A 144,179-nucleotide genomic window follows, 5' to 3' on the forward strand; every position below is an offset into this window, starting at 1 on the left:
CTCTCAATCTCAATGGATTCTCTAATTAGTCTTTGCCAGTAGTAACTAGTTTTACACAACACTTCAAGGTGTATATCGGATTAATTGTGTATGTGGCAGATGCTATATTGGACAGACAGGGCGTAACGTTAGTGTAAGACTAAAAGAACACCAGAGAAATATTAAACTATCGCAAACACAACTGTCGGCAGTGGCAAAACATGCTTGTCAACAGGGACACTCAATTGATTTTGACAACGTTGAAGTGTTGTGTAAAACTAGTTACTACTGGCAAAGACTAATTAGAGAATCCATTGAGATTGAGAGAAACAGAAATAACTTTAATCGCTCAGACAGCTACAGGCTTAGTGCGGCCTGGAAGCGTATTATTAAATAAGATGCATTACAATTCCTTATAAGGGAAACAAGCACTAACTGATTATTAATGTAGCATAATCACAATAGAACACATTCCAAATGATTACTAATCTACAACTCGCATCGTAACAATAGCCTTATTACTAATCAAGTATATAATTACAATAACCCCCCCCCTCAAATCTTTGCACCTGATGAGTTAATGAGTTAATGATGACGTCACCCTGCTGCTGCTCTATATAAGAACGGGAGACACAGCAGAGCCTCACCATTCTGGCGAATTGCCCGATGATGCTGGATGCAATTACCAGCGAAACGTCGTACTCAAATTGTAAATGTTGTGGTTTCACGCTTCAACACACCGGTGGGCTAAAGCAGTGAACTATTTGTCTTTTGTCAACGTGACACTTTTTTTACTGATTGGCCGTGTCGGGTGGTGGAGGGTTACAACACATTTATAAATAACGCGATCTAAACCCAAAAATCGTTGATCTGAATTTGCACAAACTTTGTGTGAATTTAAGTCGTTCTAATTATAGTTATCGCCATCACCGACGCTTCCATCAAACTCCCAGCAGAGGTCGCTGCTCTTCCATGGCTGCTCGTGCAGTCCTCGCCAGCCAAGGTGATGATGGCTCCCTGTAGAGGACGATTCATCCAGAGGGGTGGTCCTTCTCCTCTTGAGTTTTGCTTTTGAAACAGCAGCGCTGACGTCCCCACAGCCTCTGCCAGCTCCACATGACACGACCACCGCAGCTGGCAGGCGAGCAGCTCATGCCCTCCCCCCACCCCGCACCAAAACCTCCCCAGCCCACTGGCTCACCTGCACGCACCCTTCACACTCCCGTCCCCTACCGCGGGTCGGGAGGGGTGCGAGGTTCAGGAGGGCGGCGCATTCTCCGCCTGCCGCTCGGCACGGCGCAGCGGAGGGGCCGGGAGGTGAGCGCCCTCGCACTCAGCCTCGCCTGCATCGGAGAAGTACGGCTGCTGGAGAGCGCTCAACGCAGAGATGCGCTTGCTCGGGTTGAAGGTGAGCAATTTCTACAGGAAGCATGGCGCACAAAGGGGAGAGAGAGAGAGAGATAGATGAGATGCGGTCATTGCGGTCAGCGATGGTGTTGCGATACCAAGTGAAACGTTTGTGAGAGTGCTAAATAAAAATAGGAGGCATGTAACAATTCTGACGTTTAGCATACACGGATGGAATCGTTGATGTGAGAATTTATTATTTACAATGATTGCAAAATACATGCGATTTACATGCTGTTAGTTTTAGGCTAATGGGACAATTAAAACTGTCCAAATGAGACCAAAAAAACGAGGAACAAATGTGACAATAAACATTTGCCCAAAGAATTGTTAATTTAATTGTGACCCTGTTTCAATTAATCAGAACTCTGGAGGGTTGAATCACTAAAGGCTACAAAATAAAGGAACAAGTGTTTAAAAATGTTCTATTTCCTGGCAAGTATGGCTTGATAATCTTTGGGCCAACTCAACTTTCAGAAGTATTTCAGGTATTCCACAATATGGGAGATATGGACATGTTTCATGAAGCCATATAAAAACTACGGATGAGGAGACCACAGATCTACAAAGACATCGAAGATTAAAAGTGCACCACTAGCACAGGAAGACTTGCAAGTGTGAGGGTCCAAATTTGACAAGTTCTATAATTTCCTACAAATTAGTGACAGTCTCGTGCACCAAGTCACTCTCACAAATTATACTTCTCTTGGTCTCTTAAGATCTCACCTGGTTTAAGAAATTAAACTTAAAACTTGAAACACTGGGTAACACTAAGCAAACCGTCATTGTACAAAAATACAACAAGAACAAGGACGTGTATACACGTAGGCGCTGGTTTTCTGCACAGATCATGAAAGATGGCATAAAATAAAACGTAAAATTACGCTAGTTCTACTGTTGTTATCTTAGTGCTGGATGTGCTAAACGGAAGTGCTGGCGCTGTGACGGGAAGTGGGAATATGTTGCGCCGCCGGGGTAGAACAAGCCCCTCTCACCAGCAGCAGCTCCTCCCCCAATGGGCCCATCTCTGGCACAACGTTTTTGAGTGCCTGTGGGGGGCGGTAGGCAAAGGAAGTGTACGGCAGCGACACGTCCTGCGGCCAGTCGTCCCGGTTTGGCAGGCCCAGTAGACTGCACACCATGGAAGCGGCAGCAGCATTAATGTCGGAACACATTTTCAACATTGCCATCAGCATCGGCGTCAGCACCATCACCAATCAGCGTCATCATTCCAATCAGCATCATAATCAACGTCAATTATTTGTGTCACAATCTGCCTAAGCGTAACATTTCAACATGACCACCTGCAGCAACAGCCTTTCCATAAGCATCATCAGCATACATTTTCAACGTGACTATCAGCATCATCGGCATTAGCATCAGTGTCTGCATGTGCGTCAGCAGCACCAGCCTCTTATGTTGCTTGAATAAGTAGTCAGAGACAAAGGGGCATCTAAGCTTATTTTATATTTATAGAGTAACTTTAACATAATTATAAAAAAACGGTATAAATAAATAAATTATTTCGGTGGATAGGGGCGTTCAAGGGATGAGGAATGGGTGATCATGGTAGAGGATAACTAGAGGGTGAGGAAAGAGTAGGGGAGGGAAGAGAATAGGCGATGGAGGTAAATATGCAGCATACTCTAGCTGGGAAGATACAATTGGTATGATGTCACATATCCTGTCACAGAGTGACAGTGATTCATCTCAAAGAGCACAGGGACACGCACGGCGTCCTGTTCTTCTCTGCCAATGCCATGACCGTTGCTTTTCTTCCAATTAACATATTCCCGCGGAGAGAGCTGGTAGGAACTTTGGGTTGCTCGGTCAATGGCCAGGGTCAACGGCGGCGTGGTGTATTCCGCAAATATGGCCGACTGTGAGGGCAGGCACAAGCCGGCGTGAGTAGGTTAAACGTTGAGTTGTATAAGGGCACCACGGGGTGACCTGCCCCTCCCCTCCCAGCCCCACCCCTCCCTCCCACCCCCCACCCAGCCCCTCCCCAACCTCCCCACCCAGCCCCTCCCCAACCTCCCCACCCAGCCCCTCCCCACCCTCCCCACCCAGCCCCTCGCTCCCCACCCTCCCCTCCCCACCCAGCCCCTCCCTCCCCATCCAGCCCCTCCCCACCCAGCCCCTCCCTCCCCATCCAGCCCCTCCCTGCACGACGGACACAATAATCCCCTGTGGGCTGGTGTAACCAGGAAGTTCCTACTAGTAACAGCCACTTCTATGGGTCCTTTTAAATTCCATTGACTTGGCTCGCGATGTGGAGAAGTAGTCATTTACATTCCAATGATACCCCTTTGAAATGGTGTCAAAGTGGACACATTTGCTGGCTGTTCATTCACCTGCTTACGTTTCAGATACTGTACTTGAGTTGATGTATTTTGAAATGATGCACAAATACGACACGACAGTTCACCTTCATAAATTGCAATCCCTTACCAAGCTGCACAGAACACAATTCACATTCTGCTGCTGTGTTTTCATTTCCAGTTAAAATGCACGTTGCAAGAAGATGAATGCGCATTGACGCTTTTTGGGGAGAGCTGCTCGACTTTATACATGCATTCGCATTCAAGTGGAACACGCATGGTGCCTGTGCTACTCAGGCACCACATTGCTTCCTGTGCTCCGGTGTGGAGAAGTGAAGCAGTGGGTGAAGTGCATGGTTGAAACCAACACAATAACTCAAGGCATTTCCGTTGTCAAAACAATTCCAGAAACATTATCATTTTTGGCAACTGGGCTTGTCACGATCGAATCCTACTTGTCAAATGGGATGGATGCTGCAAATGCCCCCAGGGTGGTTTAGGCCACATGAGTCAGGTCGTGGTTTCTATTTTAAGTTTATAATGGAAGTTGCTTGTCCAACAGTTTTGCACTCATCAGCTGGGGCAGGAAAGGGCCAGTTAAACAACCCAGGAAAGGAGCAAAGGTCACAACCTCTAACCTCATACCCCCACTCGCCCCGCGTGTGCATTTCCCAGAACTCTCGCAGGCAAGCGGTCAACTCTGCAATTGGTTCATGGGCTTCCACACGTTGACCAATCAGGGCCGGTCCCATTAGTGGGGCACACCTCGCTCACAGGTCACAAGCGGGAGGAAGCTGCGGAAATGAAGCTCAATCTGCTGGACCCCACCTCCACTCGTGGACACCCGTAAAGCAGTAATGGAGCCGTTAATCTCTCCCGAGGAAGGCGCGTCCCGTTTAGAGGGAATTATCGGGCAGCAAGAATGTGAAGCAAGAGTTTACTCCCAAGTCACAACAGTGATCCAGAAACTGATTGGTTGAATGCACACACAGGCAGATGATGTTAAGTGACATTAAACTCACGTGTATCTCCACAAGTATATCTCGCTTCCATTATCGTCACTTTTATATGACAGAATATAACATATCCCGTGCTTAACATTACATTATTAATTGAGCAGCTGGTGAGGATATATATTTAAAAACTAAGTTTGTACCTAAGACATTTAGATTCAAATAATGGCAGGCGGAGCAGTGGTATAGTGGTGAGTGTACCGTGGTATGAACCCCACAACCCCAGTTTAAATCCTAGCCAAGGCTAACATAATCTATGAGTGATATTAAAACCGATACTGGGTACTGGCATCTCTTCCCCACCCCCTTCACCAAACCACACTGACCAGCGTGGTGAAGTATGATAACAAAAAACCAACATGGGCGACACGGTGTGAGGATGCCTTCATCTTTTGGTGGATTGAAAAAAGGGCTGGAATTTAATAAGATGCCAGCAATTGGCTTTTTTCCTCCTGAATGCTTCTGAAGTTTTATAGTGCTCTATTCATGAATGGAACAGACCACGCTGAACTTGATGTGAGAGCTGCTCATGTCTGACGTGGGGGAACGGAGGATTGCGTATGCACACAGGTACCAACGTGTTGACATGAGAGAGGAAGTCCAAGGTGAAAGAAACATAAAAACTAGAACAAAACCTGTGAGTCTCCCCCCTCCACGCTTGCAAAGGCAGGAAGTCGCGAGGGCTCGTAGATAAGCGTAGTTAACCCGCAACGGACACTTTTCCACCACCACCCAGGCCACACCTCCCCAGTGCTGCGCTCTCGCTGCCCCTGCCTCATCCCTGCCTTCCCTCCCGCACATGCATGGCCGCAGTGGCGGCAGCGCCATCACATGTGCTTGTGCTGTGACTCGGTTGTGCGGAATGCACTCAATCCTTCGGTTGTGAACAATGATATGGATGTTGATTGCTTCAAGTATTGTCCAGGCAACAATGGAAAAATAACAAAATGCTGTGGAAATAATGTGTTTTTTTCTTTAAAGAAACAATACTTACTCAAAAATCTTTGTCAGCTGATCAAAATCGGAGCTTCCGCAGAAGAGAGGCCTGTGAAGAAAAATGAGACACTTACTATAAACAGTGTCTCGGCTCCGAAAAACCAGGCTGCAGTCCAAGCCGTTAAAAAAGTGGAACTTTTTCAAGTAATAATTTAATGGGGAGAGGTGGCATAGTGATTAGTGCACTATGGACCCAACAACCTAAGTTTGACTGCCAGCTACAGCTAACATCTGTGGTGTGCAATGTTTAGACTGGTTCAGGGCCTTCCTCCATGTGAATAACCAGCCCTGCTGGGCCTGTGCTTATGGTATGTGCGGCGAGGTGGGTGGCCCGTGGCAAAGATACCTGCGTCTGAACATCTCGGCAAAGATGCAGCCAACGCTCCACAGGTCAACGGTGGTGGCATAGCTCGACTGCAGCAGGACCTCCGGGGCGCGGTACCACAGCGTGACCACCTGCAGCCCATGCCGCATATGCACACACAAGCACACAAGCGCACACACACGCATGCACCGTTATAAGAGTCCTTGGACATTACAGCAGCCACTGCCGGGACGGGAAGCACCTCCCACGCTTTCCACATTCGCCAGTCCACTCCGTCCACCTGTAGACATTGTCTAACGCCTTAGAAACACCCAACGGTCACGATCAGTAGACCCAAAAGAGGAGGCCACATCTGGGCACATGGTGTGGCAATGAAAAGGGGTCATGCTGCATTGTCAATACCACTAACATCCCCGTTACCATGTAGCCATGTATGTATGTGGTGTGGGTGAAGGACAGGCTGTCACAACCATCACCACCACCATCCTGTCCATCTTGTGCGTTGCACCCACCACAGTGAAACGTGGTAAATCGTGATAGTTGTATTCAAGATCAAGACGTCACCAGAGCCAAAACTGTTGATGCCACCTATGCGTCGGCAATGCTTTAGACCTTCCGTCAGATTCCGCAGTTGCTGCACAGTAGACACGTAACCTCCCAGATCTGTTCTCCACAGTATCCCACCATCGGGTCTTAGGTCTTCCCCTTGACTTAAAACTAAATCAAGCAATCAGAGGAGTCTCAGATTTGTGGTACGTATGTCAAGTCAGCAGAGGGCCACAAGCTACGTGGTATAAATAGGCCTGTTGCTGAGCAAAATCCTCCCATGAGTCACAGCGAGAAACGCAGCTTTGGCACTGGTGCCGATAAGGGGTTAAGCGTGTCATTGTGCGGTGGTCAAGGCGGCCTGCGGCCGGCCTTGCTGTTGACTCGGCAAAATTGACCTCAATCGGAAAAGCTTGCCTTCTCATGGCGGGCCTAGGCAGCAATCGCTGCCATTCACATTCCCATTGCCACACCTCTGCCCTTCGATGACTGATTTGATGATTCAGAAATGCATTCAAAATATATTTCTTACTTAATGTGTAACAAATTAAAGAACCAATGGATGGATGCATAGCTCTTCTCTTGGCTAAGCAACTTGCAGAGCTTCTGTGATGCTGCTAACAGGTTTTGGCGGTTTTCTTAGTAAATTTTCTGAACGGTAAACATTAACACCACTCAATGTAATGTGAACATTTTACACCAGTGTGCAAGTGAGTATGGACATTGGAATAGTTTCTCTTTACTAGAGTTCACGAGTTTACCGCATAAACATTCTCTGAACATTAAATGAGCAAAAGAAAAACACCCATGGCAGCTCACAAAAACACAATGTGAAAGTTACACACGAGTCAAAATCCAGTGTTAAATAAATTGCTGACGGGAATTTCCTGCCGGAGCAACAAAGGACACAGTTTGCTCAAATGCGCTCACACACCTAGTGCTCTCACTGGTATACTGCTGCCAATTTAACTGTTCAGACCAAAGGAGAAATTAATCTCTTTTTTGGATGCGATGTTCAGAAACGGCGCACAGGACTTCCTGTTGGAAGTGTGAGTGACACGCATCTTGGCCAACTCAGCCGCATTTGCAATCCTAGGTTTCACAAAACCATTAAGCCAACAGCCGTGACAGTATCTTGACATTATCTGGCACAGTGACACTCACACTGTCATGCCTCATCATTGCCAGGGGGACTTTTTTCTCTCCTGACTTTTGAAGACTGTCATTTAGATAATTTGTGCAATTCAACAATACACTAAAGTAAAAAAAACTCATCTGTGAAGCATTAAGACTTTGTGAACACTATCAAGTAAATAAAGTTGTTAGACCCTTTACACTTTGAAACAGAGGCAGCTCATAGTTGTAAGCCAGAACGTTGAAATGTATCTGCTGAAATTAATGCTGTTAATAAAGCAAATTGCTCAACAACGGGGCGTTTGGCGGTGGCTACACGATTCGCCCTCTTTATGCCGAAGGCTTCTCCGCTCCGCGCCCCAGGCCGCCTGCACTGTGGTCACTGCTGCTGCGCTCGCTTTCAAAGAAAACCGGTAGTGGCCCCCGGCCGGGCGAGGCACAGTCGACCGCGGCGGAAGCTGCAGCCCTAGGCCACCACTCGCAGGGAACATCCTGACAATAATCGGTCGCAACACGCGCGGCATCGCACGCTCACACGCACGCACGCTCGCTCGTGGCGCCGATATCACGACGCCAGAACCCACAACGTTGCAAACCCCAGCCAATCCGTTCCTCTGCAGCCACCAGTGCTTCAAGCGAAGAGGCTTTCTCAGAAATCCCACAAACGTGGCAACGAGCCACCCCAGCACTCTCCCACCCGGCATGGTCTTAACGAGAAAACGGGACTCCCTAGAGACCGCAGTTATAATGCATGGGATCTAAACGCTACCTTTTTGCACGACCATATATACAATACCGCAGGAGCCAATCATGCACCAGCTTTGGCCTCATGTAACCTTCACAAATATAGATATGTCAATCAAGCAGCAGTGAACAGAATAAACACTAAAAGCAGTCTCCGATTCATACACAATCTGTACTGTATGATGATGATTGTCATCATTTTTTCATTGTTCAGTAGATAGTTAATGCTTTCCAGATAAAGGCCTCGACATGCTATTGCCTGCAGCAATGCATTCCCTCCGCATCGGCATGAACTTTACCATCTAGAATTCCCACTCAGCCCTGTGCAATCTGGAGCATTGGCCTCATGTCTCTGCTGGAGCAACTCTGCTTTGCCAGATAGCCTGCACACACATGCCTCCCTGCACAAGAGGAAGATCACCACTACAGGAGTACCATCAATGGCTTTTACGGTCAATCCAGCAATATTGCCCGATGAATCATCGCTTATCGTGTCATGCCACCGAGTGGCCGCCCCCTGATGCAGTTATCCTGGGTTAGTCACGAGTATAGGTTTTGTACGACCCATAACTACGCCCCCATCACTGCCAAGCCACTACTGTAAGAACCAAGCACAGGCTCCTTTAGAGTAGAGAGGCGAATGGCCTCTGTGCTCAAAATAACAGTTTCTGCATTTCATTTCTCAGTATTTTCTTTCGATTCCATATAATTCAGTTCCGGGCCAAGAGAACCGCAGCGTATTTTTGCAATGAGTGGTGCATCGGGTGGCAGAGCCGGGTTGGGGCTGAGTACGATCACCGCCTGTTCTCTTCCCCCACCCTCCCCACTTACTGTGCAAACACCATCGCATCCGGCGTGCACCAGCTGGCTGCGTGGATGGAGGCCCCACGCGAGCTCCAGCTCAAAGGGCGGAAACGGAGCAGCGGCTCTCGAGCGCATGACTCATAGCCAGGACCACGCGGCTCCGGCTGCCAGAATGGGACCCATGATCCTCACCCCGCAGCACCGCGGCATCGCACACACCGCACAGCGCTTGGCGGAACAGCACGCGTGCCGTCACGAGCGATATTGGCAACAACGAATACTGGATTTTTATTCGTGCTAACAACGTATTGTCCACTATCGCTGAGAACGTTGGCTTTGCTCATAACCAATTACTGGGGAATGAAGAGAAAATGTTGGATTAAGCAATACATTCGCTTAAATTCATCACACTAAATCGGGTATGTATCTGTTGCAACTTATTCTTTGTACAAATTGTTCCATCTTAATTATCATGCAGGCACATAATTATCATTCAACATTGCTAAACGTAGCGGGCTGTGCCCCCATAATAAACAATTAAATAACTACAGATGATTTTCATTGTTATGATTACGCTTTGCTATTTCAAGAGGATGCAAACTTTTTCCACAAAATTGAATGAGCTGCAGCTCAATGTAACCATAATTCAGAAGTGATCACCTACCATACTTAAAAGTGAGTTCGCACGAGCAGTGATGCAGTAGAACAGAAGGTTCCCTCTAAAGTGCAGAGAGGCGCTCAGCGACACCGGCTAAGGAGCTGCGCTGCTCACATGGGCAGCATGCCCGGGCAGGCTCCGCACTCGGCACCCACCGCCTCCATCACCGCCAACGCATTGAAGCCTTCACGTTGAAACGTCTGCTACGGCAGAGCTCTGCCTGCGCCTGTTGCTGCCGCCACCGCCTCCGCCACTATTGCCGCCGCTGCCGCCGCCACCCCTCACTGGTTGCGTACCGATCGCGATTGCCGTGAGTACCGCACGGCATGGCTGCCCGGCGCGCAAACGCTCCCCACTCCGCCCCATCGCAACTCGTGCTCAGGATGCGCCGTTCCGGGGATCACCTTCCATTAGTTTCCGCTAAAATCTTCGACGTGACTGCCGCAGCCTCCATCGCCCACCTGCGACGTTCCTACGAGCGACGTGCACGGTAACATCCTCGCGGTGACATCCTCATGGTAACATCCACACGGTAACATCCACACGATAACTGGGTAGCGGTAACATCCATGCCGCGGCGGGCTTCTGGTAGTATCCACGAGGACCTAAGCCGCAGTCGGCGTTCACGGCGCACAATGAGAATTGGCGTCGCGATCCGGGACTACTTGTACGCCGAAGTGCGTAAATGCATGGTCCCGTCCTATTGGTCGACCCGTAAATACGAAGGCGCCTTGCATTATTATTCGTCGAAAAAGATTCCCACGCGAGTCGTTTCTACACCAATCCTAACGGAGCCAAGCCGCCCGCCTGAATGTCCTATTAGGGCAAGGGATGCGACCGGGACCTGTTAGCGATGCACTTACCTAGGGTGATGCATTGATAGATAATCTACCATTTTATAATCAACTTCTTACTTTTTTCTTAACAGGTGAGTGAATATTCTTGGTTCTTTCGGTAAAGTCACGTAGAAGGGAAGCAATAAAATAATAAAAATATAAAACAATACAATTCTCACGACGTTTCGACTGCAACACAAGCAATCATCATCAGGTGTGAAAAACACAGCAAGAGCATTTGAAAAAAGTGGCACTTTTTTCAAATTTTGGCACTTTTTTCAAATTTTCTTGCTGTGTTTTTCACACCTGATAATGATTGCTTGTGTTGCAGTCGAAACGTCGTGAGAATTTTATTGTTTTATACTTTTATTATTTAATTTTTTCCCTTCTACGTGACTTTACCGAAAGAACCAAGAATATGAATCCCTGCAGTCACGAAAGCTTTAAATCAGGTGAGTCAATATTGCAAATTTGATGGCTCCATATCTTACAGAAAAACAGATAGAAGGTGGTAGCAATGATGGAGATTCATACATCTGTGCCTCACCCTACACACGCACTGTGTCTATTCCAGGAAAAAATGTGGGGCATACACCGACGCAAAAGAAAACTATACAAATTCCGTGACACCGGTTCAATTAAAAACGTGACACTAAAAACAGTAAAAACCCTAATAACTGAGAATGTGATGCTTGCAGGAGGCCATGCTTAGCAACCCTCAATCACTATCTATAACTGTCTCATTTTCCCATATTATTTAAGTGGAGTATCTATAAATGGATCACCCTGTATTAATGTCAACTGGTTCTTCACCTGCTGCTCAGTGCGGATTGGTGGAGGAGGAGCCCAAGGCTGATTCTTACATTATTTGCCAACTCGATATCGTACATTTAAGAAACGTTATTTTATGAAAACATTTAAATAGTTTAAACGATAAATGTCAAATGATAAAAAGAACATCAAACACCGGGAGGTTTTTCAGATTTTTTTTCTGTTGAATTCAATCCAAGTCACATGATACTTTGTGCTACATACACTGGCTGTGCTAGTCGGCAGATGTTTTACTTTGGGGTTTTTTAGATGTTTAAAAATTACATCAATGCAGGGCCCACAAAATGCTAATAATATTATAACGCCCTTACTAGGTTTTACGTTGATAAGAACTTGCCCAGATTGTGCTGGTAGCTTAAATTTTTCCTGCATCCAACAGGAATACTTGAAAATGAAAAGACATTGTTTTTCTTTAATATGTTACATCAATCCCTCAAGCTGATCATCCCCTACTCAGCTCAATATCAAAACATTGACAGTCCATCCACCTTCACCACGATCACACAACTCCTCTCTACACTGGCACGTGACACAGGTTTAACTGAGAAGGCCAAGATGACAGAAGATGTCCTCGGCACAGCTTGGCTACAACACAATTCACAACAGCGTCTGGCTGGACAAGTTCCTGGGCTCCAAATCGTCACGACAGTGGACCAGCGTGTGCTGCGCTGGCTGTGAAACTTGCTGACGTGCACATGCTGGATACTTCAAGACAAATTAATCACTTACCGTCCACGTCTAGCACCTGTTCTCCAATAATAAAAGTGCATAACTGGAACTGAATGACAACAAGCACAAGCGCGATTCTCTCGCAATGTTTAGCAGGTGGAAAACGGACTGCCAACACAGTGTCAGCAGAGAATTGGCCGCAGGTGAAAAAGGCAATAGATAATAATTGAAGAGCGGCAGGCATTTAGAGGTGAGGGGGTGGCGAAGAGAAGCAGCAACAAACATGCAAGGAGTAACTCAAAAGATTAAGGGCAACACAAAGGTGAGGAGTGGCAGGTAAAGGGAGTCAGGTGAGCGATGAGCAGCAAGTGAAGGGCGATGGACGGGCGAGAAGCGCGGAGTGAACAGGCTGGGGGGGGGGGGCAGGTCTACGCACACACACACACACGTGCGCACCGTCCTTCCCTGCGTCACACACAGGAAGAGCCTTCAGGCAAGGTTAGGTCTCAGCTGGGTTAGACCAAACAGTTTTCATGCCCCTCAAGGATAATTACCAGACTTTGACTTTTATTGCAAATAAGCCAAGCATTTGTACTGTCTGTGGTGCTTCAATGTAAAGGTTCCCTAAGCGCCTATCTCCTGGTTTGCTTCCATGTTCTCGTTGCCTGAACGTTTGTGTTGTTTAACCAAAGGCACTGGGCAATCCACCCCTAAATAAGTACTGGGACTTGGCGAGGCTCTTTTGATAAAACGAGCAAGGGACAATTCTAGATTTGAAGCTTTCGTGACTGCAAGGATTCATACTCTTAGTTCTTTCGGTAAAGTCACGTAGGTAAAAAATGAAATTAAAATTAATATAATTATTATTTTATTTTTATCAATTTTAATTTCATTTTTTACCTACGTGACTTTACCGAAAGAACAAAGAGTAAGGAACATTATTGTCATTCAAAGGGAAACAGTGGCGCAGTGGTAAGTGCCCCGCGCTAGGATCCCGACGACTTAAGTTAAATTCCCCACCACGGTTAACATCGGCAGCAACTAACAATCGAACCACTCCTGCCTTCCTCAACCCCCTTTTCACCAACAACCTGTACTGACCAGCATGGTGAAGCATGGTAAAAAATAAATATATTAACAACATAGCCTGGGGATGTCTTCATCCAGCAGTGGATTGAGGTTTGGTTTAAAAATGTTTACTATATATGAAAGAAACCAAACATAGCTGAGCACATTCTAGATTTGAAGTTTTCGTGACTACAAGGATCCATACTCTATGGTTCTTTCGGTAAAGTCACGTAGGTGAAAAAATAAGAATAAAATTAGAAATCAGGTTTTTATTACTATGGTTGTCCCACATGATGACAGAAGCTTGCGTTGCTTCCGAAACGTCGTGATTTAATTTGATTATTTTTATTTTTTATTTTTTCACCTACATGACTTTACCAAAAGAACCAAAGAGTAAGGCTGAGCACGTAATGCAGTGCACAAGCGCTGCATTGTCAGCACCGGCCGGGCACCTACCCCCTTTGCGCCGTCATGTGCCTCGGCAAGGGCTCTGCATCTTCACCCCACTCTGTCTGGTGCTCATTCACAGATGCAAAGTGCCCTCGAGCGGTGCGTTGGAAATGCAGATGTTCCATCGTTACACTATATTTTAGTTGCTATAAAAATAAATTTCCTCAACGAGCCGTCTGTTTTGAGTTACTGTTGAATGTGATGCACATTAACCCACTTTACTGTACCACTTCCTGGAGCTCATTGTTATTAAGTCACTGATTTGTGTCTTGATTTAAGTGCCAAGTTAACCCCTCTGCCATCACTGCATGTTTAATTTAATGTTGCACATTGAGGTGAGGAAACACTCACAACGACAGCATTGAATTGACACCATTGCTCGTGATCATCACATAGTTATCTGAATTCCTGCAGCGCAGCCATGCTAGAAATCTCTCGTGGAGCTCATCATGGGACCTGCGGCACCGAGTAGTGGATCGAGATCACTGGCTTCCCTGAAGGTTTGCAGGTTTTAAGTTACTGTGCTCCCCCGAACAGTGCCCGGGGGCCAGCAGTTGGTTTAAAATGGTAAAGCTTGAGAAGTAGAGATGAGCCGTAACTTTTTAAAGAATACAAAAATCTGTTGGCATCTTTCACATTTAAAAATGAAAAGTGGTGGATTATTTTTAACGGCAAGTTGGACAAAGATAGATTTTATAGCAACTCTCAGACCGAAATGCACTGATGAACAGGAGATACATCTGTGCGAGCGTTGCGTAAAGCCACACTTTGACCACACAGCAAACAGTTTGAGACTTGGCACGGGAGACGGGGAAAGCGTCTGGGCCCAAAACTAAAAGCTCAAGTAATTTGTGTTGTTTGCAAAAGGCAAGATTTACATTTTCGCACGGACCAAAAAATAATGCACCATTGCCATAAAAAGAAAACGATCTGGGCGCTTTTATGGTGTCAACGAACAAGGCACAATTTGCCGGCTCGAGGCCATTAGCTCCACTTGCATCTGTAGGTGTCGCGGTGCCAGCGGGCGGTGAATAAGCCTCCATTCACTCATCGCCAAGGGCTCCGGGCCATTTCTTGGTTCATCACCCTAACATAATCTCAACAGCTGTACCGAAATCATGTAAACAAGGGCGCTTAACAAAAGAGATGCTCCAGGACAAAAATTGTACAACTGTTATACATGTCCTGTAATTATATAATTACAGCCCTTTGTAAATTCACTGTTAGATTGCTGGATTAAGTCATCTCCATGCCATATCAGTCATGGGTGTTCATTGACCATACTTCACCACGTTGGGCAGTGTGGGTTGGTGAATAGGGGGTGCTCAGTAAACACTCACCACTGATGTTACCAGTGGCCAAAAATAGGACTCAGGCGGCTAGGTTTATAGCTCAGTGTGTGAATCGCTGCACTCTATTTGGAATAACACTGCTTAGGACTCACAAAGCTGAACGTGATCAGTCGGCCTCAAGTTATAAATATCACCAAAATGAAAGATCTCCATATTTTGGCCAACTAGCCTTTGAGCGTCTTTTAACTGATGCCTCAACTATTAAAACCATCATCTTTAAATACACATTGTTTTAGCTACATTAATTTTGTTTTTAATGTAAATTTCAAACTCGTAGCAGAAACATATTTCCATCAACTGATGGAGATGAGCCGTAATCACCCATTCATTTTATCTAGGAGACGCTTTCACTTTAAAGCATTGCAATATCTAAAGAGTGAACGTGCAAACATATCTGCCTTACCACCGAGGTAAGAGCCATCTGGAAGCTGTAGATGCGCGCGAGGCCAAAGTCGGCGAGCTTGACCTGCCCGTCGCTCGTCACGAGGATGTTCTGGGGCTTGAGGTCGCGGTGCACCACGCGGTGAGTGTGCAGGAAGTCCAGCCCGTTCAGCAGCTGGTGCATCATATCCTGGCCACCACAGGGCACACACAACGCGTCGGCATGGCGGTGAGACAGGAGGCGTTAGCTGTTGACGAGCGCCAGTTTAAACGCGTTCGCGTATCAAATGGAGAAGCGCCAAGATTCTAGGCAGAAGGCACCGCACTATGTGTATCACATGCATGGTGGAAAATACAGAATTTCCGTTTCAAGTGTACATGCACAGCTGTTTATAGATGTAATGAAATCACTGCTGGTAGCGTGCCCATTTGACAATGCTTTCCAGTAATCCTCGCACAATTTGCTCTTTCTCTGCCAAACGTGGTCTTGATTATACGTGAGCTCCAAAGGGGCCACACGAGTGGTTTGTGTTATACTCCTTTCCTAGACAAAACCGACATTATTTTCAACAACAATGTTGCCATGGCTTTTGTGATGAATGCACTTTTCTAAGGCAATTCTGACATGTGGTACAAGGCTCATCTTGAAAAAAAATTGTAATACTAACGGGAACACGATGATGAGAAATTCTGCATCGCACATGGCCACAAAATATGATGATTTTGTGATTGATGTGCCTGAGCCAGTAACCACAGACACCAATTTCACATCACCTGTTCCATAAACTCAGCCTCAAGAGAGTCGACAGAGCAGGCGAGAGGCAAGGTGTTTCAGGTAAAGTAATATAATCGAAACATCACCGTAAAACAGCAGCGCTGGTACTTGAACATAACCTTGCCTGATCAAATAAAATCATATCAAGTAAAAATGTATTACTCAAATATTTAGCTATGTGCCTGTCTGTCCGTTACCACTATTATTACGTAGTATAACAATCACGTGGATGATAGGCTTCGTGCACAACACTCTACAAGGGTCATCATTGAATGAAAACCTATTCTATAAGTACGTGAGCGACTCCAGGCTAAACAAACCAGATGATCATCCAACACTGGACTTTCATTCGATTTCGTGACATTCAATTTGTAAATCAGTAGGTGGACATGGCAGGGACACGGGCCGCAAGGCCAGCCTGCCCGCGCTATCACGAGAGCCCCTGTCTGGCCTCGGAGACTCCGTCAGGTTGAATGGTTTGGGCCCCCCGAGGCCAGGCGTCGGCTGCGCTATGCTCGCGTCGTCGCATATAGTGGCGGCGTGAGCGGAACCGGTGCTCCCCAACTGTGGGGCCCCTGCCCCAACACCCACACGCCTTGCGCACCACCACGGTCGAACACATCTCTCCAACATTCCTCCTTTATGAGAATCCTGCCTAATGTGAATCAGATGGATGGAAGAACAAAATTACAACAATTACCGCATGTCTTTCTATTCAACGGCCTCGCAGTATTTTTATTGGCGAGCAGACCTCGATTGGGCCCTCTGAGCCCTAGGCATTTCCACCGACTTTTTAGGAATCTTCAGAAACTGTGTTATAAAGCACATTTACAAGGAAATATTTAGAGCAGCAGTTGGCTCACTACCAACACTGCCAGAATGAAGAAAAAGGGATTTATTGTATCACTGGGCTCTCAAGAGGTTAAATAAAGGCAACAAAATACTACAATGAAACTCCTTTTGCACACAAGGCTTCTCAAAAGTGCTTAAAGGTAGGCAATCGGAACAACTTATGTGCGCTTGATGCAAAGGCTCGTGTACCACTGAGCATCCCTGTCCCACCGCAGTCGCACGAGGCGATGGCTCTGTGTTCCATGAATTGATGGTGGGGGAGGAGGAGCTGTTCAGACTCCTGCCACGGATGGGGCAGCAGCAAGGAGGAGGGGAGAATTTTAGTGCGCTGAGGAAAGCAGACCCACCACGTCGGAGCTTCCGCTGCCAGAGCAGGCCGCGCCCGGCAGCCCCAACCACGTGGCCCTCTCTGGCCCGGCCGCCCAGCCTCGCACAGCCGCCGCTTTGTGCCCGCGTCAGCTCACATTTTATTAATTATGCCAAGAAGCGGCAGCGGCGCGCACAGCCACGGGGACCGGCAGCACCAAACTCCGCTCCGGCAGAAAACCACAGCAAATGAACAGCTGGCCCGAAATGTTAATTATTTATTTAACGGACAGAGCATCCGGGCCATCTGCCGTACTACAATTGTTTCCCGTCCATCTCACAATTCATTTGCGGGTTTTTTTCTTGATCTCTCTCTCCTCCCCCCACAATTTGGCAGCCTTCTTTTCTGCTGGTGGCAACGCAGTGTCCCGTGCAGCTGTCATCCTCCTCCGACAGTTACCTCCTGACCCAGCAACCGCATTTGTAGATGAGTGCTCAACAGCAGGTCCATTGAGCACAGAGTGCTCCAACAGCTGTTCATTCAATTGTCCAGCTTAGGAGTTGACCACAAAGACAAGTTTTAATACCAATTCGAAAGGCTGTAAAAATGAACCCAACAACTGAACAGAAAAGCAGCTTCTCCGACACAAGCAATTGAATGCATTAATAAGTAATCAACCCCTATCTATATTTTATATCTCAAGCCAACTTTAATTGTAGTCTTGCTGCCAATTAATTGTCAAATTCATGAGCACGTGCCATTTAAGTTCACAGCTGTCAACTGGTACAACAATGCAGCGATGGTGCACTGAAGTGAAACTCCCCACGTTTGGATGCGCACTCTTAGGGGGCATCACATCTATTATAAAAGCCCGGCGTTCCGTTTGTCCGACAACTAAATTATAATAACATTTCAGAAGGCCTGAAAGAACCGCCCCCCCTTCCCCCCCCCCCCAGAAGAGGGGGTCAAAAGTTGATTCAACAGGTTTACAACAATTGTCGACGACCACCCCCCCCCCCCCCCCAAAAAAATAAGTTCACCCCCCTCCCCCCACAAAATGATTTTCACTCCCCCACCCCCCCTCCTCCCAAAAATAAATGTATTTTGTAGGCAAATATGACAACACACCCTACATAAAATAGTCAGTAGTATCTGCACACATTGGGGAGGGGGGGGGAGAAGAGGACATCAGTGGGGGCGATAGGCAAGGCGCCAAGCGCCAAGAAGCCCTCTGCAGGAGCTTGAATAAGGCCGTAGGCCGCTGAAATTCTAGTCAATAGAAAGTGACGAATACGGGACTTCGTGTTCAACCAGCCTGGAGCAGCAGCCGAGGAAAGCTTTTACACTGGACCAATGGCCGAGGAGACACCGAGAACGCAGGCAGATGCACACCCCCTTCGTTGCTGCTATCAGAGTGTGGGAACCAATGAGTCCTGCATATTCATGTGGTGCTAAGCTTCAAGAGAGCTGGTGGGAGAAGGAGGAGCGACGAGCCATGGCTGCAGCAAGCGACTTCTCGATCACAAAACCGCTTATCGGCAGCGTGTGAGCCAGGTGCGAGCTGTAAACTTTTATGTCACAAGACCACCGGTGGTTTTGTCACACCTGAAAGTGGGAAAATGGGGTGTGGGGCCTGGGAGCAGGAGACGCGTTTCCCTTCCACCAGTCCCAATATGACTCTTTTACCGTACTCTCGTTAATAAATACGACTTCAAAAGAGGGGTGCACTGACACCTTACATTTTCGCAAAGAAGCCCCTCTTTAATACCCATGATCCCAGAGGAACTGTAAGATAACAGAATATTTTCGTCAGCGCTTCTTTATGGAGGACACGTTATATTCACAATTTTCCTTCCTAATTATTCAATGAATTTTTACCACTCTGGGTTGTGATTTGATTCAACTCTCATTTTTAATAACGTGGTGCATGCAGTGGCCACTTGTGGCTAGAAAGGTAACGTCAATCCACTGTATGCCATATATGTAAGGTTATAGATATTATGCGATGCACGTCTTAAGAATCGACGTAAACATTTTTATTGATGCAGCCCTAATACTGAAATGTAATATTTAAAACAGGCATCCAAATTGGTAGAATGACATCTCTCTTTTCTTTGGTAAACTTTGAAGGGCGTTATTGCTTTTAACATAATTTGACAAGAGACAACGCCGCTTGGTATAGTATAGTGTCCTCGGTGGTTTAAACCTCTACTCCAATGCAATTGCAGCATCTCAACAGGTCGTGACCTGTTCTCAATTCCTTCATGCAAGGCCCATTTACCTTCAGAACAATGCCACTGCAAACACAGGTACCACCCCACTGCAAGCATGTGCGACCAAAGTCGGTGTGAAAGGAAACACATACAATAGACTGCTTGTCCTGCGGAGTGATTTTATGGCGTTCAAGATAACACCAAAAAAAGTTAAAATCGGAAAATAAACACACACTTTACACCCACTGATAAAATTCATTGGCCCATTGTACTGATGTATTCCAGTGGGGGAAGGTGGGAGGGTCATAAACAGATGTACATGAAAAAAGAGCATGTTCAGTTGCTAAAGTACGCACACAAAGCCACTGCACAGTCTTACATGTGGGGCAACCAGTGCATAACTTACAGCATTTTTCTTATCAAAAGTCAAAGTGATTTCCTGCTCAAAATATCATTGAGCCAGTGTTTATCACTTTCTTACATCCCTGAGCCATTTGTGGAGATTCCATAGTCATATGGGCGCGACAGAGTCTCTCACTGTTGACCTCCATCATTTTATTGATCCCGAAGGGATGATGGGCTGAGTCAACACTTAACCAGGATTTTAACTTAAAACCTTCTGATTGGGGGCTTCTCACTCTACCACTGAGACACCTGGCACAATTTCATATCAAGTCCCTTATTGAACATCTTCACCAAGGGATAAATTAGGAAGAGATAAAAATTGCATTTTTTAAAATGACCTTCAAGCAACATGTTACTTACTGGCAATGATGATGATAACACGTTTATATTTAAGTTTTATTTTGCCAACCAAATGATGCATTTTTGCAAAAGTCAACAAGTGCCACAGCCATTTCACACCGGCACGACTCCCATTATCACTCTCAACATTTAACGCACGCTGCAAAAAACATATTTACAATTATTCGCAACTCTACAATTACTGTAGCCGAGGAAGCTCGAATCTGCATCAGTGTCCAATCACAGAGCAGATATGGGCAGAGAACTGTAACAGAGCTCAAGCGAGGCGTGCGTGCCACACGCAGCAAAGAAGAACTACCCACGGCGATCGGCGATGGCGAACCGTCAAGGGGGAACCCGAGTGTTGTCGTGTGCACGGCTTTCTGGCCGTCATAGGTGCAGGAAAAGGCAAGGCATCGCTCGGTATTTGAATCTCTTCATAAGCAACGCGACCCTTCGTGTTGGAGAACAGTCCACGGGGCTCTCGGAGGTTTTTACCTTTATCTTGTCGGCGGGGAGGCCGGGCGCGGGCGCCTTCTCCAGGTAGGTGGACAGGTCCTGGTCCACGTGCTCGAAGACGAGCGTGAGCCTCGTCTCGCGGTCGGTGCGGGACGTGGCGCAGACGTCAAACAGCCTGGACACAAGGGCACAGGTCAAGCTACAAGTCGTATGTTTAACTGGGTGAGCATTCAAGATACCATGATAGTCTCGTTTGGGTCACTTCAATGACAAAAGCATAACAAATAAAATTAAATACAGCAATGAAGCCAACATAAATCAAGAGAAAAAAAACTGCGCCATATGAGTAATAAAAAAACCCAATAAATCTATGATGAATAAGAACTTAATTTTAACATAAGTCGGCTCCAGCAGATAATGTTTTTTTTTATCTATGGGACCCTTTTTGCCGGTATCAAGATAATGAAAAAATAGGCTTTACCCTTTCCGGTAGATAATAAAGGTGTTAAGATATTAAAACATCAAATAGACACCTATTGCAAGGCATAAAGTCTGAATTAACCACACGTGTGTCTTAAAACATGCAAAAAAAATGCTATGATAATGTATGCATTGTCCTTGAAATTGATTGACCCACACTAAAGACTTTTCTTTTCCTTTATGGCCTTGTCTCACCAGGGTTAGGCCAGAGAACACGAAAGGAGCAAAAAGCAATGAAAATACATTATCGAAGGATGTTTTATGAAATGACAGGACAGTAAGTGGGTTTTTAAAACCGTCTGTGTTTTAAAAATAGTCCTGAGACTCGGTAGAGATTTCTTAGACAAATATAAATATATAAGTTTCTTGAGACCTATTGAGGGTTTTTTTCTGGATAAACAATGGACATTGTCTTATTAAGTAATATCTGTGTATATATACAGATGCACTGGAAACATGTGCCACAAGCACATTCCTCTTGTGTAATTGTAACCAACATTCACGACCACTACATATTACAATGAAGCTATAATTATTTAATTTTTTAAGTGTAATTTCCCTCAAATTTTGTCCAGACTGTGCTATCGGTTTCACTTCAAAAGGTGAAGAGGCCATTCGAATCTCTCACAGAGCAGTGCAACCCTTGATGTTTAAGAACGACCCACGGAAGCGGATGTCACCGAGCTACCTCTGAGATCCCTTCAAGTGGTCTCCGGTCCAATCACTGATTATTTAATGCTTCACAAGCCACTGACTGGTACGGGTTAAACAGCACAACTATTTGTGAAGCTTCGATTTAAAGCTTTCGTGACTGCAGGGATTCATCTTCTTGGTTCTTTCAGTAAAGTCACGTAGAAGGGAAATAATAAAATAATAAAAATAAAACATTATAAATAATTCTCACGACGTTTCGGCCACAACGCAAGCAGCCGTCCTTAGGTGAAGAACAGGTGTGTCGGAAAGACAGCGTCTGAATGACAGACAGACCTGTTCTTCACCTGAGGACGGCTGCTTGCGTTGTGGCCGAAACGTCGTGAGAATTATTTTATTATGTTTTATTTTTATTATTTTATTATTTCCCTTCTACGTGACTTTACCGAAAGAACCAAGAAGATATTTGTGAAGCGTTTATGGACACAGGCACAACAGAGCTGGCTGCTAACTCCTCGTCCTACCAGGCTGGCGTAAGCCACTGTTCGGGGCCTAACTGCAGCAGGTCTTCCAGTGGAAAAAATCTCTGCGAGGAGGCGCAACAAAGACGCTGCGGAGAGAACCTGCTCGCATGGACGCACACACACACGCATGCACTCTTGGCTTTTGTATATTTCTCCACCATCCTGGCGACCAGGCTGAGCTGAGCGTGCCGGTCATGGATTATCAACAGCTCCGCTTTGATCTGACTCTCCAGCCCACCCGGACATGGAGTGCAGGAGTAGGGCTCGAGGGGGTAGAAGACACCTACAGAAGGGGCTCTTTATCTGCCCGGTTACTCCTGGCAGGCCTGGTGTGGTCGCCCACAGAGATCGCATGTAAGAGATTGAGATATCAGCAAACACATGCCACTTGTTTTTTTTCTAGGAGGGGGGGAGGCAGACCCTAATCATTCATTCAACCGCAAAAACAATAGCAGGGTCTGGCCCCTGCTCGCTGCTTCACACCGACTCCTATGGGGCCTCTGTTAGGAACCCTTGCCAGGAGCAAGGGTGCTGCACCATTTGCAACGTAGCAACAGAGATGACCCACGGTCAACAGCCATCAGCTGCAAGCAATTCAGAGGTCACCCCAGTGGCTTTGCATTTCAGTTGCTAAAATTAGCCCTGTATATACAACCTCTGAAGCAGGCATGTTTGGTATTGTCTCAGTATACAATGGTGCTACACTGTGCCAACAAAACATAGATACTGAAGTCTCAATTTATGAGTCAATGGCTGGCACTCGTGTGGTTTCCTATGAATGTTATTTAAAATTGTTTATTTAATAATGTAATAGACAATTCTTATCGTATAGATGAAATGGATACACCTACACTTGTACTTTTTGTGGAAAATTAAAACAACCACAGTTTTTTGGGGGGGAAATCCCTTCATTGCAAATGATATATATCGTGCAGTCACTCATGCACGTAGGAACATTGGTATCTTTGCTACAATACACACATTGGTACATTCCACGATATTAGATTAATCTAACTAGAATATCAGTGTAGAATGAATAAATCGTAGTGTCAAAGATGGAAAAAGTGAGGGCAGGGAGAGCAACATGAGATAAGCGTCATTGCCTGGGAGGCAGGGTTCACCCAAAAAGACACGCGCCGGTGAAGAGCTGAGCACACGCGGGGAAGGAATGGCATTTCAGGATGGAGGGAAGATGGTCGTCTCTTCAAAGGTTAACAGCTCGGGTTGTTGAGGTCATTGGAGGTGGATAAAGGGTCACGTACAAAGCGTTGGGGGGTGGGGGGGGTAGCGGATGACACGGCATCCTGCTTAGGGACTGGGGAGGCACCCCACACACAGCTCAGCCTCCTGCCCGGTGGCAAAAGTTGTGCAGGTCACACGAGTATTCGGCTGCTATAAATTTCCACGCAATAAGCCACTTCATTAGGCTATCACTTGTGGCCAGGTCGCTACTGAAAAAAAGAGCTACAATAGATCGCTCAGCGGCCCTCATCTGGTAAAATAATAACAGTTTTAGTTTAGCTTAGAGTGGGCAAAAGAGATGACAGGGCAGCTTCTGGGGTGAGACCAGTAGGACGGGAAGAGGCTGGAGTCCAGCAAGAAAGGGCAGGTGGCCGAATACGGCCACACGTTGGCGCTGGGATCAACTTGGCACCGCCCTGTGCACAGTCGCCTGCGTTAAGACTTGTGGAAACCCGGCAGGAACTGAAGACTGTTGATGTAGATAGCAGTGGTAGTGTGCAGAGCAAATGTAAAAATGTTTTTTTTTCTGCTCAACGATAATTGTAAACGTCTACAACCAGGTGACAGCCCTTGGTTGAAGACCATTGAGAAGGAGACCAGGCCAGATGGGAATGTGGCAACGAAAGCGGAGGTCCCGTGGCTGGTACAGTGTGGCAGACACAGGAAATCAGACGGTAAAAGCTGAGCTTATGACCAGACACATGCACTCATGCATACGTGTGGGAGCATACACACACTGGTGCATGCAAAAACAGACACGCTCGGACAAAGCTCCAGACATTTGCAGTGAACCAGCTGACAAGGCACGGCGAGTGAAGGGACAAACCAGTGAGATGCACGGCAAGTTCAAATTAAACGGGAGGTGGTGGGCGCTTTTGTGGACTGGACCACTTGGAGTGGTGAGCATTGGAGATGGCACAGGGGCCCCAAGGAAGCGGGGTGGGGGGGTCGTTCGGCACACACGGGAAATGGGCCGTATTCAGCGGTGTTGGTGGCAGCGGTGAGCTACGGGGAAGCTGTTATAAGAGGTGCGCACTTGCACTGGGGCCGCACAGGGACTATGCCAGAGAGGGGCCACGGCAGGGCCGAGCAGTCGGGAGGGCGAGCTGGAGCGAGTAAGCGAACGGAGCGACAGCGGCAGATGCTTGGCAGAGGCAGCGGCCGCCAACCCCTTGGATGGCCCCCACAGGAGGGGCCAAAGCGGGTTAACTGCCGCAATAGCCTGCAGAGTGCTGGGTGTGAAAAGAAGACCAAATTCAACATTTTATAATGCGTGAAAAAAAACGGCCTGCAAAAACAATCGGCCGGCTTAAATGAATGGGAGCAAAGGCTTTATTAATCCTGCACTACTTGAAACCTCAAAGCTATAGTTTAGGAAGCACTGCATTGCACACACTGGTCAATGTTCTCACATTTTCTGACTAAATGCACTCGTGTATGGAAGAAAAATAAGCCCTATATATATTTGACGATGCCAGAAATTCCCCTCACAAGCGAGCGGGTGAGCAAACCCTCAAGTGTAAAACACTGCAACCTGCACTCGTTGGATTGCTCCAGATGACACACGCGGGGCGCACACAAACCCCTTCCTGAGCAGACACATTCCCGAGAACAATCGCTTATCACTGGCGCTCAGCAGTCTCGCCGCCGCCACTATGCACCCTCGTGCTGCTGCTGCTGCTGTCAAGCACTCCACGCCAGAAGCAGTGGCTGCAAGCTCAAGCAAAAGTGTCAATCCTCTCCACGACCAGTAATGTATATTCCGCATTTCCATGCCAAGGACCAGTCTTCTCCATACGACAAGAGTCACGCTAGAAAAGTATTATAGAACTGTACATCCATTACAGTTCAACAGTAATTTGAAGCCCGACCAATCGATCAACTTATCTTGTATAATTAAAGGCCGTGTTATCATGCGATTAAATATGGAGGCAAATAGACGTATCTCTACTGGGGAAGTACTTTGTCCCTGAAGATACATCCTGGATGCAAAACAAAACTACATTTAGTTTTCACTTCGTTTTCTCTATTACCAACTGGAATTTGTACTGCGTGGTGCAGAACCCTAGGCCCAGAAGACCTGGCAAGTGTTGCCGTGCAGAGGCGACGCAAATGTCCGTGGAGACATTATGAGGGTGGCAGTGCATGTGTCAGTGTGCAGCAGCAGCTAGAAGCAGTAGCAATAAGCAGCGTGCCCCTTGGTCCCCATGCTGTTGCGAGCATCACATCCATGGGAGAGAGGGAGCAGTGGCACCGTCACCGTGCTCCACTAATCACAGTGCGGCTTCCCACGCAGCGAGCGAGCAAGCCGACAATAACGACGGGAGGATCCACAATGCCACTTGCGCACAGCTCAAGGAGGAGATGAACTTGTAAAGAGAGAAAGACAGGGCATCGTATGCCGTTGTTCTCTTTTGCACACCGCTATCTCAGAGCTATTTTAAAATGTGTAACTTTTTCTCAGAGGGGGGAAAAAACCGACAGGAAGCCGCATGAGCAGTTCTAATGCCAAAGACGATGATTACTCAAACGTCACAGCCTCGTGCCTCACCACCAGCGCCATGAAATATAAAGTCACAGTCTGAGCATTGTGAACATTTAATCCTGAGTTCAATACCAGCTTAAAGACCGGTCACAAAAACAAACCACCCTTGTAACTGATTTTGAGGACATCAACTTTAGAAAATATGGTTCAGATGCAGGAAACATCTTTCCACAAAAAATAATATTCCGCTAAGGATATTGAGCACGTTGAAAATGGGGAGGAGAAACTGCTGGTGAGAGACGGATGAGAGAGATTTTATGCAGGAATGGGATGCGGTTGATAAGAAGCTACTGATTGGGATAATGTGGAAGATTGAGTAAACTGAATCCCTGCAGGTTTATCTGACATATCACTACTATGTGAAGTTATCTCTTGCATTTCAACATGATGTTTAACGGCCACTTGACTAAACACAAATCCAATTTCTGCCAGCATGAAAAGACAGTGTTCTGTTAACAAATAAACCTCGGCACATTTCTTCTGGACAGAGCCTAATTGCACAGCAAAAAATATCCCCCTTTCCACTGGCGCATTCAAGCCGAGCCAGTGCAGGGCTCTCACGGTACAGGTGGTTCTTCACTAGCTATTAGTGATAGCTAGAGCCACAATCAAATCGTGGTTATTGCCATTAAAGACATCTGAAACTGGCTCGGGGCGGGGGGACCAAGGAGGACCATGCTAATGACACGTTCATTGCGCGAAACATCAGTCAGCACAACGTGAGGAGACGCCGTCATCGCGCCATCTATATGCGTCTCGACTCGTTCGTCGTGTGTGACGTCAGCAGCACAGCCCGGCTTTTGGAGTGGAAAAACAACTTGGCCCCTCCCGAGTTGGCTCAGCACGGCCCTGGCACGGCTCGGCTTGGTTGCACGGTGGAAGAGGAACGACGACCTGGAAAGTCTTGGTGAAATGAAAGTGCGCATGTCGTACAAAGTGCGACTCGGCCTGACGAAGAGCGACCAAGGTCGAGTTGTGCGAAGACTCGCACAGGGATTACAAATGTCTGCACTCAGCATCTCCATGTAGAAACGCCACAACTACTGTTGCCAACTTGGCAAACATTCTGGCCACATCTGGATATTTTCGATGGTCGTGAAAATATTTTGGTTTCCTAAAAAGCTGAGGTGGTAGCTCTTGAAAACTGTTTCAATTCAGTGCCGCAGTGATGAAAATGTAATTAGTAACATGCAGATTTAGTTAAAATGCATTAAGGAGCAGGTTTGGGGCGCCATGGTGGCGAGACGTTAACTACCTCGCCTGGTATGCAGGAAGTCATGGGTTCAATCCTGACTCTGACGCCTTTAAATTTGGAATTTTCATGTTTGCCCTGTGGTCGCGTAGACTTTTCTCCTGGTCCTCTGGTTTTTCTCTCCACATTTAGAAACATGCATTTAGAGTATTTGGCTGTTATAAATGTCCACATGATAAGCCACTTCGTTGAGATATCATTTGTGGCCAGATCTCTTCTGAAAAATAGCGATATAGCTCAGTGGGCCTTACCTGGTAAAATAAAAATAGTTTAGTTATCATAAAAATAGTTTAGTTTTAGCTTTATTAAAATAGGCAGCGTTATAAATGTCCTGTCTGAATATGTACCAAGAAGAAACATTCACTTGCCAGTTGTAAACATGTCTTTTTCAATGGGGACTGGGAAATCTATAATTGTTTGCTTCATGTAATTTTCAAGTAATCACTGATCGACTATACACAAATAAAAAAAAAGTGAAATGAAAGTGCGCATGTCGTACAAAGTGTGACTCGGCCTGATGAATATAGCCCACTAAGCCTCTTCTGAACTCTTCAAATGTGCCACAACCTTGCTTGGAGAACACAATAAAGGGTGAGTGGGCTACATTGTCACATTACACCTACACAAGATGACTATGTAGTATCCTGACCGTCAAACAAACCTGTTTAATATCGTTACAATGAACGCATTCTGTGACTATATCTGATTGGCCATTGGGAAAATTATTCTTGCAGAGACAACAAAAATGCACTTCACGTATGATGTAAACATGCATGCCCTGCCACTGCTGTACTGTATGTGCTTCAAATATAATGGTCAGGAGATCTGGAGAAAACAACACAAAGGAATAAGCAGGGCTAAAATCCAGCACTAATGGTCAGAAAGTAGGTTTAAACATGTTCTGCTTTAACCTTATGACATCAAGCAGAACAAAATGGTGCAATCATGCATAAGAACCACTGCACTGTGCAACTCAACATATATATATCTGACATAAAGGCAGAAATCCACTGCATAGCCTTTAACAGACTTTTGGGGCAAGTGCTGCTAGCGAGCACCTATTAAAGCCAGCACGGCACAAGAGAGGGTGAGTGGCCGCAACCCGGCTTCCTTTGTCTCCCTAGTGGCGATGTTTGCACACCACATCGGCTAATAATTTGAGGCTGAGTAGACCTAGGGGAGGCCCAGGACCAGTTCAGATCATCGTCACTGGTGTTGGCCATGAGCGGGAACTGAATTTTGGTCGCGGAGCTCGTAACACAGCGCACTATCCACTACACTACCGCTCCCCATCAAAGATCAAAGATCCCCCGTATAGCCTTAACAGACTGTAGGGGCAAGTGCTGTTAGCGAGCACCTATGAAGGCCAGAACGGTACACGAGGGGGTGGGTGGCCAGCACCACGCCCGACCGCCTTTGTCTCCCTAATGGCAATGTTTACACACCGCACGAGGTACTCATTTGAGGCTGAGTCGACCTAGGGGAGGCCCGGGACCGGTTCAGATAATCGTCACTGGTGTTGGCCGTGAGCGGGAATCGAACTCGTGTCGCCAGGTTCATAGCGCAGCGCGCAAACCGCTGCACTATCGCTCCCCATATGCACGCACACACATACATACATAAAGACGTGCCTTCTTTGTGTGTTAATGGATGAAAGGGGATATTCGGCGAAATGCGCCAGCCTTTCCTCTCCGAACCTCAGCAGCCGCATGGTAAACTGCAAGCTGTGTCTGGAGGCTTCATTTGGCATAAGGAATAGGGTTAGGCCAGGAATTGTCTCACGCCACAAAAATTCCAAAAATGTCAGCCAAGCAATGTAAAACCCACCAACTGTAGCAGTGCTGAGCTATGTGCTGGTAAAACATTTGTGACATAGACCTTTAACCTTGCTTGTCATGGCCACGATGCTCACAGCATTCCCAGTGTGTGCTTCTCACATCCAAACAATTAATTAATACGTACAACATGCACACATTATCTTACGTTGACATTAATTATTACGACTGAATTAATGTTGATTGTTCATATCAATAATTAATGTGGATTGGTTTTGACGGGCAATTCCGACACAAATTAAACAGTTATACAATATTTGTTGTTGATGACGACATCAAATAAGTCAGTATAACGTGCGTTTCAAATTGTGCTTTGGGACAGTTTGCATGGTAAATGCAGAGCACACAGAATGCAGTCTCACATTTGTATGACGAATGGCCACAAAATGCATAGATGCATGGAAAAGATGAATGCATCGATTTGGCAGCCCGTGTGCCTAGCAGGTGCAATGTCAGAGAACTGCACATTGGACTCTGACATGTCGATGTTTTTCACCAAGTTTTCAACAGCAACTATGGCAAAAAGTGACTGGAAGAGGCATCAGTGGGAAGGAGACGGGCGACTAGGCAGGGTTCACTGTGACCACAATAAGTTACGCATTACGCATGTTCCTGAAGCCCCCACAGCCACAGGAAAAGACAAAGCCCTACAGAATACTGGCTTTTGCGGGTTTACATGAAAGAATAATCTCGCGTGGTCGGTAAAGTATTTAAAGTCGTGCATTACGCAAACGGCAGAGGGTGGTGAGTCACGGTGAAAGGGGAGTGTGGTGGCGGCAGTGTCTAGCATGTTGCGCTGTGTACACACAGCGAGCCCCTGCTCACATCAGTAGCAAGTGATATCTGAATCGGTCTTAGCATTGGCTAGTGTGAAGTATGGTGAAACAACCCATCTTGGTGTGGGGAGGCTATTATCCAGTGGTGGATTGACAAATAGCTGTCAAATATTAATTATTACACTAATGAAGCAACAGGAATATTTATTGATTTTTTTTAATTGCCTGATGTAAAATATGAAATGATCAGCCCAATGAATCTAACTTGTCATAAACTTCCTCAAAAAGTATGTGGGAAATATTTATATTTTGTTTATCTATTTAAATTCATTTAATGAAAAAAGTTCTCTTTCCTTTACCCAGGAAAGCCTTTTGGAGCCTGAAGACTGTTTTTCAGGGGGCTTTGCTTGGCATTTTTAGGCAATCACATTGAAAATATTTACTTATGGAGGAAACAGGAGGGCAAATCTGTATGGAGAGGTCAGCGATATCCTTGCTGTGCTATCTACTGATCACTTTGCAGGCCTACAGGTAAAGATTGTCACATCACAAGATGCTCTGTATATTATCTCATTGGATCTTAGAAGCTAAGCAGGGTTGAGCCTAGCTTGTACTTGGATGTGAGGACTGCTCAGGAGGGAATAATAGGTGCTATCGGCTTGGGCTACGAGATGGCCAGGAGATGAAAACATAGAAATGGATTAAATATTTTTTGTGCGGAGCTTTGCATGTTATTATCTTGTCCACTTTGGTATTCTCTGGGTACTCCAGTTATCTTCCACATGCCTGACGCTCGTTAAAGCAATTGACCAAACATCTCAATTCAGGACTCCTCGAAAAAAGCACCTTTAAACACAGTGTGGCTTTCATGTGTAAATAGCGTAGTATTATCACTAACTCGACATGATCCACCAGCCCCACCTCCAGAGCACTGTATAGATGTCGCGCATCACGGCCACCACGCCTGCTACAATTCCGAAACGTTCACAGTCAGGGGTGGTGGCACTGTGTGAGATGCGCACATCCTGCAAGGGGGGTTTACGCGGCGTGCGGGCGGGCTAGAGGGCGGGTGGGGGACAAGCAGCCTGGCGATCGTTAGCTGAGGAATGCACGCCCTGCAGACTTCCCATTGTTGTGGCGATCCTGCTCGTGTATGGGAACACTGCACGCGTGGAGCCGCACCCCCGCAATGCTACACCAATAAGAAAGGGGAAACTTGAAAGGGCACTTGTGAAGTCTCTTGTGTGGCCCAGCGGACAATGCAGTGGTGGGTGACCACAGAAAAAAAGAGTTCATGCATTGTAGATTAGAGGGGGGCAGGGGGGGGGGGTTTTCTTCCTTTTCTTGCTCTGCACGTCAAAGCAATTTGGTCTACTCGGGACACAAGCATAACGGAGAGAAATCACGAACTCCAAGTGGTTCACAGACAAGATAAAAAAACACTTTTGCTGCCATACATGTTGAGCCTGATGCAAGTGTCAGGGAAAACGGCTTTTTTGGGTGGGGAAGACACCAAAATGGCAGCATTGGCAGACACTGCCATGCTGCCAACTCAGGAAAGAGAGCTTCGACATTGGTTACTGAAACAAAACCATTCCCACAGCACTCGCAATTGAGCATCTGAACCCGAATATCGTTTTATTGCACTGCAGGGGCATGTCACAACCTCAAAACTGTGGTGTCACAAAAACGAGGTGTATACTACAATGGCACAGGAAGCCTGTCGGCAAGCCAGTCATTATCCTCCTGTAGATTCTGGGGCTCTCCGCACCCGTCACTGCTCAAAACGCCATGCAGCATTGCTGCAGAATAATGGTGGATAACAACATCGGCACCATCAAAGAGATACATCAGTCATTATCAAGGTAATACATTTTAAAGGTAGCCAGAATGATGGGGGAAAATTACAGAAGAAAACAAAATACGCAGATGCTTGATGAGCAGAGCAGACTGGTAGATGAATGCATGTCAGAAAGTATGTTCCCCATAGTGAAGGAAAGAAATGTTTAAAACATAAGCGGAGTAACAATAAAATATAATTATCCCCTCTTCTATAGCAAAATAGAGGAGGGAAGCACTCACGCTGCCTGCACGGCTGTTGAAGAGAAGAAACTTAAGGATCATATTAGGTCACGTGATCAAGTGAGATCTACTAGAGCAGTGGTTCTCAATCTTTGTGGACCCGCGGAATCAAGGTCAACCCTCAAAGGATTTTCATGGATCACCAATCAGAAAAAGAGAGGACTGTGAAAAAAAATTGTATACACAATCGTTCCAAAACCAATGTTCATAGCCTTGCCGACCACCAGTGGTCGATGGACCACAGGTAGGAAACCACTGTACTAAAGGGATGTCTGGCTTTGGGATGGCTTTCCTAAACACAGTGGCAGTATGTGCGATACGGAATTTTCTACTCGAACTACAAACAAAGACAATGGACGAAAAAACACACAGGGCTGGCACGTCCACGGACTGCATTTATAAACAGGCGACAAAAAGGTTTGTGATCACAACAATACACACAGCGGGACAGAATAAAACGGTGTCGGAGTTTGCCCACGCATGCGGTCACAGTGGAGGATGCAGCGCATAAGCGAGAGCAGGAGGGCCGCACGTGTCGCACAGCGGCCAGGATGAGGGGCAAACACCAACCTGACGACGTTGGGGTGCTCGAAGGTCTCCAGCTGCCGCAGCAGGGCCACCTCACGGATGGTGGAGAGCGGCATGCCCTCCTCACCCGTCTGTACGCGCACCTTCTTGAGGGCCACAAAGCGGCCTTCATTCTGCAGGTCGCGCGCCTTGTACACCGTGCCGTAAGCCCCCACGCCGATCTCCGCAATGGGCTCGTACTGAAGCCGGATGTCGCCGCCGCACTGCTCCATGCCGCCCTGTGTGCCTCCTCGCTTGCCTGAAAGACAGCACCAACCCGCTGCTCGAACGCCAATCCGCTATCGAATGACCTCTCTGCTGGAACGCTGATCCGCTGCCGGATCTCCTCTCTGCTGGAACGCCGATCCGCTGTGGGAGTCACCTTCAGCAGCGATTACAGAGTACGGCGTTTACTGCCATCAGTCTGTCAAGAGACGCTTGTTTTGACAACGCTGCAAAGTTGACCAATTTGTGATCCATCCAAGCATGGTTCCTCCAACATCGGATAGAACATGAAAGGCTGCCTACAAAAGCCAATATTCAAACACTGCTTGAACTTCAAAGTGTTTCAATAGCTCTGGCTCTTTGTATTTATTTAAATCTCAAATATGTACACTGTATACACAATCCATATTTGAATTCACTGCAAATCAGGTTGGTACAACATGATCCTGATAACAAAACCGTTGTGCCTCCCAACTCTCATTTTGCTCCCAAGCTTAAGAACAACATGTCACTCACTGGACTATCTTCACTGAGCCACCGGCTGCACAGCAAATAACAAGGCGGCACATGCCACAGCAAGATGCCATGCATGCCTGCTGCCCGACATGAACACTGTCACTTTCAAGTACTGCAGGACGGGGGTTTGAATAATCCCAGTGTATTCTTCAATGGAATGTTACAGTCCCCAGCCTGAACAGTCGAATCACAGACAACATCAAATGCTAAATAACACAACAATTATCTGGGCGATTCTAACAACCAACACGGCAAATAACAGATTAGATTATACTGTCCGTTGATTTATTACTTGAGATTTATTACTCTTGCAAGCGGTTTACAGTTTTACCCGTTTGTTATCATATATACACATTCACTTTATAAGCTGGGAGGTCAGCAAGGGAGAGAGTATGTCAGACAGGCAGTGGTATGAAGAGGAAACTATCTGATTGTGCCCTGCTGTTCTCAGCATGAGTGAACGCTGTTATACGTCAGATCGCAGCCGAGACCGTGATGAAGTCAGCGCAGATGGTTGCCACTGCCGTGAAAATGACGTGTTATGTCTGTGTGTTTTATCACCACACTGCACCCGTGGACATATCAATCTGACAGCGGCTTGAACGCTGCTGCGATTGTACAGGAGATCTTACTTTTCCTCCACTCGTAAACATGGGTTAGTTTCCCAAATATTTATGGGGTATTGGTTGTCAATGAAAACGAATGCATGATCAAACGTTACAGCCCAGTACTGTACAGGGCAATAAAGGGAAATACATACACAGTAAATTCTTACCCATGGAAGCAGTTTTGGAAATTAGAATTCTACATGTGATTTTCACCTTTTGTGAGACCATGTACAATGCTGTACCTGCATCGGTCGAACACATGGCTACTGTCAGGTGTTTATATAACATTCGTGTCATAGCCCCAATAGAGTTTGCTCCTCCGTAATTAAAATGAAAAAAACGTTGGGCCTATCAATGTTGGGAGTTTCCTTGGGTTTATTGTTGCAACTCGTGCTTTCTAAATCCCACTAGTCAACTCCAGAAAGGCCTCGGATACAAAAAGGGGGCAAGTTTGTTTACAACACAGCCCTCCAGTGTTACCAGAGAAACACAAAAAATGTCAAATATTTTCCCAGCTCCACAGGGCACCGGTCAGACTCCACCCCCGAGGGAGGTGTGATCGCGGCTGGCGAGGAGAAGCAGGATTCCAGGCAAATCCCCGAGCCCAAGACTCGGGCTGCGCCTTTCTGCTGCTGCCGCAGGCACCAAGTGCTCACTCACGTGACAATCCACCACCACCACTAAAACCACAACTACCACAGACACCAAAACCAACCGCAGGAACCACCTGGACCGGCACCACTGCCACCATCACCACCACTCACCCCTCATTCCGCTTGCCTGGTCGATTCGCATTGAGGCCATTTACTTTACACCGTGTGTAGCGAAGAGCCACGGGCGAAGCACGTGCTACTAAAAGAACAAGGAGGGGAAAATACCTGAGACTCATTTTTAAAGACTAATCTATGGGGTACTTTTCAAGTAGCCCTGAATTTCCATTCACCTTACGTGCGCTACAGAATGATTCACACGTGAAGTCAGAGGGATTCATGAAAACATGCCAAGCTCGTGTTAACGTGGAGGCTGAAGTGATGATTAAGTGGAAAATCATTGCCGGTAAATAATGGTCCATTTACAATCGCTTTTCTGGTTTCCTTTATTTGAATAGACAAATTGGCCTTGAATAGTTTCTACCATTTGCAGGAGCGATGTGAGAGGCAACAATATACATTTTTTTTCCAGTTCGCTTTTTTGTGCCACTAGAACTTGGGTGCACGAGGGAAAAAACGGTGCATGGACGGAGAAGAAAACCAACGGGCACAGAGACGACACCGCCTGGAGGAGGTGGTGGCGTTATTTCAGGACATCCATTTTTAGGGCTCAAGATTAATGTCGCGATTAAAAATAGTAAAATTGCTTTTTAATAGCCCGGTATCATACCACACTCATATTAAGGATTTGTGGGGCATGAACCCTGTTTAGATGCAGGGTTATAAGCAGTGTTCATTTATGGCTGTACCAATCAAGCACAGCACAACTATCAGCCTGGGAATAATTTACCTTAATTGTTAAAAAGCAGCAATCCCCTGCTGTTTTTTTCTTCACAAACCCACCCACAGCTCTATTAAATTTGGTAAGAAAAATACACACAGACTAACTCAAGCTTGTTGGACCTTCCCAAGTCATTAAATCAAGAGCATCTCGTAAATTAATGAGAGAATTCTGCTAAATGTGGCCTGAGCTAATAGCTCACGTTACAGATCGCCCTCCCTGTGGTCCACCCCCTGGTGAACCGGCTCTGACTCACTGCAGAAAACTCCTTGGGGGGGGGCAAGGTGTTTGTTCAGGGTGTATAGCAACACGAGACACATGCACCTCAACCACATAGCCTGCACTTGCGTTACGAAGGCAGATGCTGTCCAGATTAACAGTACACTACTCAAAAATCGTACATTTGACATTTACATTTTGGCCAAAACTGATCTTTAAATATACGGGCACATTTAACTGTGCCGTGTATTAATAGTGATTTCGTTTTAAATAGCATTTATTTCACTGTATTTCCTGCATTCTAAACCACCTGTTCACTAATCGTAACTTGCAAAGCCATCGGTTTAAACAATACTGGCATTGCAATGAAACAATAAACGGTGGTCCTGCATCAACACTCCCTTAAAGCAGTTTACAGCAAAGTAAATAACTCGATATTTACATGTTTAGTATTCTGCAAAGCAAAGACCACGTAGAAAATACGACTCATAACGCCATGAAAGCCCTTAAGTAGTGTTTGATTGTAAGATTAACCGAACTTAAACTTTCATGTAAAGTTCTAGGTACTACTCAGTATGCTTATTTTCACAAGTTATACTTCATCCCCGACGAATACCATTTTAAGCTCATTATAATAATTCAGTGACGAACATGAAAATTTTCACGGGTCGTATATATAACAATAGGGCTGGGGAATTTACCACGTCCACATGCAGTATACCTAACCACGCAAAATACCATTCTGAGATCATCAATTCCAATAAATGTGCACATATTTGTAGAATAAGCAAAATGCCACGCATGGAATTTTCCCACAAAACTTTATATTCCACTAAAAAGCATGGGTAATGAATTAGCCTGGGATTTATTTAGGGGGAACACATTTCGATGAAATTGCACTGCACACTACGTTAACCCGTATGTGTATATACCAAAGTGATCTGCGACACACAGTTGTCCCTCCTTCAATGTGCATATGAATGAAGTTACATAATCACTAAAAAACCCATTAAGGAATTGGCCAAACAGCCAAATGCAGGACCCCTTCTGACTTATGCCCCACATGCTCATGAACCACACAGCTCAAGGCAACCACCGGCACTCCATTTCCACAACTGGAGTTGCCAATTGGAGCAGGAGCCTGCATTCTCCTGAACCATTTCTTTTATAGGGCTGGCCTGAATTCCACATCAATATTCAGACACAGCAGATCTAGGCACGTATGGTAAACACGAGCGCAACTCAAGCCATAACTCAAGTAAAATCATGGGAATTAAACTTTTTTGTTGCTAACTTCAGTTGTCTATCAATTGGGAGTCCTGGGCAAAATCGGGCTCGCTCAGGTGAACTCAAGTTGTCTGTCCATGCCCACGAGCCATTCATTTGGATGACGATATTATGATGAATATCGTCCCACTATGAAAAGCTAACAGACGCTCATGGACATGTTTGTAGCTGATCGCTATGCGTTACGGCACTGATCAAATCTGTGAATGACGAGATCAAAAAAACATCACAAGATAAAAAATGTACTTGTTTTAATACAGTAACGATTAAACAAGCACAAGGCGAGCACTCACAGCCTGCCGGTGTCCACACTGCAGCAGCCTGAGGCCACGCATTTCCCGTATAGTAACAGTATAAATTGCACGCCTGTCACATTCCTCAGTAACCTAAATAACTACTGTACACATTGTATGAAACACGAAGACAAAGATTCCCCGCGTAGCCTTTAATAGGCTGTTTGGGGCAAGTGCTGTTAGCGAGTAGCACCCATGAAGGCCGGCACGGCACACGAGGGGCTGTGGGTGGCCAACACCACCACGCCCGGCCGCCTTTGTCTCCTGCACAAGGTACTCATTTGAGGCTGAGTCGACCTAGGGGAGGCCCAGGACCGATTCAGATAATCATCACCGGGTGTTGGCTATGAGCGGAAACAGAATCCGCTACACAACCGCTCCCCATATGAAACACACACACACATCCTCACTCTCACTTCAAAACGATGTCTCTCTCGGTCCGTAATTATCCAAACTGTGTGCAGAATATCTCTGCTGCTTTTCACTTTTCTCGGCCATGTGCGTGAAGTGTACACCACGCATGCACAAAGACACCCCCCCCAACCCCCGTGTAGCCTTAACAGACTGTGTGAGCAAATGCTGTTCGCGAGCACCTATTAAGGCCGGAACGGCACACGAGGGGGTGTGGGTGGCCAACATCACAAGCGGCCGCCTTTGTCACACCAGGTACTAATTTGAGGCCGAGTCTACCTACGGGTGGCTTAGGACCGGTTCAGATGATGGTCACTGGTGTTGGCCATGAGCAGGAATCGAACTCGGCTGGCCGGGTCCGTAGCGCAGGACGCTAACTGCTACACCACCACATCCCCATACACCTGCAAAGACAAATATCCCCCGTATAGCCTTAATAGACTGTTGAGCCAAGTGCTGCTAGCGAGCACCTATGAAAGTACACACACAAACACAGGTGCACAATTACATGTGCCCGTACACACACACGCGTATACAGATGCATGCAGACGAGGCGCACGTGGGTGCAGACACACAGACAAGGGGCCGTCCATAAATGACGTCACGCACCTGGGGGGAGGGGGGGTCAGACATTTGTAACGATGTGTGACGATGGGGGGGGGGGTTGCGAAATGTGACGTCACACCAAAATGCGCAACTTTAAATAAATATAGACAACACGTTCCACTTAATTAAATATACTTTTTAATAAATGTTTTCTCCTACAACATCAGAGTGCAGCGCCACATTAAATACGCACTACAATGACAATAGTTTAAAGCGATTTGAAGCATGCTTTATATATTTGAGGGGGGGTAGAGCTTTGTGGCGTCATACTTGAGGGGGGGGGTCTGACTTTTTGTGACGCCGTGTGACGAAGGGGGGGAGGTCAAAATTCGTCCAAAATCGCGTGACGTCATTTATGGACGGCCCCCATGTACGCACGCAGAAAAGGTCTTTTAACATTTTCTCACGTCCGCGTGTACACAAACACACACGTACAACAAGCTCACCCACTCACTCCTCCAGTATACATACAGCGTGCACACGTGCCAACCACATACTCACGTATGCACACACCGTGCATACAAACGTGGGCGCGCACACACACCCACACGCGCGCTGTGTACACAAAGACACGTGCGTACACATGTATGCACACACACTCATAGCAGACAGAAGCTATTGCTTTCACTTACCAAGCTCAGTGAGGCTTTCATTCATAAAAACACAGCAGCCTCTCACACGCACATTCACACACGCGCCCTCCTCCTCCTCCTCCCCACCCCTTGGGCATGTCCACCCAGGGAGATGTGGAGGCACAAACGCTCATTAAAACTTAACACACATACATTACATATACACATACTCTACATGCATTCATATCGTGCGATTAGTTTACACACACCACTGATATCTAACGATTCACGCGTACTTTTATTTTCAACAGGTTGGTTTGTTGCACATCTCACGGAGATACATGTGTGAGAAAACTAAGGCTGAACGATTAATCGATTTGAAATCGAAATCGCAATTTGAAACAATGCGATTAGCAAATTGCGAAGGCTGCGATTTTTTGCGATTTGAAAAGTCCGATTACTTTCTTATTGGAATTGTTTTATTTTTAGTATTATAACTTTATTTATTTAACTTAACAATTGTTCTGTTTGATTGTTCTATTTCAATTAAAACACTTTATTAAATACATGTTCGAAGCAATTCATATATTTTAAGTTCTCATCCTTGCATTAGAATATATAGAGCAGTTCATATTTTGATGGTATCATGTGGTAATGCTCCATCACATACTCACTCTTTGATTCTTTCGGTAAAGTCACGTAGGTAGAAATAAAATAAATTACGACGTTTCGATCGCGACCCTCCAACGCTCCATCACATGTTTTAAATCGATTACACAGTGACCATTGCACTGAAGCAAATCAAATCGCAATATCTGTCAGAAAAATCGCAATTAGATATTTTACCCAAATCGTTCAGCCCTAGAAAAAATCCCATCACCAACAGAAACAACTTCGGCCAACACGCGGAGAGTTATTTTGAGCTGCTGGGGCCGCATACGACCGAGTGAGACAGACGTTGTATATGCAACACAAAGTCGTTGTGTGTGCTTAAATCTCCACGTACCAATGCGTAGACTGTACCGGGATGGCTGGAAGACGTGACAGAGAATGTAATTTTTTTCTCAATTAATTGGCTTTCATTTCAGTGGGGAATCTGTAAATGTCTCGCCATTTGAAATGCACACACGCTCGCACACATAAAATACACAAATACACGATGCTATGTGCACAACAAACGAGTGCACATACAAATGAAGGACAATTCATGTACGTGCAATGCAATTAAGTGAACATGCAAATAGTTTGGAATGAATCACTGTAGGTGGTGAACTTTATTCAACCAGGTGAGAACAACCTCTTTGAGGCTGAAAGGCTCTTTCAACAAAGGGTGGCCTGAATTATGCATACCGTACACATGTATACAGCACATATATACAGCACACATCAGATTGTAAATGTTGTGGCTTGACCGGTGTGCTGTACCAGTGTGCTGTACTAGTGACGAATTGGCCACGTTCTGTTTACGTGACAACCCTTACTAGTTGGCTGTCGGGTGGTCGCGGGTTTTAACGACACATATTTATGCGATCTAACCCCAAAAAAACCTCTATTATACACAGATATACGTGAGATTGATGGTCACAAGCAATATATTGAGAACTTTACTTGCAAACAGACAAGACTAAATTATAATGATTATGTTTCGAGTTTTTTGTGATATTGTGCTCTGTGCACTGCCAACGAAGAGTCACCAAAAATCGTGTTAAGGTCTGAATTAAAGTTACTCACCAAAAGGTCAGACTGAATTAAGTTTCAATGACTTTGACACGGCACATGCTGTACATACATGCACACCAACATTTGACAACTCCATTTAATGCACTGGGTGTACGCACCCATTATTTTATAGCTGAGCCGACCTAGGGGAGGCCCATGTCGGGTTTAGATAATCGTCACTGGTGTTGGCCGTGAGCGGGAATCAAAGTTCGTAGTGCAGAGCGCTAACTACTACACTACCACTCCGCACACACAAATACATAACATATATGCACAGGCACTGACACACGCGCCCACACTGACGCCGCAATGCCCGGGACCACACAGGTAGTCGCAATCCGGCTGCCAAGTCGTGCGGAATGTCACTGTGTGTGTCATTGTCATTATTCTCTGCGCGACTCAATAAAACTAGTTGCCCGTGAACGGGACGCTTTAATGCAATTAATGCGGGCGAGTGGGGAGACGTGGTTGGGGAAGGGGGGGGCAGGGGGGCAGGAGGAACAGGAGGAGGAGATGGAAGACGGGAGGGGAATGAAGAGGAGGGAGAGGGGTTCAACAGCGGGGGAAATACAAATGAAGAGGCACACAAGGAACAGAAGGAAGAGTGGGAAGAAGTTTCATAATCATTGGGAGGATGAGCAGAAGCAGCAGGGGAGAACAAGGGGGATCAGGAGAGATGGGGGGGGGGACAGCAAGAGTGAAAGGCTGAGCAAGGGAAATAGGCGAGGGGAGCAGGTGGTGCATGAGAAGAAGGAACAAGCATACGAGTAGGAGGATAAAGAGATGAGAGCACGAGCAAGGGGGGCATGAGTAGAATGGGGAAAAGCAAAGCTCAGGAGGAAGGGGGCATAAGCAACAGAGAAAGAAGAACAGGAGGGTAAGAGAAGGAACAGGAGGAAGATAATAATGAGGAAGAGGGGGAAGATGGAAGCAGCAGTAGCACATGGGGCCTCGCCAGGGAAGCAACTCTCCTCTCCCAACAAAGTTCGCGACAATCCCCGGATCACGGACATTTCCGCATTCCCCGTGAACAAAACCGGAGCACACGACCTCCCCCCCCACCCGTTCCCAAGGCTCCTCAATAATCCTGCCGGCCCCAGACCCGGCGGACCCCCATAGACTGACCCAGAGACCCGCAATGACCCCACCCACCTCAATGACCCCTAATGCCCCAAAGACCTCAACGCCAGAAAAAGAGTCCACAGCAAACACTGTGACCCAAATCTTCAATAAGGGCACAGTGACCCTAAGACCCCAAGGAGCACATTGCCAGAAAGTACTCTGAGAACTGGCAAACCCAAACCACCAACAATTTAAAAAGACACCCCCCCCCTCAAATTAACATCCCAGAATCAAGCAACTCAAACTCAAGACCCCACACGAGGCAAGGTCCGCCCACCCACCCGGCACCCCCTCCCAGCCACTCCCAGCATCGTGGTGTCCCTTCAATCGCACACCCGGCACATAATAGGCAACAACAAAACACAACTCTACAAACACATAAACTCACACAGGATCCTCACGGTACACACCAACTCACACAAACTTACACACAAACTCACAACACAAACTCACAGAATACACCAACTGGCACCGCATAACAATACACTATTTCACAGAACTCAAAACACACCAATACACCAGCTCATAACGTTTTAACTCTAAACACACCCACAACACACATCTCACCACCGGAAAAAAACACTCATAACACAGCACACTCAAAACACACCCCATAGATACAGAGGTTGATAACACACAAACTCCTCACTTCTAACATCGAGGCACCACGCTTTCCTTCACTGCTGCACTACATTTCATCTTCACAAGAACTCACCTCGTGTCTCATACCCCTGCTATTGCTATAAAGCCAGCACACCGCTGCATTATAGACTACACAACTCAAGTATAGACCACCCCACTGCAGTACAGAACACTCCATTGAAGTATAGTGAACATACAATACAGTGCACACCATTGCAAGGCACTACATAGTGCACACCACTACAACACCCTGCGCACCGCTACAATAATACTTTACACTATGGACACCACTGTAAAACACTACAGTGCACACCAATGCAATGCACTGCACACCACTGCAATAATACACTACATAGTGAACACCACTGCAACTCTACACTCACTATACGACGCACAAACACTGCGACACACTGCACGTTGCAAAGCACTGACACTCGTGTTGCATATCGTGCACTGCACGCACGGTGCATCAATTCAGAATCAAAATATGTATTGAGACTGGGGGAATCCGATGAGCCACGAAGCTCTTTTTCACAGCTCGGGATGTCAAATGACATCCGCTAAACCGGTAACAGTTTGCAGTATGGGTCACCGGTTTCAACAAGTCAACAGGAACCGGTAACCGTTATCATTAGAATTTTAGTCATTAAATCGCAAGAGTACACAAACGACACGGCCCTCGTTTCTCGGTGAACAGGTAACGATGCAATGGCTCACGCCACGGCACGCGGAAAAGCCTCCACTGGAGTGAACTAGAGGGGGTATTTTGGCCTACTCTTCCACACTGACGCCAGACGTATTGGCAGAGGTGGGAGTACACAGACTTTACCCCACCACACACGACGATTGACTGATTGTTGAACCAAATTATACTGCTGGGCGGGGGGGGGCAGAGGTTGATGGTTGATTCATGAAACTTTCCCAATTGCTTCACCTGCCGCGCCGGGAAATTGGAATTGAACCAGCGAACGTCGTCTGAATTTCAAGGGCAAGCGCGCTAAACCATCCCACCACTGTGGCAGCTGCCTTCGTTTATCAGTTTAAAAACAAGGTAAACTTCTTGCGCGTATCGCTCGACATGTCGACATTTGCGGCAAACCGGTAACCGTTTCCCACGTGGTGTTTTTACAAACCGTTTTTTTTTTACCGGTTACCGGTAATGCAACAACAAAAAAATCCACGATTTCAAACCCACGTTTATCTTCATGTACAGTAACAAAATCAAGTGACCGTAACGAAATAACCAGGAATTAAGTTTAACACGGTGGTGGCGGGCTTTTGCACCCAACCCAAGCCACCCACCAACCCCTAAAGAACGGCGCAATGCCGACGGTAGGACCCACGTGGTGGGCCCGATGCCACCACGGTGGCCCCAACGCTGACCACCGTGAGGGGCACAACCCGGCCCACCGTGGGGGGCCCAACGCTGACCACCGTGGGGGGCCCATTGCAAACGTGAAGTCGGTCTTTTGCCGTGTGCTCTCTCTCCGTACTATAAACCACCACCACTTGCGCTGTTAGATTTGTCCGCGTTAACCCGCCCGTTATCAAACAGCTGCTGGGTGAGCAGTGGGTGATCGATCGATTCTCCGTCCTTCTCGCCCACGTTGATCAAACTCAGGTGGCGGGGAGTGCGCATCGCGCCGTGCGCTCATGCCGCTGATCGCGAACTTTGGTGGAGACCGCTTCAAGTAGTGTTCACGGGCAGACGATGGACTGCTGATGATGATGATGGTGACGATGCTACTGGTAATATGACCATTGCGATGATGGTTCTGGTGTGTTGTGCTGATGATGATGACGACGACGGTGCTGGTGTTGGCTGGTTGTGTTGCTGCTGCTGCTGATGATGACCGCTGGTGCTCGGAGGTGGTGGATGATGTGGTGGATGATGATGAGGTGGTGGATGATGATGTGGATGATGAGGTGATGATGAGGTGGTGATGTGGTGGATGATGTGGTGGATGATGATGATGTGGTGGATGATGATGATGTGGTGGATGATGATGATGTGGTGGATGATGATGATGTGGTGGATGATGATGTGGTGGATGATGATGATGTGGTGGATGATGATGATGTGGTGGATGATTATGATGTGGTGGATGATGATGATGATGTGGTGGATGATGATGTGGTGGATGATGATGATGTGGTGGATGATGATGATGATGATGTGGATGATGATGATGTGGTGGATGATGATGATGAGGTGCGTGTCGCACTCACCGGCTCTAGGCGCACGCTCGCACCGCCACGTGCACTCGCATGGTCAGCGTCTCCCTGCCCCCGGTGCTGGGGGGTCCCCCAGCGAGGTCTCTCCTTGCCCCTCCTCCTCCCCCCTCGTCGCCCTCCTCTCTCTCTCTCTGACCCTCTCACCTCGTCTTTCCCTCTCGCCTCCCTCGTCTCTCTCTGTCTCCCTCTGTCTCGCTCCGCTCTTCGCGGCCACGCGCTGCGAGGAGCCGCACTGCCTCCTGGGTGCCGCAGCGAGCGCGAGTCACTCGGCCGGCCCCGCCTGCAGACAGCCGCCTCCAATGTGCACCCCCCACTCCATACACCCCCCCCACCCCATACACCCCCCACTCCATACACCCCCCCCCACTCTATACCCCCCCACCCCATACACCCCCCACTCCATACACCCCCCCCCCCACTCTAAACCCCCCACCCCATACACCCCCCACCCCATACACCCCCCCACTCTACAACCCCCACTCCATACACCCCTCCCCACCCTATACACCCCCCCCCCACTCTATACACCCCCCCCACCCTATACACCCCCACCCCATACACCCCCCCTTCTCTATACCCCCCCCCCCACTCTACACCCCCCACTCTACACCCCCTCCCACTCTATACCCCCCCACCCCATACACCCCCCACTCCATACACCCCCCCCCCCACTCTATACCCCCCCACCCCATACACCCCCCACTCCATACACCCCCCCCCACCCTATACCCCCCCACCCCATACACCCCCCACCCTATACCCCCCCACCCCATACACCCCCCACCCCATACACCCCCCCCCACCCTATACACCCCCCACCCCATACACCCCCCACCCTATACCCCCCCACCCCATACACCCCCCCCCACTCTAAACCCCCCACCCCATACACCCCCCACCCCATACACCCCCCCACTCTACAACCCCCACTCCATACACCCCTCCCCACCCTATACACCCCCCCCCCACTCTATACACCCCCCCCCACCCTATACACCCCCACCCCATACACCCCCCCTTCTCTATACCCCCCCCCCCACTCTACACCCCCTCCCACTCTATACACCCCCACCCCATACACCCCCCCCCCCCCACTCTATACACCCCCCCCCACCCTATACACCCCCCCCCCCACTCTATACACCCCCCACCCCATACACCCCACCCCATACACCCCCCCACTCTACACCCCCCACTCCATACACCCCTCCCCACCCTATACCCCCCCCCCACTCTATACCCCCCCCCCACTCTATACCCCCCCCCCACTCTATACCCCCCACTCTACACACCCCACACACCCCCCACCCTATACACCCCCCACTCTACACCCCACACTCCATACATCCCCCCCACTCTATACCCCCCCACTCTATACACCCCCAACCCCATACACCCCCCCCCCCCCACTCTACACACCCCCCACTCTACATACCCCCCCCCCCACTCTACACCCCCCCCCACTCTACACCCCCCCACTCTATACACCCCCCAAATCTACGCCCCCCCCCCCAACTCTACGCCCCCCCCCACTCTATACACCCCCCAACTCTACGCCCCCCCCCCCCACTCTATACACCCCCCCCAGCTCTACGCCCCCCCCCCAACTCTACGCCCCCCCCCCCCACTCTATACACTCCCCCCAGCTCTACGCCCCCCCCACTCTATACACCCCCCCCAGCTCTACGCCCCCCCCACTCTATACACCCCCCCCAACTCTACGCCCCCCAACTCTAAGCCTCTACTTTATATTCCCACTATACCCCCTACTCAACCCAATCCCCCCTCACCGCCATATACGTTTTCCCCCCTCTCTATACCCTACAACCCCACGCTATATCCCCCCACTCTATGCTACCCCTACTCTACACCCCTCTACTCCATACCACCCTCCTCGTTACTCCCCACTCTATATACTCCAGCCCCTGCAGCCCGATAACCCTCCACTCTACTCGATACCCACACTAATGTCTCTACCCCCCCCCCCCCCCACTTTATACCCCTCTAATCCATAGCAATGTCTCCAAACTATAGCAACGTCTCTTTTCTAGCCCCCTACATTCTATACCGTGCCTTTATCCCCTCTACTATCTGAAGCCATTCTCACTACCTCCACTCTAGCCCCTCTTCTGTCTTTCCCATATAGAGGGACTACACTAGCAAGAGGCTTGTTTACCACCTCCTATTGGGCCCCTGAGTTCCCCAAACCAGCCTTGATCCCGTCTACCACCCTCTCAATCGCCATATACCCCATAATCTAATGGCCTAGTGCCCCCCTTTTCCCTACCCCTGTCCTATGTCGTATTTAGTGCCACAGGGACCCCTAATAACAATACCTACCTACTCCAGGTCCAAAAAAGAACTGTTTACATTAATTAACAACCATCCCAATGCTGAAAAAATCTATTTAAATTACTGAGTTGTGTTTACACAAAGCAACATCTCCCACCATTGCGAAAACTTGGCAGGACCCTCCTGAAGAAGTCTTGAAACCCGGTGAAGCTTTTGTGGATAAACAAACGAGATTAAAGTAAATCACTCAAGGGAATAAAGTGGAGATTGCGTTTGTGGGTCAAATGTTATTCAACATTTTATAGATGTCGAAAATGTGCTCTGCTAGTCCCTACCACAGCACACTACTAGTAAAAATAGTATAATACTATAGTTCAAATACTATTAATGCACTAGACAAGCTTTAAAATAAGTCTACAATGACCTATATTCCAACATCTATTGATCACGAATAAAATGTTGCTGACATTGCATAGGACGACAGTGGCAACTTTCAGTTGAGTTGGCAGTTGGCCGGGTGGTTTTGTTATTTTATTTATAATTTACCACAGCTATCATCAGCGGCAAGTTATATTTGTGTAGGACTTGAAATGACACGCGTTTGGTTGCGCTAATTAAGGGGTCAGGTCATTAAGAGACGCCACAGGTGTTAAGGACAACTGAGGACATAGAGTTGTTGCGCCAATTTTATGAACGCGGAAAGAGCCCACTTTTTTCTTTACCAATATAAATCAGCAGACAAATATGTCTCCATATATCCGCCTCCCCACATTAAGTATTAAGTATTTTTTTTACTCAACCCATCGGTCCCATGGCTTTCTGGGAGGGCATAATTTCAGCAGCATTGATGAAAAACCCTGAACAGTGTTTTAAGAGCAAAGTCAAGCCTGCTTGAACCAAATATCTCAGAGAGGTGCCCTTTCCTATAACGTCTGGCAATTCACCAGCATTAATTGAAAAGCAGGCCTGACTGCGAATGAGACACTGTATGTCAAAACCGGCTCAAAGTTGGTTGTCTTGAACCAATGCTGTTGAAATTGTGTTAGGGTACTTTCAGAAGGCGTTGTCGTTGACATGCAGTGTAAAAATTAGTATTTTTATGTGGAGGGACAGATATTTGAAAGAAATGTATCATTGTCTGCTGATTGATTTTGTTGCATACACTTGGGCACTTATCTGGCAGAGGGGCCCAGGAATGCATTGCCACAATGGCCAATGTTCCAGTAAACATGTTATGATTTAATTCTCATCAGGCCCCATGGTGTTCTTTGAAATCTCCAAACCATCATGAACTCTATCCCTCTCTGGTCTCTATATTTACATGCTATGAAGAAGATCAATTGCCCGAAACGTCGCCTATTATATATTCGTTCTCTTTTAAAGGTCAACACACAGAGTGTTGTTATTGACGTGTTGCTAGTTTTTTTTGCTAATTTCTCTAACCCCTCTCTCTCCGCCCCCGCCCCCCTCTCTCAAGCTTTTACACCTTGCCTCTCACCGTTGCCACTCATGGACATGCTAATTTCTCTAACCCCTCCCTCTCTCCCCGCCCCCGCCCCCCCCTCTCTCTATTTAAGGCCTCGACACTGAGGCGTAGTTTCTCTGTGTGCCTATGTTTGCTCTCTCTCTCTATGTATCTCTGTGATATCTGTCTGCTTATATGTCTGTCTATATGTTTCCGGTTCTGTGTTGTATCTCTCTCTCAAATTTAGCATTCTCAGGAAGAACGTAATCAACCAGATAGGGTGTTGACTGTTATGTTATCCGACTCTCTGTTGTATTACATTACATTTCTAAGTATACTAGATTTGTGTTTCTATTTAATTTATACCTGATGATGATTGCTTGTGTTGCAATCGAAACGTCGTATGCTAGTATTTAATTTATTATTTTATCTTTATACGTGACTTTACCGAAAGAACCAAAAAAATAATTCCTGCAGTCACGAAAGCTCCAAATTAAGTTTGTTGAGAGTTTATTTTACACCAACATGGGAGGGGGGCGTGGCCTATCGGTGGGGGGCGTGGTCTATCGGTGGGGGGGCGTGGTCTATCGGGGGGGGCGGTGCCGCTGTCGCCACGGCAACGAGCAAACAGGAAGACGCCGTGGTGATCAGTAAGGAAGATCGCTCTCTCGTTTATCGCATTTACGCTGCTTGAACATTTGGCCATACGTCAACGCACTCTCTTGTAAAATGTCAGATATTTTACATGTATATACTTTTGTGTTTCGCACACGCGAGATCGGCGTTAGCTCGGTGGACACGCGGCTGGCCGGACGCTTCGGTCTGTGGGTGGTCTTCCTTATCCGGCGGGGAACGTTTAACTTGGAGAGAGGGAAAAACATCGCTTTGTTTAAATGCGCTGCCTGCAGCATATGTCAATGCGAACGTAAATTACTCTTGTCGGATTATACATCGCAATCACCCCCCCACCACCCCTCCCCTACTGACAGACTAATGCCCGTTCGCAGGATCGGTGTGGAGCCACATTGTGCCGCACGGGGACAGCTGCCATTGGGGGGGGGCTTTAAAAATCTGTGAAATAGAGCTTCATAGCTCATCGGATTCCTCCAGTATGAATAAACATTATCATTTAAATGTGTTGAGATGAGATGCGACGCGCGCTGAGACCGCCCGGTGTATAGGGCGCTATATTAAAAGCAAATAATTAGTATTGTAACATTCATAATAGGTATTTTACCCTTTTTTTCTGGCAGAAAAAAGGGTAAAAAAAACTATTATTATATTTTGCTACTGGCAAAGGAGGCCTCATGATGTAAATATTGAAATATTCTTACCCGCCCCTACTGGACATGTGTGAAAAAGAGCTTAATATCTCATCGGATTCCTCAAATTTAAGTAAACGTGACCCCCATGACCTCCACGACCTCCACATGTGTTTCCTTCGAGCAGTCGTTACGAGCTTGGAACAGAAGGGTTTGTTTTTACAGACAATTTTATTTCATACGGACAGAGTTGAATGTCATCAACGGGAAGTGTGAACGGTCAATTAAATAAAGTGAGAGACCAAAACCCATACTACAATATGAAGACCAAGCCAAATGGAACAGTATTGTGCCACCCATGAAAAAAATCCTTCAACATACTATACAACACCCGAGCATTATGACCATACATTTACTGACATTACTACCAAACGCAGTGCAGCAAACTGAGGGCTTTTAAAAGTTTACTTTCATTGCCAAGGGAGAGGCTACATGGCAGAGAAAGAAAGGAGAGACACTTAATAGAAAGGGAGAGGCTACAGGGCAGAGACGGAAAGGAGAGACACTTCATAGAAAGATAGCCATAGACCGATGTGAAGGGGAAGGTCTTGAGTCTGGAGTTAAAAAGGGGAAGTGTGGATGACCAGGGGAAGGGAGTTCCAAACTACGAGCACAGCAGAGGAGGAGTAACTGCCCATTGAACAGAGGGTACTTAGTGTTCCACAACTTCTAGATAGAAGCCACTGTGAGGGGCGTTCTGCCTGTTGATGGTGTGGATTTCACACTTTACCATGCATTTTGCGTCCGAGTTACAGGCCCAAGTACAAATTGCATATTCATCATACAGTTCAGTCATCACTGTTGCATGACGGGTTCCCCAAGCTGACGTTATTTATGATCCTGCAAAGCAATGGCGGAGCCAGGATTTTCAGGTAGGGGGGCAACCCCTCCAGCAATGAAAAATGATAGAGTAAGGACTTGTCCCTTGCGGCGATGGCGCAGCCATCGATGGAGGGTCGAATTCGAACCGCGTTGTGTGATCGGCATCGCGCCCGCTGAAGGTGTTTGCCTTCAGGGAAGTCGTGTCCTGTATACGCAACTGCGCACAATTCTGAGTCACTTATAACTGCTTTGCCGTTACTTATTGCCAATTATGGACTTATCCTATCATCTCATAGAGTCCCTGGCACGTAATAATATGCTACAGTAGCAATGGGGGTCGCAAAATGCCGATTTATTACGAATACACCTCAATGATCCGATCAAAATGAGGGATTTCGATCGGATCATTGGGGGGAGGGGGGGGGGCACGTGCCACCCCACCCCCACTGGCTCCGCCAGTGCTGCAAAGTGTTGTAATAATTATCTAAGTACCTGCACATGAGATGATTTCATCACTCTGTATCCTTGATAGACGTCAACTAGGACACATTCCAATCCTTGTCTGTCACTCCATCACTATTCTCGACCATCGGTCATCATCCCTCCTCGCGGCGTGTCCTGCCCAAGCCCACTTGAACTACTTTACCATATGTTTTTAACTGATATTTCTCTTTCTTCCCTCAGTGTAAATCTAAGCATGCCTCTCTCCATGCTTTTTTGCACACTGTTCAGATTTTGTTCTTCGTTCATGACCATGACTATGTTTCTAGTCATACCGACGATGTATTTGTATACTTCAGGGATAACAGCTGATGCTGGGGCCCCTTGAGCTGCTTGCAAGCAGAGTGAAGGTGAGGAGAAGGGATGTCTCGCAGTGTGCGGTGGCGGCGTGAGGCGAGCGACCTCGTGAGTTGGAGCCAAGACCAGGCCCTGAACACCACCATGTACATCCTGCGCCAGTTTGGACCCACCGGCTTCATGTTGCAGGAGGAGGGGCAGCGTAGCACTGTCAAGGTAACACGTGGCATGTGTCATTATGCTTCATTAATACACTTCTCATTTTCTTTAGCCCCCCTCCCTGTCGCTAGTCTTAGAAGTAATTAATGGAAGGAAGATATCACTCAAAAAACTGGTGCTTACCTTGTAGATAGTGTCATGTATTCTAGGCTGTCCGCCTTGAATTTGAAGCTCCGTTAATGATTTAAAAAATCATGTTATGATTCTACACATCATTTTGGGACTATGCTGATGTAACCGTGTTGTTCTTTGCATAATGTGTATTAGGTCACCACAGGGACGTCACCATAGTGCTATGATGGAGTGCCTGACCTTGATTTTAAATTATCACTGTTTTAATTGTTCGTGCAGTTGCAAACTCAAGTTAAAGAGCCTGCATGTTTAAACGAGCAATAGAGTGGCTCATTTCTGTTGGCGCTCCTTTGCCAGTGATGGAAATTCTACATTTCCATAGGTGAAGCTAGTCTCTCCCTAGGACAATGATGTTGACTTCCTACAAAGTGGTACTTATTTATAGAACATGTAGGGATGAGGGGTTGAGTCAATTCCAAGCCAGGACATTTAAAACAGTCTGCATCAGCAGCAGGCCATGCTTTCCCACCTGATGACGGACGCTTGTGTTGCGCCCGAAACGTCGTGATTTATTTTATTTTATTTTTATACCTACGTGACTTTACCGAAAGAACAAAAGAGTAAGGATTTGGAGATTAGTGCTCTGCCACAGTGCTATCTGGCTATGTGTTCTAGACACGGGTGATTTAAAACAGAGAACAAAATAATGCTGCTTTAAGTTTTCATATTTCTAATATATTCTTCATGCAGTTTGAGATAAACATATGACTCGTCATCACCACATTAGCAGTAATATAATCAGAAATAACATCAGCAATAGCAGCTACAGTAGCATAATTTAAATAAACCAAGTTTTCTACGGAAAATGACTTTGTCTTAAAACACATTTGCTCGAACACGTAACATCCTCTTCATTATGAAAACAGAGGTTTTTGATTAACACCGTTTACAGGAAGAATGTTCCATATCTAGAAGTAACGGTATATAACATAATCTTAACTTCTTAAAGAGTACAAAATGCGAATTGTTTTGATGTGTGATATCCTTACTTTGTTAACTGTTTAACCTTAAATATCTAGGTTCTGCTAGGGGACCCACACCACTGCAGCTGCCAAACATTTGTTAAAGAGAAGGACTTGTGCAAGCACATTTGCTGGTTGGTTGACTTCCAGTACTTTATAACTAATGGTTTCACATTGTCATCGCATTAAACACAATATGTTATTGACGAAGCATAAGGTAACATCAATAACTTGATTTGGGAGATTATTTTTGACATGCACAGCGTTCATTTTTCCTCACATGTCACACCTTCAAACACGTAAAATTGTATCACTTTTGTCTTTTAATGACACTTCACCCTGTTTTGCATCTTAAACATGAGTCCACAGCATCTTTAGATGCTTACGTATTGGACGCTATAAAATATATTCATTATTTGTGGTATTATTATTTACCAAAGTCACTCTTGCAATTGAGACTGGCTGGGTTTCTTGAATTCTTACCTGGTTCAACAAAATTAACTTGAAACTCGATTTACAACAACTATGATGTGTAAAATTACTGTCGCCACAGCGAGGCTAGATTGGGTAATGCTGTGAGGCTGCCACAGACAGATATCCACATACTATTTACTCATTTGCATGTGCTGAGTTTAGAATGTTGTCACTTGTCACTACATACCCTTTAACCTTAGAGTTAATGTCAGATTACTGTAGTCACCTTTAGTAAAACAAAGACAGTTCTTATTGTACAGTACAGTATACATTGCATAAACGCGTGTGTTGTTGTCAAAGGCTTCTCCTGAAGAAGTTTCGTCTGCCAAGGGAACATGAGTGTAAGAAACCATTTACGTATTTATTTTTTACACATAAGATTTATTGCAACAACATTGCTTCTCAGGATGTAGTACTAGAGTCCCAACATTCTAGACGTCTTTCAACAGATAGACTCACACATCCATGGTTGGTTGCCTCGCTGCTGCATGTGCAGATGCTTTTCAGGTTGGCTTGGTTGCACGGGAGATTGTGGAGCTGCTAAGTGGATTGCGCCACACGCAAGCTGCCCGGCCTGCCAACACCCAGCCCACGCACCTCTCCAACGTTGCCCATGCTGGCAGTCACGCCTCTATGGCCCAGAAGGACATCGGCATCAATGACATCTGTCCCATCTGTCAGGAGGAGTTTTTTAAAAGGAGGCTGCCTGTCACATACTGCAGGTCAGAATTACATGCAAGTGTTTATTCTCTTGGCTGCCACTATTTATGTGCAAGTCCTGGACCTATGTAAAATTACACGTGGAAACAGCCATGGTCATGTTGAGTGGATGATCTACCCCTTATGGTGTTACCTGTGACAGAAAAATGAGGTAGTTTGCACCTTTATTTTGGCCGTCTTGTTGATATGCTGTGAAAGCGTTACGCATAAGGATGCCCTATGATACCATGTTTGGCTTACAGCTTTTGTCTTATAAACATAGACCACTGTTGCATTCATATTTCCATAATGCCCCAAAAAGAGGGCACTGTTTACATTGGTGCCCATTAACTACATTATTAAGTTACAGTATCTGTTTGGAAAGGACCTCATCAGTACCACATATAATAAACAGTATTTTAAATAGACCCTCTAATAGTCATGAATGTACTGTTAAATGATATGCTTTCCAGTTAGGAATGTAAATGGCCAAGGCCATAGTTTGTATGAGAACTGCCTGAGGAAGTGGTTACTGGGACAGAGGGATGCATTTTCTTTATGAATACAACTCTCAACGTTCATTGCAGTTCATGGTGTGCTGGTTATTCATTGGGATGAATACTTATTTAACAGGAAATATACTGCACTGCTAAATATTTATTAGGATCCAATGCAGAAATTGCTGTAAAAACGTGTAACTTCTGAAACCTAATAAGCTCACTGTAGTCGTTAAACCAGTGGCTGGTAACAACACAAACTGTCACAAATACAAAATGCAGGACGCTATGCAGGCATGTTGCTCATGTGCTCCAGGCATGGCTGCGGCAACAGCGTGCACATCAGTTGCATGAAGATGTGGGCTGACCACCAGACGAGGGAGGGCGATGATGGCTCGATGACGCTCAGCTGTCCACTGTGCCGGGAGTGCTTTGGCACTTATGCCCTGCTGCAGGAGGAGGCAAATAATGCTGAACAGCTAATCACAGCTGCCGAGAGGGTCCGTCTACACATTCATTCTGGCATTGCGTGCCACCACTGTCAAATGCGCCCCATCCAAGGAACCTGCTACAGGTAGGATGTGGCTCTAGCATGGTCATCTGCATTGCATTCTCCTGCAGCATACGTTGTGAGTCAGCTTTAGGGAACCTTATATTTGTACAATGTGTTTTCTAGTTTGGTAAAAAACTTGGAAATCATAACAATAAAATATCCAGTTTGCTACAGGTTACAGCTGAGGTGTGTTTAAATGTGTTGGGGAAACTGTGCTGGTTCAGCTGCATGATTTACCAAATTGGAGATTAAAACAGGAAAAAGCAATGAGTGTTTTCATCAAAGCTATCATGCAGGAATTAAAAAAAGAGAAACATTGTCAAGTTAAGATGTACCGCTACTGGATTAGCTTTGCATTGGAATGCTTCAGTGTAGGACATATCCAGTTCATAGTTGTCTGACAAATGAAATGGGTTGTATTGACTTGCCCTGAGACAAAATGTGGGATTATATTTAAAATTCCAGAAACAAGTATGTCTGCATTTTTAAGTAAAATTTATATGGCTTCACTATCGTGAAATAAAACCTTTTTGTTCAAAGGGCAGTTTCAAGAACGATCAATTTGTAGTTCAAATGATTTAGTTCAACACCAACTCTAGTGTTAGGCTTAACACCGAAGTCCACAATTTTTATTTATACTGGAGGAATCCGACGAGTAATAAAGCTCTTTTTCACAGATGTCCAGTTACAGAATGTAATGACGTTTCAATTTGTGTTTAGCAGAGCGGTGTTTTGTCACGTAATAATTTAGAGTGAAAACTAATTTCACCAATTACAATACACCACATTCAGCAGTTGTTCATTGGGAGTCGAAGCTGACTTAACTTAATTTTACATTATAATCTTGTAGCACTGGATAGTGTCATGCATAATTTGACTAACTTGAGAACTCCAGATAACGTTTTAGGTCTTGAGTCATTATTTTTATATTTACCTACGTAAGTAAATTCTGAAAATCTATTTTCAAAGGTTAAAACAACGTGACCGTGAAGTCTTGAGTAATATAGATGAATCATGTCCAGTTTTTAATGATAACATTTGGAGTATGCGTTAACTAGAGCCTTATATATTTAACTGCATTGCTACTACGATATAAAAAACATGGCGTTACGAACCCAGCATTTTTCAGTGAAAATCCTTCAAGAACTTTGTTCTCTTTTAAAACCATTCCTTTTATTTTCCAAAGAAGAGAAAACTACACAATGCCACTAATTGGTACACATTACTCATCACTTAATCACGGGCCCCAATAACTTTTTAAAACAGATTCTTCTCCACTCGTGCGTCAGTTTTTTCTGTCATGTGAACTCAAGCTGTCCAGGAACATTTCTATCCATATGGTTAAGAATTATATTCACAGTATGTCATACATCAGTCATTTTCATGCACAAAATGTCTAGTGTGCCACCCGTCTTTCATGCTAGCATTGAACTATATTACATATTGCGACCACATTGAACGCTTCAAAGCACATGTACTGAAGTTTTGTTATACAGTAATGTACCGTCATAATTAGACATGTCCTATCAATTCCTGGATGAAGGCCTCCCGATGCCTTCACCGTCGCACATATTTCCATGAAGGAACAAGCAGACGTGAAACTTGCAGGCTTAGTTTACAAAATAATATAAAAAGTATAGTACTATACTGTCAGAATAATAATAATACAAGTTTTTGGGTTAGATCGCATAAATATAAATGTGTCATTAACCCACCACCACCAGACAGCCAATTAATAAGGTTTGTCACGTGAATAAAACATGCCAATTAGTTATTACTTTAGCACATTGGTGTGATGGCGAGTAAACCCACAAAATGTACACTTGAGTATGACGTTTCTCTGGTGATATTAACCAACTTCGTCAGGTGATTTGCCAGAATTGTGAAGAAGTCGTCCTGCTTCCGGTCTTAAATAGAGCAAGATGATGTCATGATTGTGAGCCTACAATATTGGTCATGAAAGCCTACATGTTACATTTACTGTACTGCCATTGTCAGCAAGCGCCAAGGTGTACAAAACAACATACTACATTTGATTTAGCAGCTGCCTTTACAGGTTTATAGGAGGGCACTACTTTGCCGGGTTCTGCCAGATAACCAAATGTATGAGAGCTATAATGGGTGGGTCACAGTGCTATCTTTGATTCGCTTATAGCACAGTGCCCTGCTAGTTAAAACATTTGCAATGTGAAACCATGTATTCAGGAGACAAATTGTTATTCATTAAGATTACTATGTTTTTCATACTATTGTGCATTTTACTCATTGGCTTGCAAGTTTAATATATATGATGGACATGACAGATGTGTTTTTAAGGATAATTGTACTACATTTTTAATGGCAACAAGCCCTCTTTTTACATGCAGTTATAACAGGGTTAAGCCTAAGTGTTGAACTAACAGGGTTAAAATTTGTGAATTAAATTAAAGGACAATGAAACATCAGTTTCTCAGCTAAACACAAATATGAAAGTCTTCTTTCACGTTGAATATGTTGCAGGTGTTTTACTATTCGCAACATATATATTTTTTTGCTTTACAATTACGTACATTTATGGTATCCATGGATGTGAAGAGCTTGAATTGTTGTAAATCTGTCTCTTTTAATGATTAAATCACACTATTAATGTTTGACGCTGCTATACATTGGCCAAGTGGTAAAATGTGAATACAGTAGAAAATGTTTTTCATTTGAATGATTCTGCAGTGTCATAGAAGTACTGCTCTTACCAAACACATTGTTTTTTCTGCTGACAGATGTGCAGAGTGCATGGACATACACCTCTGTCAGGAGTGCTTCTCGGCTCGCAATCATTTCCATCACATGTTCGTCTTTAGAAAAGTGAGGTTTTTTTTCAATTTAATGTTTCCCCTCCAATCATACCCATTTTTACATCCCTCTTGCAAACTACTGGTAAAGTCATTGTGTGTTTAAGTCTCAACATAGCTGCTCATCTGTCTGTCTATGCAGTACAGAATTATATAACCACATGGTATCACATGTGCCCATCGGCATTCAGATGTGGAAGCACATGTGCTCGCTGCTATTATGCATGCGCAATTCATGCTATCATGCAGGAAACACTTTGCGAAGTTTTGAGAATAGATGAACCAATCACTATAAAGCTTTGCACAAAAATATGTATGTATAATGGATTTCAGTTACTATTTGAGATATCTGAAGTAATATTACAGCAAAGGTGTTGTTATTTTACGTGATAATGTACATTGCGTTGATAAAGTAACATTCCCACCAATATATGTGGACTATACGATGCAAGCCATTTTCAATAGGGGAATAACAAAGGCATGGCACAGCCTGTATGCACAGTGTTTGCATTGCTTTTCATGTGACTTTGACTGAAACCTATTAGGCTGAACTGGAATGCAAGAACAAAGTAACGAAAAATTCTTAGTTTGCCGCATAAAGAAAATGCAGTGATTTTCACCGTTGGTTCCTTCCGTGGCAGAACTGCATGCCCACTTGTACCGACCCTTCATGTCATGCTCTTGCAGTTGGGACGCTCTGCTGAAGTATTTCAGGATTGAGTCAAGTTTGTGGTCAGGGCGTGTTGGGGCCGCATTGCCTTGACTGAGACTATGAGGGATTTCTATAACACTTAGGATTTTGTGCCAGGGATGCCACAATGAGTGCACACCCACGTCGACTGACTGCCTTCCTTTCACTTGGATGAGTGCAAACATGTAGGGATATTGTATTAACATACTTTGTTTCAATGGATAATTTCTCTTGAGTGGTAAAGGTTGTCTTTACATACTGTATTGCACTTTTCACAACATAAAAATTACCTACTGTAGCATCTAGGTTAGTATACATGTACTCAATTACGAATTTCCAAAATACATTGGTTGCGAGATGTTAACTTTCTCGCCTGGTATACACGTGGTCGTGGGTTCAATCCCGACCCTGACACCTGCATATTTGGAGATTACATGTTCTCCCCGTGGTCGCGTGGATTTTTATCCAGGTCCTCCGGTTTTTCCCTCCACATGTAGAATCACGCGTTTAGAGTATGTGGCTGCTATAAATTTCCACATGATGTGCCACTTTCTTGAGCTATCATTTGTGGTTAGGTAGTTTCTGAAAAATAGTTATATAACTCAGTGGGCCTTACCTGGTAAAATAAAAAAAATGTTTAATAGTTTTTTTTTCACGGAGTTGCACATCAGGACAGTTGACATGCATTGTGTTGCACTCTTTTACGCTTCGCTCCACCTGCTACTGACTTCCTGAGCTCTCGGGGTGTAGTCTTACCCTTCTTTTTGTCTTGTACCGAGCACCCTGAAACTTGGGCTAGGTATGCATTTCCTGCCCCAACCATTGGTAAGAAGGAGAGCTAGTAGGCAATTCTGTACACTCTTTATTCACAGATTTATTGAGGTACGTTGCCTGTGAAACTGAGACGGCTGCAGGTGTAGACTTTAAAGGCTCGGAAGGAAGCCAGTTGTCCACCCACTGTGCTTTGTAATCAGCCAGGCTTGCAGGTGCTGCCATTCAGGCATTAGTAACCATGCCAGTGCATGCATTTTTCAAACAATTTTTTTGACACAGAAATTCTATACGTTTAAGTACATAATGAGGGAAAGTAAAATATGGCTGTTGTGTGATATGTATTCTAGAGTATGTATAGTAAATGTTAAAATAGCTACATGAATCATTTTACGTAGTTAATTTATTTATTTTTCCTTTCTTCAGCATTAGCTTTTCCAAAATTATACATTAATCGTAATTCTAATATTAGGAAGCCACTGGAGGTATATACTTTTAAATCTGGATTGAAAACTAATTTCTTTTGAACTGTGTTTGTCTTTAGTTGGTTGTCCTTCCCCCATACCTCCGATTAGTGCGGATGGCTATATACGGTGCAAAAGACGTTCAACATATATATATATAATTTGCTGTCAGCTTGCCCAGAAGGGTGGGCCCCCACATAGCAATCTGCGCTGAGCCTCCAGAAACTTCTGGGTAGCCCTGTTTGCACTTAATATGTGCTGTTTTATATATATGTGTGTGCATATGTATATTGAGTAATCCCATGAAAACGGGAATAAATCTCTGCCAGAAAAGAATGCAGCACACCCATATGTTTACTCCCTACTAATATTAATGGTGCTGAGCCAGCAGCAAGGGTTGCAAAGTGTTTAAACAGCGAGGCGATGTGTCAACCTAGTCTTTGTTCCACCACACCTGAGCATTATATATCAATCTAACCACGAAGTGAGAAGGTGCTAACTTTATCAATAAAGTCACAATGTGCAGGAAATCAAATTAAGTCAATGCAGTTTCATAATTGTTATTGTTATACATGGAGTACATTGTGTTCGTTTCATGCACATAACGGTTATACCATGACTGATTGATGGACATTACACTACCTTTTTTTTCAATTGTCTCCGAATGTTGTTTCACTAACTGTCAGTTTTTTTAAATAAGGCTACGGAAAGTAAGAGTGCAGCCCTGCAATTTCTTGTTCATACCACTGATATCGGAAAGGCCCCCACTAGAAGGCACTGTAAAGAGCCCCTCGAGAAGGTATTTTGATCTACTCCTCCATACTGCGACCTGCTGATCACCTAACTGTGATGTACCCGTTTATACTTCTGGGGGGTGGGGGGACAGAGATGCAGAGTGCTAACCATTACACCACAGCACCATGAAGACAAGTAGAACGTGGTAATATTATTTGTGTACACTATGCATATGCATCTGGTTGTTTTGTAGACACGATCCTCCAGCTGGTGTCCGGTAGAAACAGAGTCCGGGCAGCTGCTGCCCTCAGTGAAGCACCAGGGGACGAATGCCAGGGAACAGGGCTGTACCAAGTATGAATCACCACAGCGTCCCACGCAGTGCGCTTAAGCTGTACACACTTCACTTTGTTAACTGGCCAGGCATGGGAGAAAAGACTTCTTCTCTCCTTTGACCTATGAAGAGCAATTATTCGAGGTTCAGTTGTAATTGATTTATCCATTGCATTGCATTGTCTCAGAGTTTGTGAATTGCAGACACACCCACCCTTCACATCCACATTTATATTTTGCGCAGATCAAAGTTATAAAGTCCACGGTTTGGAGTTTGTAGCCACAGTCACGCACAGGAGAAAGACCTGTGCATTAGGTGTCCGTGTCTTCCATGGTTTCTGCGGATCCGGTTCAGCACAACCCATTGTTTCTTTGGAAGACCAAAGCCGAGCAGTGTAGTGGTGGTGGGCTCACTGAGTAGGTGTTTTTTGGGCACATTGCTTGAATGCCACGAGTTTATCCACATATTTTCCATGCTGAAATTCGCGTCACGCATCGTGTGTGGGTTTCCAAAACGGTTCTCGAGATCTTGGCCATGGACGTAGGATATTGTAAAGATCGGGTGAAAACCACACAAAGTGCTTAAATGCTTAGAGTAGAAGCTGTAACAAAATTAAACACTGGGACTTGTTATTCTCTTTGTATTTGAGCATAGTCTCCCTTGGAAAAGAGTCTTGTCTCACTGAGCTCTGACTTGGTTAGAAATGCTGCACTGCTATTGGTGCATTCAAATATTCAACGTAAAGATTGGTGATAATTCAATGTTTCAGTGTTGTACTTCCGCTTGAGCAGACATTGCACATATCAAACACAACCGGAATATGCTTATCTGTTCTGCCCTTTGCCATGCTGCACCACCCTGTCAGGTACAATAGCAGCAGCTCATTGTTTAGCTTGTCCACCAGAATGTTTGCTAATGTTAAATGATAGACACCCTCATTATTATCACTTGTTTGCAAATAAGGGTGTCGACAGCAAGGAAGGAAAACATGGATGTGATTGCTATTGCAAACATTGCCAGGATGTCGTGTGGTGTAAACACCTTTCACCTTTGTGTGTATCATATGACATGGGCACTCTTCGAGTGCCAACTCTTAACAACAAAGACGGGTTTCCTTATTTTAATACATGCATATATCGAGTAGCGCTGTTGGTAGAGCGTTTAATTTACAATCGAAAATTTAAGATTTAAAATGCTGGTAGATGAATTATGATCTGTGTCGGAAGCCTCGGCTCATCATTCCTCCACATTGAGTACCACATGAAGGAGGTCATTATTGGAGAGACTGGCCCCCCACCAAGGGAATGTGGAATTTTCACCGCTGATTCGTGATTGCCAACCAAAATGCATGCAATCTCAATGTTCATTTGAGCATGGAAACTATAACTTTGACTTTACTCTTCTTGGTTCTTTCGGTAAAGTCGTGAGAATTATTTTATTTTGTTTTATTTTTATTATTTTATTATTTCCCTTCTACGTGACTTTACCGAAAGAACCAAGAAGATGAATCCCTGCAGTCACGAAAGCTTTAAAGCGAAATTAGACTTTACTCTTAACCACTCTTGAATGAAGTTACCCCAGTTGACATCTACTACTTTCCATATACTCTTGCACCATCTGCAGACTTCTCCAATGGCAAAACTTTGAAACTCCAACATGTCCAATATTTAGTTTCTCAATTACACTGTAACAAACCTCTTTCTTAAAGTCATCAAGCAGAATTGTTTTCTTTTGTGCATATTAGCCTTTTATCAAACATCCTTCCAGAACTTCCGCAATGAAGCGTGAACCTCTAAGAATGAGTCCAATCCACATCCTTTTCTGGGTTATTCTCATTATACTCCTCTTTGCTCTGTCTGCGCCTCGGTTGAGGAATTCCTTACAATTGGAAATTAGTTTATCCGATAATGTGGATACTTTTAATTATCGTCTAAAATTACATCTTCTTAAGTCCGTTTATTTTATTTAACTCCTTTTCTCTTGCCCTTCCTTAACCTTATTGTTTGTTACAAGGCACCTTACAAATGAATGTAAATTAAATTATTATCACCTACAGACATGTACATATTTTTAAAAGTTGTGTTCATGGACGTCCCGTTGTTCACACTGTTATTCTTGTGCTCCTTTGCAGTGCAATTGCCTCTTGTCCAGGTGAAGCACTGCAGGAGAGTGCCCTGGCCTCGCTCCCCATCCTGTCGGTGGGTCCGCGGAGTCGGCTCATGGCTCCAGGACGACAGTGTCGTGTGTGCCTAAGGTCATTCAGGCAGGGACAGCACGTGCGCCCTCTACCCTGCCGGCACATGGTAAGAGTCTCTCTGCTCTATCATGTAGTTCATGGGTGGTTGACATGGTCTTGCGGTAGCACGTTCGCCACTTGTTTTTTACGGTTATTTTTTGCGTTTATTTCGTTGTCCTTTCTCCGTACCTCCGATTGGCATGGTTGGCTATGTACGGTGTAAAAGAAGTAAAAAATACATATATACATGCTTCAAATCCAGCAGCTACCCTCATTAATGCTGCAGTTGTATTAACCGTAATAATACGCACCGTCTGCTTCACAGCAGCTACCCTCATTAATACTGCAGTTGTATTATCCGTAATAATACGCACCGTCTGCTTCACACTGAACGTTAAAGATCTCACGCCATAATTTGCAACATCAGGCCCTTCATGTTCCGGTGCCATGGTCCAAATTTGTCAAATGTGCAAAATGACCCACAAATGACTAAATTTGGATTATATGTAACAATCATCACCCCTATTGCAAAACTTGGCAGGACCCTCTTGATAAAAGTGTCACGGGACTTGGCGAGGGTTTTGTCCGTAAACAACTGCTGATGTACACACGCTCCTGCGATATGCATATCTGACTGAACACACATCTCGTTACATTTCACTCCTGCTCACTTCGGGGATAAGCGACTTGTTTGCCAAAGTAGCTTGGCTGAAACTTTCATAAAGAACGACACACATGCAGGCCATTCATGCTCCGATGTAACCAGGCCTTAGTGGCAACACACTGTTGTGACTTATAGGGCAAAAAATAATGCACTTTGTACTTTATGTAAAATTGGCTCTGTTGTGCAATACATTATTGATTGACACTTATTGGTATGCCTGTGTTGTGCAATGAAATTGATTAAATGCCCGATATACTCTACTCCTTAAAATGTGTTAGAAACACAACCTTTTTTCTTGCGCAGGTATGTGCTATTCAAACCATAATAATCCCTTTAAGGCTATATTTTCAACACCACCCTCCAGGTATACAGTACAGTATGTGGGAACCAAGCTTACCCTAGCTTCACAAAATGTGACCTCGCTGGTAATGCCTTCGTTCGATGGTATTTCTCCACGCGTGTGGGAAAGTTTATCATCACCGAACTGTGGGTGCAAGTGCTTGCACAGGAGTGTTTCTGCAATCGTCAAGATACAAAATTAGATAACACTTTGGGCGATGCTAACGTCCCTCCTCTTAAAGGAAGCACGCACAAGCATAGCCTAAACATGTTTATGTCGCATTAAGTCTTATCACCCACTTTTTCACTCCTTTGAAAAATACAAATATTCACACTCGTTCGTTTTCATAAGAGTTAATTTAGTTGAGAAGTGTGTATACATTTTTGTTAAATTTAGGTACTGGTTCTATATAATACGTGACAAAATGAGGCATACTGTAGTTCATGTAATGTTCTTAATTTTTTTCTCGATTCATGGTTCCCATTCGCGTAGCTGAAGAGATGTATTTGGTTGAAGGTTAGTGTTTACTTAAGTTGCTTACCTATTAAGAGAAGCAAACAGCTTTGTTCATGAGAGATGTTACTGTTTGGTTACTTCACAAGAGATGTTATTTCTTAGAAGTATCATATGTAAACTGTAATAATGCATGGTAGTTTTGTTGCATGCCAATACAAAAAGCTTTATATGGACATATTTAATTATTTATATTGCAGTTCCACAAGGACTGCATTGACCGCTGGCTACTCAATGTGTCTGGGACATGCCCAGTGGATGACCTGCCTTTGACCCAGCCTGCATTGAGAGGTGCACACAAGGAAGAGGTGAAGTTGGGAGTGAGGCAGAGACTCCCAAAGCCAGAAGGCCTACCTGAAGGCTTCTTTCTCAGTGGGCTCATGCTAATTTCAACACACAAATCTCAATGAAATGTATATATGTGTCGTGGATTCAACTAAGTCGCAGACGTACTTCTTGGAGGCAACACATATTTATTAACACCAACACATTTACACAAAGGCGTTACTGCCCCTTTACCAGATAACCTATGGTGGTGGACCACCAGGCTAACTACGCTAATTACTGGGAGTAGCTACAACGGACAGGACTCTGGCTTTGGTCCTCGTCCACTTGTTGGTGACTTCTTCTTGGACGTAGAACGTATATCGTAGATCTTCAGATGACAACAGCAACGCCGAGAGCCCCGGTCCCTGTGGGGACCCGGTTTATATGCTCCCAGGTCGTGGCTGGCTCCGCCCTTGGCCACGACCACCTTCGAGAAACCTCTTGTCGTTTCCCGACCCTTCCCGTAGGATCTCACCCTGACACGTGACCACCCCCATGCCCCCACCTGGGGCCCCTGTGTAGATCTTACTTGTCACGTGCATTACAGGGTCAACCAGAGTGCCATGGTCTAGGGTATCCTTATCCCATGGCTGACACTCTCACACTCCCTCCTGTAGGAGTCAGCACTGCACGCCACGCGTGGTGCCGCTGAGCGCTATCCCAGCGCTCACCGAGCCCCCTCTAGGGCTGGTACTACACCCACCTACAGGGTGTCCGCGATGTCAATGCATCACACACCGTGCCTCGCTAGAGCCGGCATTACTCAGTGACATTCATGATGTTGCTGCATACGTGATGTCTGCGATGGGAGTACATCGCACGCCGTGCCCCTCTAGGGCCGGCACCACACAGTGACATCCACAATGTCACTACATATGCATGGGACTTCTGGCCCAGGTGTCACAGCAGAGGGTAGTGCGTTTGGGTTAGACCAGTCGCCCCGTTACACAGTATTGACATCTGCTTATAGCAGAATATAATTTGGTGAGCATCAATGCACATCGGAACATTGATCATAGATACGGAACTTGTTCATTAAAATTAGCCCTTTCAGGTGGTCTTTTGAACACAGAAGAGTTGACACTGAATGAAAATTATGGCAAGCAGCAGGTGACAGGTATGCAGGTGGAAGCCCAGGGATTGGCACCCAAAGGATGGGGGGAGAGAGTAAGATCACTCTTGGAAAAACCTACAAAACCCCCTCCCACCTACCGGCACTCCAAATGGCTGTCTAAGGCCTTCAAAGGGAAAAGAGGAAATAACTCTTAACTTGGTATTTTGCCCACTAAAGAGGACACAGGCAGAGCTATGCAATGTGATTTTAGTGATCAGTCTGTTGAGAGCCATGTTTATGGAAACTCTAATGGTCCATACTTGGGAAGAGCTATTTCCAGAGACCTGCCAAATGTGATATGCCACATGAAGCACCAGAAAGCTGCAGCCCTCTTGCAAGACCGGGCAGGGTTCTCCCCTGCCACACCCATGCCTCATTGAGACTCTGGTCCTCGCAGGAATCATGCTGAGATACAGCTAAACATTACTTGTTAAGCAAAAAAAGACAATCACAGTCGTCCCTTTATTTCTACAGGCCTAAATTTACAACATAATGCCCATTCATTACTGGTGAAGAATCATCTGTTTAGAAAATGTTATTTTATGGCATCTGTTTTTATTTCCAAACTATAATGATGACAAGGGGATGTTTAAACATAATAATTCAGCTGAGTTCCAACTGAATAACCTTGCCGACATCATACTTATATGCATGCTGTATTTCCAGAAATATATTTAAATATATGTAGACAAATGCATGCACTTTGGTTGTAAAACATTTTGATTAGCTAAGCCTTGGAGTCATGCGTGTTCAGCCAGTCGTTGACCATAGCACCTCCGATTAGCACGGTTGGCTATGTACGGTGTGAAAGAAGTTCAACATACATACATACGCAGACCACCCACCCACATGCCTGCATTGGGTCAGAGGTACGCCTCGGGCTTATTCAGCAACTTTCACCCAACATTGTATAAGCCTGGATCCCTCAATCAAGGGACTTGAAGAATGTATAATTACAGTAAGGAATTGTGGACAGATAATAATTTACATTAGATTTGGTTTACATAAAACTGTCAAATTCTGATCCATTATTTCATATTTATCACATACGTGCTCAGTAATTTACATGTTTCAATCAAAGTGAGGTTTTACCTTCATTCAGCATGTGTGAGAACTCAGTTTGGTGGTTCACAGATGTTATCAACTGTAGCACAGTGATTATTGCTGCCTAACATGGTCACTATCTGCATTGGTGTGCATGATTAAAAATTACAATCTGAACAAATAATATAGCAATGCAATTTGCCATTCTACCAAGAGAGCAAAAGGTGCACCAACACAAATGTATTCATAAGATAAACCCACATAGGTGCCAATTGACAGAACAGCATTGCAACCTTAGAGACCACCATACACAATAAGGTGCTTTCTCCCTTCCCGTCCAATCTGACATGGCATGTAAGGAATGCGGGAGACTTTGCCTCCTTTTAACGTGGTGGTTCTTAATCCTTTTGTCATGGATCAGAGCCCAGCCTGGGAAAGCGCCAATTGCTGTTCCCAAGCCCACGGAGCAGGGAGACCAGCACGCACGCACATTTTATCCAGGGCAGTGTTTACTTCCTTGACCCTGCTGACACCGTCATGACAACAACATTGGGGCAAATATATATATATTTATCTTCACTTTAACTTTATCCACATAAGTGTTGGTAAAATGCATAATCTGACCATACGCTTGCGACCAAAGTGGATAAAATGAACTGCATAAATGCATATATCCTGTCACACCAATATAGATTATGCACGGAAATCAGTGAACCAAATAATGGTCAAATATAGAGCTGAACCAGGTGAGGGTTAATAGGAAAGGTATTTCTTATTTTGACCAAATACATATGACCCTAGGACTACACCCTATAAAACAGTCTGCATTCACAAGCTTTCCTCCTGATGACGATCGCTTGTGTTGTGATCAAAACGTAGAAGTTTTTTTGTTATTCTTTGGTTCTTTCAGTAAAGTCACGTAGGTAGAAAAATAAAACAAAATAAAAATAATAAATCACAACGTTTCGATCGCAACACAAGCGGTCATCCTCAGGCAGTGGAACTGCAGGATTATTTTTTCTGCCTGAGGACGACCGTTTGTGTTGCGATCGAAACGTCGTGATTTATTATTTTTATTTTGTTTTTTATTTTTCTATCTACGTGACTTTACCGAACGACCCAAAGAATATGAATTCCTGCAGTCACGAAAGTTTTAAGTCAAAATGTAACCATTATGCCTGATGAAGTGAAAACGGATGCAGCCATCCAAGCTCACAAACCGAGGTCTTCAAAAATGATCAAAACTTTAGAAAGAAGGAATTGCTGTAATGAGATTTTCATGAAAAGTGTTACAATATAAATCTGAATAGATGTACAACCATTCATTCATGTGATACAGAGGCGAGTTGGGCAACACCTTAGTACAGGGTTAGCCACTGCTATGCACTGCACTTCTTGATAATTATATGAATACGGAATAGTTATGATGGTAGATTTAAGTTGTATTTGACATATATCCTTGTGTACTTGCATATTAGTGCAATAATAAGCATAAATCTGATTAATGTTTCTTTCACTTAATTTAACTGTGAATGGTTTAGAAGAAATGTGTCTAAGACAACTTACATTGCAGGAAATATGTTTTTTTAAATATAATTGTGCAACTTTTTCAATTTCTCCTGTTGTCTTTTAACTGATTTTCTATTTGCTTCATTGGTGTACAAATGAGACTATCTTGGTCTCAAGTTCTAACTGCTTAACAAATAAACTTAACTTAACAGTACTTTGCAAAGTCGTCTTTGAAAAGTTTGTTACCTTTAATGTTCGGGTATTTATCTCTGTAGGATGTCACATGGGCAATAATAATACTGAGTTATTAACCCAGCATGCCTTCAGGGAAATGGCAGCAATAGGATAGAGCCTACTGATGCCTGTGGTATCTTAGTGAGCCATCAAGCCTGGGCAGGCATTCTGCAGCCCAGCACAGAATTCCCACAACCGCTGACCCACAAAAAGTTGGTTCTATGCCATTTACATGAAGTAGACAAGAATCCACTTGAGACCTGGGGCCTGTTATTAGATCAAATTATATGGGAATAAGTTGTCTTTCAGAATATCAGACACCAGCAGATATGATCTCTTTTGTGAAGGGACATACATAGATGACCACTAACTGCCCTTTTAAAAAACTAGGATTTTGGAAGCAAAAATGATAATCAGTTATCACCCTCACCTGTGCCAGTGGATTCGTTGGTTTTAATCTTCTTCCAGGCATATGAGCATTTCCCAGCAACCAAGCACATTTGGTGATGCCTAAACAGTCGAACTGAGATCTCTGAATCAAGAAAGAGCTTGCTGTCACATTTTTCAATGATTGTTTTATCATGCAACTGTATGTGAAAATTATTTAATCAATTAAATCAAGCTTCTAATCAAGTTTTTACGTGTCACTTGCAAGCCCTACCACAAAGCCCTGACTTATTAAGAAAACAGTCTGAAATTAACAGATGGTTTAAAACAAAGGACAACACTGCTTCAAAGTGTATCCATTCGAAAAGTAGTTTTTTTTATTTTGAAACCTTTGTTGGGAATTTAGCATTTTAAAGATGTCTATCCAACGTGAAATATGGGTTCGCTGTAGTGACAGTAGTTTGTAAGTCAAGAAATAGATGCTCTTAAACAAGGCGCAGGGTTAGGATGCAACTTGGATGCCCAGCATTTTTGGGTTGTTGGATCTTAACTGTCAACACAATGAAATGTCAACATGACTTGCTGACAGCCTGCTCCTGTGCTCTGTTTGGGCAAGCCTTGTGTACAGCCACACCACATTCCTTCATGCCAACACCACCTCCTCCTTGTTTGGAGATTTAATGGTGACATGGGCTATGCAACAGGCTCCATTCAGCCTGATCTTCCATTCACAGCCATAATAATAAATAATTTAATCCGTCTATGAATGAATGGGGTTATAGTAAGCTACACGTACATATTATACAGTATATTAAATTAACAAGCATTAAAGTATTTGTTTACATAGATTTTTGTATTTGTCCAGGTAAATTGTAAATGTATTCCAGTACAAATGACAATAACATGCGGATTCATATAGCATCTAAATGCAGCTGCACTTCAAGATGCTATACAATTGATTTGCACACTTATCTATAAAGTTGTGAAAATGCTGCTTCATGCGTACAGTTAAGTTACAGGAATATTTTGTATGAACAAGTAACTGCAAAATACATATATACTGTACTGTATTTATGTTTAGAGATATGCAAACATGTTTGTAAATGTGTCTGCAAAGCTTCTACTCTTACAAAAAATACAAAAAGTCTAAAGTGATTAACTGCAGTGTTCATTTCCTACGAACAGTCCCGAGCCAGTAGTGAAATTTCCACATTACTATGACGGGGATTCGTCTGTCCACAAGAGAGCCACTTTTGACTTCCCTACAAAGTGATACTTATTTTATTGACCCTGGAGGAAATGATGAGCCTAGTCGACTCCCCAACCAGAATTTTGACTTGCCAACTTTCAATTGCTAGCCATTCACTACCACGGAGCCACAAGGCGGTGGTGGTCTTAATGCAGTCGGAATGAATGTCAAAAAGTCGCAGAATAATACAACTGGGTGGCTGTCCTTGAACATTCAAGGGGAAAAAAGGGGATCACAACATTAATTTGCGTTACAGGCAGCGTGCATTTCTGGCAGGCTTAAAAAGAATTTGGGAAAGTGAAAAATTCCTGTTAAAAATGCGGAGGGGTTTGGTTTGTAGTCTTAAGCTTTACTTTATCACCTCCCGCCTGCATACACATCTACGTTGTGATCAACACAACATTGGCCATATTTAAGTTCCTTGAGCCACTACTGTGACGGGCAGTATCTCCATCGCCATTCAATTCACCCAAACCAATTACTGATAAAAATCAAACTGTCAGTCCAGTCCAATGCACTTAATACAATGCTGTACAACACTGTATTCATGTTCTATTACAGAATGTGGAGCACACAATTTAAGGTTATAAACCAACATCATGTACTTATATTCTTGGTTCTTTCGGTAAAGTCACGTAGAAGTGAAATAATAAAATAATAAAAATATAAAAAAAATTAATTCTCACGACGTTTCGACTTTACCGAAAGAACCAAGAATATGAATCTCTGAAGTCATGAAAGCTTTAAATCAAAATCATGTACTTAATTATATATTTTGTAATCAACATCCATGTGGTGATATAGAGGAGCAATGAAGGCGTGTTATAACCTGGGTGGTCCCGTGGTTAGAGAAGTTGGCCCACAATCAGAAGGTGATGATTTCAAAAGCTAGTTGGTGACCAACTCATTCTGTCATCCTTACAGGGTCAATAAAATAAGTACCACTTTTGTAGCGATTCAAAAGTGGTTTTCATCTGAAGACTCGACCTTCGAGCATGGTAGTGTAGAATGTCGCCACTGGCTGTGGTTCTGCCCATTGCTGATCTGATCAGGGAGACACTTGCTGCACCTGCACACGAGTTACGGTGCATCTATCTTAATCCCTGGACCGTACAGCTTGCGTATCCCAATCGAGCCTGAGCAAATATAAGACCAGTAGATTGACTAAGGGCATACCATCTCCATTGTCATCACTTTGTAAACAAATCCACTTATTTAAGTGGTCAGGTTTCAATTGTTTAGATGCATTTATGGTGGCACAGCCCCCCGCGTATCATCTGCACAGACAGACCAATGTTATGAGGTCAAACATTGCGTACTAACCAGTTTGCCGGGTGTGCATGAACAACTGTGAATGTTCTGCCTGGGGATGTACACCAGGTGTTACGGGGAAAGCCGATAACACAGAGACACTGCCTGGGGATTCAGTGCGCAGAGGCTGACAAAGGAAACGGTTTCCCATTGCATAAAGACGCTGCCCACAGCTATCGCCCGTGACGTGGCAGTCGGTATCGCAGCGAAATTTACCTTCAGCTGTGCTTGTCTATGGCAGCGTATGAAGACGCTGTGGATGCAGGTGCCTGTAGTTCTTCAAACACGTGGTCATCGCCGGCCAGATGAGCATTGTAAGAATGAGTGATATATCTAAAGCAAACAAAAAACTCATTTGTTAATAACACTGCCTTAAAAGAAAAACACATGGAAATAGCGGACGTTTTGGGAAATGGCCCTTCGGCAAATCACAAGCTTTATTATCAGTGACTCTCATTGGGTTTACACTTCATGCTGCATTTCCTAACATTATTCATGGCAAATTAGATCATTACAAATGTTCAGGCACCCACGATATTCCAAATGCCATTTCACTCTGCCGTTTCAGTAGAAAGCCCATCGCTCCTAAAGTGAGGTTTGCTCAGTGCTGCGTGCTGAATGGGGAAATTGGCTCGGGCACAACTCTCCCCGGGGAATTTATCTCACCCCGTGGCTCCCGGCTAACCCACCGGTGTCTCACTCAACACCGTATTTCCGTGTCACTTTCAGTTGCTAGAATTTCGGTGGCCTGTGGCCGCCTTACCCTAACTCCTGCGGAGGGCTTCGTGTCTCGCCCGTCGCCCCACTGATGTCCTCTTGAACCCCCCCCCCCCCCCACAAATACGTGCAGATACTACTGACGCTATTGTATGTAGAGTGTATAGGCATATGTGCGGTCAAAATAGAATAAAAATGGGGGGGGGGGGCAGTCGACAATTGTTGTAAACCTGTTGGATGAACGTTTTACCCCAACATCTGGGGAGGGGCGAGAGGGGGGTCCACTTTCTATAACTTTTTGATTCAGGCCTTCTGAAAGGCTCTCATAATTTAGTTGACGGACAAACGTAACGGCGGGCTTTTACAATAGATGCGAGCACTTTCACCCTCTTGCCATTCCTTGTGGACGCTGTCTTCATACACACCCATACAACCTACGCCTAGTAGCAAGTTTGTCAGGGCGACCTGCTCCTAATAGGATCTATTCCACACAGCCGGAAGGTAATATGCAGTCGGACTACATGGCTGATAACACCCAATCCAATTTTCTTTCTGTTCATTCTCCACCTTTGTTCTGAGCTAGAATTCCAAAAGTACAACCTGTTTTTGTTCATATTTAACCCTCATCATCACAAACATGTAGGCGACGAAAGCCCTCGTTGTGCCAACCGCAAGTGTCCACGTTTCACCGCGTTGTCGAAGGAGGCCTCCTGCGAGGTTAGGCGGCTGTCACGAGAGATCTGATGGAGCCACAAGTCCCTCGGATCGTCGACTGGACGGTGCCGTGATGGAGATGGACGATTCCCACTCTTTCCCTGGATGGATACAAGTAGGGCACGGTGTGCAGCAGTGACGTGCTCCATCCTCGACACGTGGCCAAACAAACGGATACGTCTTGAGCGGACAATGTCATCGATGGCGGGAAGACTGGTCCTTGATGAGACTCTAAGGACCGAACTATCTGACCCCAAGCAGCTGTCACTGACACTGCGTCTGGGCAGGAAGGTCGGCAGCCTGTTTGAGAGTGACTGCAGGAGACATCACATCTTTTTTTATTTTTGCCACACAGTAGGCCTGGCATCACATAAAGTCTCGTATATTCGGATTGTTATAGATGTGCTGAGGCGACCTTGAGGCACGATGTTGTGCAAAGATTGCAAAATGGATGCAGCTCGGCCGACCCTGTGGAGAATGTCAGGCTTGCAGTGGCCGAATGGCCGCTCGACGGCTACTTGCAACCGAGGTATTTAAGGCCCTTTTTGCCACCGTCAACAATGCTGGCATCGCCTGCAGTGTTGGTGTCAGGGGGGTCAACTGCCACGTTTTGCATCTTTGGATTCTGCCATTAAGACGGTGAGTCCAAGAGTGCATGCGATATCTTGAAATTGTTGGAAGCACACCTGGATCGTCCTGCGTCGTCAGCACAGTCGATCTCCTGAAATGACTGGTCTCACATTATTCCCAAGGATGTAGAGGCTAACTCCATTATCCAGCCCGATTCGACAAAACAAGGCTGGGGCAAGGATGCATTCTTGGCGTAATCCAGATTAGTTTTTTTAAAATCACAAAATACTTTCCCAGTGTTCCTCACAAGTGGGCGTTTGCTCACATCACGCCCCCTAGTGACTACATATTTGTAAGACCTCCACCACGAACTCCTCTGCAGCAGTCCGGACTGCTGGTGTTGTGGGTTGGATGTCTGTGTTTGTACATTCCACTGCCAGGTGTGGCGGAGGAGGTCACTTGTTGCTAGTTTACATCCTCCGCACCGCAGTTACGATTCCCGCAATATACCACTCCTCGGTTCCTGCAATTCCTCCAGCACGCACACTGCTGACCAATTCCACTGCTAACGAACCACCACCACTGTGGCACTGCTTCAGCCATAGCCTGGCACTTACTCCCATGTCCTCTCCGCATGCAGGAGTCCTCCGTTCACAATACAGAACATCACCCATCCAATTATCATGTGCTTACATTGAGGCTGCATAACGTGTACATACATTCATGTGCATGCAGAGCAGTGTTTGTATCCGTTGGGTGTTAATGGAAAAGTGAAATGCATAATTTGAAACGTTCTCAGTGAAAGTGTCCACTCTGAAATTATAATTTGGCGTTGTCCTTTTTTTAATGGTGGCCCTGAGCCAGGTGTAGACATTCCACATTCATATCGTGGGGCACAGTCTTTCCATATACAAATTGTTTGTTGCTTGCAGTGATTCAAGCGCAGTGCATTGCTAGGGTTATGATCTGAGAAGCGCCATCTCCTAACTTTTAAAGTGCGATATCATGAATGCTAGTTTAAAACGTAGTGTTTTGTGGTGAAATAAAAAAAAATACATTCCAAAGTAAATACATACTTTAAGCATGGCATGCAAACAGGCCGATATTAAGAGGATGTCGTACACATGCACCACAATGTACAGGATATTATGAGAGACGATAGCCCCCCTTTAAAGTCAATAAATAAGCATTTATAAGAGAGGGGCGTAACTCGGAACTGTAAGGCACTTGGGATGGTATGGCACGTGGGAAAGAAGCAGCTATTTTATTTTAAGAGGCCACGGAATGGGAGAGAGCACTGCAATGCGTATAGAGGCACAGTCAAGGCGAGCTGCCCTGTAAGGCATGCAACATTGGGCCAATGTTGCCCCAACGTTCCATGTTTACTGGGTGTACACGAGGGGGGGGGGCAGACATGAGCTAAGGTGGCTCGTTACCTATCGTCGATACCCACGAACTTCCCTGGATTTTAATTAGAACGAGAGAAGTCCCCACCGCTTAACGATGCCCCCCTCCCCATCAACAAGATCCAGACATCTCCCTACCTCCAGATGCCCCCCCCCCCCAATCCAGCTGTACCCCCCCCCTCCGGCCCCTCCCCTCGCCCCCCGTAGGCTGGACACCTTCCGACCCGTGCTGAACGTAGCCGGGCAGCCAGCGACGACGTTGGTGGACCAACGACGGTCAGCCACGGAAAATACTTCGTCATTTTCAGATAGACGATAGGATTAGGATTCGAGTACGAGCAGTGATGTTACGGTGTTTAATGGCCCATATGGTCAGTGTTACGAAATGTGTTACGGTTCAACACAAAAGGGAAGCATTGTTAAACTCCTAAAAAAGAAGAAATATTGCACATTTGCGTATGAACCTTATGGCGGGACGCCGGGGTCCCGAATAAACGGAAGTCAAAATCGTGATTAAAACATTTATTTTTGGCGACTCCGTCCCACCGCGCACATCAACGCTGCGACCCGCCTAGCGCGGATCGTTCTCGTGTCGTGTCGTGTCCAAGCGCAGCGGCGATGATGAATGCGCAGAAGAAACAAAGCGTTGAAATTTTGATTAGCGCATCGTGTAGAGCTCGTCGAGAGGAATAGATTGCCGCATCGTTCGCCTTCGACAGAGATAAGATGACGTCGCAACGCGGTTTATGCGAGAGCCGGGGGCTTACGGGAGCCCGGGGTCCCGCCATAAGGTTCGTATAACACTGTAAAACAATGCGAAATCGAGTTTTGATGCTGGCTTGCTTGTCGGAAGGGGCGCAATGAGTCACCACAATTTGCACACACACACAGAAAAAGATCCCCTGGTAATACTTAACAGCGAAAGACGGGGTGGGTGGCCAGCACCACGCCCGGCCGCCTTTGTCTCCACAGTGATGATGTTTACATACCGTACCAGGTATTAATTTGAGGCTGAGTCGACCTAGGGGAGGCCCAGGGCTAGTTCACATACTTATCGCTGGTGTTGGTCATAAGCGGGAATGGAGCTACACTATTACTCCACACACAAAAACACGCGTGCACGTACACACACACGCGTGTGCATGCACACTAACTTTAACACACAACTTTAACACACAAACACTCATTCCCAGCGCGAGGCTGACTTATTACATTTCGCAGTTCCGTTTGCAAGTGGGAGTTTGCGTTTTAAGTCGATGTCAAAAACTATATTTCATGGAAACTGGTTCGTAAGTGCGGGAGTTCGTAAGTCGGGTGTTCGTAAGTAGAGGACAGTCTGTATTGAGTTTTTTTTTACAGATATTTCTAACACTGCCTTGCGACCATTGGAATTTTGTATTATTTCAACGGCAGTTTTTATGAAATCTTACCCGGTGACATCACCGACTATAGCGTGCTCGGTTTGCAATCATAACTTTAGGTGGTTTTAAACACATCATCCCTGGGTATGTTGATTTTAAAAAATCACTTCATTGCGGAAAGTCGACAAGTGGTGGTCCAATTGAGAGACTGCTCTTGGCCATAGGGATATTGAACTTCCACCACTTATACTCTCAGATTAGAAAATAAGGAAGATACTTCGATTTAACTTTACTCGGTTATGTAAACAATAATAATCCTCACAGTGGGCTGTACTGATATCACCGAGGAGGAGATGGAACCTGCCAAAGTCAGCCCTGACACTGAATCAGATGTGTCACCCCTAGGCGGCGCGTGAGCGGTGCGGTGGTGAATCCACGTGGCAGACTTGTGGCAGTGGTGGCAGCAGTCAGCGGCGCTCTGGTGGGTTTTTTTTTACCCAGGCTGTGCCAGACAACTCTACGCTTTGGCTGCTGCCCGGCAACAAGCCACATCATCGCGACTCCCGCCACGGGATTGGAGCAAGTTGCGCAACATTGTTCAATTGGCTCGCGTCTGATTGGAGAGAGACGGAGGGGAAAAAATTGGCCCTCGCACATGATGAAAAACTAACTTGGTGGTTCACACAGCCACTCTCGCCCACATGCTTCACACGGGTGGGGAGGAGGCTTGTGGGGGGAGGGAAACGGTGGGAAGGAGTCGTTTTTGATAGTGCATGTTGAAGCTTGATGCATTCCGGTGTGTGTGTGTCTCTCCCCGTGTCGCTGCGTACGAGTGGATGCAAGTTGTAAAACCTTGCGTATGCAGTCAATGTCATAATTTTCGGTACACACACCTTGTCAGCAATGTTTATCTGAAAATTATTTTATCGATTCGTTACTGTGAATTGCTATGGTACCAAGGGTGTTCTTGCAGGGCTCGGGCAGGTCATGCGCTGGCCATGTTCATGCACAGTTGGGTCAGCTGCAGAGGACTGATTGGTCAGCAACATATCTCGTCTCTGCAAAAAGATGACGATCATTGATTATCTGCAAAGTGGTAATTATTTTATTCATCTGAAGAGGTGATAGGTTGAGTCAACTTCTGACCAGGATATAAACTCTAGGACCTTACGATTATATGTCAAACACCCCGTTAAATTTCGATTTAACGCTTTCGTGACTGCAGGGATTCATCTTCTTGGTTTTTTCGGTAAAGTCACGTAGAAGGGAAGTAATAAAATAATAAAAATAAAACATAATAAAATAATTCTCACGACGTTTCGGCTACAACGCAAGCAGCCGTCTTCAGGTTCAGACGACGGCTGCTTGCGTTGTAGCCGAAACGTCGTGAGAATTATTTTTATTATGTTTTATTTTTATTATTTTATTACTTCCCTTCTACGTGACTTTACCGAAAAAACCAAGAAGATGCACCCCGTTAAAGTCACCCAGCCAGATTTTATAATAATAAAATGTTTATTGCAGCCATCATTAGCGGCAGGCTTGCATTTTATGTCTAATTTAGTCGTTGGTAATATCTACACAGGTTAAAGTGAGCGTGAAATAAATGCATATACAGTGCATGTACTTATACGCAACCGTTTAGCTTTTAAAAATAATATTAACAATTGTTATTGAGTTGTTAGTGAGATTATATTGAGCGTGACTTGTGTCCCCAAACAGAGATTGCTCACACGGATCTTCATATCAAACTCTTCAAAGTTATGGTGCTCCCATTGCTTGAAGTTCTTGTATTTCGGAATGTGCAGATGATACATCTTTAAATTCTGACATATCACGATGGCAGTTTTAAAGATGATTTACAGCCGCAATGACTCGCTTCAGACTGCCTTCCACAAACAAGCAAAAACTGAAGGTTAAGGTCACCCTCCTGGCCTCCTCTAATGGGCTGCCAATGCCACAGGGTTGTGATAACATGGGTGGAGGGATCACAAAATCGCTGATTACTCAGCTCTTAATCGACAATAGCGCATGGCAGGGCAGCATGAGAAGTCCACTGCAAGTAAAACCACATTTTCGTCCATAGCCGGGGACTCCCAGGGCAGTCGTGCGTGCGTTGCCTTGCGCACCACTTTCACTACCGCACCGTGCCACGATCGCCAGCTGCGATAGGAGTTTATCCGAGATGACTCCACATGGCCACGAGACGACGGGTGGCAAGTGGACCAGGCGTTTCATGTCAGGAGTGTCTTCCCATGAACAGGCACTGCAAGAGGGCACTGATGACCGAGGCACGACGGCGGTGTGGGAAATTGTACCATCGCCGTGCTGTTATAATGTGCCCCGAATGTGATGCAATTGTTTTAAAGTTGACGAGGCCGGGAGGTCTGATAGAAAAGTGGTTCCGGTCGCTGGCTTTGTCACTGGTGGAGGGAGTAAGAAGAACCTCCACAAAAAAGAGGGAAGATCAAAGCATATCCCTGTGGTTGGTGCCTGATTAATGAGCGTGCGGGCCGCGGGGTGGGGGGGAGGGCGGCATGAGGTTGGGGCCCCGGCGCCGGGAGATGAATGTGGGACCTGGGTGGCTGCGTCCGGGAAACCCACGCGTGCGGCAACAGAGCGGGGCCTTTGCAGCCTTTAAAAATAACACGGCGTTCCACGCCAAGACTCACAGCACGGAATCGCATGAGCTCACCGGGACGTGCGCCAGGAATTTTATTTGAAGGAACCCCCACATCCCACCCCACCCCACAAAATGAAGTGCATGTACAAACACAAAGTTCCTACTGTTGGGTGAGCTGTACCAAATCCCCCATGAAATTGTGCAGGGATTGGACGAGTGGCAGGCGCCAAAGGAGGATGCCTGCCATCGCTGTGCAGGGAGCTGCAGGCCTCTGCTTCTTGGAGACAAGAGTTACACCAAACAAGAAAAAAATGGACACAAACCTCATGACAATACAACTTCCTTGCCGCCTGCCACGGATGACAATGGGGAACGATGCAACGCAGCGTCCGCATTGTTTCAGCGGAATCTGCGCTGCACTGACCCAACGACCATCAACGCCCCACTCGCAGCAGCAACATTCCTCCTGCGGCTTGTGCCAGTTGTTTTGTTCCATTTGTAGTAAATGCCTTCCAAGACGATTCGTGTAGAGCAGGGGTCTGCAACCTTTAAGACATAAAGAGCCACTTGGACCCGTTTCCTAAGGAAAAAATAAACTGGGAGCCGCAAAACCATTGCAACTATTCAAACAAATATAACACTACATATATTGTTTCTTACCTTATTGCTATATACAGGATCGTGCAGTCAGCTGTCAATCTGAATAAAAAAAGGACTTTTTCACTTAACCATGTAAAATATATTTTTGCAAATTAATAGCTAAATTACCTGGTTAATGGGATTTTTGCTCCTGAACCTCAGTGCACAGTGTCTGCACATCAGGGCTGTAAGACGTCACCTTCATTTTCACACAGGCTTGCAAGCTGTCATCTGTGAGGCGTGATCGATGTTTGTTTTTAATATAGTTCATGTTGGAGAAGACCTGCTCACATACATATGTGGAGCCGAAGATCGACAGGACTCCAAATGCATACTTTTTCATGTTTATATAAGTGTTGGGGATGGCATTCCATGTTTCGAATACAAGTTTGTCCTGTTTGGGAAGGTTTTCAATATCACTCCATTTATGATTCTGAGCCAGAATGGCCTTCTGACGGGCAACATCCTCAAGAGTAGCGGTCAAGCATTTGAACTTGGACACCCATATATCTTTGTCGGCTATATCGGCCAGTTCCATCTCAAGATCAGGTTGACTTACACCTGCAAATGCAGTCATATTCAATAGGGATGGATCGATCGCCAGGGGAGTGACAGGGAAGGATAATGTCGTTTTTTCCTCTCTGAACTCACAGAATCGTTTCCCAAACGAACTTTGCATTGTGGTGATTGCAGACTTGAAATATTCCAAATTGATCGTATCATGACTTTGTTTGAACTCTCTCAAAGAGGGAAAGTGAGACAGTGTACCTCTCTGTAAATCTTTGACAAACACTGTCAACTTGCGCTCGAATGCCAAAACCTCCTCCAGCATGTGCAGGGCTGTGCCTCCTTTCCCCTGAAGGGTTGTATTTAGCGTGTTTAGATGTGCTGTCATGTCTACCATAAAATGTAATTTTTCCAGCCACTCTGGCTGTTCCAGCTCAGCAAAGGTGAGCTCTTTGCTGCCCAGGAAGGTTTTTACTTCTTCCAAACATGTGACAAAGCAACGGCAACGTTATTGCCTGTCACCGGGCGGGCAGTGTAGAGCGGAGCGGCGACCTGTCAGCAGCGGCAACGCCAGAGCAGGTGTCACAGTGCGCCTCCTCCCCTCGCTAGCATCCGCCCCGGAGCCGCGGTCAAGGTTCAAAAGAGCCGCATGCGGCTCCGGAGCCGCAGGTTGCCGACCCCTGGTGTAGAGGGTGCTTTCGTTCTTTATTTCCCAACTGCAGTACAGCACAGACCCCGCTCCTCCTCTCCGAATATTCTCCCGGATGGCAACGCCCTTAGAAGACGCGTATCTCCGATCCGCTGGCAGAGCCCATCCTGCTCTCTCGGCCTCGCTGCTGGCTGGCGGCGTGCCGGAGAGGAGAGGCGAGCTCCGCTGGAGATCCGCCACGTGGTCGGGTGGCGAAGAGAGGAGACGACGAGCAGCGACGTAGTTTGGACCCAAGGCTCCCCACACCGACCATGAGTCCTCCTCAGCCCCTGCTTATATCCTGCCGGGCGCAGCTAGGCTCCGCCTCTGGCCACGCCCTCTCATGGAATCTTCTCGATGGTTTCAGAAGCATCTCTCCCGATTCCGCCCATCACCTTTGGCCGAGATACTGTTCCCTCTTAGGATCGGATGGTGTTACATAATGGTAAATGTGCCGAGTTACCCTTTTACAACCAATAGATGGCGCGCTCTCATTACACATTGATAAACGTCGCAAGGTGAATGCAGAAAATAAGAGGGTGTGTAAAGTACCCCGCTACATTATTAGGGACTGTGGCCGAGTAGGAGGTGGCAGACACACAATAGCATAGTACGTCAAGTGAAGTTGCAACTTTTGAAAGAATTCCCGTCAACCCTGTAGCGTGACTGTTTAAAAGAAAGACATTAAACATGCCAAAAACAAATATCCCCCTTTATAGCCTGAATAAACTTTTGGGGCAAGTCAGAAAAATAATCTTTATTTATCCTGAAGGAATCCGATAAGCTGTTAGTGAGCACATATAAGAAGGCTGGAACGACACACAAGAGGGTGGGTGGCCAACACCACGCCAGGCCGCCTTTGTCTCTGTCGTGGCAATGTTTACACATCACACCGGGTACTCATTTAAGGCTGAGTCGACCAAGGGGAGACCCAGGACCAATTCAGGTAATCGTCACTGGTGTTGGACGTGAGTGGGAATCAAACTCGGTTCGCCAGGTTCGTAGCAAAGTGCGCTAACCACTACACTACGTATATGCACACACAGTGCCCACTCACTTTGACTTGGCTATGGGGCTGATTGGAGGCATGTCTTGTGATGCACATTTACCCTGTATATATTATCCTGCAGCATGGCCAATGATTAGGAAAAGAGTGGTTCTCCCACACCTAGACCGTTTCATATTCACCGCCCGTCCCAGTCGATGGAAATGCAAAACGTGAACGTGTGAGTGTAGGGATGTTCCGGCACTGAGCCAGTTGCAGCGCTAGGCCTGTCGTCAAACATGCCACGGCCCAGTGCATTGCAATGTTCCAGAAGCATCTTGACGGCCAGATTAGCGCTCACGTGTTTGTCCATAGTGAAGGACATGGGACAAATGCACGAGCGGATGTCATCCCTTGCACTCCTCTCCGGGGCCTCGTCTTGTTGCTGGGTGGTTTGGACCCCTTCCCCACCCACCCAGTGGTTCTCGGGTTACACAAACCACGATGTCTGCTCCACTGCGGCACTGGAGGCGATGGCCTCGTTTGCCCCGAGAGTGAGACACTGCAGCTGCTCCTGGACTCAAGGCTGGCCCCGTGCCCGACGAACAAGCCTCACAGCATATGTCCCCAACTGCACAAAAAATACCCCAAGTTGTGGATTCTCGTCCAGAATATTTCAGTCCCTGACATAATTGACGAACTAGCCATTTTTTAAGATAAAAAAAAATTCTACCCGCAGCAATGATCATGGTGCATCTGTCAAATATTTTCCCATGTTCTCCCTTGAATTAGACTTTTGGTCTGAATGGGTTGTTAACCGGTTATAAAGGTAGTCTGTCCAAGACGCCAGTGTTCTCCGCAAGGAAAACAATGATTACAGCTGTTCTGATGGAAGTCTTGCCTCCCACGATAGATGTCTGCCAAAGACAGCTGCTGCTGAGACCGTCATCCATGCTTTCATCACATTCTGACTTGACTACCGTAACTATGTCCTCTACAGCCTCACCAATTGCCTCATCTGAAAACTCCAGATGATCCAAAATGCTGCTGCCAGACGTCTCAGCCGAATCCTTAAACGAGACCGCATCACCACAAAAGTACATTCGCTCCACTGGTTCCCAATCCAATCCCAGATCAAGTTCAAGGTCGCATTTACTGTCTCCTGCCTACCTTTCCCCATTTGCATCACTCTACTTTCCCCTGTGCACTCTGTTCCAGCCACAAACACTTTCCATAAAAGTCAACAGTCGATCTTTGGAGGTCGCTCATCGTCGTCTCCTGCCGTTATAGTTTGGAACTCTCTTGCCCCAGCATTTCATGCTGTTGACTACCGGTTCCTCTTTAAGTTCTGGCTTCAGACCTTTTACCTATGACTGAGCACCTCTCTACACAATGAGCTATGCATATTCTGTTTGTACGCTGTCTTGAGATCCGTTTACAATTCGATGCTAAATAAATAGAAATTGTATTGTAAAGTGTAGGGTTGACGCCATATACATGTTCACGATATGATAATAATTTCCATGATATTACGACAATCAAAATATCAGTTTTCCGTACATTTGTAATTATATTTAGCATTTAGTCATGAAAGCTTCAAATCTAGAAATATTTAGCATTTGTATCCTCTAAATGTGTGTGTTTCACTGTACTTCCAGCAGAAATAAATATCGAAAGGTTATTCAACTGCAGTTCACTCAACGTACGCCTGCCATAATTTTACATCACGTACCAGCTTGATTAATGCATCTCTACCTCTCTACAGCGTTTGCAATCTATAATGCATATACCGCTCATGCTGGTAGTTACCCAGGAATCAATTGGGGCAATTAAAGACACCATAAATTATGTCATTCAATCACTGTTCCGTCAATTACGCCAGAAATCAGTTTGTACAGAGCTAATATGATGGGTAACATGTATTTATCTCGAGGTTTAAATATTGTGCTTGATTCTGATTTCATAAATGTTTCATCAGGATAAATAAAAAAATTCATAAACAATTATTGAGCAACAATAACCGTGCTCGGACAATGATTTAGCAGAGTGGATGATACATTTATTGTGGATTGTATATCGCACGATTTAGCATAGCGTCGCCATATCCCTGTTAGCGCTAGTAAAATTGTATTGGCCACTGTTGAGAGATGTGCGTCCTCTTGGAGATGTCCTCGCTGAAGATGCTGACCACTGAGCCCATTGACATTAAATAGGCTGCAAGATCCCGCCGTGCACAACAGACATGGCACAGCAGACGCGACGGGGTAAGGCTAGGGTTCATTTAAATTAAATTATGAAATTACGCCCCAAGGCTGCCACAGCACACAGCCAAGTTAAATACTGTCTCACCGAGGCATGTGTAAGCAATTTACCTCCGCAGTGGCGGCCTGGTCATGAGAGTGCCTTGCTCATGCACCATTCCTACAGCACTGCCTCGTGTTGCAGAGTCCACGCAAGTGGTGTTGGAGAATGAAGACAACTTCTCCACAAAGCAATCAAAGGAGAAATGTTGGAAAGATTAATTGATACATTTAAAATATATCAGTGAATACCGTACTTACATGACAGTGTGATGGTGAGAAATTAACGACCGAATGTGCCCGTGTTGATTTTGTTGATGTTTTGGCCTCGTTGCGTCGTTGCTCCCTTTAGAAGTCTTTAATTTATCAATTGGAAATGTGTTTGCAAAACGGGGCACGTGCTTTCTGGCAATCGTTCCATCGCCCACTCGGTGGCGAATGCTTAAAAATGCTTTTAGCAGAATTGTATATTTATTCCCAAAAGAGAGCCCTTTTACCAGCATGATGCAGTTCTGCAGATTGGATATATGCCACTATGCAATCCGGCTGGAAATGTGGCTGCAACATAAACAGTGGACGGCACAAAGTGCTTGACTGTTCCTTCCTGGGGTAGCAGTCAAGGGGGCCGCTCTGTGTGCCGCAGTTACTGCTCAATGCGGGACTCTACTGCCCTGCTGCTGCATGGAGGCTCCTACCCCAGGCAATCTCCAGACGGGGACATTGCAAAACTTGAGCAAATTCCTTATAATTTTCCTTGATTTGCATGTGGATCGTGCGCTATTTATAAATCACGCACTTTATCCATGGTAACTTCACTGTGATGAAAAAAAGCATCTTAACACAGATATTCTTGCTGTAAAGGGTAAAAAGGCTGCACTTTTTTCATCATATCAATATTTTGCAAAAAGGGTCCCATAGATATAATTGATCGACCCGAGCTATTAATTATTTAATATTTACATTGTTTTGAGCTGTTCGTCTTTTTTTCCGTTCTTCGGTCTAACACTGCTGAGACATTGCCACAAAGGAGTCTCTCGCTGGTGTAGGAGAATCAGTTTAAAGGACAATGCATATACGGTATTATCAAGGCATGTTTTACCACAAGCGTGTGTGGTAAATGCAGACTTGATGCCTTGTGATAGGTGCATGGCCGTCCATATGGGTGCGGGGCCCGGGGCATATCCCACCGTTTGGGTCCCTCGGCGCCTTCAAACTAAACCACTGTGCCCTAGGGGCGGCTCTGGATTTGTGTCTATTTTATATGTTTGAACCTCTTAACACCCGTATTCTTGCTGGACAGGGTAAAGCCTATATATTTTTTTCATCATTTTGATTCTGGAAAAAAAAGGGTCACATAGACACTTCACTGTGTTTTCAGTCTGAGCAACAGTGTGTGACTCAATTTGCACAGCCGTTTTGTAAGCAATCACTTAATTCCTCACAGGAGGGCATTCAACACGCACGTTTTCAGAATTTGACATCATGTATATATAATGTAAATGTGTGTGCAAGTTTAAACTCAACAGAGTGAGTCAATATTGAAAAAACATTCCTATTTGAGTCACAATTAATCTTCAAAGGTTACAGGACAATGATGTTGCTTGGGTTGAGCTTATACCTTAAACATATTCGTTTGAAAATGTATAGAGCTGAGCAACATCCAACATTACAATCGAGTCGATTATAATCTCCATCATTAGGAGGTTGTAAATCAACAGATGAGTGTGTATTGTTCATTAACTACTGTACTTTGGTTATCATCAGTGCTCACTTTTTCCACCCAGGGACAGACTTCTTACTCAGGAGATGCAGGACAAATCCGAACAATGTTGCCTCAGCAAGCTGTGAGCTGCGCTCCTGCCAGGCTCAAGCTGTACCGTGTTCAATAAATGAATTTTTCTCTTTGAGAACCTTGCCCTCAACAATGGCATCATTCTCTTCTCCCTTGGCTTTGACTTTTAAATATTGAGTTGTGATCTAACGTGAACGGCATGGCTGTGTCGTAGCCAGAGCAATTGCAATTCTCAATCGAAGTTCTGTACTCTGATGGACAAAACATGAAATACAATTTTCTCCATTAATCGTTGACCATAACCACCACCTCCCCACCGGTGACTCCAGATGGCGGGTGGGTATATTATAATTTTTGGGGAGGCTAAACAATGCTTGAATTATGATCAATTAGTTGTTTTTAATGTCCATAAACGAGAAATACTCTCGCAGCAATTTTTAAGTAAATTAAATGATCTGCACCTTCTGCTTGAAGACAAAGTGATGTGATCAAGACATTTCCCATTAAGATGCGTTATCTGATCGGAATTGTAAATGTCTGGTATTCTAACCACCACTAATCTGGGTGGCACTGTGGCACGGTGCTCGAATCAAAGTCGTAAACCCAGCTGAGGGTCAACTCAGCTCAACGTCCCTCCACTGTCAATAAACTTGCTAACACTTTGTGGAAGAGACCGGCCCTCAAAATCGGAGGTGCAATTTCATTCATTGGCTCAGAGGATGTGATGGAGATAAGCACGTGTGCTCGCATTGTTAAATAGGCTTCTCATTTCAATACGTTCTTCCCGAGTTATAAAGGTAATCTGTCGGTCTCGCAACGTTCTGCTTTTGTAAGCCGGGTTCTTCAGTTCAAAGAAGCCCCTGAATCAGGGGAACAGAGTCAAGTGCACGGTGCGTGATCAGCCCTGACGAGTCACTCCAGCAGGGGTTACTTACTGCAAGACGGCCTGCAGTCTACACACATTCGGCTTTAAGAGTCTTCTCTCAAAGCATACGAGCCCCACCTAGTGACGGCTCACTGTGTGGTGCAAGTCAACGCATCCTTTTTTTAGGCTCCCTTCCAAAGAGGAAGCAAACCCGTCCACAGGCAACTCGGGAGCGTAGTTCCTCCCACGGACTCTCACGCACCTTCCACGTCCCGTCGTTCCCCCTTTGCTCCCGAAACAAGTCTAGTCAAAGTCCACTGTCACAGTTTCCCTCCCCTCCCCCGTGTTTCGGCTGGCCGGGCTGTTACCTGCGACTACACGTGTTTAACTTTATGCCACGAGCTATCAGCAGTGACGGGTGCCACTGAGCATTGCCCAGGGCACAACTGGCACCACCAGGTGGCAGTGTCTACCAAACCCGCCAGCCCTGCAAAACTGAATCGTGTCGCCAGCTGACAGCCAGCGTGACTTTTGTGACTTTCACGAGCAGTCATCACATTTCATCAAAACGACTGGCGTCAACATTTGGTGACTTTCACTGCAGACGAACGTATGCAGATTCAGGAGCGATTCTCGTGTATGTGTTTAGGATCCTGTAGCAATCAGCTACGTTTAATGCTGTACTTGGAAAACTGTCAAGTGACATTTCGACGAGTTTCAGAGGTACATAGAGCGGCGTACAGAGATTCGTTTTCATACCTTTCGCTTAACGGAAAATGCTACATTGACAGTATTAGTAGTTCCATTTTTAATTTACCCAATTTTGGCCTAATTTAGTTTATATTGTAATACTATTGTAATAACACAAACTAAATTATATAGGAACTAATATATTATCGTAAAATGCATGGCAATGTACATCATCGCGGATATACATTCAGCCGACGAATTTTTTTTAAAATATTATTGGAACCGTTAAAAACAAGTTCGATAAATAATTGGAGATATATGCCGGAGGGGCAGAACTGGAACACACTGTATATTATATGTATATACCTAGGACAGCTATTGAAAGTGGACTGGAATAAAACAATACATTTATAAAGAGGTGAGAGAGCGCTGGCTGGAGTTCTTTTGAAAAGATAAAGTTGATCGTGGAAAACAACGTAGCGATGTGCCTAACTAAGAACGTTTTCAATCAATGTGCACTGTCCCTACTCTGACAGATGGATCACAAACGTGGGCATTTTAAAAGAAAACGGAAACAAAATTTTTAAAATGCACACAGACGCGTGGAGAGATGCATTGTAGTACCCCGGGATTTTACTGAGAAACGCAAAGAGGACGGCATTCACAATTTAGTGACATCATATCCACTGTTAATGAAAGTAAGTTGACTTGGGCAGGGGACATCCCTAGAAGGGAGGATGGCTGGAGATCGATAGGATCTACAGAACGGCAGATAAGGAATGGAATGCGTCCGAGAGAGCGTACACGGGGAGATAAACTATACTACTAAACTATCCTTAATTTTACCAGGTAAGGCCGACTGAGCTATGTAGTTCTCTTTCAGAAGCCACCTGGCCACAAATGAGAGCTCAACGAAGTGGCTTATCACGTGCAAATGTATAGCAGCCAAATGCTCTAAACGCACGTTTGTAAATGTGGAGGGGAAAACACGGAGCACACGGAGAAATATCCACGCCACCACGGAGGAGAGAGACATGCAAACTCTAAATATACAGGCGTCAGGGTCGGGATCGAACTTAGGCAATGGAGTTAACATCTAGTCACTGCGGTGCCCCATGGAGCGATGAAGTCGGCATATTTGCAGGTGCTCGGTAGGATCGTTACATTGCGAGATTGTGAGGGGCAGTGACTGCTAGGGGAGGTCTTTATCCAGCAGTGGATTGAGTATAGCTGCTGATGATAATTCAATGGCAATGCAATGAATACAGTAAAACTACGTAGAAAATATACTTAATTTTAAGTTAATAAGTTACAGGAAATCCAACACTAAATCTATAAAACACACAGTATAAACATTACAGTTAACCTTGATTCATATTTTCTCCATGACTGTACTTTATTGATTGATTTGCTTTGCTTTTGTCATTTAGATGTCCCAGGTCACACTTGAAAATGTGGTTGCCCTAGTCTCTTGAGTCTTCACCTGGTTAAACAAAATCCACTTGAAACTTGACGCTTGAATAGTGAGTAACAGAGTTGTGGCTTGCTGAAGCTTCGAGGAAGAATTGCTGAGCTTCTTTGGTTCTTCTCATGTGGCACGTATTTGTATTAACCTCCTTTTGTGGTTTGCAGTTTTGTTTGCCTCATTAGCCAGCCTAATTATAACATTAGCTTATCATGAGCGCACCATTTGAATAAATACATATCTATTCTTACACATGTGATTTTAAGCCTGCCAACATGAAGCAAGACCTTGATAATTCATATTAATCTATGAATCAAAGCGTATTTACACCCCTAATACATACATACTCATCTTATATAGATTTATATAGCACCTTCATCCAACCTCACTGATTTAACCAATTTTCAAAGCAAAAAATTGTCTAAAGTTAGCTTTGAAGATAAGTACGCAGTACAATGGGTTTAAAATTGAGATCCTACCTCTTGAATAGGAAGGGTTGGCAAGTGTGCTTCTGTAATGTAGTGAATGGCAAGGGCCGTATAATATCTTTCACCACAAAGAATATAATTACACACTTTGCATATTCGAAAGCACATCAGTGTGTACAGATGTCGCACTGGAAGCTGCTGACGTTATTATCGCCATGGAATTAACTTCATACGCCCAGCGAGAACCCTAATTGCGCACTTACATAGGACACAAGGCTGACTCACAAAGAGCATTGCTGCTTCATAATCCGGGCAATGATGCTTCAATCATACAATTACCAGTGGATGTGCCTCATTCATAAGGGTCAGAAAATATGAACTCTTTAGGGAGGTGAAACATAATTAATAAGCCACAGATGTTTGTTCAATTCTCCTGAGAACTCACCGACCCTGGTCAAGTTGAAAAAAAAACACGAATGAAATGAGTATAGCATCCCATAGGCAACAGGTGTCACTCAAATTTAGTTTTCTTCCAAACAGGATTTGTAATGCAACGTGTCAACAACAAGGGTCCGATTTACGTACTTTGGAAAAGCAGTTTTTTCCCAACTTTATGTAAAAAATAATAACAACCAAATATGCAGGATGTTGTGAAAACTTGATATTTTAGTGGAAACTGCTGCAAACTAAATTACCTCTGTCCCCAGAAATCTTTCACAAAGAAGCATTTTTTTAACTGACGCGTAAAACTTAATTCTGACTTCATCATTATATCACATTCATGACAAACTCACTCACTTTTGCACTGTGAAGCAGCGATATTACCTTTTCACTGTTCACATTCAATGCCACGCCAAGGAGGTCTCATTGTACATGCACAAAATCGTTCTTCAGCTTCTCTTCAGTTCTGTATTACACGTGACAGAAATGTGTCTGAGCTACGAGTAATCCTGCACATCCTCAAATTAACGTGACCACCGCTGGTGTGCCTGTAATTCCTCCCTCTGAGCTGATCACTGCATTTAAATCCACTGGATTAATCCTTGTGCACAACGCAACCAGCACACAAAGCTCTTAATATTAAACGCTTCTACGAAACGACCCTTCCCAAGAAATAAACTCTGGCGTCGTTTATCGTTGTAACATCCAATTGTCACACCGCCCTAAATACTGTATTCGTTTAACAAGAACGTGACCCCAGTTTGATTGTGAACAGGGCATGATTTGAAAATGTCCCAGATCGCTGGTAGACTGGACTGGTCACGTGACGAGTGGTCGCTGCCATAGCGAGAGCCAGCGCTTAATTTCTCATTTGTTATTGTCTGGAACGCTGCTCGGCTGACTTCAAGTAGGGATTATCAGCGTAAGCATACAAGGTAAGGACATATGATAACCCTGAGCAGACCACCGCACACACGACCGCTGTATCACGAGTCGAAAATGCGGCGAGATGGATGTGGCGCGGCACAATCATTCCCAGAACAGAGTTCTGGACTCTGCCGGTTGAAATTAAGCACTGACGAGAGGTTATACTGAATGTGTCATGCCGGGCGAGGAAACGTTTTCTGGGTCAGTCACTACCCAGACAGACAAACATATCCAGCTTAAAGTAAGTCCTCATTATGACATGAGGAATGGAATAGTCGTTTTTGACATTCGCTATGCTTAACGTCGGCTGTATCATTGCCACTCGCAGCCCCAGTTTGAATGTCTTACGCAATATTCCGTTTAAAATAAATAAAAATTCTGCTTTAGAATTGTGTAGATCTACTGCTGGCACCGTGGTTTCTGGTCAACTGCATTCTTGTTTGTTCCATCGCCTGTCCTGTGCCTCGTCTCCTACAGGGAACCTCGGTGAGTATTTTAGCCCCACGGGACAGGTCACACGGGGTCACTTAACCCTACACGGGACAGGTCTCAGGATTCGGTGCTGACGCAGATGACTTTATGTGATCTCCAGTGACCAGCGCTCACAAAGCTCTCCATCCAACACATAAGCACATCGCTTTCTTTTAAGGACTGTATAAATATCAAACCTTGGGGAAAACACGCTCAGTTTTTTTAACGGTTGTGTTTTACGACAGTTGTTCAAAAATGCACACGTGGAAGCATGTAAACTGGAATGTAAATTATTACATGAATGAGGATCGATGATGGTTAATGATGGCTGATGAACAATTATGATAATGATGATGGCGGTGGTGATTAAATTACCAGAATATCACGAATCGATTTACCACATTATATGCATCTTCCGCTAATTATGTGCAAACTAGAGGTAGCTATATAGATGCTTTTTATAGGGCACCCTGGAACGTGACGTCTGACAGCAGCTGAAACGCCAACAGTTTGAAATGCATGCCAACACCAGTGCATCACCGCACGCCAACCAATGCCCCCAAAGCGGCACGGGTGGCTTGCCGCAGCCGAGAGTAGCGTGGCGCGAGAAGGTGCCTCCAACCCCCGGCACCACTCTCTCCATCGCACGTGGGCGTCCTTTGGTGCTTCTGCTGCTTCAAGTGCAACCGGCAGCTGAGAGCTGCATCAGCCCTGGGGAATGAGCGTCAACTCCATGAGACAGCGTCCGTGGATTCTCACAATCTCTTTACAATGCCAGCGGGCTGGAATAGACATAACAACGGGCGTAAGACGCTTAGGTGAGGATTGCAAAAGGACCGTAACTCTCTGTGATGGAAGAGGGAGTGGGTTCAGATGCCGGGCTGTCACGAACACAAAAAGCAAACACCCTCTTAAAGCCACGACCGCTGCACGGGACGCGTTGTCTAAAGTGCACTTTCCCCATGGAGACATCATAAAAAGGCACTTAAGAACTCTTTTAATCAATCGTTAAAAAACATTGTTGGAAAGGACCTCTTGGACAGGGTTCTGCACACTAGAGGCGAATGAGTACAAACAAACCGATGTCCGGGAAAGCGAGAGATCACAGCACTTACACTCGACTTTGGATAGTGGTTCTCCACGCTAACATTTACCCCGAAGAGTGTCTGCATGATTTTATTTATTTATTTACAATATGGTGCATATGCTGGCATACTTTAAGATGAAAGGTCGTACGCCAAAGAAAAGGGACACTATTGGACAAAGTCATCATCAGCCATGATAGTAATAGAGAATTGACATTACAAAAACAATTAACTTGTCAAAGTAAAAGGTGATAAGGTATTGTCAACGACAGATAAGGATACAAATTGTAAAAGATAGATGAGGATAAATGAGGTGAGGGGCAGAATGAAGGGGGGAAACCCCCATAGCAGAGGGGTTTAAGGGTGAAGATCCAATCACGAATTTGGTCAGAAATGTAATGGATGGCAAGGCTGGACCACGTGAGTTTTTCCACTCTGTAATGACAGAGCCAGGAGGCCAAGTCCATTTCGTGGCTAACACAAGACTCCATGCTATGGTGGCGATGTAAGCACTGTACAAAAATGTTGCGTTTCACAAAATGTATCTCAAACGAATGTCCCCCCCCCCCAAAAAAAATATCACACGTTGGCATCAAAACGTTCACCTCTGCAGATTAATTTATCCAAAGTACATTTGGCACGGTCCGCCGAGTTTACTGGGGACAGTGGTACGCCTGCAAATGCAATTCGCAATCCTTCCATGAAATCTGTCATGCATTTGCATTCGAATTCGTATGGTTGGTTAGTCTTAACATTGCCACGAATCCCCTTTGACAGGCAGAGGCAACAAATTGATGCCACCAACAACAGCCGTTTCATCGTTTTTTCTGTGAAACTCCCAAGTGTGAAGACAATGCCATCTGCATGCGTTTTTTGCTAACACGAATCCACCATAAATGCGACAGTAAAAATCACAGCAGTGAAGGCTGCAGCCACCGGCTACTTCAATCCATAAGTTGTCATCCATCAAAAATAACACCCCAGGGTTTATTTGCATGAGCAATGCGGTAAACTAACATATTACAGCATTGTTATATTGTGAACCCTTCAGCAATCCGGGGGTATTATTCTGGAAGTGAGGGAACCAAATGCTTACTTTTAATGAAGGGTAAACAAATGTTTTTGTTTCGTGAAATTACTGCATGCAGATAATGAAAATAAGTAGAGTACATCGTGTGAAGACTAGAACACTGCATGCACAGGATACAAGAAAATCGGCCACATACAGGACACAGCGTAATTCGGCTTTGGAACAAGGATGTTCAGGTATTGCTTGAAAATGAAATAACATGTCATGATGAGCAGCCGAGGAACGGAACGCATCCTCGAGGGGTCATCCAATGAAGGAGATGGAGCGATGAAATCAGCTCGTGTGTAGGTGCTAGGTGGACGTTTACGTTACAGGATCATGGGAGGTGGCAGTGGCTCAGAGAAACATTCATCCAGCCATGCGCGTTGCTCGTTCTAAGACTCAGCAGTCCAATCCGACTTACATGACAGAGAATTGATTTATGGTCGCACAATATTTTTAATTTCTCACATGACACATTGTTTTTGCTCTAATTAATATTTGCATAATTGCTGTACTTTATCTAACGTGTTTCTCTTTTGTTGCTTTGGAGACCCAGATCACTCTCGAAAATAAGGCTCCATCCTGACCTCTTGAGTTCCACCTGATTCAATAAATAGACTTAACTTGAAGGGTGATGATGATGAATAGGCTCTCAATAGGTTATAACGAGACAAGCATGCGAAGATAAAGCACTTATCTCATTATGAGATACTTTTTATTATTCGCCATTGAACGAGACATGTTGTGCTCTTGAGTAAATTAAAATGAGAACATTTATTCGAAATAAGTGCAACGGTAAAACAAATTAATGCTAAGCCACTTAACGGCAATGTCTGAAGACAATAAAAACTGTTTTCAACTAATGACATTGTTATATCAACCCACCCCCCCTAGAAATTACGTGCAAACTAATACAATTCAAACACGATTTCACATTACATCTATTAGATGCCACATTATTTGTTATGTCGATTGGAAAACGTTCTCAAAGAGGACATTAATAACAGGCCTTCATGTGAGTTTTAATATGGCCCGCCCATGATGGAATATAACCCCTTTGAACTATATGATGTCACTGTCCACAGAAGCCCCTGCAGAAAAGTCACATTTAATAAGTATTGTCAGTGCCATTGGAAAAGACTAGATTGGAGTTGACACACTGTTTATATGTATACAGGGAGGGAGAGAGGCAATTTCTTTCCGTTAAAGTGGTATTTGAGGGCTACAGCACACACACATTTGGTGCGGTTACGGAAAAGTTAAGCCGTGCAGAGTGTGCACAATAAAACTGAGCTTTAGTAATGTCAACAGGGTGAATATTGTTTTATAGGGTGTGTTGTGAAGCCCAAAAAAATACCATTTATGGCCGCATACATTTTTATCAACATTCTTTGGCCGTTTACAATACTGCACATTTTTAGTCAGGGTGTACTCGTGATAAATAATACAAAACGCACAAAATAGTCTGAGGAGCTCAAGGTGCACAAGAAGCATTTGCTGAGACGAAATTGTACAGTGATTATTACCAAACACGGTTACGTTTCTAAAATGTACAATAATAAAAAAATGTAAAGCAACTTTGTACAATGTTCACAAGTTGCTGTAATCACGCAAACATAGGCAAGATAATAATCATGTAACTATTGGTAAAGAAATGTATAATAGATGGCTTCTGTGGCCTGAAGTCCCATGTTTCAAAGCCATTCTCATCCCACAACATTTTGTAGGAACGTTTCATTCCGAACCAATTCCACAGCCAAATGAAGAGCTCTTTACAGTGGCTTCAAATCTACAAATCCTTGAAGAGCCTCTACATTGCTCTGATGTCGTCTCCTCTAACACACTGACACATATTTACGACACAATTGCTGAGCAGAAGACCACATCGCCCAAAACGTCACGCGGTCCGCAACAATCGGCAATTTTAAAGTTGTCATCGATAAAAGTCAACGTGCTTATTTAATGAAAGCGAGGTTGCTGTAAGTGCTTGGGAAAAGAGACGACAGGAGGGCATTGTGATCAGCGCAGACAGAGAAGTGTTTTGACCGGCAGTGTTCTGAGTGAGTGAGTGAACAAGTTGTTGTGACCTGCAGTATAGTAGTTGGACACAGCATGGATGAGATTAAACAGTCAGTCTGGTGGACCGAGTTCTTCAGCATGGGTGGAGGAATCAGTGAGCAAAGTTCACAGAAACAGTAACCATAGTAGCAGCGATAGAAGAGTGATACCGAGGTGACTGACCGTTGGCGAGCGAGTTGCAAGAGTGGATTAGTGAGTGCTGGATTATCAATCACTCTGACCGTTTTATGTTAAATTCTCTTTGGTGCAGTGAGGTAAGAACGGGGTGCTCCAGCCCCAACACATGACAACAACATTCCAACTTTGGCTGAATGTGTCTCTTGCCTTGTATAGTCATAGTGATTGTTCGGAGTTACACGCTCTGGCATGGAAAAAAATGACCAAGCGTCTTCAATGCCTCCTTAGCCAGATTAGCAACAGCCAGTCCATGGGTTTACTGTGGATAAGAACATCGTTATTAAGCATGCTTGGAGGAATCGTGGTATTGCAAGCCCGCCATGAAATGCCCATGGATTGATATTTTCTTAGTGGAAGTCATCAGGTTTTTGTCACCCCAGTAAATAATTGGTTTCAAGATGGTGATGATTATGAAGTATTTGCACATTGGGAAGCAAAACGTCGAATACTTTCTTCTTGTGTCTTAAATTAGTTTAATGCATAAAGTTTGCTGTCATCTGCAAAGGCGTGGGTCATATTTTGAGTGGAAGAGAATGAGTAATTAACAAGGCGAAGAAATAATGTTCGAGACAAACCAGGGCATTGAGTTCATGGTCACATTGGCTTCCATCAAGCACCGCATATATTGACCTATCAGTTAGAAAGCTAGAAGTCTATGATTACAGATTAGGGTGGATGCCAAATAATTGTAGCTTGGCAATTGGCGTGCGGTGCAAGACACGATCAAATGCTTTCGGAATGTCAAGCGGTATGATCATTGACTCTTCAAAATAATCAAGTCTTGAACTCCAAGCATGAGTCACATTCGCGAACAGGTCCATCTGTAGATCGTGCATGACGTAACTCATCATCACGAAGAAGCTATAGTAACTCCAAGTGACGGAGGAGCTGTACTATCAGGCGGTCTGCGAGGGAAACCGTGTCGATGGGGCCACCCTCATGACAGGTCGTGCTACCATTAGAGGATGCACCGACTCCAGCGACAGTCGAAAAGTATTGGATCAAGTGCTGGCCGACAACCTCAACCAGATATTAAAACAAGGCGGAGTTCCTTCAGAATATCTAGGGTATGAGGTGGCGGTACTTGTATGTTGAACTTCTTTCGCACCGTACGTAGTCAACCGCGCTAATCGGAGGTACAGTACTTCCCTGGGCGGTACGTTTAGAGCACACCGGTGGCTTAAGAGACCAACCACCTATGACAACGCATCTTGACATCTGCACTGGCGCACAGTTCGCTGGTATTCAAAGAAATCGGCTCCACATTCCAGTGCAAAGTTCAGCCATTATCAAGCCAAAGACAATCAGTTGCACAGTATCATTAAAGATAACCTTCCAGGATCTTGCAGCTGCAATGTCAAAGTCTGCCTTGCTAGAATGTTCAAAAGGCTTCAGGTCGTTGGCACCACCTGTAGCCCTCTCGCGTGTCTTGGCAGCACTGAAACATCTTAAGTATAATTTACTATACAACCCACGGTCAATGCTCAATTGCAATTATGATCATGAGAGACAGAGATAGTCACTCAGTGGTTCACTGATTGCGGGCTCTTGCAAAGAAATGTTACTTCGAGTCTCACTTTATTTCTCCAATTCGACAGAATCGTAAAAACAAACTCAATAACAACGTTGGTTCCTGTGGGAACAATATAACAATGATAACAAAATTGATATGCTATGCCAAGGTTCTTGCTTTCAGCACAATCCATTGATGGAAGTATTCACGTAATAATACTGTACACAGAATGCTATTCCAAAATGTATGCTGTTAAAACTGTAGGCGTAACATTCTAATTGTCGCGCAACGATACAAATGCGAATTATTTGGCGATGCTGCTGGCAGTGGTGTACAAAGACGATTAACAAAAAAAAACTCAACACAATCGTCAATAACACTTAAAAGAAAACGTATATAAAAGCCAATGGTTTGGACGATAGTCCTTCACAGCACATAAATAGAGAGGCCAAAGAGGTGATCCACTCTACTTACGGTCCACTCTTCCCCTCTGGCCTCTCTGATCCACACAATAATACAGATAGAGCACTCCCGCTTTAAATACCCATTTCATAACCCTCAGACGTATCTCTCTTCCCTTTCCAAAGTGGTTGTCATAGTCCATCACAAACCTGGTAAAGCAATACCCCTATTGGCCTCTTTCTCGCAAGAAGGGAGGGTGGGGGGGGGTTGTGATGAGCATCAATCAATTGACAATCAGCATCAATCAATATCTGATTTTTGGAAAGTTCCTGGGTTCAAGAATATCCAACCGATTACAAACCTATACAGGTAAAGTAGGTTGATGCAAATGAGAGCGCATGTCGTGATGTTTTACACGCCGCACAATTAAATACAAGTTGATCCACAGGGAAGCACAAAGTTAAACGGTCAGAACACCCATCAATATTAGCCAATTATACTCTTAGGTTTTTTTCGGTAAAGTCACGTAGGTAAAAAATAAAATTAAAAGTTAATAAAAGTAATAATGGAAATAAAATAAAATAATAAATCACGACGTTTCGGAGGCAACACAAGTCTCAGGTGGGACCGTCACAGCTAAAATTATTGATGCAGTAAATTACTGATGCAGTAATTTTAGCTGTGACGGTCCCATCTGATGACGGAGACTTGTGTTGCCTCCGAAACGTCGTGATTTATTATTTTATTTCCATTATTACTTTGATTAACTTTTAATTTTACTTTTTACCTATGTGACTTTACCGAAAAAAACCTAAGAGTATGAATCCTTGCAGTCACGAAAGCTTCAAATCTAGAATTAGTCAATTACTACGACACACACACAAACGAACACTCCTTTCTGCACATTCCGCGTGCAAATCAGCGGACCTTGACCCCAGAGTGGTTGCGTACCGCTCCTTGCCCTCCGCGGCACATTTGCACCGACACGTTCACGGCTGTACCCTGCTGGTCGATTCAAACACAGATCGATGTGTGTCAGATGTGCGCACAATTCAGTAACTGTCCCAATTCTTGCGAAATTATAAAATGCAACCGCTCATGAAGAGCTGGCCATTCCAAGGAGAGCACGTGGGCAGTGAGGACCTCACGGATGTCTTATGTAAATATAATAAAATATATAAATAAGAATTTTTTTTATATAATTTGCATGGCTGCTCTGTAATTAAATAGGAAAATCCAAGATTCACTTTAAGAATAAAATAGCAAAAATGATATGTTATAGCCACTTTGTCAGCCCAATTATGCTGTGTCGGTCATGGGGGATGTTTGACCATGCTTCGCCATGCTGGCCAGCGTGGGTTGAATGAGATGGAGGATCCTGAACTGGTTCAGATATCACACGGCACTAATGTTAGTCGTGGTCAGGAATCTAACTCAGGTGAGTAGGTTCATAGAGCAGTGCACTAGCCACTGTGCCACTGTTCCAACCCAGCCAGATTTAAGCAACACAGACATTTGATTTTCAATCTGGAAGAGCCCGATGAACCATGACGCTCTGTACCACATGTGTGCAGGCCAAGTTGGGGGTGGCATTGGTGGAAAATTACAGGAAGTTACATGGGTAGATCGGTTAAACAATGATACGTAAACTCGAACAAAACAGCAGCATAATATCGAAAAAATGTACAGCAATAATTAAAAAAAAATACGAAAGAAACGATAAATCACACTTGCAAATCACTGTTGTAAGTCAAAGTTGCAAGTCACAGTTTCAGATGTAGCTGTAGCAAAGGTTGAATGTCTTCTATAAATATGTTTTCTGTAAATACTGTGCACACTTCATATGCATAACTGTCGCGGTTCATAACGTAGAACCGTGATGTTGGCAGGGAAACATGAAGCGTGATGTTGCATAACTTTTGAATGATGATGCAGTGAGTGCAACAATAGACCAGACACCTAGCTGCAGCAACATCCAAGTGTACTGGGTCGTTCGGATGTCTTATGCCACCCAATTAATTGACTCCTAACGTATTTTTTCCTCTTTGCATATTCATATTAAGGTTTTATAGAATTCAATGGGGGTCACAAAACATCTGGAGCACCCTATTCAGTGTATTGTTTTTTAACAACCAGTTCTCAAACTGCAATGTTAACAGTTGTTGAGTAAATCCGTTTGTTTTTATCTTTGTCAATGCATCAAAATAGCTACGTTGTGTTTGCACATTAATACACAGTAGTTTATTCGTACAAATGCATTGATATGTATATTTGCTGTTGGAGGCATTAAGGTGCTGTTAGCCAGTGGGCATCCATTTAGGCTAATGCAGCACAGCACGGGGTGATGTGGCACGGACCCAGAACAGCTGCCTTTGTCTGCTTCAGTGTTGATATTGAGCTCAAGAGTTAATAACAACAACAACAATAATGAGAACACGAACAATAATTTACATAGCGCTGTGACGTGGCAAGCTATTGCAGGTTGAGTCAACCCACTTTTAAAGCCGTAACAGCCTGTTGGGGCAAGTGCTGTTAGTGAGCATCTATGAAGGCCGGCACGGCACTCGAAAGGGGTGTATGGCCAGCACCACGCCCGACCGCCTTTGTCTCCCCAGTGGCGATGTTTGCAAACTGCACTCCTTGCCCTAAGAGTAAAACCTATTATTATTTTTTCATATTTTTCTTTTAGTAATCGTCACTGTTGGTGACCGTGAGCGAGAATCGAATTTGCCGAGGAGACATTGTGAATGAAATGTCCTGGGTTCTCAACGACAAACGTATAGTCAGCTGTCTTGGTCCTCAGCACATTCAACACTGGAAGTCATTATGGCGTGACATCAACATCGCCAATGAGAGAACAAAGTTAATTACAGGCAAGGGCAAGGCAGTCAAGAGGAGGCTGAGGGATTTGGACTGGATCTGAGCAATAAATGTTAATACACAGAGAAGCCAAATGATGACCTCGATAACTGAGAATGTAATGGCCAGTGCACCACAAGTTGAGGGCAGAATAAAAAAAAGGAGAGGACACGGTTTTTATCTGAAACCACAACATGCGTGTTGCAAGAACAGGAGAGATACAGTACTGTACTGTATTTAGGGATTAAAAATGCTCAATTAATAGATGATACATTTTAAATGAATATATTATATAATTAAATGAGTTACACAAATTAACATTAAAGTATTTGAATAAAACACGTTCTTTTTTTTACAATGTAAGTTTACAGATAATTTGTAAGAACCAGCAGCTCTTGAACTATAAGGAGCACCACCTCTTCCACCACTGCTGCGCTCTGTTATATTTAGGTGCTATTTGCTAAAGGGCAATGTCATATTCCCATCAATATTTCTGACAGCCACGTGCATTTCATTCCAGGCACTTCTCAAGTTCACTTGCTGTGTCGCTCGGTTGTTCTTGTCGGCGCATAGAAATCACGACGGCTCCACGCTCGGCACACAAAGACGACTGGCGACATTTCCCGAACCACGTCTCAGGCCACCGTTCACCAACCGAAAGCAAGGGAAACCCAGTGGAGGCAAATTCCTAAACTGTATTATTCTAGATTTGAAGCTCCTATCCTGTACACGGTCGACCTAAACGTGTCCCTGCTCTCCTCATAGCTTGCCTTTCCAAAACGTTTCCAGCAGGTTAAGGCTCTCCATTTGAAATTAATGTTCTCTTTTTCTCTCTCTCCCCCCACCACCATCATATCAATTGAGAAGAATTTCACGAGATGGATGCATTTCGATGGTGAACTTGGGCACCAAGGAGTTCACCGTTCTGTGTCACCCGGTCTCCTTGCAGAATATTAAGGTATCAACCAGGTTGTAATTTCCCGAAGCCCCCGCGTCGCTTACAGGAAGAAGATAGGTAAGGTGTGGAGGTGGGGATATTTTTTTCTGGAGCCGAGCCCAAGACAGGTCTGGCAAAAAAATAAATCCTGGGTACTGAAGGGATGATTTTGCTAACCATAGGCTACTGCACGATGAGAATTGCTACCTGTACGATTCAGGAATATCAACTCGGGAACTTTAAAGGCATTTGACTCAATACCCTTATGTCGAGCCTGCCTTGCAGGTCCTCTCTGCTCTTTGTGGGTAGTCGAGGTCAAGGGGTCGGCCACAGGCCTCTTGGCTACATCAGATCGACTGTTACTGTCAACAAATGAGGATTGGAATGGAGCTCTCCCTTAGGGAGTTGATAGGAGGGACCCAAGGGATTGGTGCCGGAGGGTCGATGGTGCCGTTTCGGCTTATGCTCCCACATCCGACTTGATTCCTTGTCAGAGAATGAGCCCAGGACGACGACTTCACAGGGCAATTTTTTGGAGCAACGTCAATAGGCCCGATTATGAAAACCCAGGGCACACCGTTTATGTGATCCTGTGAAGAGTGGTCATCACATGTCAATCTAACCAACATTTTCAAAGTTGAAATAAGCTGAATTTAGCAGAACAAAACCCCCGAAAATTTATCAGATTGTCACAACCATTAAGATATTTCCAGCACAAAATTTCTCTATATACTTTTTTTTCAATTACAGATGTTGTAAAAATAAAACCACAATCATTCACGTAACAAAAAACCCCGTTGTATTTTGTCAACCTGTGTATTCAATGTCTGATTTAAATAATTGTTTGCAAGTCTACATTTAGGCATTTTATTACTTATTTTTTTCACTCATTAAGGCTTTGTTCAGTGCAGTGCTGCCACAATTATCAATGCTTATGAGATGGAATAGTTACTAATTGCTGAAAATGTGGCAAACTCCCAAATCATGTTCTCATCCACAGCTATTTGTGGAACATTGGAAGTGAAATCATGCATGAACACGCGGTCTGTCCAATACAGTGTGTGCTTGAAAGGCAGTAGTAATGCTGACATTGTATCAAAGTAAATTTCACTTGGATCACATTCTTTTAAGATGAGCAGATATGTTGAAATTAAATAATTCCCCGTAAACATGCTATGTTGGGCATACGTAAACATGCAATGTTGGGCAAACGTTTTCCCAGCATTGCATGTTTACTTGTGTCACGTTGCCTATCCATGGAGGGCTGACGGTTGGGGTGTATCACGGCAAGCTGTTGTTAGACCACTCAGAGACCTGGCTGTTAGGGATGTCAGCTTTTATTTCTACCTGAGCCCGACGCCGACCACTCCAAGCAGAAAAGTTATAGCCTGGTAGCAGGCTACCACAAAAAAATCAAACGAATAAGAATCAGCACAAAACCACTCACACACATCCAATCACACCTAGTGTTCCTGTGGTGCCACGTCGGCGGAGCAACTCCGCAAGCGCCGCGACTACCCCCTGGCCCCCACCCTGAGCACACCCACACGCAGCACACACACGTAGTGTCCCGGCGGGGGGTCGCCTGGCACAACGGGTTTTCATCCGAAGGGCCCCTAGGAGGGAAGTCCCACGGTTTCCCGATGCCAGGAGATTGGCCGACCCCCACAGGACAGGCCACATTGCGGTGCCCCTAAATTGGCTTAAAATTGTATGGGCGCACAAAGGTTCACCGGGCGAGCAGCAATGAGTCGTGCACGACATCGGGGAGGGGTCTGGGGTGAAATATTAAGCGAGCAGAGCAGACAATGAGGTCAGGGGATTTCAACGCCACAGACCGAATGCACACGAGCAGGGTGTGTATTCGTCAGCCGGATGCCATTCCAGATTAAACAGGCTGAGTCAGGAATTAATGAGTACGGGTGCAGGGACAATAGGTCGAGAAGTGACCATTGTAACGCTCCATGTAAGGGAAGAGAAACTATTGAAAATCACAGGTAGGCAAACGATGGGCTGCGCAGGATAACGTAACCCTGGATTTTTGAAGTCAAGTGGCATAAAAAGGGGAGGCAAATACGGTCCAAGAGATCTTATCTTCAACAGCTTGGTCGCCAAGACCCCCTCCTGCCGTCCTGCTTCCTCGAGCCGCTCGCAGTATCCGTGTAAAGCCAGCGAGTGCTGCTATGAGCCAGTGATAGGCAACGTTTTGTCGTCATCCTCCCTCCGACTCTCACAGCGGCCGTGCGACGCCGTGAGTACAGCTGCGAGGTACGTGATAGAGCGTGTGAGTGTTTGGGGACTTGGATAGCAGTAGGCTAGGCTCTGCTTGCAAAACATTCTCTACGGGCAGTGCAGGGTTTGCGCCGTGAATAAACGTTAGCACAGAGCATAGGTGTGGTGTCTGTGATTGATGTGTGGAGCGACTGCGTGGGCGGACGCGCGGCGAGAGTGAGGGCGGAACCGCAGCACGAGTGCACGTTGAAGTAATCGCCCGCAGGTGCGAGTGTGTTCACGCCACTGCGTTAGCGTTAGTCGGGGTGCGAGCACTGCAGGTGGAGGCGCGTTCGCGGTGCCACACTAGCGGTAGCTGTGGTGTGTGCGCGTGTTAGAATATAATCGCCTGCAGGTGCCATGCGTGTGCTCGCCGCCACGTTAGCATTAGTGGTGGTGTGTACGGGTGAGTGATGGCTAACTCTGTATGGCGGTAAGCCAGTAGTTCAGTCATGTCTCTCCGAGAGCGTGCTAGCGCGGGAGGGCCGATCACTTGATCGGCGGGGGCCAAGCGGGAGCTGATCGATGCGGTGGAGGAGAAAGTGGAGGGAGCGAAAGTTGCGCCCCACCTGCCCAGCGAAGGCGGTGGGGCAGACGTCGGCCCCCACATTCCTACCGCTTTCCCGAGACTCACACAGAAGCTCTCCCGCAAGCAAGTCTGCTTCACAGAGTGCCCCGTGTTCTTCCTCCGGGGTTTCCACCCCTCACCTGCTAACCCCTGATGGCAACATACTCCACTCTTGGCATTGGCCAGTGCCAGGCTGCAGCCAACTTGGTTCCCCGCTCCTGCCGCTCCTGGCATGCTCTTGCTCCGTCCCAGACGTCCCACCTGCCCTGGCTCAATCCCCAGGTCGGCCACTGGAAACAGATAACAGTAACAATACTACCTCATTTGCCAGTAAAAAATATGCTAATAGTTTTTTTACCCTTTTATCTGGCAACAAAACTGACACCTTTTTTACGAGGAGTCATGTTTGCATAGACCACAATACCTGCAGTCATAATGCAAACAAAAAACATAACTCTGATAATGTATGCACTGTCCTTGAAGTTGATTGGTCCACACCCGAGACAGCTTTCCTTAGAGCCTAGTCTCACATGGGTTTTCCATTAACATGCTAATCTCTCACATTAACATGCTAATCTCTCACATTAACATAGCCACCTTGGTGTGCTCACTGTGGAGGATGCTCAGCGATCTTACATGAACATGCTAATTTTTTACCTGGCAGCCCTTTGATTGGTGGAAAACCCACCACCGCCGCAGTCGCTGCCCACCACTCACATTAACATTGGCTGCTGACATTTGGGCTACGCCCATTTCAAACCTTTATAAACAGTTGTCTTTATATTTTAAGTTTTCGTGACTGCTGGAATCCATACTCTTTGGTTCTTTCGGTAAAGTCACGTAGGTAGAAAAATAATATATCATTCTTTTTCTACCATCATTATTTTTCTATCTACGTGACTTCACTGAAAGAACCAAAGAGTATAGTTGTTTTTAGAAGCTAACCTCCCTTTTCCTGATGATGACCGCTTGTGTTGCGATCGAAACGTCGTAGTTTTTTGTTATTTTCTTTGAACCTATTTACGTGACTTTACCGAAAGACCCAAAGAATATGAATTCGTGCAGTCACGAAAGTTTTAAGTCAAGATTCATTGCCTTCACTTCATGATCAATTTGATCCTTCACTGCAATTGGTACAGGGTAAGGATTATGTCTCACGGGCATGTGGAGGGTAGCTAGTTCTGTACTGCCTGGTCTACTTGTTAGTACCCCCATTATACCTTTTCAAGAGGTTCCACACTTGTTGCTGTTGTTGGGGCATTAGGTCAATACCAACACTAACGTCCCCCCACCTCTCTTCTGGATCCCGTGGTAATGGTACCAAAATAATGTGCTTGTCAAAGAATTAGCAGAACCTCTGACAGGACAGACTTTCCCGGCAAAAACGACATATACATCCATTCCTTCTTGTGCGCTATTAAGCTTAGAGTGGATTTATACAGCAGCCTGAGGGAGCTTCACGGGAGAATAGTCTTCTACATCAGCCTCAATGAAGCCTCGACAGTTAGGATTACGAGCCCACAGGTAAACCTCGATTGACACTGCAGGTCGCAGTAGTGTGGGTGTGACTGTGCAGGTGTGGGGTATGCCATATGCAAACCTAAATCTATTTTTTTGTGCAAAGGTGATGAGATTGTCTGAAACTTGTTAGTAAATCGAAGTGGCACCTCACTGTGGAGTGTGACCTGGTTCGTTGTCACCCAAATCATGAATTCTTCTTTGCAGAATTCATTATTTGGATTGCAACAGCGAAGAATATTTGTTGCACTTAATATTGTTATTTTAAATTACAGCATTTTTATCAATGAATAATAAAAGCGTTGTTTTTGTTATCATGTGTCAATACCATGTAATATTAATTGATGGAAATATTGATAATGTGTGTAACTATTGCTTGAATTTATGCTTGTTATATTCACAATTGTCTGGAGGGATAAACACGTTTACCAAGAAGTGGGTGTGGTGAGGGACGGGGAGGGGTTAACCTGTCAGTGTTCTCAGAGTGAATCTCGCCACGGACAATCAACGCCTCACATCTCCAGGGCAGAAAGACCGACATGCACAATCATTGTTACTCCAAGACGAGGCAAGTGAAGTTGCATTGTTTAGTACGCAAGAGACATTAATATATCACACCTCCACGGTGTTTTATAATGTATTGATTATAAATATAAATTAAGGACACTCTTATTTAACCTTATTAAGCAGTTTGTGTGCAGTTGCCAGATTGATTTTTTTCATCACGGAACTGTGAGAGATGATAGTTTGGAAAAGCCTTCACCCAGCAGTAGATCGATCATAGATGGTGATGATTATTTGAAAAAGAGGCAGACTAGTTCATACTGGACTGGCCAATGGCTTAGTGTCCAGCAATTATATATCTCTACACATCAGGTGATGACTCTACTTCTGATATTGGACCATGTTCTGGTGTAAAAAAGAAATCAACTCATAATTAGAGATGTAGATACAGAATCTGAACTGATACAATAGTTATTTATTTATTCAGGAAAGCCTCACGGAGTCACAGGACCTTTTTTACAAGTGTCGTGTACTAATTCACAGACACTAGTAGGAGGTACTCTCGCTCTTTCATTCTGGCCTTCACAGCCTGAGGGGATAACTACACACCGGGTCGGGACAGCCAGCATGCTGCCAGACCCATAGCTTGAAGAGGGCGAAGATCACGACGACGACGGAATCACAATGAGTTCCATTCCAGATTGCAGCAGCCCCGACTGTGAGTCGGAGCTCGCCTTTTATCCTGCCCAGTGTGGCCAGGCTCCGCCCTCAGCCCCGCACCCTTCTGGATCCCCCAGAGGGCTCCGTGCCTCGTCCACGGGTCCAACACGTAGAACAGGCTGCTACCCCTAATTCTATTGTCTACCAATCTCCCAGCGGCACGCGCTACAGTGACTCATTCAATGTCACGACACAAGCATCTTGCATTTGATGGTTGGATAATTTATATTTCATGAGTGTTTTTCAAGTTAGAGTTACTCGTTACGATACCTCGACAAAATAACACGTATATTAGGAAATAGTACTTAAAATCTGAACAGATGGGTTCATGAACTCATTGCTGTACTGCCATCTCCCACCCACCTCACAGCCCTGCAGGTTGAGCATCTGATAGCACGTGATAATCTGGATGTGATTCATAAATCCCATCTCCACAGCACTAGACTCGAGCTGTGTGTCACCACCCGGACTAAATCCATAACTGCAACATGGACTGCCACAGAAACCAGGGCTTAATTTCAGCCAGTTCTGTACGCGTAAGCAACCCGGAAAATATTGATACATCTAGAATTGAAGCTTTCGTGACTGCAAGGATTCATACTCTTAGGTTTTTTCGGTAAAGTCACGTAGGTAAAAAATAAATAATAAAAATAACTAATAATAAAATAACAGAAAACATAATAGAAATTAAATAATAAATCACGGCGTTTCAGAAGCTTGTGTTGCCTCCGAAACGTCCTGATTTATTATTTTATTTCTATGATTTTTTCTATTATTTTTTATTAGTTATTTTTATTATTTATTTTTTACCTACGTGACTTGACCGAAAAAACCTAAGAGTATTGATACATCTGGCAAACCACATCCAGTATATGGCTCGCTATGACTGTGGCGACTAGTCACTTACCTGCGACTTGGAGTATATTTAGTGAGCAATGAAGGCCCCACTCACCACCCCGCGATAGAAACACTGTGGTGAGACTGACTGAGCATTCGTGAATTTTTCGTAAGGGACCATCCATTTAGTACGTACGCATGGAGGGGGGAGGGCGGGTTAACCCAAATGCAAACGCTTGCGTATGGGGGGGTCTACTGACAATGTACGTACGCATAGGAAACGGGTGGGGGGGGATGCCTCGATAATAATTATTATGTAGACAAATTATAATTTAATTATAATTTGTCTACATTTGATGTCTACATTGGCCATCAAATGAATTAGGTTGTCCAGCGGTGGACTATCTGTTTGCTTACACACGTTAATATTATTAATCCTTGATCGTTCGGGGCGGGGGGGTCAAGCGTACGTACGCAGGTGGTGGGGGAGGGGGGGGGTAAAAAGTCCGCGTGCGTACAGGGAGGGGGGAGGGGTCAAGTTTTGACAAATTTTTGCGTACCTACTAAATGGATGGCCCCTAAAACATACGAGTACAGTCTTTCTCTCTGCGATGTACATTAACAAAGCACGTTTTGCACGTGACATTTGAGCGCGAGGCTTTCCTTGCAGAATCCCCGCGTGGACGGTGCTTCCACGTGCCTCCCGGTCCCCACTTCCTTCCCGCAAACCGCTCGAAGGTTTCCTGAGAGAAAGGTCACATTTGATGTGACTTTGAAAGGGGCAGGCACTGATGAGCTACTAAACGACCGGGTGACTGCACAATGGTACTCAGGCCCTCTCTGTCAAGACGTGATATTTTGCATTAGCAAGCAGATAAAAGTCATGTTACCAAAAAGCAGGCTAACTTCTAACATAAAGAGGCTCCTTCATTGGGCTGACTTTATGTAAAACAAAACACTTTTAATCGTTAATCTGTCTGACATGTATGCGCGTGTGGCGAAATCCATACGCGTAAACATTGCCAACATAGGGTACCAGCAGGCCAAAGACTGATTGAAGTACCGTTTTCATAGCAGATCGGATTAAAAATAAAGGCTCCGTATGATTGTTGCACAATGTGTTGTGTGCAACGATAAAGCAACGTTCAATGTTTAATGTCTGACAAATTGAATGTGGAGGTCCGTTCCCAACATTTGCTTGTGAGTACATCAGGGGGCATAGGTCGTGTTTGAAAGGGCACATTCCCACACTGATGTTGAAATGGTCGATCACACACACACACTGGGTGAGTGGGGGTCACACACACACACTGGGGGGGTGAGGGTCACACACACACACACTGGATGGGTGAGGGTCACACACACACACACACTGGGTGGGTAGGGGTCACTCTCACACACACAGGGTGGGTGGGGGTCACTCACACACACGCACACTGGGTGAGTGTGGGTCACGCACACACACACTGGGTGAGTGGGGGTCACACACACACACACTGGGTGGGTGGGGGTCACACACACACACACACACTGGATGGGTGAGGGTCACACACACACACACACTGGGTGGGTGAGGGTCACACACACACACTGGGTGGGTGGGGGTCACACACACACACACACTGGATGGGTGAGGGTCACACACACACACACACACTGGGTGGGTGAGGTTCACACACACACATACTGGGTGAGTGGGGGTCACACACACACACACACTGGGTGAGTGGGGGTCACACACACACACACTGGGTGGGTGAGGGTCACACACACACACACACTGGATGGGTGAGGGTCACACACACACACACTGGGTGAGTGGGGGTCACACACACACACTGGGTGGGTGGGGGTCACTCCACACACACTGGGTGAGTAGGGGTCACACACACACACACTGGGTGAGTGGGGGTCACACACACACACACTGGGTGGGTGGGGGTCACACACACACACACACTGGGTGGGTGGGGGTCACACACACACACATTGGGTGAGTGGGGGTCACACACACACACACACACTGGGTGAGTGGGGGTCACACACACACACACACTGGGTGGGTGAGGGTCACACACACACACACTGGGTGAGTGGGGGTCACACACACACACACTGGGTGGGTGGGGGTCACACACACACACTGGGTGGGTGGGGGTCACACACACACACACTGGGTGAGTGGGGGTCACACACACACACACACTGGGTGGGTGAGGGTCACACACACACACACACTGGGTGAGTGGGAGTCACACACACACACACTGGGTGGGTGGGGGTCACACACACACACACACTGGGTGGGTGGGGGTCACACACACACACACTGGGTGGGTGGGGGTCACACACACACACACACTGGGTGAGTGGGGGTCACACACACACACACTGGGTGGGTGGGGGTCACACACACACACACTGGGTGAGTGGGGGTAACTAACGTGATCGCCACGTCACTTTAACGTCGCATGTTTGATGCATGAAAGTCTAACTCCATAGCACGATGTACATTGGCATTGATCAATGATGCTTCAACATACTTACTGGATAAAAAAAAACATTAACAAAATTTCGTTTCCAGGAGCTGATTATTATTGTTATAATAGCCCTTTACTTGATAACAAAAAAGTGTCCGTTGAAAGTCGGGTGTTTTGCGCAATTATCAATGCATAATCAGATAATGTCCTCGCTGTGTTTTCTGAGGCAATACTGTGCGCTTGCACTGTCTTTGCAAACTCGAGCATTTGGCTCCTTTGGGTTATTTACATTGTCAAGAGAACAATGGGACCCCCCCCCAGCCCTGCGCGTTTGCAGCCTCCCTTTCCTGATCGCAGGGCATTTGCGGCTCAGCGTTGACACCGCAAAATATGAACGCAGGTTTCTCAGCGGTGAGCTTGTTGAGACGTAGGCTCATGGGATTCTTAAAAAATAAAAGTGCATATTTTACCTTTGGGGCACTGATTCATGTTTTTGATTAATCAACCGCGTACTGGCCAGTAAAAGTTCGCTACACTTAAACAAAAAAATATTTTGGTTCATTTTATGACACTTACTCAGGTCTGCAATTGATGTCGAAATGTGTGTTTAGCAAGTAGAGCTATGATAAATTGCCTCTCTTATGTTTGTTAAGGTATATCTCACATCCTGGGTGTAACGACGGGTAATGTGCTTATAAAGTCCATAAAATATAATAGTCCTATGACAATCATCAAACATGGAAGTGGAGAGCCCATTATCCATTAGAAATCTCATTCATTATGAATGCTGCAGGATTTATGGTTTTATAAGTTCCATGCAAGCTGATGAATGCAGCGGTTGTCACATTTGTGCTCTGTGTCGTGTTCACTCAAACAAACGTGGCCCCTTACGCCACGCGCATCGTCTCGCATCGTCTCAAACTCAAAGGATTGCGCCACACTTTCGACGCTAAGAGGCATATCACAACGTGGGTGTAACGACGGGTCCACTCTATTTGCACACACGCGCCGTGCTTATTTCTGACCCGCTCACTCTGAACACAAAGTCAGTTCATCTCATCCCCTGTAGAGCGTTTGACTTCCTCCCCAAATAAAATTTCACTCGAGGCAGAGTGACATCACAGATGGACATTGCCGTGTGGTGCGGCGCTAATGGGGGGCCAGGGGTACAAAGGACAACTAAAGCCTATGGCCAAAACAGTGGCAGCTGCTCCGACACGGGTATGCTGGGTAATGAACCTTGCCCTTTGCTGGCGCTACTTTACTAAATACAGAGTGGAATTTTAAGGATTGCGACCTCTTGAGATACAACAACAACAATAAAAAATTAAGACATGATGAGTGGTGGTGGAGGTGGCTTGGGGAGGCCTTCATCCAGCAGTGGATTGACCATGGCTGACAATGGTGGTGATGATGATCATCAATGGAAGAAGAATCTCACAGTACCATAAGAGGGGAGAACTACGTGTCAAACGTTGTTTTGAGCGGTAAAGTATGATTTCGCAACTGACAATAACTGGTACAGCACTTTGAATGTCCCGGGACGACTGGCCGATTTCCCACAATGGACAGTTACCTCGATGTGAAGGATGTGTGAGTGTCTACTTATTATTTGGTCATTTATATTCTCCACAACGATGCGAATGATTTTTTGAATTTTGTATTACAAATTTTTTGCTGCTGAGACACTATGTTGAAACCGGTCCAGACTTGTCTTGAAACAATGCTGCTGAAATGATGCACTCTCAGAAGGCCGTTTGTGCTGCTGATGGGTTTTCTAAGAATTATTTGTTGTTTTTTAAACATAGATATATTAAAGAGACTTTGTTTTTTTTTATTTTGTCACCTCAAAAAGAGGCCAATCCTAGGAACATCAGGACAGTTGGCAACCTCAGTGTTACTCAGTGCAAATGCACTGAGCTTTAAATGACACAACTGCTTTAGCCGGTCTGCCTAGCGTCAGGACCATTGAGGGTTTATTTGTTGTATCATAGTGTGGTAAAACACACACAGCCATAATGCACGGGGGATATGGAAACAGTTTTTTTTTCCCTTCTGTGGCACAATGCAATATTGCTAACATTTTAGCATTATGTGTGTAGCTACCAAAACAGGGTTATGACATGTCCTGCAGAATAACAAGAACACGTTCTTAATCATTAAAAAACCTTGATAAAGGAAATTGAAAATACCGTGATTCATTAATGGTGCGTCTATGTGAGCGCTTTGTGTCTGGCTTGAATTGAAGTTATAGCATTCACCTGAAGCGCAGGTCTGCCCACGTTTTATAGAGACAGATGCAACCCCATCTGAACTGCAAATTACACTCATGCACACATGTACTGTACATGCCGAAATAGTCAATTAAGTTTTCCATATCTGTTGATATCTGTGCACTCGTGAGGCACTATGAGCTGCCGCCTCCAAATATAGGATCACAGAGCGTGGGTAGTTGTTGGAAGCAGTTCTGGCTATCTCCTTGCTTGTCTGTGGTTTCCCAGAACTCTGAATCACGTTGTCTCTCTGAGAGTGAACGATAACCGCCCTTATAAATTGCGATGTATTGCAATTGTTACGAAAAAGGCAATTTCACAATGTCTTGAACTTAGAGCAAAGTGTTAAAGCCATTAAGTTGCTTAATTATTTATTTACGAGGAAGAACAGATAGATTTTTTACAAGGACAATTTTTTTTTAAATGTTGTAATGTAGTTATTGCACTGTGATAATGAGGGCAGCACAGTCACGGCTGGTGGCTTAGTCACATTTGAGTAGTAATACATCGGCATGTTCTGTTCACGTGACAACATTACTAACTAGCCGTGTTGGGTGGAGGTGGGTGTACGACACATTTATATTTACGCGATGTCAACCAAAAAACGTTTGTCGTCTTTGGTATTGGCCTCGAAAGCCCCCTACGTATTACATTTACTCCAGCAACCTTTTCAAAAACCTGCTGCTCTCCTTTCGGTCTGCCAGGATTTCAAAGGCTCTTTGCGTTTCGTAATTGGAACGGAATATCCCGTAAGTGAATTCCTGCCGTGAGGGTAAGGTGTTTTGACATTTACTAACTATTACACTACCGTATAAAATAGATCTATTATTCTTGATGCATGCTGGATTTTTGTTTAATCAGCCCAAGTGACCAAATGTGTGTTTTACAAAGTGTACTCAATTATACTCTGATAACATGAGAATGCTCACTTTACGATATTACCGGGTCTACTGAAAATCATGAATGTGATCAATGTTCCATAGAACAATGAATGGAGAGATGAATATACTTGTACAGTGCATTCATTTAATGTATGCATGTTGAACTTATTTCGCACTGCTCATAGACAACCTAATCTGAGAGGCTTGGAAAGCGTTTTAAATTTTGTCCATCAATACGTGCTATTTAATGCTAATAAAGAAGCCAATTTTCGCATGCAGTATTCTCAATGTTTAGAGACCATTTTAATATATGACACATGCTAATAATGATGCTCCACTTCGTAAATCTAACACTGTAATATATATGTACAAAGTATTTTATCTACTGTATTTTATGAACGACAGTACTATTAATAATCTGGATGGAGCAGTGGCGAAAGTGATTAACGCACTGCGCTATGAACCTGCCAAGTTGAGTTTGATTCCCAGCCACGGCTAACATTAATAGCGAGTGATATCTGAACCAAACCTGGCCCACCCCTTTACCAATCCGGACTGACCAACGTGGTGAGGTATAGTCCAACAACTCCCATGATTGACACAGTATTTGGAGGCTTTCATCTCACATTGGACTGACAAAGGGCTATACATTTTAAATTGTTATACACAATGCATATCACAGTTTGCCTGTAAGTACATATTTTATTTTTTATTGCAGTACATATCGAAAAATGTTCTATTTTTTAAACTATATTGCGAATTTATTCAACTGGGCCAAAACATTAATAAATCAAAATTGAAAACAATTTCATTACAAATCTCTGCAATCATCGCCTGTAAGTGTAATAACCAACCTAACATGATGAATTTAGATTATTCAAGTTAAATATAGCTCATTGAAGATTGACGTCAGGCAGGTTCAGTGCCTGACCTTATCCCCACTCATCCCAGCAGTCACAGAAACATTACATTCTCAATTCCAATTCAGAAATTTGGGACACATCCCCACACATTAGGGAAATGTTGCATGACCCATCTATTACAGCTTAACCGCTCATTTACCGGTTTTAGCTTTCATTTCTGTCTCAGATCAGTAATGCACCGATATATGCTACAACACAGCCAATAAACAGATGCACATTTCCCGATGTTGGTGCAATGAAGACAAATAAGCACATTAGGTTTCAAAATAATGATAATATTAATGTTTCGTAATTTAAAATGAACCACGCAAGGGTACAAGTCTGCAATGTTAATGGCAGGAAGAGAAGGTATCAACATGTATATGTTTGATGTCACCTTACATAGGGGTCAGTCATGTACGAACTGTACCGTAATAGGAGCTTGAAATTGTATCCCACAACACCAATATAGAGCTGTACGCATTTAAAATGCCTCTTCAGTCCACACGCCAGCCACACATTTGTGTTTTTCTATGCAAACAAATAGTGGTGTCGCATGTCACTTAAACATTTCAATTATATTGGCTATAGAGTAACTGGATAATTGCAGGAACCGTTATGTGTTAAGATTGTTGCACTTATTCTTGGTTATTTCGGTAAAGTCACGTAGAAGGGAAATAATAAAATAATATAAATATAAAACAATACAAATTCTCACGACGTTTCGACTGCAACACAAGCAATCGTCATCAGGTGTGAAATCAAACAGTCGAAACGTCGTGAGAATTTTTATTGTTTTATATTTATATTATTTTATTATTTCCCTTCTACGTGACTTTACCGAAATAACCAAGAATATGAATCCCTGCAGTCACGAAAGCTTTAAATCAAAATTGTTGCACTTGCTTAATCGACTAAATATTGAAAAAAACTCATTCACGCTGAGCATGGCTTGCACATAGCCCCAGGTCTGCTGTGCTATACAGCATTGCCAGTGTCAGAACAGAGGACCTGAAGATAGCTATGGGGTGGCCCAATCAAATAGGCTGAAATTAAAATAATGAAGGATGCCTTGAACCCCACCAAATTTCTGCCAATGGAACTCTATACCACGCATTTGCCGACAGCAATTATAATCTTCCGTGTCAGCATTCAAATTGTGATAGCAGTTGGTATGTGCATTCTGCACAGGATGTAAGATGCCAAAGTAAGATAGCCACACTGACTAAAGAACCATTCCCTGTTGTTAACGATGGCACCCAATTTTTAACTCAGATGATCTGTCATCAATTAAAGCCAGTAAATCATATCCTGTATCTCGTGGATAGTAAAATGGTTTTGCAACGATATTTTCCAAGTCTTGTAGTGCACGTATTTATACGGTTATAGTTGTGAATGTATTACAATAAGTTTCCAGTATATCCATTACAAAACGGTTCCATAAAGCAGTGCTGATAGCATTACACACTATTGACTCTGCTACATTGCCGTTGACAAAGCACACGTACAGGGCTGGTAATAAAGGTACTTTGTACATACTGTTATTAACAGCCAAAAGGTGTGCATCGGCTAAGAGAGAAATAAACAACCTCACTATCGGAGCAGGGACCACATGGGTCCAAAATAGAAACGTAGAATTCCGGGATGGACAGTTACAATACCGAAAAAGGGACGTTTTTTTTTACGAAAAGGTCACTTTGCAAACAACTGCGCAGTGTTATCACATGTGAAATTTTTCATGTCAGAAGGTTGAGCCCCTTCCTACAATTCCACAGTCCATCATCATAAACCATAGACCCAGAACTGGTCAGTGGCAACAGACATCCTCACAGAGGATTATGGTCAGTAGCTTTGGGTTCAAGTTGTTTTGTGTGGATGTCTTTGGGGGTTTGTGTTTTTAATGAATGTGTAGTGAGTACCACTGAGTCGCAGACGTTGTTCTTCAGAGGCAACACATTTATTTCACAACACGTATATACACAAAGGGGTAACTGCCCCTTTACCAAATACAGCCTAGGGTGGTGACCACCCAGCTAACTACACTACCATACAGGAGTCATGGCTACGATGGACCGGACCCTCACTCGGGTCCCGGGCCACGTGTTGCTGCCTCTTCAGATGTAGGACATGGAACTTCCAGCTTGCAGAACGAAGTGACCCCGGTCCCTCCCAGGGACCCACCTTATATCCTCCCGGGTCAGGGCCGGCTCTGCCCTCGGCCCCGCCCACCTTCGCGAGCGTTCCAACTCCCTCTCGATTCCTCACGAGAGCTCTCCCTGGACACGTGACCACCCCTTAGCCCCCCCCCCCCACCTGGGGGCTTCTCTATGGACACTCCAAATCACGTGCCTATGGGGTCAGCCAGAGTGCCATGGCCCGGGGCAACCCTGTCCCTGGGCTGGCACTCTACCGTTCCCTCCTGTGGGAGCCCGCACTGCACACCTTGTGTGGTGCCCTCGCTATCCCAGTGTTTCAAGTATTGATTATTTCTCACGCAGGGTGGTTAATTGCACTGTTAACAGTTTATGTTTGGCTTGTTGAGCTGGCTGGCGGCTGGAGTCCACACCTCTTGGTGCCATTTGACTTCATTAATAACGAAGGCGGCACCGAACCCCTGACGGGGGATGGCAATTGCTGCTGCTGCAGCGAGCATGCATACTCCCACACAGACACCGCATGGACATGTGTGCCCTTTGGGGGATTGGAGCTAATTATAGATCCTATGGTTTCAACCTGAAACGAGCTTGCTTTAATGTCACTCAACAGCACCAGTCTATGGGTGTAATGTTGTTGTCAATTATATGACACAAATGTAATTGTAAAAATTACCAATATTATGTTCGTAGTTTGACAGATTGTATTAAGTGCAGGCTCTGGTGGATATTTTGTAAACCTCACCATGATTAACCTTACTGAATGGCATTCAACCCCGCTGTACGCAACGTGTTTGGTACTGTACCAGCTCAATCACTGTGTCCTGAGGGCATGACCGTGTCAAATAGCTTCACGTGAATTCGTAATTCTAAATGGTATAGAAAACTTATTGTACAGCAGATGGCGGGTATTTTTTGCACTGCTAAATAAAATTGCAATGAACGTATACATTTCTTTTATATGAAAAAAAATAAGGAGTAGTTTTGAAAAATATATCTAAAGCCAAGAGAGGTAAAATTACATGGAGAATGCAGCATGGAGAGGCGAGATCTGGCAGTCTGTGCATACCCACGAGATGTTCTTTCTACAGCTGTTAATGTGACCCTTTCATATTGGAGGTGCAGTCTGCTTTTATAGTATTACGAGAGCGAACACAATAAATAAAACATTCCCTTCCAAATCCATGTGGGTCATGCGGATTTTGAGTCCATACTTCTCCATGATGATCATTGCAGGTTGGTGAATGGAGGTGAGGGCAGGATCAGTTCTGATTTCACTTTCCAGCTGTGGCCCGAAGTTTAATTCGGGACGCCGAGTCCATAGTGCGCATTAGTCCACGTTAACAATCTCATTGATACACTCTTGTAGAAAATGTATTCAATTGCAAATAACATGACTATAAATACTATAATTGGAGGTGTGATTGTGAGTGCATTGGGAAGCACAGTCGGGCAGCAACTCCATCGTGGAATAAAGCCAGGTCGAGAGGTCGTTGTGTGATACCAGAAATGCCTACAGTACGGCAACTCTGGCTTGTGCTATTACATAAAAACAATGCGTGCAAATCCAATCAAATCCCTCAGGCGTGTAAGGACTTGCCTTGGCGCTGTGCAACTTATTTGACAGCTTTAAAAAGAAAAACCATTGCCTTCATCCTGTTCAGCGCTGCCTTTCCTTCACCCTGTTGATCGCTCTATCCCCCTCGTGGCTGATATACCGTCAATATACATTGACATGCTAATCTCTCACAATACAATGGCCACCTCCTCAGCACAAGCTCCAGTCCCCACTCTATTGCCCGATGCGGCAACCCTCCCCCCCTCCCGGCTCTATAAAACACATTCCTGCGGAGGGAGCTGGTAGAAACGTTGGGTTGCTCGGTCAATGGCCAGGGTCAACGGCGGCGTGGTGTATTCCGCAAATATGCCCGACTGTGAGGGCGGGCACAAGCCGGCGTGAGTAGGTTAAACGTTGAGTTTTATAAGGGCACCACGGGTGACCAGCCCCTCCCCTCCCCGCCCAGCCCCACCCCTCCCACCCCCCACCCAGCCCCACCCCCCACCCAGCCCCTCCCCACCCAGCCCCTCCCCACCCTCCCCTCCCCACCCAGCCCCTTGCTCCCCACCCAGCCCCTCCCTGCACGACGGACGGACACAATAATCCCCTGTGGGCTGGTGGAACCAGTGGGCTCCTACCAGTATAAGGACTTGTTTCAGCAGCCTGTTTCTCACTCCGACCTGAAGACGGTTGCTTGTGTGGCGATCGAAACGTCGTGATCTATTATTATTTTTCTACCTACGTCATTTTACCGAAATAACCAAAGAGTATGGATTCCTGCATTCACGAAAGCTTCAAATCAACATCTTTCAAAAGTGCAGACTTTCACCTCGTCAAAGCTGAAAAGAATGTGTAAATTGAAGTCAGCAAGGGCTATGTACTGTATTACACTGACGTTAAATGTTACATTATTCAGTGTTCCTACATGCAGGACATGAACAACTACAGCACGTGAATATGTTTACATGTTGGGTGTACAAATGCATCTTTGCCATCGATTATTTAGAATGCTCAGACTTTTCCGTATGTTTTTCCTGGAAAGAGATGACCACACGTTGGAAAGCCTGCACGAGGTCAACATATTTTGGTTCTTGAAATAAAGTTTGTTGTTTAAATAATTCTACATTATCCAGGAGGCGTTGTTCACTCACAATTGGATGAGATTGCAAGTTCAATTCCTCGTCATGGCTCAACTCAGCCCCTCATCTTCTCTCCAAGGTTGATTAAATTAGTTCCACTTTATGGGAGCTTTGGAGTGGTTGTCCTATGGAGAGACTGACTCCTGCCACGAGAATGTAACATTGTCACCGCGAGCTGTGAGATAAGAGTCGTACGGGAAGGCAGACAAAACCCTAGGCAGTGGGGAGGGGGCGAGCAAGAAGGTCTAAAGTTAAACAAAGTTAACACATTTTAAATGCCAAAACGTTATCACCTGATGTTTTATCATGTAATCTGCTCTGTTCTCAGCTTCTTTTGTACAGGATGAAAATCTGGGACAGCCATTACTTAATTGTACTGATGTTATATTGTACCAGCATTTTTTGACTTGACTATGGGGCTATGAACAGTGGCCCTACTGCTCGTCTAAGACGGGGGCAATTCTTGGCTTCACTTGCGTTAACTTGTCCGTGTTGTTGCAGAGTGTACAGACGAAGTGTGCTCAAAGCCCATGTGCTCGCTCCCCGCGCCTATGTGATCTGGGAGAGCGCAGAAGCCACCAGCCAGCTTTGTTGAGAAGGATACACCGATTAATTGGGGGCAGAATACATTTATATATGTATACAAACAACCATCACGATAATTTATCATTAGTCCATTTTATTTCAATAATTGTCTTCATCTCAATGAAAAATACCTTATTTACTGTATCGCATATACAGTACGGATTAAACTTCATGTCACATTTAAAGTATATACATTGTATGTACACACGCACAATGTTGTAATCCATACCGAGTACAATATCATACACTGTGCATGGTGGTGATTCGCGTGTGTATTTAGCAGTAACCTAGCTGTAATAAAATAAACATGAAGATCAAAAATAAAGTGGCACAGTTCAAAGATGTAGAAAACGCAACACATTCGTCAGTCGCAATGCCTGAAAATAACAAAAATATATCAACATATAACAAGCGCATCTTGTGCTACAAAGAACCATTTACCGCTGTTTCATCCTTTTCAGACCATACAATGTTGTTGATGAATGTGTTGATTTTTTTGTTTACTGTGCTAACTAGATCTTACGTGCAATTCATCACGTACACTTGCACACCAGTTGCACCAGACAACTGCCACATCCTATAGAACTTGGCTTTTTGCGGTTATGATAATGTTCATGTGTGACCTCGAGCACCGCATCTATTTATGGTGCATCAGCATGGCTTATGGTTTGGCATTGGCATAACAAAGCTTTGGAGAAGCAATTTGGCATTGTGTTCTGTGTGTGACAGGTGTTGCCTCGAATCTAATCAAGAAGATACAATTCTAGATTTGAAGCTTTCGTGACTTCAAGGATTCATATTCTTAGGTTTTTTCGGTAAAGTCACGTAGGTAAAACATTAAAATTAATACAAGTAAAATAAAATAAAAATCACGACGTTTCGGAGGCAACAGACGGAAGCTTGTGTTGCCTCCGAAACGTCGTGATTTTTATTTTATTTTACTTTTATTAATTTTAATGTTTTACCTACGTGACGTTACCGAAAAAACCTAAGAATAAGAAGATACAAACACACGTGGTGCTGACAAATAATCATGAATAATTTTAAGCTGCATCTCAGATATTTGGGAATATTATGCTATGGGACATGGTTGATAAAACTGAAAACCCACATAACATCACCCGGTGTGCATTGGCAACTTGTTAATATGTCGCAAAAAAAGGGAAATATCACCGCGCAGCAATTATACATAGTGACACTTTTAAGAGCATTATTAGGCATTTTATGCTTCGAGGCGCTTACAGCTGCCTTTGTTTGTTGATTGCCAAAAAGACCAGGTTACATCAAGTTGGAAAAACAATGTTATTACTGGTATTGTACTGATGTCAAAAACTTTTCAAGCTTCCGACAAGACACGGTCTCGATAAATCTTGATTGGTTGAAAATAAAATGTTCAGTAACGGCACTTTCATATATTTATTTTCGTATTCTTTGACTTACATTCAACTTCCACAACAAGCAGATCAGGTAAATAAGTTACAGCGTTCGGTTAAAGTTATACTTACGTCCAACGTTAGTTATAATGTTGCGGTTTTAATATCACTATAATTAGTTATTCAAATCGTTGCGGAATGTAAAGGTAATTTGTGCATTTACGAGAAGAAAAAACATGTGTGCTCTACTTGATGATCGACTGGCAGCAGGGCCCAAATAAGGCCAACCCCAGGCCATCTTACACCACCTCGGCAGCACAACCCAGGACAATAAGGAATCATAATTCGCGCACCTCTGACACATTTGCGAAATGTTTACTCCATGGCGTTGTCACCTTGACGAGGACAGCTCACCCCCGGGCCACACAGTCTGGGTCATCTTAATGCATTTTTAATTCCAGGGTACAGTGGAAAATAACTCCTCCATCGCGATTCGTGGAGGAACCTCATCTGGATCTTCCAACAGGAGCTTCCCGTTCTCCTCCTGCTCATCGTCCTCTTGCGTTGGGTGGTGTTTGTTGGTGGACGGAGGAGTCGTGCTCGCCGCATACGCACGGCTCAGCTAAGAATCGCAGTCCGCCTCGATGTAGGGGATGTCGCTGTAGCGTTGCTCAAGCTCTGCCCATTGGAGCACGGCACGGCTTACGATGTCCTTGGCTAGGCGTTCGGCAAAGTCCATCACGTACGGCTGGACCCCGGACTCCTCCCCGGCCCTGTATTGCTTCTTGATAGACAATATCTCCACTGGCTCGGGGTCCGTGGACTTGTCCGCTCTGGCCTTGGATTTTAAGCAGCCCATGATGGCTGGATCACAGTGAAGCCACCAGGGACCTCCTGCCGTGGCACATTGAGCAGAAAACCCTAGAGGAGCGGGCACGGGAATGCATGGTGGCCTCAGTTTATTCTCACGCTCTGACCTGCAACGTGTGAAATTAATGAGAACACTCATGATAACAAGTATACATCGAGACATTATTATAACAGTTAGGTTTATGACGTGCAGTGAGTGAACAACGTATTAGGTGGGACAGGATGGTGTGACCAGTACCATGCCAGTCCGCCTTTCGCTCCCCATTTATGAATACGGTAACCACCCCGGTTTACATGGGGGATGTCTTCCTGAAAGGTGTGACGAATATTTAAACGACGTAAATCAAAGCCAATTTTTTTCCTCCAAATTACCAAAATATTGTTGTCCTCTACATTACATTACATTTCTCTACGCGGCGACACAAAGTACGGCAGTTCGCGTACGGGGTCGTGGAGGCAAAGGCGAAGAGGTGACGGATACGAGAAAGGACGGACGATCATGTTAGTGACGTTGAGGCGACGCAAGTCAGCTAGTGGTTCGAATACGGTGACGACGTGCTTGTGAAACGACGTAAATTGGGGTATTACTATGTCATGATCAGACCAGACAAGCTAGTCCTACTATCTGTTCAGCGCAGGTTCAGGGTTCACCGATTGGCAGTGATGTGTATCATAGCCAGGAATGAACACTTCTTTATCCGCTGTTATTAGTAGCACAGTGCGCAACAACAACAAAAAGCTATGACACCACATAGAGTAGTAACGTGAACACGTAAGCGTCCATTGTTGTAGTCTGTCAGGGGACATTAACATCAAAACACGTGGCTCAAAATAACTTCAAAGACTGCGCCACATATAAAACCACGAACACAAAAACATCAGCCACCGCTCAGAACAACCGCATTGTGATTGCGTCCCGCCTCATTTTCATTCCCATGATGATGACCCTGATTCTCCCCATTATACAAAACGTTCTTCGTGAAGGTCCTTGCAAATTGATGTCGTTGATTACTGCTAGGCTCACACAGAGCCGTAATCAACTACAACAATGAGGATGACCGCAGTCTGGAATCATCATCATCATCCTCACAAGTGCGTGGCCTGATCATCATGGGTGTTGCACCCAACAAGTGTCAATGATTGATTTGTTTTTAGCACAAGGTCAATGAACTGGCAATAGCATTGGCACGTGGCAACGAGAGAGAGAGAGCATTGGTGATTGTACTGTGCTGCTGAGTCCTCATACAAACGAAACCCGGTCCACATTTGTCTCACTTGCTGCCCGTCTGCGGGTCACGTTTGCTCCAAACGATTTTGATGACAATAGGGCCACAATGCAGTTATTCAGGAACCGCCAATGAACAATAACCGAGTGTTATTTGTACACATGTTTGTGTGTTTCTTGAAACAAGAGACACCAACAACGTGGCTATTTTAAAGTAACGAAGACGGAGGTGCCCCGTGTAAGCAAGCGCCTATGAAAGCTTTAATAAACACGCACAAGAGAAACGACGTGTTTGTCACAAGAGGTTAACTTGCGGATGTGTACTAAAACCCGCCGTAAATGACCTTTCTGCAGTAAGTTACGACCTCCAAAGTGAACCGGTCATAACTGCTTATATATAAGTTCGGTAGCTTTCTTAATTGATTTCCTGTACACTCAAAATGCATTGAAGGAAATACTATACTGTACTCTGCTTAGCCGAATAAACTGAACATATGGGCTTATGATGCTTAAACCTTAGTACAGTCGAGGTGTACACCCTCTACAATAATAACACTGGCGTTAATGATTGATTCGTGTTAATGATTGAAATCAACTAGACGTCTGTGGAGACTTTTCATACCTCCCCGACATATTTAAAACTTTTCAATTCCCTTTCGCAGTCGCCTGTAATCACTTTATGTGTTCAGCTTTACATTTATCATCTCATATTCCATGAATAATCGTATTTGCAGGTGGCGTTCGCTAGACACGGCGTATCTGTATTTAACTAAGGTGTCTTCTATTCAATTTACAACGTATTGACGCATTACATTGAGATGACAAAAAGTTTAAAGTGCAGCCCTACAATTAATTTCTCACGCCACTGCTGCAGGAAAGCCCTCCCAAACAGGAGGAGCTCCAGAGCTCCCTCTCGCTGGGTATTCGGTTGAATCTTCGTCCACGCTGGCCAAACGTGAATCTCGAACGAGGTGGGAATACCCACACTTTACCCCACCATACGCGGTCCACCTGCCGATTGACTGTGGTGTATGAATGAAAAGTAGGAGGCATTTAAGAAACTTGCTCCATTGTTTCAACTGCCCTGTCCAGAGATGCAGCGTGCTAATCATCACACGACAGCATCAGCATCATCATCATGCTCATTTGATTGTGTTATTACGTAATAATTCCCACCACTCTTAGACGAAGGCCTCCCCACACATTGTCAACTCAGTTTGACCATAGTTCACCACGCTGGTTCAATACGGATTGGTGAATGGGTAGAGGTTGCCTCGGACCTTTGTATTTATAACGTAATTTGCCACTCGTGTTAGCCGTGGTTGGGAATCAAACCATTCGTAGAAATTGCTAATATTCCAGACTCACGAAATGCATTTACATAGCGTAACCATATGAATCGTATTCTAAATGTGTAATTAAGATTGTGTTCACGTTAGTATTGTGTCCTGGTGAATGGCATCGAGATAGCGAAAGTGTGCTCATGGAATGTGTTCAGATAGGAGATAGGGCAGCGTTAGCTGTTGTGAGCTGGTGGGTGGGCATTGAATGTCACTCACCGTGCTGCGGGATGAGCCACGCACGGCTCCGACCAGCGGGGGGCCAGACACCAAGACACAAGACAGCCGGACACAACTCACGGGAAAGATCGAAAGCCGCCGGATAGAACGGCGATTTATACAGTCAGTTAGACAGACGGACAGAACACCCAGTCAGACAACCCGATACTCAAGTCAGACACACATACAGACAAGGCGCCGAGTCAAGACAACGCAGACACGCGGACAGATTGACACCCAGCCAGAAACACCCAGTCAAGCACGCAAAGAGCCAGAGAGACGCGCGGGCAGATGGTCAGACATCCGCGTGGACAGACATCGCCTCGGGTCTCCGTGCTTGTGTGGAGGAGTGGAGCCGGCGAGATTCAGGAGCGACGGAGGTCGACGTCTCATCAAACGGCGCGCGGAGAGAAACCGGCGCAATCTCCGCCGCTTGCGCGAGTGGTGGGAGCGGAGTCGGTGGTCGTCTGCCCCCACCACCACCAGCACCCACCCACCCCCCCCCTGGGTTGGCTGTAGATGTTATTTAGTTATTTACTTTCAGCGTCCCAGTTTCGCGGAGCGCCGCCGTGGGGTTCGCTCTTTAAACTCCGCGACGCACGTGCGCGGGACGGGCTGTACGCCACGCATGTCATATACCATCACACAGACACACACCTCGCATGTCATATACCATCACACAGACACAAACCTCGCATGTCATATACCATCCCACATCACATCACAGTATGTATCACACAGACACACCTCGCATGTCATATAGCACATCACAGTATGTATCACACAGACACACCTCGCATGTCATATAGCACATCACATCATGTATCACACACACCTCGCATGTCATATACCATCCCACATCACATTATGTATCACACACACACACACCTCGCATGTCATATACCATCCCACATCACATCACAGTATGTATCAGACACCACACCTCGCATGTCATATACCATCCCACATCACATCACAGTATGTATCACACACACCTCGCATGTCATATACCATCCCACGTCACAGTATGTATCACACACACACACCTCGCATGTCATATACCATCCCACATCACATCACAGTATGTATCACAGACACCACACCTCGCATGTCATATACCATCCCGCATCACATCACAGTATGTATCACACACATCTCGCATGTCATATACCATCCCACATCACAGTATGTATCACACACACCTCGCATGTCATATACCATATTATATCACAGTATATGTCACACATACACCTCGCCATACACCATACCACATCACAGTATATGTCATACACGTCTCGAATGCCACATACCATCCCACAGCACACCACATCACAGACCACATTTCACACACGTTACATCTCATATACCACAGCACAGCATTACATCGAACACATCACAAAGACAAATATAAAGGCACCCCGTATAGCCTTGACATACTGTTGGGGCAAGTGCTGTGAGCTAGCGGGGTGGGTAGTCAACACCACGCTCGGCTGCCTTTGTCTCCCCAAGAGCGATGTTTACACACTGCACCAGGCACTTAATTTGAGGCTGAATCGACCTTGCGGAGGACCAGGACCGTTAGCAGGACCCGAACTCGGGTCGCCGGGTTCGTAGCGCAGCGCACTCACCGCTGCACCACCGCTCCCCACACACCACCCCACACAGCGAACCACAAATCACACACCACCACGCGTAACACACTACACAGCACGCATTTAACATTCAGAGCAAACACCCCACACACGAGTCATTATAAAGCTCACAAACCATTCCCCACCCAGCACATGATTGCATACCACACATCACCCCCCATAGCACTGCATAGAGCACACACCAGTCATCACACTTACACCTAACATGCAGCCACAGACAGGTAACTGCAGGCTTTCTCGCCTGTCAATCCAAATGCACTTAGAACTCTTCACCTGCCACGCATGGCTAGTGACAATCCACGGCTACTCACGAGTCTTACTTAACTCTTCACCTGCCACCAAAAGTGTATTATTAACAATTCACCTGCATACCCATGAGTTCCTAATGACTCTTCACTTGCCACCAATCTCTCTCATGGTAGACTCTTCGCCTGCTACCAAAGGTATTGCAGTTAACGCAATCAGTAGTTGTCTAATCAATATTGACGATGCATTGTACTCCGTACAACCACTGCAGCTACCTGCTCCCAAATTTCCCTCACAGACTCATCACTTTGCCACCTCACCTGGATGGGCAACGCGAAAGTGAAGGCTTTATCGACCAACATAAACAAAAATCCAACGCAAGCAGTTTCATAATTTTTGTTACATTTGCAGTTCCGTCTTCTTTGCACAATGCAGCAGCAGCTTTCACGTGCAAACAAAAATAAAAAATCTGCACTGCACCGGATCTCGCGTGGTAATAAGGATGTTTGTATGTATGCAATATCAATCCAGCAGTGGATTGAGAAAGGGAGCTGTAAATTATATTACATCGTTTTATGACGTTGATGCGGTCAGTGAACTTGACCAGGGTGCGTTGAGCCTGAAGGCCGCGAGTCACTTGTGCCCCCTGCCGTATAAATTAGGGCAAACACGATGGCAATTATTGAGTGGTCGGTGATGCACAGCATTTTGCCTGCTTACTGCTGATTGTGCAATATATTGTATTGCGCAGGAATAAAAATATTTATAAAGCAAACGTATAAATAAAACATGCGCACATTAACGCATTGAATACTTTTACACCGTTAAGAGGACATTTATCTTGTAAACCATGAACAGAACATTTTGGGGTTTATTTGGAAAACCATAAAACATTTTCACACAATGCCTAATTTAAGCGTGGTACAAAAAAAAAATCGCTAAATATTTAGAAAACACAATTGTGTGATAGTATCAATGCCCTTTACCTTGCAAAGCAGTTTGTAATTTTAGTTTTTTTACAAATTTGGCTATTATGTACCAGTCAATAATATCACTTCAGACAGCCTAGAGGCCACACACTTGAAAATCTCAATAAATAAATACAAAACACACAAAAATGTTAACAAAATAAATGTAACATTATAACCTGGTAAAATTCGAATCATTGTTCAAATGCATATTCATCATAATTACCGAATTACACTAATGCTCATTCACATAACCTGAACACTGCTGTAATATGCAACGTTTGGAAAATGTATTCCTTAAATATTTTGTACGTGTCAATTGCATCAGTCATAAATTCCACTTAACCAGTGCAGTTGCTTCACTCTCTACAAAAGGATGATACTTAAATTGGAGAAACTTTTAAGGAAAAAATTGAGAATCCAAAAACCTAAAATGCGCTTCAGAGTGAGAATCACTCTGTGAGTCTCTGCACTCAATCCGTGTGCGCTGAGAATCACTCTGAAGCGCTGGTCAAGGCAATGCACCTGTCATCTTTGTTTAAATTCGCTCAGTCGATGAGAGTGACGTACACCTCGAGCCAATTATTAACGCTATTACCAAGACCCCAATAAAGCCCTCATGTATTGCTTATAAGTAAGAAATAACGCGGTCAGAAACACATCCCCATGTATATACACTATGCCTAATTATTAACTATTTTAGCACTGTTTCGATTTGCTCTCACTTCTACAGGAACACATTTTGAGCGCTAAGAGAAGTCTGCCTCTATTTTTAAGCATGTTTCATGACGAAAAGGCCGCTTGTTTTCCAATTCGCAAGATGAATGTGTATTTTACATTGTGCACGTACAACTGTGGGTAATTGGCCATCCATTCCAGCTGAGCAGAGTTCCAAGTTAATCAAGTCTAAGAAGCTTTGCAGTTTGACAGATTCGTTTCTTAAGTAGTCCTTACTTTGTCATTGTGGTGACGTGACAGTACCCATACATGAGCATATGTGCCACGCCTGGTTGTTTAGCTAAACAGCAGCCTAGCCTCCTGGAGTTGTGTATCTCTGCACTCAATCTGTGAGTCTCTGCACTCAATCCGTGTGCGCTACGTGTCTAACGTGGGGATGCTGGCGATCGGTGGGAAGAAGGGGTGTCCGTGAATGCAGTTGCTGATTCCGTCCGGCAGGAGGCGCCTCATCCTGCACAGCTTCTCTTCCATGTCTTCTCGCACGAGATGCCGTGGCAATTGCCGCGCCATGCGCACTGCCTCACCCTGTTCAATCATTGTCATTAATCTTGTCAGTAGGAACAACAACAAAAACTGAACCGTCACGGAATGCATACAATACAAATCCACCTTGGGCTGAGGGGTGTTTTGGTTTCAAGTTTATTTTGTTTCACCAGCTGAGAATTCAAGAGACTGGGATAGTCTCATTTGCAAGTGACCTGCGGCATCAGTCTGCCGGAAGGGACAACGATCACTATGTATAGAGTCTAAAGGAGTTAATTTGATGGTAAATTTGTAATCTTGACATCTGCACACAACGTCCTACTTTTGCGACTGACGAGAGGGAGTTTTTCACGTCCACTGTGAAGCAGCCGGTGGATATTATTAGTATTATTACTACCATGGCTGTTACACCTGCAGTGGACTAAGTACGCACTGGAATGTGTACCTGGAGGTAGTTGACGAGCTTGAGAGGGCGGCAGTGCTCGACCTCAGTGGCATGCTTGTGCAGAATGGCATCGAGAACCTCGCCCAGGTCAGACACTCCGTAGTAAGGCAGCGATGTGGCCAAGCCCTCCAACTCCGCCTCCCACTCACCGCTCACCCCATCTATGCCAGACAGGGCAGGGGGAAGGTATGTTCAACCGAGGGACTCAATCACGCAGATTAAAACTTTGCTGATTTGGACACACATTATTTCATACAAACTACTGTATAAGCTCTACAAATGCTATGCAAGCTGTAAATAAATTATAATTGTATCTGATGAGTAATATGTTTAGGTTCACTACATTAATGTCCTTGACTGGAAAGCCGATTGTCAAAAACTTAAACATGCAGGAGCGTAACTATCCTGGAGGCAGGGGATGCCTTGGCCCCCTCTGGTGGCCAAAGCTATGAATTGGGGCCCACTTGACAATCACCATGAGCGCCCCCCTACAGCGTTAAATGTTCGAGACCTTGAGCGTAATGATGTGAGGCAGGAGGAGCCGCGATATATAATAGCCTAGCTGTGACTGTGCAGGACAATCAAATATTGTGGCCCTACCTGACCAATTGCCCCGCCTCTGAGATGACAATGTAGTTATGCCACTGGATATATGGTAATCATTCTATACATTTTTATTTACGTTTTGATCACCAATTAATTACATGATTATCACCACCACTAATATACATTATAAGAACATGTTATATCTGAATATAATCTGCTTCAATTTAAACTATAGCATAGGGTCACGATAGGTATCTGACGCTCCCACTTGTCAAATGAGGAAAACAAAGGGCCAGTAATAAGGTTTCATCGGATGCAGTGGGCAAATGCAATTGATGTGGCCTTGCACTCACTGTTCAAGATGCGCACGTGGAAGCCGTTGGCCAGCAGCCTCTGGTCGGTGATGTAAAGGGAAGGGTCTGGTGGCCTCGTCTCACTTTGCAGGCTGGGCAGGAGTTCCAGGTATTGTGAACTACCAAGCAAACTGCATGCACATGGAATATTATTTAACTTATGGATCAAAGCTACGCATAATACATCTGTTTAACAAGTTAAATCTGCTGTGGTGGTCCCTGTGCCATAATGACCTCTGGTTGAGTGTGATGGGGATGCCAAGGTTCTCGATGGGCAGGACATGGCTCTGCAGAAGGCGCCGATACAGCATGGCCTCCTCCAGACGAAAATGATTTATTGCCACCAGGGAGTTGCCAGTCTGGCCCAACCAAGCGCCACGTGAGCCCAGCGGCATTAGCAACTTCACTGGCTTTGGACCATCATCGGATTTCTGGAGATAAGAAAGAGGATCATTAACAAACTTTCTGGTAGTTATACCATTGACTGAATTAACACATACGAATGTAAAGTAGCATTAAAGAAACATTAAATCTTAACTGTGCAGTGCTAAATACATATTGGGAAATTCAGGAAAAGGTCACTTCAATTAAAACGAATGTCAGCTTAAACATTGTCTCCCTTAACAAAGGACTTAAATATTTCAATGGGCTGTCGGCCCTCTGATTTTAATGAAAGTTATAATCTTTCACAGCCCAGTATTTTTGTAAGTAAAACTTGAAACTATATTTCGATATCGGTCAGCACATGGAATTCACAACAATATTCATACCTGTGACTGGCTGTACTCCCTGAGTAGCTGCAGCTTCTGCCTAATGGACGGCAAGGAGAAGGGCACCTCCCGAACGCAAGGCAGAACGGGAGCCTGGGCCACGCTCTTAGGCGCCAGCAGCAGCTGATCCAGACGGGGCTGGTTGTCTGGAGGGGAGATGGCATTCATCTTGCGTTTGTGAACCCCGTTCCTTGCTGCTGCTTTTGGAGTGCTCACTTGCCTGTTGTCACCCTGCTGGTGCTTCTTCTTGGAATACAGATTTGCAGCCATCTCCAGCTGTTTGTTGTAGTTTTCCAAGTCCTTGGTAGCCTTATCTTCATACCTGAACATTAAAGTTGTTAAATGCATTACAAGTATCCAACATAAAAACAAATTATCTCTACACTTTAAGTAACAGTTATATGGTCACACATTTTAGGGAAATGCATTTTACATGGTAAACAAATATACTATACGCAGTAAATGCAGTGTCCATTGTTAAACTGAGAATGCGTGTGTACTAGAAGTACTTAAATAATGTGAATACAAGGACAGGTACAATGCTTTTTCTTGCATTGTTACAATTGGGATTGTTAGATCACCATTAAAAGCTGCTAAAATGCTACGTCAACAAGCATTTAGTTTTTTAACCATTAATCAAGTCAAGAGTTTTGCTCCACTGTAGGGGTTTGCCTCTAATAACCAATAATCTACTTTCGGACGTCCACTATTTACGTTGCTCCTATTTGTCGTTTCCCTATAACGTCGCCAACGAAAAGGGGAATGTAATTTGATAAAAAATGCATCGATTCACTACAAGGTTATTTTGAAAGAATTTAAAGAACGCAGTTGTTTGGGCAGCGTGCGCGACAATGCACCACGCCACAGCACCCCCTAGCAGGAACTCAAGTCTCGGTGTGGACAACATCGCCATACTGCACATTGTACCCCCCTCTCTAAATCTCCAGCGCCATCTCTGGTGCGTACCCTGCATTAACTTACATTATACATTTAAATGTTACATATCTTTTTGGGTTTTTTTATTTTTGGTACTTATTTTTTCCCCCACAAAATTTAGAGTCAATGGAAAATTGGTTTCGATTTACGTTATTTCGCCAAACGTCGCGTTTTACAGGGACGTATCCCCGATCGATAATTGTGAATATTTCTTCATTTCATCGCCTTCACAATTAGTTCTCATTCCTCCCGACTTCACCCTCGCTGCCCCGTGATGCAGTACAAAGATGTGTCCACAAGGAGGGGTAGCCACAACCTCCGGCGCAGCTCGGGTGGCAGCTGCTCCCACTCGTCGAACAGCAGGATGCGCATCTCCTCAGGGCTCGCTCCCGGGTTCTCGGCCTGCAGGTCGGCACGTCGCTCTTTCAAGAAGAACTGCCTTGCCTCCTGCGGCTTACGCACCGCACGGTTGCCCAGCAGGTCGTACGCCGTCGACTGTCCAACCTTTCCATCGAGAAACCCAATCTTTTTTCTGGGGCTTTCCACGAGACATAGACAACAACAATATGCTGTAGTGGCAACTAGAAATGTAATATCCCTCTGGGTTATTCAAACCATGCAACATATGTTTGGTATTTTGTATTAAAAATAATTGCTTTCCTCAGCTTTTTCACAACTACAGAGGGAATATTGATTTCTGCATGTATACAATGAGCCCAATAACGTGATCATCAATCATATCAATGACATAACCATACCTTTTATTGAAGCTGCTGCCACCAGTACTCGTGAAAATATTTCTCTCTCCCGAGTCTGCAGATTCGAGGCCAGGGGTGTACACTTTCACGGGCTCCAGAGGACAGCCTGCAGAATCCTTCAGCCCTGTGCCTCGACTCCAGCTGTCTGCGGTAAGCTCCGGAGGGGATTTTGCTATTCCCACTTGATTATCACAACTGGTTTCTCGTTCTCCAAATGTTTCCTTGAAGTTGGGCTGTTCATTTTCTATTTCCTCCAGCTCCGTCGCAAGACTGCCTACACTCTCAGAGAGTATCAGGCCAAATTCATTTGTATTAACAACGGGGCAGTCATGCCCAAGTCCACTCACTGAGGACTCATCTGGCTTTTTACTCGTATAAAGGCAGTCACCTAAAATGTCATCAAGATTATCGAGTTCTTGATTTTCACCAACAAATGTATTAACACTTGTATTATTGGAAATGGTAATGCTTTTTGTTTCAGTATTCTCACCCTTACTTCGATGAGACAAAGGTGTTGGTAATGTTGTTGTGATATCAACTTGGGGGTCATCTGTCTCTTTGTAATTTTCACAACTTATGCCTATAGAGGCTACGGAAGCCATTCCTTCAACTTGTTCTTCATTTTGAACATTGAGAGGCCCATACACCTGCAGCAACATTTCATCCAGCTCAGCAAGGATAGCCTCCTGAAAAGCATACAACCATGAAGTCAATAACCTGATGGATTATACAAAACCTAAACAATTATCAATGTTTCGATTTAAAGCTTTCGTAACTGCAGGGATTAATCTTCTTGGTTCTTTCGGTAAAGTCACGTAGAAGGGAAATAATAAAGTAATAAAAATAAAACATAATAAAATACAATTGTATACAATTGTAATAAAATTGTATTTTATTATGTTTTAATGGTAATACAATTGTATTTTATAATGTAAAATTTGTATTATTGTTTTATTTCCCTTCTACGTGACTTTACCGAAAGAACCAAGAATAATTATCAATGTATTGAAAAATTGCCTGCAAATGCCCTTTCAGAAATATTATAAATGTACCATAATCATTGTAGATAAAATATGTGTCAGAGCATATTTGTCAAACAGCCACCACTATAGAGAGAAAAACATATGCAAAATATAAGTTCATATTATTGCAATGCATCACATCAATCATTAATTCTGGTATGACATGGTCAATGTGAAGCAATCCAGGCAGTTGTGCAGCATGAGCTGAATCCACGAAATAAACGGGTTTAAATTCATGGCAAGGCTAAGTGACAATCCTGTGGACCTCACCTTGTTGTGCAACATGACTTGCATCTTGTCTGGAGTCAGGTTGACATCTATGGTATTCGCGGGAATGCTCAGGCTCAGGAAAAAGACAGGGTAGTGGGTGTGTGTGGAGCTGCTGGGTGACGTGTTCCTGTAATACTGCCGCACTAACTGCACACAGCAGAGGGGAAGAATGAAACGCACCAACATGAAGCTCAAAAATGACTGCTCACCATAGTCAACCATAGTTACTGCAGTGTTGTATTTATAAATGACTCAATGTGTAGTGGTTATATACATATGAAAACTTTCTGACCTTGAGTAGGTCTTTGTAGTGCACAGGACGACCATTAATGGCAACGAGGCAGCGATCACTGCCGGTGCTGCTTGTGATTCCAGGATCGGAGCCAGGTTTTGGCACAAACCCACTAATACTCAGCTGCCACACACAAGTGCACACATTTGTTTAACACATTCAGAGTTATTGTATTTGCTCCATACTATCACATTGCATTTGCTGAATTCATAGTTGAGTGTTAGTTTGCAAACGCTCTGCGGTGGGACCTGCATGGTGGACGCTTGGTGCTGCACGGGTATCATGCCGCCCATCACAGTGGTGCCCAGGCACCGCAGCAGAGCAGTGCGCTGATCCGCCACGCGCGGCTTCTGCCACACCACAGCCTGCAGCAGGCATCGCCACATGTCAGATGTGGCGAAAATGACAACGAAGAAGACGGAAGCTTGTGTTGCCTCCGAAACGTTGTAATTTTTATTGTTTTATTTTTATTAATTTTAATTTAATTTTTTACCTACGTGACTTTACCGAAAGAACTAAGAGTATGACAACGAAGGTCACAGTGCAAGGCCTGCCTCCAGCAAACACCATGACCATTGTTTTCTATTCTATGTAATTGACCTATTAATTTGCTCACACTTATTCGAATTTTTGACCGGGCGTGCAATGTCAAGCGATAAATAGGTGGAAAAACAGCAATGTCTTAATCTGTAAAAAAAAACACAGAACAATGACGCAACATGCCTTGTTGTGAGCGAGGGAGAATCTGATGTCTGGGTGAATGACTCCATATGCGACAAAGAGGTCCTCAATCTTCTTCAACTCTTCTTTGCACTTTTTGGCCGTTGAGTAAAACTGCTTCCGTACAGGTAGGTTCTTGAACAATTTCGTGATGCACACCGTCGTACCTATGGACATTTTGAATATATAATTGTAAAACGTGAGCTATACAGAACAATGCATTGCTTATCCCAGTATGTATGTAAAGCGTAAATGTAAAGAGCATCACCTTTTCCTAAGTGAGAAGGTTTCTTTGACGTAACATGGCCTTGGGAATCCAAACTGTATATCATGCTGACCTCATCTTCAGCTGTACAGGTTGTGATGGACACCTACAAAGCATTATCAGTTGCACTCATAAAACAGAAATCTGTACAGATAGAATGAAGTGTGCAGTGAGAAAGCTGTCTATTCAGCATTAATACATGACACCACGTCAGATTACAAATGTTACATTCTACCTCAGTGACGACAGAAATGATTTGTTATTTAATTCACATGACCCAATGTCTTCCACTGCCTGGCTTCAACACTGCCATATATAACACACCACCGACTGAGCAATTCTAAGTTGTTCCTAAATATGGCCATAAATTACGTCTAACACAAGTGTAAAACAACTCTTTAACATAATACTCACATTCTGATCAATGAACATGAAGTACACGTGGCTAGTTTTCACGAAAGAGCGCAAGGCAGCCGCATATGAAGACACAAACCTCGGCAACAGCGCAGATGGAGCCCAGGCCCTCCCCTCGGAAGCCATACGTGGCGATGTCCTCAAGGTCCTCGTGGCTGCTGATCTTGGAGGTGTAGTGACGCACAGCCATGAATTGTGTATCTTCACTTCTCACGCCATCTCCATTGTCTCGTACCTCGATTTTGTCAAACCCATAATTTTCCTGGAGAGATGGGCACAACACTCCAACATCAACTCTTTTGTCAAATGTCACCCATACTCAAATCACTTGAAAATGCATGTCTCTATTTGTTGCCCTGAGCCAGTGGTGAAAATTCCACATTTTTATGGTGGGGAACCTGTTTCTCCATAAAACAACAGCTGACTTGTGAGAAAATAATACTCGATTGAGATTTAAAGCAAATATTACACCATTCATCCAGGTCTCCCTAATGAAAGGAACATCTTTATCAGCTGTAACCTAGTTAGGTTCACTATCTCTAAAGGCAAATGCAATGCTTTTAAGTAATGTATAAAGTTTGAATACTTGGAGCCAGTTTAACTTGTATAAACCATCCACAATGATCCCAAGGACAGCTGTGAAAAGTGAGTTGGTACAGATTGCTATCTTTGACATCAACCACAACTTCCTTTTGGCAAAGCTTTCCAGTCTTTGGAGTTTCTAGCAGAACACACACTTGAATATGACCATATTTTCCAAACATACCTCATAGGCTTTTTTGTTTAAAGAATATAATGGATAGCATACCACAAGACTGAGTTCCAGGCCCTTTCCTCTGCATTTTCCCAATAGAAGGCACTATGGAATGGTTCCTTGTAAAAAAAAAAAGCTGGAACATAAATGTTACTTCTATTCTATGCCACCATTTGCAGTACACCAATGGATGATGGCCTCCAACATGGTTTTTTTTTTACCAGACTTGTCAGTGTAGGGTAGAGAAGGGTAGTTGGGCCGGACTGGTTCTGATATCACTTGCCACTGATGTTTTCAGCGGTTGGGAATAAATCTCAAGTTAGCCGGGTTCATGAGGCAACGCTCAAAACACTGCATCACTGTGCTACCCCAGAGGTTAAAAACATGTTTTAAACTGTTCAGTTATCAGTGAAGCAGCCCTGGCCTCGGCTGGGTGTCACGGACCAGCTTGGTCTCCACGCTGGTGGCGTGGGCATCCAGCGAGTTCTCCAGTAGCTCCTTGACGACGCTCCACACCGAGGAGGCCACCTGCGCACTCGACAGCAGCCGCACCGTCTCCGCCGACAGCTGCTTCATCACAATCTGGTCGGGAGGAAGCGGACGCGAGAGAGCACATGGGGCAAAGGGAAGAAGTTCATCGTATCGCATTGTTTACGCTAATGGGTATGCTCATTAAGTGACAATTATTTTAGCGTGTCGCTTGAACACTTTAGTCAAACGTGATTTGGTGATACTGCATTGGCGTTGATGCAAAAGCACCGACAAAAGCTCACATTTTTCAATAACATTACCCTAAAACGAAACATATAAAACAGATGGTGTTTGTGGAAATGGCAAATCGACTTTAGCAACGACACGCAAGAAAGAGAAGAGCAGGCGACAGGGGAGCTACGGTGTTAACATCGCGCACGCGGCGGCGTTACCCCGCGGGTTGTCGCGACTGCAAGTTCCGCACCACTTTGGTTGGCGCGCGCGCGCGAATAACACGTGGGGAAAGTGACGTCATCACGTCAAGCTAGGCCGGTGGACGTTTAGCTTCCGGGGACGTTTTGATGCTAGTGACGTCATCACGTTAAGCCAGGTCGGGGGACGTTTCGCTTCTGCGGACGTCATCACGTCAAGCCTGGCCGGGGACGTTTTGCTGCTAGTGACGTCATCACGTTAAGCTAGGCCGGGGGACGTTTCGCTTCCGGGGACGTTTTGATGCTGGTGGCGTCATCACGTTACGCCAGGTTGGGTTAAACGTCACGACGTTAGGTTTGTTTAATGACGTCATCATCCGGTTGAGGGACGTTTCTTTGCAAATGGCATCGCCGCGTCGACGCGTTTTAGCGAATCCCCTCGCGCCTTCCACGCATTATTTATAGATTGTCCACTGCAGCAAATTATTTCTTGCTGTGACTGTCCTACCAGATGATGGAGGCTTGTGTTGCTTCCGAAACGTCGTGATTTAATTTAGTTATTTAAATTGTAATTTTATTATTTTTTTATTTTCACCTACATGACTTTACCGAAAGAAACAGAGTATGCATTATTTCTATTTATTTTCCCGTAGTTTGCTTACCTTGTCTCTATCTTACTCTTGTATCCTGGATTGCATTTTTTGTTGATGTAACTTGCTAAAAAAGAGCTTTTTAGCTCATCGGATTCTTCCAGGAAAATGTTTTTCAAATTTTGCTGATGGCATCATCACGTTAGCCGATGACGTAGGCACAGCAGCACGTTACGCTGGATTCGTCATCACGTTGCGCAATTTGCCGATGACGACATCATGACGTTAGAAGCGTTCCACCTCTGGGGGGGTGATCAAGTTGGTGTCAGCGGATGTCTCGGTGACGTAACTCCGCTATTACAAGTCGACAACGTCACGCCTCGCAAAAAACACGGGCGGAATTTTGAACAAATTACTGGCGTCAATTGTTTTTTTTGGCGGTTTTCATTCAGCGAATGATTTTGTTTGATTTTATTCTGCAAGCTTTCTCTTATTCTTAGGTTTTTTCGGTAAAGTCACGTAGGTAAAACATCAAAATTAATGAAAATAAAATAAAACAAAAATCACGACGTTTCGGAGGCAACACAAGTCTCCGTCATCAGGTGGGACCGTCACAGCCGAATTAGCTGCATCAAGTGAGGCAATGATTCAAATTGTAATCCTTTATAAGCAAGTTGAAGGGGGGAGGAGAGGGGGGGGGGAGCTCATCAGAATGTGGTAGCCAATGAATGGAACGTATCGGGAGGGAGGGGGGCGGGGCTCAAAGACAGCACGGAGCGCTAAGTACAACGCATCGGGAGGGGGAGGGGGGAGCGGGGCCAAAAAAAGGACGACGGCTTGGACGCGGTTGCTGCTGCACACGCCAACACAATGGACAGAGAGGGGGAGGGGAGGCCTGATACACATGATAGACAAAAGAACGAAAATGCCCATGTTTATACCAATGCTGGCTGAACAATGAAGAGAGTACTGTTAAACAACTGGGGATGTTAACACTCGGTAAAGTAAAGTAAAATAGTGTCTGTCAGATAAGATGGTCCAAAAAAGTGTAATTAAGTCTTTTTTTGCGTGGTTGATAACATCTTTCCAATGATTACTAAGTTTGTACCCATCATCACGGTTGAAATGATGTCTGTGTTTGTATATTTGTATGGCTTCGTGTACAAACCTTTGATGGTAGCCGGGAGGTTTGCAGAGAACCTTGGTCTCGGAAAAGACAATTTCATGAGAGCCCACCGAGTTGTAGCAATGATCGGCAACGGCAGAAGAATCAGTTCTGCCGTGTTTCAGATCTGACTTGTGCTCGCGGACACGATCAGAAACATGACGTTTCGTTTCTCCAATGTAGCAATCACCACAAATGCAACTCAATTTGTAGACTCCAGGATACTGTAAGTCAGGAACGACATCCTTCACAGATGGAATCAGATCACGGATTTTATGCACTGTACTGAATCGGACTTGGATCTTATGTTTGTTTAGAATTTTGGAGATCTTTTTGGTCACGCCTGCTATGTATGGTAACGTGATGGTTTTGGTCGGAGTTTCATGTGGCTGTTTCTGTGTGGTGGGAGAGACAGCTTGGCGGATAGTACGGTCAGAGTATCCGTTCATCCTGAGGGCCCGATGTACATGTCTTAATTCACCGGTCAGGTGGTGTTTGTCAGAAATGCCATGGGCTCTGTGGTATAGCGTTTTGATGAGAGAATTCTTTTGAGATGGGTGGTGGTGGGAATCCGGTTTCAAGTAGGAATCTGTGTGGGTGGCTTTCCTGTAGACAGAATGTCCCAAGGATCCGTCAGGCCTCCTCTCAAACAGAATATCCAAGAATGGTAGTTTACCGTCTTTCTCCACTTCCATGGTGAATCTGATGGATGGGTGTCTAGAATTGATGTGGTCCAAGAAGTGGTTCAATGCTGGGAGGCCATGTGGCCAGATGACGAAAGTGTCATCCACATACCTCTTCCACAGGGAAGGACGCAGGGTGGATGTCTGGATGGCGTCTTATTCAAACTTTTCCATGAACATGTTGGCTATAACTGGTGACAAAGGGGAGCCCATAGGGGTACCCTCATTCTGTTTGTAGAAGGTGCCATTCCAGGTAAAATAGGTGTTGGTGAGGCAATGCCTAACCAGCGCAGGTGCATCAGAATTCAATCCATGTTGGACTAAGTCCTCAATTATTGTTAGGGTGTCCGGTACTGGGACTTTGGTAAACAAAGATACTACATCAAAGCTGACGAGGATGTCATCAGGAGATAGTACCATGTCCTTAACCATAGAGACTAATTGGGTTGAGTTGAGTACTGCCGAAGAGGTCTTGCCTGTGAAAGGGAGCAGAGTATCTGATAGAAAACGGGCTAGTTTGTACGTAGGAGAGTTTATCGTCGACACAATGGGTCGTAGCGGGGTGCCTACCTTATGGATTTTGGGAAGACCATAGAGTCTGGGAGGTCTTGCCGCCGATGGTTTTAGAGAGGGACGTTTGCTTGGTTCGATTAGGGAAGTCGAACTCGTGATGATACTGTTGGTTTTCGTCATTAGGCTTTTAGTGGGATCGTTTTTCATTTTAGAGTAACTCCCATCATTAAGAAGGTCCAGGATTTTGTTGTTGTATGAATCTTTATCCATGATGACCGTGGCATTGCCCTTGTCTGCCGAGAGGATGACTATATCATCTCTCTTTTTTAGGTCCGCGAGTTCAGAGCGTTCGTTTTTGCTGATGTTACTAGTGGGTTTCTTAGCATTCTTAAGAATAGTAGCTATTTCAGCTCTTGCTACATCCGCATGGATGTGTCCTATGCCTCTGAAGGCTACATCAATCTCAGAAATCATATCCTCTACTGGTATATATTTAGGGGTGACGGCGAAATTTAGTCCTTTGGCCAGTACCGTTTTTAGAGTGTCAGAAATTGGGATGTTACTCTGATTAATCACGGTCTTGTTAACATCCAGCTTTGCGATGTGTGGCTCTGGTTTCTTCTTAGATAGGAGGTTGAATTTAGAAATCAGGTTAGCTTTGCATTTGGCTGACATTGAGTCAGCAGAAGCAGAAGTCATGTTATCAACGTGGTTCCAATCAGAAGGTGACATTTTTTGTGTTAACATTAAATGTGTTTGTAAGAGAGTCTTGTCTAAATTATTTAGTTCAGATCGGAGTAACCTTATTCTCTCCGAGATTAGTGATAGGCTAGCTTTAAATAAGATCTGTTTAGAGTTCGGTGAGGACACAGCAGCGGATGTGAGTGTGAAAGCGATGGGTATTACCTTGTTATCTCGGCATCTCTTGAGGAAGGCCAGCGTCTCGAGAAGCTGTGACTTCTTGTCTCGTTGTCTGAGTTGCATTTGTGGTGATTGCTACATTGGAGAAACGAAACGTCATGTTTCTGATCGTGTCCGCGAGCACGTCAGATCTGAAACACGGCAGAACTGATTCTTCTGCCGTTGCCGATCATTGCTACAACTCGGTGGGCTCTCATGAAATTGTCTTTTCCGAGACCAAGGTTCTCTGCAAACCTCCCGGCTACCATCAAAGGTTTGTACACGAAGCCATACAAATATACAAACACAGACATAATTTCAACCGTGATGATGGGTACAAACTTAGTAATCATTGGAAAGATGTTATCAACCACGCAAAAAAGACTTAATTACACTTTTTTGGACCATCTTATCTGACAGGCACTATTTTACTTTACTTTACCGAGTGTTAACATCCCCAGTTGTTTAACAGTACTCTCTTCATTGTTCAGCCAGCATTGGTATAAACATGGGCATTTTCGTTCTTTTGTCTATCATGTGTATCAGGCCTCCCCTCCCCCTTTCTGTCCATTGTGTTGGCGTGTGCAGCAGCAACCGCGTCCAAGCCATCGTCTTTTTTTTGGCCCCCCCTCCCCCTCCCGATGCGTTGTACTTAGCACTCCGTGCTGTCTTTGAGCCCCGCCCCCCTCCCAACCGATACGTTCCATTCATTGGCTACCACATTCTGATGAGCCCCCCCCTCTCCTCCCCCCTTCAACTTGCTTATAAGGGACTAGCGGAAGTACCCGGCTTTGCCCGGGTGAAAAATATATTTCTTAAAAACCTTACATATATATACACAGATACTAAGGTATTGTCAAAGCCCGGTGGGCTGTTTGTACATTTCTCCACCAACAAATATATAAGAGGCTTTCACAAGTCCAAAAAGTTGTAGAAAATGTGGGGTAAATAGTTGATGTCAAAAGGTTTCCGAAAATTGCGGTCTCCCCCCCCCCCCCTCAAAAAATATCTTTACCCCTCGTAGGTATTTATACTAACAACACCTTACATACAACAGAGGAAGTGGTATCTATTGACTCTGTAGTAGTATCTACTGACTGTACCGTAGTATCTACTGAGCCAGTAGTAGCTACTGACTGTGTAGTAGTATTTAGTGACTGTAATAACTACTGACCATAGTAGTATTTACTGGGCCTACAGTAGTATCTACTGACTATATACTCGTAACGACTAACTGTATAGTATCTGCTGACTCTATAGTTGTATCCACTGACTATAGTAGTAACTACAAAATCTATAGCAGTATCTACTCACTCTATAATAGTATCTACTGACTCTAGTAGCTACTCACCGTGGTAGTATGTATTGACTGTATAGTAGTATATACTGACTGTAGCAGTATTGACTGACTGTAGCGGTATATACGGACTGTTTTAGTATTTACTATAGCGGTATCTACCAACTCGATAGCAGTATCTACTATCGCTACAGCAGTGTATACCGACTGAGGTCGTACCTGCTATCACTACAGCAGTGCATACTGCTGTGTTGGTACCTGTTATGATGACAGCAGTGCATATTGTGGTGGAACCTGCTATGATTACAGCAGTGCATACTGCTGTGGTGGTATCTGCTATGATGAGAGGAGTACATATTGTGGTGGTGGTACCTGGTATGATAACAGCAGTGCATATTGACTGTACTCATCATTCACCCTCACCATTCACCACTCACAACTCACCCTTACCACTCATCCTCACCACTCACCACTCCCACTCACTATTCACCATTCACCCTCACAACTCACCACTTACCAACCTCCCTCACCAATCTCCCTCACCACTCACCCTCACCACTCACCCTCACCACTCACCCTCACCACTCACCAATCACCACTCACCCTCACCACTCACTCTCACCACTAACCCTCACCACTAACCCTCACCACTCTCACTCATCACTCTCCCTCACCACTCACCACTCACTCTCACCATTCACCCTCACCATTCAGCCTCACCACTCACCCTCACCACTCACCCTCACCACTCACCGTCACAACCACCACTCACCCTCACCACTCAACTTCACCCTCACTACTCACCATTCATCGTCACCAATCACCACTGACCAATCACCACTCACCACTCTCCACTAACCCTCACCACTCAACCTCACCACTCACCCTCAAAACTAACCACTCTCTCACCACTCACCCTCACCACTCAGCACTCACCCTCACCACTCACCCCTCACCGCTCACCACTCACCCATCACCACTCACAACCGCCACTCACCCTCACCACTCATCCTCACCACTCACCCTCACAGCAACCACTCACCCTCACCACTCACTCTGACCACTCACCACTCATCCTCACCAATCACACCCTCACCAATCACCCGCACTGCTCACCCTCACCACTCACGCTCACCCTCACCACTCACCCCTCACTAATCACCACTCATAACCGCCACTCACCCTCACCACTCACCACTCACCCTCAACACTCACCCACACCACTCACCGTCACCACTCACCCTCATTACTCACCACTCATCCTCACCAATCACACCCTCAACAATCACCACTCACCCTCACAACTCACCCTCACCACTCACTCTCACCACTCACCACTCACCCTCACAACAACCACTCACCCTCACCGCTCAGCACTCACCCTCACTACTCACCCTCACTACTCACCACTAATCCTCACCAATCACACCCTCACCAATCACCACTCACCCTCACCACTTGCCACTCACCCTCACCACTCCTACCACTCACCCTCACCATTCACCCTCACCACTCTCCCTCACCACTCTCCCTCACCAGTCACGCTCACCACTCACCCTCACTACTCACCCTCAACACTCACGCTCACCACTCACCCTCACTACTCACCCTCAACACT

The 144,179-nt window shown here is 45.0% G+C and overlaps 3 protein-coding genes across 8 annotated transcripts; 1 reads left to right on the plus strand and 2 right to left on the minus strand.

Annotated features, from left to right (window-relative positions):
* Positions 1-787: 787 nt before the first annotated feature.
* LOC144943305 (cyclin-dependent kinase 6-like) lies at positions 788-44,878 on the minus strand. Its single transcript, XM_078870680.1, has 8 exons — positions 44,759-44,878; positions 32,822-33,077; positions 20,904-21,039; positions 15,537-15,704; positions 6,063-6,172; positions 5,715-5,765; positions 2,382-2,517; positions 788-1,398 (listed from the first exon to the last, which is right to left on the minus strand). The coding sequence occupies exons 2-8, from the start codon at positions 33,049-33,051 to the stop codon at positions 1,237-1,239; spliced, it is 993 nt and encodes a 330-aa protein (XP_078726806.1). The 5' UTR covers positions 33,052-33,077; positions 44,759-44,878; the 3' UTR covers positions 788-1,236.
* Positions 44,224-68,711, plus strand: ZSWIM2 (zinc finger SWIM-type containing 2). Of its 4 annotated transcripts, none has more exons than XM_078870657.1 (10): positions 44,224-44,278; positions 51,466-51,679; positions 52,834-52,910; positions 53,551-53,591; positions 53,747-53,972; positions 54,763-55,020; positions 57,756-57,840; positions 60,742-60,842; positions 62,954-63,125; positions 64,776-68,711. In XM_078870657.1, exons 2-10 carry the CDS (start codon positions 51,530-51,532, stop codon positions 64,983-64,985), a joined length of 1,320 nt encoding a protein of 439 aa, XP_078726783.1. In that variant the 5' UTR covers positions 44,224-44,278; positions 51,466-51,529; the 3' UTR covers positions 64,986-68,711. The 4 variants fall into 4 exon arrangements, with proteins under 4 accessions (XP_078726783.1, XP_078726775.1, XP_078726796.1 ...); XM_078870649.1 differs by lacking the exon at positions 44,224-44,278 and adding an exon at positions 49,146-49,171; XM_078870670.1 differs by lacking the exons at positions 44,224-44,278; positions 64,776-68,711 and adding exons at positions 49,146-49,171; positions 64,087-64,404.
* Positions 68,712-127,608: 58,897 nt separating this feature from the next.
* PMS1 (PMS1 homolog 1, mismatch repair system component) lies at positions 127,609-137,490 on the minus strand. Of its 3 annotated transcripts, XM_078870706.1 has the most exons (16): positions 137,285-137,398; positions 136,956-137,093; positions 135,837-136,019; positions 135,347-135,449; positions 135,082-135,245; positions 134,607-134,723; positions 134,359-134,481; positions 134,067-134,213; positions 133,265-133,460; positions 132,775-133,048; positions 132,333-132,554; positions 131,081-131,402; positions 130,545-130,741; positions 130,311-130,441; positions 129,412-129,572; positions 127,609-129,008 (listed from the first exon to the last, which is right to left on the minus strand). In XM_078870706.1, exons 1-16 carry the CDS (start codon positions 137,315-137,317, stop codon positions 128,841-128,843), a joined length of 2,679 nt encoding a protein of 892 aa, XP_078726832.1. In that variant the 5' UTR covers positions 137,318-137,398; the 3' UTR covers positions 127,609-128,840. The 3 variants fall into 3 exon arrangements, with proteins under 3 accessions (XP_078726832.1, XP_078726825.1, XP_078726818.1); XM_078870699.1 differs by lacking the exon at positions 137,285-137,398 and adding an exon at positions 137,435-137,490 and having other exon boundaries at positions 132,775-133,460; XM_078870692.1 differs by having other exon boundaries at positions 132,775-133,460; positions 137,285-137,399.
* Positions 137,491-144,179: the final 6,689 nt, after the last annotated feature.

This window comes from Lampetra fluviatilis, chromosome 2, assembly GCF_964198595.1.
Source record: "Lampetra fluviatilis chromosome 2, kcLamFluv1.1, whole genome shotgun sequence".
Lineage (NCBI taxonomy): Eukaryota > Metazoa > Chordata > Hyperoartia > Petromyzontiformes > Petromyzontidae > Lampetra > Lampetra fluviatilis.

Coding starts and splice junctions, on each gene's coding strand:
- ZSWIM2 (XM_078870670.1), top strand. CDS start 51,530: ATGTCTCGCAGTGTGCGGTGGCGGCGTGAGGCGAGCGACCTCGTGAGT. Junction 55,021..57,755: donor ATCCAAGGAACCTGCTACAG/GTAGGATGTGGC, acceptor TTCTGCTGACAG/ATGTGCAGAGTGCATGGACA. Junction 60,843..62,953: donor AGGGAACAGGGCTGTACCAA/GTATGAATCACC, acceptor GCTCCTTTGCAG/TGCAATTGCCTCTTGTCCAG.
- LOC144943305 (XM_078870680.1), bottom strand. CDS start 33,051: ATGGAGCAGTGCGGCGGCGACATCCGGCTTCAGTACGAGCCCATTGCG. Junction 6,173..15,536: donor AGATGGCTCTTACCTCGGTG/GTAAGGCAGATA, acceptor CATGGGCTGCAG/GTGGTCACGCTGTGGTACCG. Junction 2,518..5,714: donor CAGCTGACAAAGATTTTTGA/GTAAGTATTGTT, acceptor CATGGTGTGCAG/TCTACTGGGCCTGCCAAACC.
- PMS1 (XM_078870692.1), bottom strand. CDS start 137,317: ATGTTTCGTTTTAGGGTAATGTTATTGAAAAAT. Junction 136,020..136,955: donor CCAGCGTGGAGACCAAGCTG/GTCCGTGACACC, acceptor CCATCTCTCCAG/GAAAATTATGGGTTTGACAA. Junction 134,482..134,606: donor ACCAAGCGTCCACCATGCAG/GTCCCACCGCAG, acceptor TGTGTGTGGCAG/CTGAGTATTAGTGGGTTTGT.